The 144,179-nt window shown below is 41.5% G+C and overlaps 3 protein-coding genes across 5 annotated transcripts; 1 reads left to right on the forward strand and 2 right to left on the reverse strand.

Annotated features, from left to right (window-relative positions):
- Window positions 1-9,331: 9,331 nt before the first annotated feature.
- Window positions 9,332-17,953, forward strand: nr2f6a (nuclear receptor subfamily 2, group F, member 6a). 2 transcript variants are annotated; one of them, XM_063461099.1, is made up of 6 exons: window positions 9,332-10,171; window positions 10,488-11,280; window positions 12,629-12,723; window positions 14,074-14,405; window positions 14,577-14,823; window positions 15,521-17,953. In XM_063461099.1, exons 2-6 carry the CDS (start codon window positions 11,012-11,014, stop codon window positions 15,793-15,795), a joined length of 1,218 nt encoding a protein of 405 aa, XP_063317169.1. In that variant the 5' UTR covers window positions 9,332-10,171; window positions 10,488-11,011; the 3' UTR covers window positions 15,796-17,953. The 2 variants fall into 2 exon arrangements, with proteins under 2 accessions (XP_063317169.1, XP_063317170.1); XM_063461100.1 differs by having other exon boundaries at window positions 14,077-14,405.
- A 188-nt stretch (window positions 17,954-18,141) lies between these two features.
- LOC134616312 (uncharacterized) lies at window positions 18,142-34,620 on the reverse strand. Its single transcript, XM_063461098.1, has 14 exons — window positions 34,286-34,620; window positions 32,401-33,573; window positions 30,990-31,168; window positions 30,734-30,905; window positions 30,611-30,661; window positions 30,192-30,304; window positions 26,534-27,083; window positions 25,719-25,922; window positions 25,436-25,597; window positions 21,387-21,541; window positions 20,915-21,172; window positions 20,072-20,243; window positions 19,875-19,916; window positions 18,142-18,464 (listed from the first exon to the last, which is right to left on the reverse strand). The coding sequence occupies exons 2-14, from the start codon at window positions 33,496-33,498 to the stop codon at window positions 18,363-18,365; spliced, it is 3,258 nt and encodes a 1,085-aa protein (XP_063317168.1). The 5' UTR covers window positions 33,499-33,573; window positions 34,286-34,620; the 3' UTR covers window positions 18,142-18,362.
- Window positions 34,621-37,899: 3,279 nt separating this feature from the next.
- Window positions 37,900-99,442, reverse strand: kcnn1a (potassium intermediate/small conductance calcium-activated channel, subfamily N, member 1a). 2 transcript variants are annotated; one of them, XM_063462973.1, is made up of 9 exons: window positions 98,100-99,442; window positions 68,519-68,992; window positions 64,655-64,750; window positions 61,141-61,559; window positions 50,122-50,263; window positions 49,671-49,781; window positions 47,925-48,052; window positions 45,060-45,129; window positions 37,900-42,609 (listed from the first exon to the last, which is right to left on the reverse strand). In XM_063462973.1, the coding sequence occupies exons 1-9, from the start codon at window positions 99,405-99,407 to the stop codon at window positions 42,304-42,306; spliced, it is 3,054 nt and encodes a 1,017-aa protein (XP_063319043.1). In that variant the 5' UTR covers window positions 99,408-99,442; the 3' UTR covers window positions 37,900-42,303. The 2 variants fall into 2 exon arrangements, with proteins under 2 accessions (XP_063319043.1, XP_063319044.1); XM_063462974.1 differs by lacking the exon at window positions 98,100-99,442 and adding an exon at window positions 90,319-90,455.
- Window positions 99,443-144,179: the final 44,737 nt, after the last annotated feature.

Below are 144,179 nucleotides of genomic sequence, written 5' to 3' on the forward strand. Positions count from 1 at the left end.
CTTGGAAATGTACTGGCTGAATGCATGTGTGTGTAGCAGCTTCAAGCTTCAGGAAAGTCTTTTTAAGCTTTGCCTGGATTATTATACTCCTCTAGGGCAATGTGCATGAATTAAAAATATGCACCTATTTAACAAAATTATTTTCTTGGCTATAATTGGAGTGCCAATGGAAAACTTTGAGAATGTTGTTCTGTTCAGACAGGACTATCTACTAATATTTTTGTTTTTGTCACAACTTGTCATATTTGCTCAATATAGCCTAACATTTTGATAAAAATGGCATGGTTTTTCATTTTTTGACTAACATGTTTAAAAGTATTCTGCATGTTTCCTTCAGTATTTTGTGACATTCAACAATATATCGTCCTGAAGTTGACACTAGTGAATTTTTTTTAAATCAATGTGTGCTCAAATATGGGATTTTACAGGATGGCTTTATTTATTTATTTTATATTTACTTTGCCCAAACACAGATATTCTTTTGTCTATTCCAGATTACAGGTCCTGAGTCATTTTTATGGTAAGAATGGACAATAAAAATTTCAGGCTTTTACCTTTAATAGGTTTTGAGATATTCATGTTCAAATATTGCTGCAGATTTTAACATGCGGAAAAAAAACAAAAACATTCTGGAAGTGGGCAGACTGGCTGCTTTTAAAAAGATATATTTCTTAAAAAGGGCAGCACGGCGGCATGGTGGTTAGCACTGTTGCCGCACAGCAAGAAGGTCCTGAGTTCAGTTCCACCATCAGGCCGGGGTCTTTCTGTGTGGAGTTTGCATGTTCTCCCCGTGTTTGCGTGGGTTCCCTCCGGGTACGCCGGCTTTCTCCCACTGTCCAAAGACATGCAATTTGTGGGGATGGGTTAATTGATTAATCCACATTGCCCATAGGTGTGAATGTGAGCGGTTGTCTGTCCCTGTGTGTTGGCCCTGCGACAGACTGGCGACCTGTCCAGGATGTACCCTGCCTCTGGCCCTATGACAGCTGGGCTCGGCTCCAGCGCCCCCCGCAACCCTGAGAAGGATAAGTGAATGGATGGATGGATGGCTATTTCTTAAAAAGTATTTGAAAAGCTGAAATTTTACAGCAAAACATATATATGTCCAAAATTTAGCCACAAAATCAGAGGTGGATGAGAAGAAAACCTAGACATGAACAGTAAAGCAGTGAAAATACTGCAACACATGAGGACAATTTAAAGAGCTGGACACAGAATTATAAATTCTTTGTAATGCTGTGTGTTTTACAAATTAACAGCTTTTGTTATTTAGATCAGATTTTTTAGTTAATATTTGATGGACTGACTCTTTCATACAGCACGTGCTGCTGAATTTTTAAAATATGCTCCAAAAAAATGTGAAGATCAGAATGTGGAGCAGCTGTGTGTATCACTGATGGAGATGTTACTTAGTTTCGTAGCACCTGTCTAAAAATGATTTTATGACTGCTGTCCTGATGTTACCAGTTGATGTGTGAAGTACTGTTATTAAGGGATTTTTGTTGTCGCCATGTCAGCGTTTTGAAACTGAATGTGATTTGAAATACAGACTGAGGACACTCTATGCTTATGATCCAAAGTGCTCTGATTATCATTCATTCTGACTCGTAGAATGATCCAAATTCACAAAATTGACTTAACTGTTAGTTTGACATCATGTTGAATAGAATATTCAGCTCATAAACCCATCTAGGAAATCTTTAATAATGTTTAATAATAGATCAAAAAAAGGTGAGGGCCAAAGACTCTTATACAAGCAGAATTTGATTTGCATCCAAAGGAATCGCCTCCTGCTGGCCATTGGGGATAATGCAGGTTTAAGGCTTTTTTTTCAGACCTAGAAGCTATGTCATCTTTTATTCTGTCTGTGATGATGAGCTGGCCTCCACATTCCCCATATCATACCCAGATCAAAATTTCCATCTCCAGTTTCACTTGAGAGCAGACTGGAATTCCCAGCCCAAACACAGAGGATCCACACACCACAGAACACCCCAAGAGGTCCGGTGTCCATGTTCACATGTGTCAGAACTATCTTGTAGCACAGGAAAAATGTGCACAACTTTAGGCAGATAGTTTTAATGTTGCAAATGCTTGTTCCCTCTCACTATCTTAAGAATGTTCAAGGCAAAATCTGAAAAATAATCTGATTTGCTTTCTTGTGTAGCATACAGTCTTGATACAAGTTGGCTTGCTTATAACCACAGGTAACATAATCCAGCTAATAGCAAAAAGGCTCACTTTTAACATAATCTACTTTCTACTTAAATGCCACAGAAATAAAGTGGGTTCAGTGTACGAGCTGTTAATTTTCTTTTTAATTGTGTTGATGGATTTTCTTCTGCCCAGTGAAGAGATGTGATAAAGATAAAATGTAAAAATATAAAAAAGCTACTTCTGAAGTAGCTTCCTGTCTTCGTGCTGGTCCCTGTGAACATCCAGATCTGATTTCAGCTTTTATGCTAAGCTAGGCTAATATTGCCCTGTCTGCGCCTTCATGTGACAGATATGAAACTGCGACGGCTGTTCTCATCTCAGCTCTCAACAGTCACAAATTAAATTGTTACATCTCATTTTTCTAATGCATACACACCAAAGCGTATAAACAATTTGCAGTTTTACCGGGAGGGGGTTTGTGTTATGTGTCGGCTGGGAGCACTAACTTCCTGGAGGCTCTGCTGGTTGCCTGGCAACTGCTCGATAATTCCCTAAAATGTCCAGTTTTCACTTTAATACCAAATATTTGGAAAGGAATCTAATTTACATGATTCCTTTTTACTCCAGTGCTTCCTGGACCACCTACCTGGCATACTGTTTTATCTGCCCCAACAAAAAAATTAAAAAAGAAAAAAAACCAACAAAACTTATTTCCTAATAAAAACTCCTGGATGACACACAGAATCACACCATAGGATTTGAGATGTTTCGATCCTTGGTATTTTGCTCCAACGTATCTGGTTACCTGTTTCACAAGCATGTGCAATATTGGGTGGCTGACTTAAGGAAAGAGGTGGTACATGCCTTCGTCAACCATCAGACCGCGAAAAGGCAAATAAACAAGGTGGTGCTAAATAATGGCATGTGCAGAGTTTGTGCACAAAGAAAGTGGAAATACCTGCTCTTGTTGTCTGCGCTCCAGCTTGAGCTGAATTTAAATGGCACTGCACCGCGTCGGCGGGGTTAAAAAATTCAGACGTTCATTTATCACGACAATGCGCGATGATATCAAAGACAGAATTGCTGAAATGAATTTTCTCAACAGGCCCTGTGATGTGCCATCCTCTCAGATCATTTATTCTGGCTCAAATTTAATTTAGAAAAAAAATAAAAAATGAAAGAATAGCTGTGGCCACCACCTCCTGCGGTTATGTGATAAGAAAGACTGGAGCATTCATATCAAAGAAATTTCCCCCTCATATATATTGTATTTATCTATGTTTTTTAATCATTTTTTTCCTGCTGAGCCATGAGGCAGACGGGAAATTATCGGGAGAAATGGGGAGGATTTCGCTTGTAATGATGGAATGTACAGTGGCTTTTTGCACGTTCCCACCAGGAACCTCTCATCTGAGGTGACTGAAAAGACCAAATGATGAATACCTGGGAGTTAATCCCCCTCCCCTCCTTCACTCTGTGTCTTCAGCACAGCAGATGTTTTCCCTTTGACCCACACAAAAGGCTTCTGTTTTTGTTACCAGGCTTGTCCATTCCTCAAAGGTCAGAGGTCACGCTGGTCTCAGGGCGAAGCTGTCACTGCAAGTCTAAACATTTGACGGCCATCAGAGCGTGATGAAAACAGCATCCCTGCAAAAAAAAGGCTACACAGACGCCTCGCGACTGCTTTTAAGTAAAGACCTACTTTCCATATGTTGATGCAGTTGAAAGCACACAGTTTAGATCAGTTTAGAGTTTGGTGGGGATGCCTCGGGGAGAGGGATGGACTAACATGAGACATTTAAAGGTTAACTTAGGTAAAATGTTAACTAACAGTAGTGATTCATGTTTGAACTTGTCTACACAAGCTAACGGTTCAATTAACTGCCCCGTAAACTTAAATTTAAAGGAAAGCTGGCAGCTTAAAGCCAAAAAAGTAAGAATCATTTTAAATTTGACAAATAGGTTTTCTGAGCAGAGTTTAAAGACTTGGAAAACTTGTTGTTTCATGTTAGAATTGCATAAGATGATTTACTGAGGATAACCTAGAGTCATCTCTAACCTGAGAGATGGACAATAATCCAATAGAAATGAGACATTTAGGTAGATAGACGTATAGGAAAAAGTCAAACTTTTGCAGAGTTTAAATGAAATATTTGAGCCCACATAAAAACATGCCAGATTTTTCCCACAAAGTTGATTCAGTTCATGTGGCCATAGCGTTTTCAGTGGGACAAATGTTTCAGTACTCATTCAAGTGTGACTTAATCTGTCTCGGACTGTAGTCACTGGATGCGTGATGAACGTCTCTCCCACTGAAAACGTTACGTCCACATGAACTGAATCAGCCTTTTGGGATTTACGTACCTGGATGATTGCGCATGCATCAAGACCTGCCAGACTTACATGCATGTGTAAACATAGAGATGTAAAACTGTGTATATTTAGATGTGATTTTAAAGCAAACAAAGCCTCCGTCTAGTGATGGGGTTGTAAAGTCAACTAACAGGCCTTTTTAGCTAGCCATGTCCTCTATTAACCAGCTGCTTGTCAGCATTTGATGTATTCACCAACTCTGACCCCAATCAGGCTGCTTAACCTTGAAGAAAGGATTCAGCTGTGTCTTGTTCACTTGGTTCCTCGGATCCGTAACAAACTTGGACATTTCTTACCTCAATAAAAGAAGCCACAGCCAGCTATACAAAGACACAGTGTTTGGGTACGAGGCACTGCAATGCTCTGAGTACTTCAGATTCTTCAGTATGTTACAGACTGCTGGTGCTGTTACAATCTATTACTTTTTTTTTTTTTTTAAATAAAGCACACTTAGATTTCTCCTTCTGAGAGAAACGGAGGTGTTATTTAGACCTTGAAGCAGAGTTATGTTAATTGTTTGTGGTGAGAAAAAAACATTTGTCTTCTTATGATTGATTTTATTTTGTTTTCAATTTCATTTGTTGTGTTATGTTTATTTGTCTAATATATATATATATATATTTATATATATAAAAGAACATCATCAAGGCAATATCAAAGGAAATGGAAAACATAAGACCATCATGGTGGTGCATACAAATGCATGCTTGCCTGCTGTGGCGTGCGATTGTTTAATTATTTATAATTACTGATGTTGGTGCATGAAAACTCAACATTGAGGGACCCTGGGATATGGTATGCAGATCTAGACTGTGCTTAAAATTAAGGGTTAAATTAGTTCAAGCTATTTTTTTCCTTTAATCTGTGTATCTCATCTCAGAGAGGTGACGTTCATAGATATTTCTGTCACACACACATTTTTTTTAAAGAACAGACTGGGCTAAAAATGTGCTCACACACGTACAGTGCTGTTTATTACAGGTGACCAACCTTTGCTTGGTTGTTGCAAGACTGGATCAACCTGCTGGCAGCTGTCAGTTATATCTGAGTATGAACTCATTTGACTATCAAAAAAAGTAGGGTAGTTGAAATGCTCTGATTTTCACTGTTTGCATCACCTCTACATTCATAATTTTCGGCAAACATCAGAAACACGGGAAGTTTTTGACTCTTTCACTTGATGTGACTGTCTATGGAAGCTTTTTCTGCCTGTGGGAATGTTTTTATTTTCATGGGACTGGAAAAAAAAATAGATAAAAATTTGCCATCCGTAGGACAAATTTTCAAGCCCCCCCAAAGAAATTTTGAGTTACTTATTTAGTATTTCAAATTAGTAAGCCTCAGACTAACCTGAGCTTTGCTCCTTACCCTAATTTTGAGATATTAAGTCAAAATTTAGAGATAATAACTTTATTCATGGATGCCAATTTAGATTTTTTTTTTCTGTTTCTTCAAACAAACTTTCATTGACTATCTTACACCAATCAAAAGTGTAATACAAGTAACAGATTGTACAGAGGTCCCTCGTTTACGTTCTAAAAATAACCCACGATAGCTGAAATCTGCGAAGTAGCAAATTTTATTTTTTACAATTATTATAGATGTTTTAAGGTTGTAAAACCCCTCACTACACACTTTATACACTTTTCTCAGACACGCATGAACATTTTCACACTTTTCTCTCTTGTTCAAACACCCTCAAAGTTCAAATCTTCGTAGAAAAATATTTCCAGTATTATAGAATAAAACCAAAGATCAAACCTAGTTTTCAGGTCCAGAACATGGGAATAGAGCAGCTGCCAGAGAATTCAACATTAATGAATGAATGGTACGGAAGTAGAGGAAGCAAGAAGAATGAGTTGAATAAAGTTTGACTTATCTGACTGTTTTGTTTCGCTTAATGCGCCTTATAATCCAGTGTGCCTTATGGTCCGAAAAATACGGTAACTTCTACCTTCCTTTAGCATGTCCAGAAGTCCAATCATTTCTGCGATGGTTAGCATCTTCCTCTGCCTTTTGGGTGCTACCGCAGGTGCCTTTGACGGTGCAAAACATTTACAAACATAAAGTACAGCACTTCAGAGTTACACTGCTAGCAATCAAAGATTTATGTAAATTTGACAAGCTGGAGACATGGCACGGAGGAGATTGATTGACAATGGTCTACAGCCGATCAGAACGCGGAACACAATGCGCTGTAAACAAAAACAAAACAAAAAGCATGCAAAAATAAAATCTGCGAAACAGCCAGGCCGCGAAAAGTGAACCGTGTCATAGCAAGGGACCACTGTAGAAGCAGTAGAAGGTTGGACAAATAAAACAATATTCTATTTCATTTATTTATGTTCAATACGTTAACATGCCAATTTGCGTTTTAATTTTATTTTAGCAGTCTTTGAAACTGAGCTAACCCATCAGTTGTTCAACAGCAAAAGAACACATCACAGAAAAATTGCTCAGCTCTCCAACTAAACTAGTCTAGCAGGTGAGCCGTTCTTGCAATGAACATAAAAAAAGCTTTTTTTTTTAACTTCTCTATTTTTGTTATCTTAAAACTGTTGATAAGTGGGAGCATTTTGCATTTTGAGTACCGTGACCCTGTTGACCTAAAGAGAATCTCTAAAATGTTTAAACTGCTATTAGATAGCCAGACTTCACTATTTTATGTATATGCACGTTTGTGTCTGTTGTTCTGGCTGCTTGACAGATATTTTTCACAGTCTTGCATTTCTGGATTTCTCGCTGGGAGCGATCACATCCTGCAAGTCCAAAGGTCACACCTCTGCTGCCCCCAGTAGCAGCATCAAATCGGACAGACACGCTGGCGTTGAAGTGACGAGAATGTAAAACATTCTCATTGTTTTTTGCAAAAAATGATCTTAAATGTCACACCTGTTGTGTGCGAAATGCTATTCGGGTTCTGTAAATGACAATTTTATTATTGACATTTTTGAAACTGAGAGTTTAGGAAGATGCCATTGACATGTTTTGAAGACAGAACATGTCAGTGGCAACAATCTGGTCGGCTAATGCTGAACCTGCATGGATAATGACATACAAGAAGGGCAGTTGGGTGCTGCTACAGCTCCGCCGGTTGAGCAGGCGACACAAATGCCAAAGGCTACTGCCGGAGCCTCAGTTTGCGTGCAGGTCAGACCATTTCCTGTGTGTCACATCCCCCTCTCACTCTCTCCCTGTTTCCTGCCTGTTCCCTTTACTAACCTCTCAAAATAAAGGCCAAAAAAAGGGAAAAAAACAAAGAAGTTCAGTATCCAGGGGTTTGAATCCACAAGAGCTTATTTATAATGCGATAAAGCTACACAAAACACTCAGAAAAAATGGTTTTAACATTGTTTTGATTGCGTAAATCAACCTGTAATACATCCTCTGACCTGCTATGCCAAATTGAAAATCTTCTGACATCTAACGACAGGGCAATTAATGGGAACTCTTTAAATTTACTGTTTTTCAGATACAAAAAGTATTGATTATCGGCCCTGCTGGGTATCTCATCTCCCTCCACACACACTCCTTTTACAAGCAGCCTTTTATTTGACAAGCCTAATCTTTCTCAACACAAGAAGTGACAATAAGCAGGCACAGAGGCCTAATTAAAGGGACTTTCATTCAAATTAACACACACTCTCTCCCACACAAACCTCTGATGACCCATTAGCTGCACAATGGTTAGGACAATGCTTCTCTATCACACACACACACACAAATACACACAGTGTTCTGCAGGGGGAGAGCGGTAAAGCTGGATTTAGATTTAGGAATGCAATAAAAGTGCAGATGGGGGTGGGGCTAACCAGCTGCTTGTCAGTAGGGTGGGGTTGGGGGGGAGATACCTTCACAATCTCTAGATAAGACAAGTTGCATATAATGGGATCTCTCAGGGCACTTTCATCTATCCATATCTTCGACTGCGACCCCCATGAAGCTGCGCAGTTTACAAGCAGATTCATCACTTATCTCTTGAAGCTCTTATCCGAGGTTGTCGTCCCTCCTCTCCTACCCTTTTATCGGAATTTGACCCCAGGCTTTTAGCGTGGCAAGGGGCGTGAAAGTCAGCTTGACCTCTCGGGGTAACCTCCGACACAAAACACCGTGTGCAGCAACAAAGCGCTGAAAACAGAGGACCTCTGAGAAATGAGCAGTGACCATAAAATGGTAACCTCTATTTTCTAGCACAATAAAAGTGTTCTCGGGAGAACTGCTCGCATGTACGCGGGATCAAAGAGCACCGTTCACGGCGCAGTGCGCTTTTGCGCTGGGAATTAAAGTTCACCTCGATGCTACCTCACTTGGCTTCTTAAAAAACAAAGTTTACTGTGATATGAAAGCATGAATCTGAGGGTGTTCTTAAAGACAAAGGCGAGGCAGGAGATTGGCTTGCATGTGTTTGTTGTGGGGCTTCTGGGTAATCTGGTTTTGTCGGGATGGTTTTTGGGGCCTCGGGGTCATGCTCTCTGCATCTCTGAAGACAGACATCCTCCACATTCTTCCTGTGTGTGTGTTTGTGTGCGCACGCTGCCCCACACAGCCCACTCTCTTTGCTCTTTGACTCCAATGGCCATATAAGGCAGCCAGCACCATGGTAACCACAGGGCTTGAATAGCAGTGTCAAATCCCTGGGAGCGCACACACACACACACACACACACACACACACACACACACACACACACACACACACACAGCCCCCTCCCCCTCTGCATACACTCCTGCTCCCCTCCCTCCTTCTCTCTCTCTCTCCGGCTTTGCTTGATCTCTCTTTCTCAAACACACACAGACACACACACAAATACGTTGGAGGAAAACAGACAACAGGAAAGAGGGTCGAGGAGAGAGAGACAGAAGGTGGGGGGGAAAAAGCAAATGCTGAGAATTTCAGTCTGTGTGTCGAGCTCAGCCATTTCCTTGAATCATAATCTGATTTGTGGACTGTGAAGCCGGAGAGGGAGAGACAGAGGGGTGAGAGGAGCACCCATCTCTTCAACCCCCTCCTTCTGATCGCCTGAGCCATAGGGAAAAGCTTCTCACACACACACAGAGGCGAAAAGCAGCACACAGGGGCTAGGCCGCAAGTCATTAGTTCTTGGTGGACAAGCACTGACAAAAGGCTGGAGGGAGAAGGCTGCACAAGCGCCTGGAGAGCGATCACAGGAACTATGGAGGGCTGAGCACACGGACACCCTCGTGTACGCTCTCTTGTTTTTCTGGGTTTTCTCTGTGGAAGCAGGAAGCACAGAGGCTTGTGTCACAACTGAAGCTACAACAAGCTACAACAAGCAAGGAAGAGAGATCACTTCCTTGTGCCGGGGATCTGCTGGTGTGTATTTTGGAAGTGAGTGCAGGCAGTCCACGTCGCCGCCGCTGCTGCTATTGCAGCTGCCCCCAACATCGCTCTGAGGACCGCCGTGACCACCTGAAAATGTTGCAGCTGCTGCGTGGACATTAACTTGGTTTGCTCAGTGTGAAATGTCTCCATCACGGGTCACAATGCTACTGCTGCTGCTGAGAGGATTACAGCAGGGAGAGAAGAGTTGCCTGCCTTCTCAGGAAGATCTCTAGAGCGACGAGAGGATTTCTTTTTCAGCGAGGGGAGCCACAGACACCACATTACTGTTTGCTCTAAGGTAAGCTTGACATTTTCTCTCAAAGGACTCTACATGCACAGAATAGCTGCTACTAGCAAGGGCAAATTCAGTGTTAGGGGTACTTTAAGAGGGGCGGTCAAATGCTCTCCAGGCATGTGCTGAGGCGAGCTATGCTGAGGTCCTTTTTCAGCCATTACTGTTGCTACAGAGACAGGGCTGTACGTGTGTGAGAGGACAAGAGCATGCAGAGCAGCGCGAGACAGGATTCTGCACCTCGTGCCGTTTGCTTGCAAATGATTTTGTGTTTTGCTCTAATTTTGGAGGGTGTGCGCTTAATGTGTGTTTCCTGTGAAAGGTTCCTCGGCTGAGACTATTTGCCTGGGCAGTGCTCGTTGCCCTTAACCATCTCAGGAACTGGTCTGAAGAAGAGGACGAAAACACCAGGCAGGGGCTACGAGCTGGATAAAGAGAGAGCGCGAGAGAGAATTGCAGAGGAAGACACTGAAATCTACATGCATGCAAAACTAAAAGTTGCCACACTGAGACTGTTTCCAGGTCATAGTGGAGTGGGAGGAGACTGATCGCTCTTGTTTTTATTTCGTTCTCCTGCCAAACACACTTCTACTCAAAGGCTTAAAGCCCCCTCCTTTTTTTTAACCCTCCTCTCATTGACATCTGCCATCAACCCCGAGGATTGTTTTTCTTTTTGTTCTTTGGTATAATAACCCAGAGACTTCATAAACAACTGAGAGAGGGAGAGGTGGGGGAAAACACACGCACACACAGTCTGGACTTTTTGATATTTATGTTACCTTGACAGCAACCAGAAATCTTGGCTGCCTGTCCCATTTTCCTCTGCGGTGGTTCGGTAACCAAGCGATGGCCATGGTGAGTGGGGGCTGGGGAGATCCCAATGGGGGCACTAACGGGCTGGGGGACAAGGGCTACCTGAGGGGGGAGGAGGAAGACGGCTCTCCCCAGGCGGGAGGCAGCGACATGGAAGCCGGAGAAGATGACAAGGCCTGCGTGGTGGACTGCGTAGTGTGCGGGGACAAATCCAGCGGGAAACACTACGGAGTGTTCACCTGCGAGGGCTGCAAGAGCTTCTTCAAGAGGAGCGTCAGGCGCAACCTCAGCTACACCTGCAGGTGAGGCATTGTGGGTAATTGTTATTTTTTGATTTATTGATGGGCTGAGCTCGCACAGTGTTGAGAAACCCGCTTAATACAGGATACTGGAAGGTGAAAGAGGAAATTAGACTAGTTATCGTTAAAAATACGTCCATATGTTTTTTTTTCTTTTTTTTTTAAATTTGTAGCCTAAATGAAATATTTAAAAATAGTTATTATTGACATGACGTGTCATTATTGACAAATATACACTTCCTAAATGTGAGGACTCGCTGCATTTCTTTGTCTTGTTGTACTGGATGTACTACTTTAAGTGCCACAAAACAAACTGCTTTCATGTGGGAAGAACATTTTCTCTATTATCTGTTTTTTTCTGACTAAATTATTCCCAAAAAAATAACAGAAACGTTACTAATCAAATCAGCTATTATTTGTAGCTAATATTTATTATATGTGTTCACTAGATCGCCATTTCCATACAATTTACAATACAATACAATTTTGAAACTAGTGATTATTTTCAATTTTTTTTAATCAATCTAAAAAACAATCCGTGCTTTGCCATGCCAAGATATTCTCACTTCAGATTATTTCTGTTCACTTCTGATCAAAAAAAGTATCTGAATCCATTAATTAATTGCAATTATTTATTTATTTATTTGCTGTTCATTTGACTTATTTAGCCCATGATAACATTTTTAGCCAATTTTACTTGAATAATAATGAAAGCGTCTGTTGTGCACAGCAGACAGCTACATACAGTTAAGCTATATGACTGAACCATGTAGCCATCAGCTCTCTGGGCGCCATCATGCTGTGCGCAGCCTCGTGGAAAATCTAGTTTCATAATGCAATATTAATGTTGAGTAGCTCTGTTAAAAGGAAGTGTTGGCATCAGGCTGTTGACACTAATCTGCAAACAGCTTTTATGCTCATCAGATTTTTTGTTTTTTGTTTGTTCTTTTTGAGAGGAAGATAATGGCTGCACATCAGAGCAGAGCAGCTTTTCCACTCGCTGTATGGGGTTTGTTCTTACATTTGTCATCAGGTTTGGCCGCTTTTGATCACATGTCACACAAACTGATGCCCGCAGTAAAGCTTATTAACTGTATTACAGGACAGTGTGGTCGATGTATTTTAATACATGTAAATGCAGTATGTAAGAGGTGTGATGTGGGGCAAATGTTTATTAACTTTACACATCTGTAATGCTGCTCTGCTGCATGTGCTGCAGAATTGTTTCTTTTCCGTCTCACATGCGATGACATGAGGCCAACTTCATTTTTCCAGACAATCAAGTAAAGTTGGCAAATATTTAATGACTTATTATTCATTAATTTACTTTTTTGGGGGGGTTTATTCTCAGATCAAATAGAGAGTGTCAGATCGACCAGCACCACAGGAACCAGTGCCAGTACTGTCGCCTGAAGAAGTGCTTCCGTGTTGGCATGCGCAAAGAAGGTAACTATCCTGTTCCCCAAATTATTTTACCATCCATTCACTTTCTCTGGCAGGAATAAGAAACACTGTGGCAAATGCTGTGATTGTAATTGCACAATAGTGGAAATAGTTCAGCTGAATGAATAAAAGAGGCTACTTTCAGCTGCTCTTCTATTTATAAGGGGTCGCCACAGTGGGTAGCTCTGTGTATTTGATTTATATGTTGGATACCGTTCCCTACGTAAACCTCAAAGAACCAGCGATCTTCCGCTTGTTAGGCAAATGTGTAAACCACTACACTATAAAAAAGAGGGAATAAGTGACATTCAGCACTAAGCATCAGAGTCTTCTCATTATTTCCATCAGATACTTTTTTGAAAAGAATAAAAACCCATTAAAGTATAGTAGTAATTATCTGCTAGTGTGATCTTGCCTTTTCTGTGCTCTGTAGTTCAGAGAATGCCACACATGGTTCTCTAGGTCATATCATGGCTTAGCAAGCCATGCGTGTCAGCTCAATGCCATGTACTAAGTGGCTTAATCTAGTGCCTGCGTAACAGTGAGTGAGAGGGATACAGGGCTAAGACACCTGCGTCCCAGAGGCTTAAGCCTCTGGTTGAAGCTACAGAAACCCTCTGACTTGTTGGCTCAATCAAGAAGAATCCAATATGGGAACTTCACCCTAAGTGGAGGATCAGGCGAGGCCATCAGTAAATGTCACTCTGACAGATACACAACAACAAACAAATAAATAAATAGTTGTATACAAACACATTTGTTAGGCCTTTTAAAACTGACATCAACATTTAGGAGATTCTAAGCACAGACATCCTCCCTCAGTGTCCCTTCAGTTGGTTTATTCCTTGTAATCACAGATCACAAAGTACGCTAACTACACACATTATGAGTCCCTATAGAAAAAGAGAGATTCCCTTTGCTCCACTACCTCGACTGAGAGGTCAGAGGTCAGAGTCAGCTAGTGAGCCGCATTCCTACTGTATGTGTGAATTGGGCATGTTGCTCAAGGACGCTTGAAAAGGGCAGATGCTCATACCAGGAATTAATATCCCCAAATGGAGAGATCTCTATTGGTTTCTGCCCTGCTTTGAGCTGAGTTTGATTGTGCATGCTTTTAATGCTGGAGAATAGCTTCCTAATTGAGTCAGGCCTGGTAATCAGAAATGCACTGCTGGCTGAATTCAGTTTTAACTTTTCTTCTCTTTGGTCTTCTCAACCAAATCCCCTCCATCACCTCCCCTTGTCCATTGCAATTTTCTATTCTGCCCTTTTCTTCTCCAAACCCTTTCCTCTCCTCTCCTCTCCTCTCCTCTCCTCTCCTCTCCTCCCCTTTGTCCCCCAACCAAAATACAGCAGTTCAACGCGGTCGCATCCCACCTCAGCCGAGCCTCAGCCCCTCCATCACACCCATAGGTGGCGCCAGTGGCCTTGGAGGCGGCGAGTTCTATAACAACAACAATGGAGGTAGTGGTGGTGGCCAGCCAGTGTCTGAACTTATTTCCCAGCTGCTGAGAGCCGAGCCTTACCCCAACAGTCGCTATGGACACCAGTACAACCAGCAGGCCGGTCCTGATAACGCTATGGGAATAGATAATATCTGTGAACTGGCTGCGCGGTTACTCTTCAGCACAGTGGAGTGGGCGAGGAACATCCCTTATTTCCCTGAGCTGCCTGTGTCCGACCAGGTTAGAGGATTATTTCTAATTAAAAGCCACATATACAGTTTTGATTTTGAAAGACTCTTCCCTCTTTATCAGATTATATTGCAGGAACTGTAAAAGATAAGCAGAATGAACTGAGTAGACATTAAAGTGTTGAGGGGGGTGTCACTGATTGAGACACTACTAAATCCTCAGGTGGCCCTGCTGAGACTGAGCTGGAGCGAGCTGTTCATCCTCAGCGCAGCGCAGTCTGCCCTGCCGCTCCACATGGCGCCCCTGTTGGCTGCAGCTGGTTTCCACTCCTCGCCCATGTCTGCGGAGCGCGTGGTGTCCTTCATGGATCAGGTGAGAGTGTTCCAGGACCAGGTGGACAAGCTGACCAGGCTACAGGTGGACTCTGCTGAGTACAGCTGTCTCAAGGCCATCGCGCTGTTCTCGCCAGGTGATTAGTGATTCGAGTGGCTAGTAAGAGCAGAAAACGTAGTCTTGCTTGTTGACTTCACCTGCTGTCATTGTAGCACAGCTAGATCAACAAAAGAATGGTAAAAATCCTCACAGTTTGATGGTGCCTGGCAAACATGCAACAGCTTTATCTTGTAAAAAAGACCCTTTAACTGTTTAAATTGGCTTTAGGGTTTAGAGAAACTGATTTCATGTCCGTCTTCTTCTTCTTTCATGGAGAAAAAACAAAAAGAACTGCTGGAAGACTAACAAGCCACTTAGTCCAAGGCATTCATCGAACAATTTACCTCCTATGGCACCATCTCCTGGCTTGTCATTGAAAATGCAGTAATGTTTTAAGTGCTTTGTAATTAGCAGCACCATTGATCATCATGAGCCCTGAGCTTTTCCTGACTTAAGTCTTACATAAGTGTCTGCCTCAAAGAAATAGTTTATAGTGACTGTCACCTCTAAAAGCGATCATTATTTAAAGTAAAACTTTTTTTAAAGTGAGGCTTATAAATCATGTTTTGGCCTGAGAGCATCCATAGATGAAGCACTCTGGTTTCACGTGTTTCCCTCTGGGAGGTTTTATTACATTATTTGCTGGGATTTCATCCTTCCTCTAGGCTCATCACGACTCTTTATGTAACCTGCCCACACTATTAAGTAACTGCCTCCTCCCTCCTCCCTCTTAGATGCCTGTGGTCTAACAGACCCAGTACACGTGGAGTCTCTGCAGGAGAAGGCTCAGGTGGCTCTGACAGAGTACGAGAGGATGCAGTACCCGAGTCAGCCTCAGCGCTTCGGCCGCCTCCTCCTGCGCCTGCCCGCCCTGCGTGCCGTTCCTGCCAGCCTCATCTCCCAGCTCTTTTTCATGCGCCTGATAGGAAAGACACCCATTGAGACGCTGATCCGGGACATGCAGCTCTCCGGAAACTCAATCAGCTGGCCGTATGTCCCAGGACAGTAGCTCCCTGACAGACGAGGTCTCCGTCTGGTAATAGTGACGACAAGGACCCACAGGAAACCTCCTGACTCATCACTATCCATCTGTGTGGTTATCAAACTGCAGCGCCAGCTGGCCATCATATGCACTGTACTGTAACCGCTCAATTCCCCCTCATGAACGAGCCCTCAGACTCCACATGGGCCTCCAGAAGAAGAGAGTAGAAGAATAGCATAGCCAGTGCCAAGCTGGAGCTGTCTTGTTGCCAGTGCTGTCGTTCTGGTGCCAGGTCCCAGGCCGGAGACCAGCTCGTCACGCTGGGCTCCGATATGGCCACCACAGCCAGTCATGTCACCACCCACATGTCATAGTGACTAAAGACTCTGCAGTTTCATGTAGAGGGCAGCAGCACCCCACTACAAATACATTTAGAGAACAAAACTGTCCTGCCAACAAACATCGGAGGAGCAGTGTTTCCCACACCAGGCTCATTTTCCATGGCTCGCCATTTGTGATACAATGACCTTTTTAACCAAATAACTGACAACAGGATGATCCAGTATCATCACTATTATGGATCGATCTGTGCGCCTCACTGTTGAAGGGAAACTCTTACCTCAACAACGAGGAAGACACTAAGGAGCTCCTGAAAAGGAGCAGAAAGGAGATAAAACCAAGGAAAATTCACCAAAGTCTATCATATCATCCTACGAGATGGTCCTTACACCCAGAAAACGAGATGAACCGACTTGTGACTGCCTGACCATCGAGTAAACAGCGCATTTAAATTCATCCACAGGGCTCACTGGTGGTGTAGTTGAAGAAGATTTAAAAAAAAAAAAAAAAAGGCATAGTAAGATGAGAGCGGACTAATACCTCACTAGACATCAGAATGCTTTAGTCTGATATTTCCTAAACACAAACCTCTGTAAATTTTGTTCACCAGAAACCGCCTTCTTTTTGACAACTGCCTTGTTTTTCAGTACAAATTTGGGACACCTATGTAACACGAGTCTTAGATCCCCCAAATTGATTTTCAGTCGTCTACTGAATATGAGTTTTGACTCGCTGAATATGGTGCGTTCAGCGTTATTTTGATCAAACATCATTGTTATTATATATACATATATATAAATATATATTTGTTTTCTTTTTTCACATATGCACTGAGAAACGGCAGGCTGACGTCTAAATCCTACTTGAGTTTAGTTGTTTGAAACGATTCTAAAACAATAAGAATTAGCTTGACAAAAACAGCTCTAAGAGTAAATAATCGACACTACCAGTTAAATTCCAGTTTACGCTTCTGGAGATCACGATTTCCTGAAAACTGTATTGAAATATGTACATATATATATTGAGGCCGGCTTTTGTCTTTTCTGCATGTTCAACTGTTATTTTGGATCTCTGCTAAGTTGATACTGTTTTATTTTATGTAATTAAAGTTTCTTTTAAACATTAAAGTATTTGCCTTCAATGGTAGCTCCTAAATGTTTCTTCCTTTTTTTCCTACCTGTATTTACATGAAAATACCTCTGTCATCTGTTGAGATGTCAAGAAAGAAGCTGAATGCCATTACAACTAATACGACGTAGAGCTGTTCATGCTCTCATCTCTTAGCATCTTGAGTGTGTCTCTGCTGTTTGTGAATGATGTTGTAATTGATGAGGATCTGGTGAAAAGACTGCGCTTGCAGGATATTCAATGCCAAAAGATTAGACTGTCTGTCGGGTTAGAAGAAGATGGGATTCCCTGGTCCACCTGAATTTACCTCACATGGGTATTTCAAGAGGCAGGTTTACAAAATCAGGACTATTTTAGGTATTTTTAAGGAAATGATGAAAAACGCACTCCAAACTCAGCACGATTCAGCAGTTAGCAATTTAAGAAACCAGAGAGGAAGGGTGCAACTCCTGCTTCTTGATTTGCCGCTGGGCCATTTTGGAAGTTCTTTGCATATTCTTCCCTCAGTCTACAATTCACACAACCATGCCGTAGAGGGAGGGGAAAAATATTGTTAATGTTTTCTTATCTTTGTGTTACTGCGTTCTTAAGATTTAAAATTTCATGTGTATGGCAACGCTATTAAAAGAATCAAACGATGACGATGTGTCTTTTGTTATGTTTTTTTTAACTTCTTGAATAATGTGTTGTAATTTCATCTGTATGAAGAATGCCAAATAAACACTGCAACATGTACTGCAAGTTTGCTGTTGAAAGTAGTTTTGTATGACAAAAACAGAGAAGTTTCACTTGCTTCTTTATTTACATTATGCTCGTCTACCAGCGTATTCTTACATAGTTTGTCATATATTTAAATTAAATTACAACTAAAATTGAAATCTCATGCTTAAATATGACAGACATATGACAGTGCCGTGTTCTTATGCAGTTTAAAACCACACACAGAGTTGCTGTATGCTTACAGCTTCACGAACATTAATGTCAAAAACAGAAATGAGGTTCACTGGCTGTAGGACCAGTATTAGTGACACTAGCTGGGAAGTTCTGTGCAGCCAGTGAAGGAAAAGTCAGTAAATGCTGGATGAATTCTTGTCAGCACACCTTTCTGGACAGATGAATAATGTACACTAGCAGAAACCTTGGTCGTAGATTTTCACCAGACGCTTGATGTGGAAAAGTTTTTGCCGAAGTTCCTTACTCTGCTTCTTCTTTGCTTGATACTCAGGCGTCTAGAAAAACCAAAATTTAAACAAGTGTATATTTAACAAACTCAATATTGTCAGTTGTAGTAGTGTTACAGTGCAGGAATGAGATAGCTAGTTCATCTTATAATCTGGACTGTAAAACAGCTAATTACATTTGTCTAATATATGCAAACATGTCATAGCTCCCCTTAAAGAAATTAAAAAGTATATAGATGGCCACATTCTGCTTTCAGGTCCTGATCTCTGGGTTCCACCCTTCCCTATTGCTAGTTCCTGATGTTCCTGCTTTTCATGTCACTGGTGCTGGTATGAGTCCTGCAGCCACTGCATGCTCTCCAGGGCCTATAGAAGTTGACTAAAGTTGCCTTTCCTTAGCTTGGCTAGTTTTTATTTTTATTTTTTTGTAGGTTTCTTATGTGCCTAGCTAGTTTGTTTTTGCTTGTTAAACCCGACTGATTTATTGTGACCACAGGGAGCTTGTAGGGGAGAGTTGCCATATACTTTTGATATTCCCCTTTTCCTCTTGTTTATCTTTGGTTGCTAGGGAGTCGAGGAGTAGGTCTACTTTTCTTTTGAGTAGCTTCATCAGTCAATGGGTTTTATTTCAAATTAGGGGCATTTTGGTTGCTGTGTTGGTTTTGTCTCTTCCTAAAATGAACTTCTGCTTCCTTTTATTCACAACCTGACAATAAATCTTTTCAAACCGACCCAAACAGCCTCCTCATGTTTCCCCATCTAGTATTATGTAATTCCCCTTACATCTAGGCCTATTTGGGGATGTAACACGGTCCAGCCAAAGCCCCCAAATTGGGCTGTTAAATCAAAGAACGATGAAATGGCATGTGGGAAGATTTCAGACAAGCAAAGATGGTGACAGAAGTATAACTTACAGTGAAAAAGTCTTGCCAAATTTGTTTTTATTCGATTTCCCTGGTGACTCTAATCCTGCATTTTTTCTGTTTGCGTGACCACTGAAAAAAATTTAGAAAATACCCCTCAGCTCCGTTACTGCAAGACATCAGAAAATAGTCTATTTTATGGGCCTAATCACCAGCTTCAAGCCCTACTGATTATAAAACAAAGGTCATTTTAAAGAAATGGTCCTCAGCAGAGTTAGAAAGAAGGAGCAACAAGGGGATCCATGTAACTTATGATAAACAAGTCATTAGCCAACTAGCATGCAGTGTCCCACTTTTTCACCATCTGCATTGATTTCAAAACGCTAAGATGACGTTGGAAAAAATGTTCGGTTTGACGCTTCACAACTGATCTTTAATTTAACCAATGAGTAATGACGCAGCAGGCATATCCATCTTTTATATTCAATCTATGATTTTAGGTTAGTGTATGTTTAATTTACTCAGTTTCTCTCAGCTAGAAAGTGAAGAAACTGCAAACTTTACATTATGACATCACAGATCTTCTTATACTCACACTTTTAAGGTATTTCAGTCGGTTATACTCATCTGCCACACCCTAAAAAAAGAAAAAAGGAAGGTTTTGCTGACTTTATGCTGGGAAATGTCAAATACTTAAATACAAAAGCAACAGCCATGACTGGCTGATATATTCTCTTGGCCCTCCACCTTAGCTTTTCCACTCTCTGCACCTTATTCCTGTTTTTCCTCTACCTGGTACTTCATGGAGTCTTCTTCCAGTGCGTCCAACTCTCGGCTCAGCTTGTGCATCTTGTCGCTGATGTCATCCAGCTCGCTGCAGAGGATCTTATAGCGAGACAGATCTGAGTCAAAATCCTTCTTGTATTTTCTGCGCTGCTCATCTGAAGTTATCTCTGGGTACAGCCTGGAACAGCGTTAATACCAAGACATGAAATCATTGTTACATTAAAACGGTTATTGGGGCAATGGCAGATACAAAGGGGAGCTTTTCATTAGTATCTCCACCAGTATTAAATTAGCTGAACTCCCTTAGAGGCAACTGTGATCCTGACCACTTCTTTCTGATATTGCTGTATTTTACTCTAAAATATTATAAATACTGTGTCATTTCTTTATTAAAGATGTGACTGATTAGATAATTGTTTCTCCTCAGGGTATGATCTTTACTTAATTGTGGGTATAACCAAAGGGGATTTTTAAAAACTGATACTAGTGCTAATTTTTCTTGCTTAGTCAACATCTGCAGTGATATTCAGCATTTTTTAATTTAATTCCATTCCTTCATAAAAAAAATTAAGAGATTGTTAAAAGGAAGGAAATGCATCTAAACCAGCACGTAGACTCTTCATTTAGATGTAATGCATATTTTTAACATTATATGAGTAAAAACATATTTTTCTTGTTAAATAAAGAGATGTGTAGTTTTTATAATTTCAGGTTCAAGACTATATTTTGTATTTATTATTTAAACTACTCTGAACACCACTGAAGCTTCTTTTGCCTTGACTAAATACTTTCTCACATGCTGAACTCTCTGAGGTTGCAGCATTACGTGGCAGCAACCTCAGGACATACCTGTAGAGGTAATCTGTGCGGTCCCGGTCCAGCCCGTTGCCAGTGTCTCCCGTGGTGTAACCAGTTTCATACTGCGACTCGATCATCACCTGAGCAGCAGGCATTGGCTCTCTGTCCTTTTTCCGTTCCTTCTTCACGTAATAAGGTGGAGGCCTGATGCTGTCACTCTCATCTGAAGAGCTGCTGGGACAAACTATGGCCCTGCAGTTTTGGTACAAAGGCTCAGCACCATGTGTCTTGCTCTTGTTTGCAGAGAAACTGTGGAAAATCAAGATCAGGAACAGGGAAACATAACTTATATGTTTGACACTGTGACGAAAATGTGTCTCTTTTTGCTTTTTTTTATTTCATACTTGTTTGGATTTGAAGCCAAACATGTGTGTGTGTTTTTGTAATGTGACCTATTATTTGAACACAGGCCACACTGGAGAATCTGTGCGTCACAGACTCATTTGCTGCAAACATCACCCACCTGTTGGTTTTGTAATTTCCCTCACTGTGGATGCTGACTGCTCCATTGCCATAGGAGACCGCGCTGTTCTCCTCCCTCAGGTCTGGCGCCGCTCTCTCTGACACAACAACAGTGGGTGCCTGCTGGGTGCTGCGCACTTCTCCAACATGATTCACCTAAGACAACATCCGGACAGTCAAATCATAATCTCCTTATTTACTTTCAGGACCTCTGGTTTGAATGACCTGAAGTCTTTATCTTGGTATTTTCTGAGATAACGCCATATTTAACACGATTGTGTTGTGAGATGTATTTTTTTTAAGCCGGAAAGAAATCCTTCGACTGACTCTGTCGCCTAAGTGGAGAAGTGCAGAACTGGAGGGTTCTCCAAACTGCTCAGAAACACTTGGCTGAAAGTCGGCATGTCCCTGCCAGACGCGTTCACATGTAGCCAGACTGATACAAGGGCAGACACAAACGCTAGCCTTGGCCTCAGCATGACTGTGTGACAGCTCTCATATCCATTCAGCCATTAAAGAGAGAGAGAAGCACTCCTCCAGGTTTTCAGGATGAGCTCCCCCTCACCTAAAATAATCTCTTCATTTCTTTCAGCAGCTAACAGAGGTGATTCATTCGAAGGACACACGCGCACAATACAATTTCCCGGTTCCATCTGATGTGAGATGCATTCTACCAGAGCGTTAACAGTGTGAGAGCGTGTGAACATCAATATCATCAGCAGCGCGCTGAAAAGGCTGAGACTGCGGCGAAGAGTCGCATGTGTTTATCAGACAGATATTTTAACACCTACAGTGTAACAGATGCTGCAACCACTGTCAAAAGAAAACATCCTTATAGGATACGGAGAATATCAGACACTGGAACTGCATTACGCCTCATTTGATCCACTGTCATATGCATCATTAATGAAGGCTTGTCTGACCTATTTCTGTAACAGGGTGCAGTCAAACAGGATAAAGGTCTAGCGAGCTGATGTTTGAAAAATGCAGTCAGTGAAATAGATCTTATGAATGTGAGGGTGTGGGGGGGTGTGGGTGGGGAGCACCTAGAGGAAAGCTACAAGGAATTTGATCCACTGCGGCAGACAGTTGCACATTCAGCTGTTATTGTTAAATCCAGACATCAGGATTATTATTAGTAATGGTTCTGATTACTACCTAAATCTGCAGATATTTCTAATTAAATGATTGATTGTGTTGTCTATAAATGGCTGCCAACTATTAGAATTTAGAAATTTACCCAGAAAAGCTGTCTTTAATGATTGCTTTGACTCACTGTTATGGTAATTTGTAAGCAATAAGGTCTGCGACATTATGTAAACACACATCACAATAAAATCTCTCTGTAACCTTGAGATATTTTTCCTTTGGAGGAGGTCTTGTCATCTGTTCGACTCTGGGGTAACTCCTGATGCTGATAAAAAAAAATCCCCCATTAATTACGTTTTTTTTTTAATTCAACATAAGCAACGCACAGTTTTCAGATATCATAACGCATTTTCTTTTAATCTACTTTTCCTATATTCCCTCAATTATCTCCCTTTTCCAGTCATGTAGCACAAAACCGGGGGAAATTACGTCTTAGCCAGGAGTCTAATCTGCAGCAGTGTGTAGCAGCCCCTTCACAGACTGAATCATTTAGTGCCACCACACTCTGTAGGGATTCACACAGCAACACAGAGGCAACTCAACCCTTTTTATTCATTATACATGCCACATACATTATATATGCCTCCCTGCAAGGCAAGCATCTTCAGTGCGATACAAGAGTGCCCCAGAATAGGGCCTGCCTCTTGATGAAGAAAGTTGGTACATGCTTTGCGCTGATAGGAAGAATGTAGGCCAAGACTTCACTGAACTTACTGAATACGTTGCTTCCCTTGCCCTAATGAGTCATGGTGGACCTGATATGTTCATGTCACATGGCTACTCTAATAGATTAATCGCTGCTAAAAGTCGCATCAGGCTACTGTGAAATAAAAAGAGCACATAGCGTCAAAGCAGCAGGAATAGCTGGTAAATGCTGGACCGCTGATGCTCTCTGAGAAAAGCTCTCAAACCAATTTTTCTTGTCCTTTCATTGATTCATGCGTCAATAAAATCCCAAAAGAACTAATTCTTTAAATTCCTCAAACCCCACATCGTTGTTGAGGTCATAATCTGAGATGAAGCATACCTGCATCTCTGAGAAATGCAAAGAAGGCAGATTGGACAGTATGTGCAGTATGTTCCCATTAATAAACGTGCTGTGGAGGATGTTTATTAGTGACATGACAATGAGCCAAATTGCACCTCAACGTTTTGTGAGCTTTGTAGCGGACCAAGTGGCAAAGCGATGGAGTTGTGCATCAGATGGCATGGTTATTCCAACAGCCTGACCTAAACCCATCATGGTTGGGATGCAGAGGGCGGAAATCAGTCAAGAAATGCTTATCGCAGCTGGCAGCTCCTGCAAGACTGCTGGAAACAATTTTTATGATAACTTAAGGAAGTTGCTTGTCGGAATGAACAGTGCTCAAACCTGTTATCAAAGCAAAGGAGGTTATTTGAGGAATGCTTTGTTCACATTTTTTGCTCCGCACATTCAGTAAAGGTCAGAAGTTTACAAGCTCTCATCACTGGCTTGAATGTCATGGTAATTTGGGGCTTTTAGTTATTTTTTTGAACTGTCCTTTTTGCATGGTAAAATAATTATACAGCATTCATCTTTAATGGCTTTAACAAAACAAGAAGTGGGTGCATGAGTTTGAATTTATTTTGGATTTTCTCTAATTCCCATACAGGCTGATGGGCAACTTGCTGAGGGACATTTAATCAAATGTTTGTGAGAGTGAGTGTCAATTAAAAGCCCCAAATTACCACGACTATAAACTGTAATTGTGTTATTTAAATTTTTTTGATGTCTTCAGGACTGTTCTACTATACTGTCATGTATAAAAATAATGAAAAACCATTAAATGTGTACAAATTGGTACTATAGATCAAGCACATTTTTTTTCTGTGGGTGAAATCTTGATTCAAACAGATGGAACAAAGTGGTGCTGCGTGTTAGTCAAGAGCTTTTATTTCTGTCTGTCTCTTTTATCTGTCTCAGCTTTAAGTAGATTTTTTAGTTTCTAAGTCATAATTTATGTAATCTAAATTTAAACAAAAATAAATGTGACAGAAACAACATAGAAATAATGTTTGTAATCTGCATCATATTCACAGCAAAGCACATATCTTATCCCATTGATAAAATCTAAGAAGTCAACCTGCTGTTCAGGGTTATTTCTTTAGATGGATATTGTACTGGTTTCTGTGGGTTTTGGCTGATTATATGGAGAATAATATCAATTAAAAAATTATTGAACGAGGTGCCGACACCTTTGCTACGTGAGGTTCATTTATTGCCGTCTTTGTTGCTGTATGGTGTAATATATTATGTCATATGTTGTAAATCTGTGAGGTTTGGAACAAAACAACTTAATTTTATTTAGGGACAACTAGTTAAAAAAATGTGTTTACCACAAATTCTTCTGGTTCTAAATGAATCGGTCTGAGACTGTGTGCAAAGTGAAACTTAAAACCTGGCTCTTAACCATAAAGTGAGTTACTTTATGAGCCTCCTGATCAGTTTCATGTCATTACAAGGTAAAACCTGGACCTTGTAATGCTGCCTGACTGTCATTGTTAAATGGTTTCTATGTGCCTGTTATCACTAGTCTGGTTAATCATCAGTCAGAGTGAAACCTGGGAGTGTCAAGGATAAACACCAGTATTCTTTGAATCAACATCGACAGGTATTGTGAGTTTGTGACACTCATTTTTCACTGTCAATGCATGAAAACCTCAACAGTTTGTTTATATAAATGCTGGGAATTCATTGGTGCTGGTATCTGAAAAAAAGCAATTGTGACTGTTTAGGAAGTGATGTCACTGTAAAAAATGAAGTTATACAAAAATAAGTCAAGATCTTTTGTTAATTCACTTTTTTTTTTATCATCAGCTGATAAACATCAGTTCTCCATTTATATGCTGTTTCAAAAATAATAATGAGACTTTACTCACCCAGTCCTGTATATCCTGCCCCTCCGATGGCCTGGCCACGGCCTCATCCCAATGGATGTTAGCTTTTCCATGGCGCCAAATCTTGCTGCGGGTTTTGTAGGCGAAGTAAGCAGAAAACGATAAAGCCACCACCACCAGAAGACCCAACACAAACGCCACTGCCTGAGGATAGATAGATAGATAGATAGATAGATAGATAGATAGATAGATAGATAGATAGATAGATAGATAGATAGATAGATAGATAGATAGATAGATAGATAGATAGATACTTCCTGCTAACCTCCTCAGGGTCCATGTAGCAGTAGTGCTGCAGGTATTGATTGTACAGAGGAAACCCCCCAGGGAAACCTGCCCCCACGCTGCCACTGAGGCTAGGGCTGCCCTGGATGTTCTGACACATCATGAGCATGGGGTTGTACAGCATGCTCTGCGAGCTCTGAGACATCGGGTTCACACCAATAACAAAGATGATGTCAATGATGCCCTAGACGACAAACCGAAAGCAAATTTAATCATAATAAATAAGTGATTTGCCAATGCCACAGATTAAAAACACAGAAGTCTCATGTAGTTTCTACTTACACTAAAAATTTGGCTCAAACATTTAATTTAGCATCATTTCTGAACATAAAAGGCTGCAATTCAGTTTCAGGTAAAAACTGACTGATCAGAAGGGGATCCCACTGATAAGCCCACAGAGAACACAGAACCACTGTACTGTGTTCCCCGTCTGAGTGGGGTCCTTCTGCATGGAGTTAGCATGTTATCCTGTATCTGTGCGGGTTCTCTTTGGCTACTCTGGCTTCTTCCTACTATTCAAAGATATGCAGCGTGTTAGGTTAGTTGGTGATTTTAATCTAGCCGATGGTGTGCAAGTCAATTAAATGGTTGTCTGTTTCTCATATGCTGTCCCTGCGATAGACTGGTGACCTGTCCAGGGTGTATCCTGTTAGGACAACTGCTTTTGAAAAGCAGAAGAAGAATGGATGGATGGATGAATGGATGGGTAATGAGTGCTGATCGAAGTGATTTGATGAAAATGAACAACTGAATATATTTGTGACTTGCTTTGTTTGTTGGGTGAGACAGACTCACCTGAAGGACAGCTAAGCTGATATCACAGATGAACACAGTGAGGTAAAACCTGCATGTCCGTATGCTCCGTGACCGTGAGAAACTCGCCACCAAGAACCCCAGTGACACCAGGAAGTTGATTGCGCCCATAGAAATCATCGCTGCCTTGGCAGACTGAGGCGTCATGTAGGAGCCGCCATAGCCGTAGCTACCTCCGTAATATCCTGACCCCAACCCTCCAACACTTCCAGTATCAACAACACCATATCCCCCATACCCAAATCTGTTCATGTCCCACACCAAAGTTGACGCTACTAAGGCGAAGATGAGGAAACACATGAGCACCGTGGCTCCTTGGAAGGTCTTGACAAAACCAGGAGGTGAGAACCAGCGGTAGAAGTGTTGAGGCTTCCCCTCCATGTAGTAAGACTCTGGTGGGACATCGTAGGTATAGGGGACATTCTGGCTCCGAGGGGATTGGACACTCCTTGGGGGATACAAGCTGTGGGAGGTAGTGCTGTAGGGTGGGCTGTACACAGGGGGGCTATCATAGTACCGAGGCTCATACATAGTTTAGTGGATAATGCTCCAATTTCACCTGGAAGAGGGGTGAAAATGAGACAAGATTAATGCAAGGGTAAATGCCTTGAGCCTATATAGATATCAACACTATAACATAATGCATTTAATAGCAGATTTTATTACGCTAAGTATTTGAATTCAGTTTTTTATAGTGTAAATTCTTCGGTGGGATGCTTTGATGAGTAAAATGACTTTCAAAATCTAAAAGATGAATTCACTTCCAACGCATTTTCCCTGTCCCTTTAAGCCCTAATTAAGTATAGCTACGTTTTAGTTATAAGCACCTTTTCAGCTCACCAGCATGCAGCACTCTCACCTCAGCCCGTCCCTGAACCCTTTCTAGTGTAGCTGACCCACACTTCATCACTCCAATGAGCTCAAACCCAGCACGCTTCAATTATTCAGACACACAGCAGATAAGAGGTGAGCCGGAGCAGCCATGCGTGCTGTTTTCAGCAGTGGAGAGCCACAGACATAGCCCCTGTTCTGCATGTTACCTGTGCGCACCTGCTGATTGTCAGCACCACTTAGGGAGGGGTGAAGATACAACTTAAACCCCCCCAAATTTAACGTTTTCTGTTTGATTTAAACCCGTGAAATAACAAACTCATGTACTCCTCTGTTACTGCAGCTGTGTGCTAATTGCGCATAACTGAACATCTCTACATTAAAAGAGGTTCATTCCACTTCAGCCCAGAAAAAACACTTCTGTCCACTGTCATAACGTGTTTAAAATATGAGCATTTTACTTGGTGGTAAAATGTTTTAAACTCCATTGTTAATGCTCGGAGGTTTTCTTTTAATCAATCAATCAATCAGCATCATCAGCGAGGTTAAACGGTCAATAATAATTAAAAAAATTCTCTTTAAATGTAAAAAACTTCAGAGAGGAATCAACAGGGACATATGAGTTACGCAACTTACCCAAGCACCGTGGAAAACTTTACACCGGTCCAGGTTCAGCTGTGCTTAAACCGCGTCGTTCATGACTCCTGTCCACCACCACACCGTCCGCTTTATATCCCATCAACGATCGTTAACTTCGCCTTTATTTTACTGGATGGATTTTTTTTCTCCTAACAAAACAATGAAAGTTTCGAAAGCTTCACCCACACCCTCCGGAGCTGCCTAGCGTCTCAGCAGGGGCACCGTTCACCCGCTAACGACCTGCTTCACCCACGTGCTCGTGACAGTTTATACCCAGGCTCCTGCTACATTCAAATTAAAGTTTACAACCTCCAACCGAAGTATAACCTACCTACTGATATTCAGCCCAGTCCACGCATTAGACCGAAACCTTTTTGACAAATCTTTTAATAAATTCTAATATAACTGTAAAAAGTACAATTCATGTGATCTATGATTCATACTTTATACAATGCAGAGTGATACTTAACTACAAAATCATAACAATAAGTGCATAACTGCTTTTGCCAGACAGGCTGATCTAAGTATTTCAGACACTGCTGATCTGCTGGGAGTTTCTCACACGATCATCTCTAGGATTCACTCTAGAGAGTGGTCTGAAAAGGAGAAAATATCCAGTGAGCCGCAGTTCTCTGGGTGAAATACCTTATTGATGTCATAGGTCAGAGGAGAATTACCAGAGTGTTTGGAGCTGACAGGAAAGGAATGGTAATTTAAATAACCACTCATTAGAAGCAAGGTATGCAAAAGAGTATATTTGAATGCACAACATATCAAAACCTTGAAAGTGATTGGTTACAGCAGCAGAAGACCACACCCGGCGCCACTGCTGTCAGCTAAAAACAGGAAACTGACGCTACAATTCACACAGGCTCACCAAAACTGGACAAAAGAAGACTGGAAAATCTCTGCCTGGTTTGATGAGTCTCGATTTACTACCTTACTGCCTGCCTGAGTATTGTTGCTGACCATGTCCATCCGTTTATGACCACAGTGTACCCATCTTCTGATGGCTGCTTCCAGCAGCATAACACAAAACTCAAATCATCTCAAACCGATTTCTTGAACATGGCATTAAGTTCGCTATACTCAAATGGCCTCTACAGTCACCTGATCTCAATCCAGCAGAGCAGCTTTGGGATGTGGAGAGTAACATCACGGATGTGCAGCTTCCAAATCTGCAGCAAATATGTGATGGTATCATGTCAATATGGACCAAAATGTCAGAGGAATGTTTCAAGCACCTTGTTGAATCTATGCTAATTAACTATTAAGGCAGGCCTTAAGTCCAAAGTAGTTGAGTCTGGTACAACTAATAACTTGTGTAACTAATAACATGACCAGTGACTATAAATCTGTTCTAATGGGTGTATATGACAAGAGAAAGGATCAAAAGGTGGTATTGTTTGTTGTTTGGTTTGTTGTTCTTGTTGTTGTTGTTGTTTTAATAGAAATACCACAGCCGCTGATTTCATAGATAATATCTCTACATTGTGTATTCTATGAGTGCCTGTGGCAGAGTCTACTGAGAAGAAGAAGAATATTTCTGAGCCGAGTTACTTTACAATACATTTTGGAGAAATTTTGTTGCATTCTCCTATTTAATATATTTTGGAGAAACTAAATCTCCAAAATATATTAAAATCATTAGATTAAAAATTATTGCCAGTTTCCAAGTTCTGTTAATTTGGCACCTGCAGTTTTTTAACTGAGAACTGAGAACTTGCTTTCGCTGTGATGCCCAAAGAAGAAAAGTGAAAAGTAAAGAAATAACAGCATAAAATTAATATAGTTGTAAAAAAAATATTACAGAAAGATATATAACAATCCTTTAACTTTATTTTATTTCTACATCAAGCATTTGAACATTGCTCGGCCTTCACAGAAATGACAAGAAAGTGTTTAGAAACACAAAACCGTCAAGTCAAAGTTCTACAGAAGAAGCATCTCTTATAATGTTGTAGCCCAAGTAATATAATCATGTCACAAACCAGAATTTGTGTAAATATTGATCTAATTTTACATGAAAATACAATGATGTGCAACAATCAGTTTTGTCCAGAAGGAAGAATGTTGTCTGTCACTGAAAACAGAAACAGAGATTTTAAAAAGTGTTTTTATTTCATCAGTTCATCAGTTGCTGTGGACACTTGTTTCTGATCTTCTTCATGTCTGACCATCTGCCATGGTCTCCTGGTCATAATCACGGATTCTGTTTTTAATGTGGCTCAATTTGGCTTTCAAGTAGTCACAGCGTTCCTTTTTCTCTAGGAAAGTAGGGTCCTGCAAAACATGCACACAACAGTCTGCTGATTAATGGCTGAAAACTCTATTTCCAACCTTTCTTACTGATTCATTCTGTAATTGATCTGTGTTAAACATGATTTTTCAGAATTATTTGCATCAGTAGACAATTATCGAATAAAAGCTACTATTACCTGGGCAGAACACAGAACTCTAATACCTCTATGGTTAAATTTGAAAATTGCTACAATTGATTTCAGAGTGAGCAGCTGTAGAAATCGCGGATTATACTGTCATTAAAAAAACATGGAAAAAAAGGTAAAAAAAAAAAAAATTGTGACTTACATTCCTTTTCTGGTGATACTTCTTTACAATACTTTGAATCCTGCGTTGGTCCTATATGAATAACAAAGTAATTAATTCCCATATAAAAAAGGAAAACCGATGGGAGGTCGGTATGAATCTCACCTCTTTGCTAGTTGTCTCCCTGGGGAGTCGTTTCATCATGAGATCCAGCTCTCTGAACTTACTCAGAGTAGCAGTGATGTCTCTGTGAAGGTCTTTGTATTCCTGATACTGATCATTGAAAACTGCTTTGTACTTTTCCCTTTCCTCCACACAGCTGATCTCTGGATACTTGCTACAGAAAGGAGACACACAGTAAAACTGATTCTCTGTATTTTTCGAACTAATGGTTTGATTCAACATATAAATGCTAACTTACATGATGTAGTCAGCAATGATGTGCACTTTGGGGTTCAGGTTGACTGGATTCTTTTGGACTTCATGTAGGACATTATCCCGATTGTTATAATCTTTACTCAGCGCTTTATCAGCTTTATCATCCCTGAATGATATGCGTTTTGTTGTTACCGGTTTGAGTGGGATGGACTGTTGAAACTCCTCCTGAGGCTGAAGGTAAAAGAAAAACATCATTTGGCAAATACAAAACAAATGAACATGATGTTCACAACACTTTACTGGCATGTGCCATCATTATATGAAGGCATTTATTTTGAAAAATAAAGCTGCATTTCTTTAATGGAACAATTATGTTCACATCTGGCTTCTCATCCTTTCTTATTTGACATCAACTATACATATTATCCCAACACACCATTACAGAAGACTATAGAGACATGTTTACTGCACAGGTTATGTGGCGATCTGCACTCACAGTAATATGGTTGTTTTGTTAGCCTACAGTGGCCCAGATGTTGTTATCAACAGCTGGAACAGCCATACATTGAAAACTAATTTGCTTCATTCTTGTTTTATGCTTCAAATATTTGCTGTGGGTTACTCATGGGATATATTTTGCTAAACCCCCAATCATCTGTGTATCTGATATTTCTATTTAGCTCTATCAAACCTGCAACATCACAGACCAGGCAGCCCTCTTAGACCTGTTTATCTGCCAGTGGGGAAATGATATGGTCATGGGAGCAGTGCTGATGTTATTTTGTCATTATCAGTATTGTTACTGGAACAAAGTAGCTGCCCTTGTGCCAAAGATGCAGGTGAGAGCTACATTTGCAGGTGCAACTCTGTTCTTTAAAATTCACCCTCACTTCAAGGACTTGTCTGTTGGTGGAATTAGCTGCAGACAAATTGACAATAAAGTTACATACAGTATGTTTGCTGTTATTCATAACATCCCTGACTGTTGAACTAATACATATCTATCAATCCAGCCACCCTCTATGGATTATTCAATGTAGGGTCATGGGGGGGCCTGGAGTCTATCCTAGCTGTCATGAGGTGAGAGGCAGCGTACACCCTAGACAAGATGCCAAGTTGTCACAGGGGTAACACAGAGAGGCAGACAACCTCTGCCTAATAAATGACATTTAAAACCCCAAATAATGACAAAAGTAGAAAAGTCATGCCCAAACTTCATCTGCCACACAAGAAATGAGCTAAATATTAACCAACTTTAACAGAAAAAACTGTAATGATGAGCAATTTAAAGGTGGGTTTCCACTATATTAGCCTTTCACAGAGAATTCAACTGTACTGTATTCATGAGGATACCTTCATATATGCAGCTTTGAAATGTATTTCAGTCATTCTTCAGATTTAGAAGACCTGACCTTGTATTTCATATTTGTTTACAGAGGAGTAAAAATCTGTACCTGGTTCTCAAAATACTGCCTCTCTCTACGTGCAGCTTCATGCCTCCACATCTTCAGACATACCAGGAAGCTTCCTAGATACAGGGCCATGTTGATGAAGATGAAAGCTGTTCCTGCCATCTGGCCACCATCAACCCGACACAGATTCGCGACAATGGGGTTAATACCTATTGTTGTGTAGCATAGCCCCCCGCGATTCAAGTCGTTCAGGTAAACTATCCCTGCTGCCATGTAGAACAGGAACAAGGCCACGTTGATGAAGGCCTCTGTCAGGGGCCACCACGAGGAGTCAAGAAGTATAGTGCGATAGTACATTGTCATTCCCACCACCAGGAGACACAGAGTAAGGATCCATGAGATTCCAGCTACAGCTAGAATGAATGGAGTCATAGGACCTCTGTAGCTGTACCCAGACAGGCCCATCCCATTGTTGTATACACCATTATAAAGTCCGTAGCTGTTGGACCATTCACTGTCTTTCTGAATGTAAGCAATGACACATGCAAAAACCATTCCTCCAAATAGGAGCTGAAGTCCAGCTAGAAGCCTGAGCAATCCCGGCCATGATTTCAAATAAGAGTACTTCTGCTTGTAGACCTCCACCTTCTCAGCGTAATACTCTGCAGGGTGGATGCTGGACAGTAGTGACTCCTCTACTGGGACGTGACCCAAGAGACCGTCAGTGGGACTCTCTCTTATCAAAGGCTTATGTGAGCTGTGACTGGAGCTTCCCAGAGATTCATTCCAGTTCCGACGCTCCACCAAGGGGCTTACAGGGGGGCTCACTCTGGTCCCATTGGGTAGGATCTGGATACCAGTTGTGCTGGCTTCAGAGTCGCTTTCTTTTGTCCATTTTTTGCCCCATGACTGAGGGATGAGGGATTTCAATCTGTCTTTCAGGCTTCCTTTTTTTTCCTTCTCTTGCTCAGCATAAGGTGGAGAACTGGATGTGCGACCTGTGGAGGTCGCATCATCCTCACCATCATCGGTGATATTATCCGGTGTGGGTGTGTGAGTAACCCATACAGGAACTGGTGGATCTTTAATGGTGGAGGACCCGACCACACCCTCGTGGTCTTGTTTCTTGAATGATTTCATGCTGTGGGCTGATTTTGGGAATTCATTGGAAAAAACGTAATCGCAGAATCTTTACCACGGCAAGACACAGAGAAGCTGTGGGAAAGAGAAAGAATAGTAGCATTCTACAAATAACATTCAAACATCTGTATATCAGTTTATTTGGGTAAAAATGAAGCTATATATGTGTATACATACATATATGTATACATATATATGTGTATGTATATATCTATATATAGATAGATAGATAGATAGATAGACAGATAGATATATAATCATTTGTGGGTTTCTACTACTGAATTAAAATTTACAGGATATAGTTAAAAATAAAAACCTTCCCGATAAACACAAATGTCAGATTCTTATACAGTGAGGCATCTTATGCATAGACCTCCTCAACCAGTTGCAAATATATGGTGACACAATATCTCTATATTGAATGGAAAATGAAGGAAAGCCTCGATTCAAGATTTCTAAAAGACAGTTGTGTTGTTTGCAGTACAGTTAATAGCAGTGGAGTGTGGCTGGTATGACATGGGCCAAAATTTGTGGAAAGCCATTAGTCACACCATGTCAAACAGCACGACACATACACCACAAACTGCTGGAATACAACAACTCCAAAAAAGACCCCAACATGACTCCGGTGCTGCTTGGGCTTTGCTAATTACAGAGGACTTGTGTGAGTTGTGACTCACACAATGCTGCGGCTCCGTGTACTTCACTACTGTCGTGATACTATCGCTGAATTTTAAAAAACGGGACACCTACCTTTGTTTTTCAAATGTCAAATCCAACAGCTTACCTTGACCCCAACTCTCTGGTCACGTAGAGATGGCACTTTCTCATGGGATTTTTGAGCCACAACTGTCCAGCAGGCCCACACAGTTCACTCTCTTCAATCTCTCGGGTGACTCACTCCTGGTTTAGCACACACAGGGAGATTGGCTAATGTGTGTGGACAAAAGAGGTGGTACTAAAAGCTTAAACATTAAACCTGAACCGCCCCTGCGCTGGCGCTGACTGGCACTGCTAGGTTAATCTGTGGGAGAGAGAGTGGCTGAAACTGTTGACATTCATGGAGTGCATGATGTTGGCACTTTGCTGATAAAAATAGGTTGAAAGAGTGGGGAAAAAAGTGCACAATCTAGTAATTAATGCTGGATCAGGGACTCCTGGGTACACACAAAAGTTCATCACGTCAGCAGTTCTTAAAGCATTACGCATATCACTTAAGACTATCAGCAACAGGAGTTTGTCCATGAGATTTCACTTTTCTTTTTAGAGATGAGAAAGTGTTTGATAAGAGACCCATATTATCAATTACATCTCGTATCTGGCATCGGTATAATACTGCTTTATCATCCCATCATTTATGAATTATTCATTCTCATCTCAGCTGTGACTTTGTGTTAGACTGGGAGCTGGGATTTGGCACTAGAGGGCAGCAGGCTCCCGTGCTTCTCCTGGTCTGAGTTTGGTTTGTCTCTTTATCCCATTTAATGTGGCTATCTTTCCCACTTACCTTTTCAGTGTTGCACTGAGTGTATTCAGACGTGGCCCTGTGAATAATGGCTACAATCTGCGTTTTAAGATTAGTCATGTCCTCTGAGCTAAATTCATGAAATACATTTAGTTGTAGATGAAACTGCAGGCTTTGATGATGACGTCTCTAAAGTGTTACTGGAACACTTCCCATAAGCAATGACATTGTGATACATGTCTTTTTTATGTATCATTTAACCCTCCACAGCTGATTCCAGGAATCATTCCTGCTGTATAGCGTGGCATCTCTTGGTGCCAGCGATTGTTCCAAAACAGTGCAGATTTTCATGTAGAGAAAGCTCGGGGCAAGGACATCTGTAGTCCACCACCCCTCCCCACCTACAGAAAACACGCACGCACACACAATGCAGTACTCATGTCCTATACAGTACAATGATTTTATAATTTGAACAACTCTATCAAGTGAATAGGGAGTTGGCGGACCTCTGGTAGCCCTGGGCGTGGGGCTAAACCTCATTTGGGATTACCATAGTTGTCCACTGCTGCAACACAGGCACCTACTCAACTGCTGATTATTTGGAGGACAATGCAAAAGCATGTTTAAATATATTATTATATGAGATAATACTGCTAGCTTAGTACAGTGCCTCTCGGTTTGGAAACTGAAAAAGGTACATGCCTCACACTCAGGCAGAATTTTACTGATCTAAATATAAGCATAACGGCATCACCACCATCAAATGGTACAAAATTTAATATTTTTCAACTTCCACTTTATGATTTTTTTTTAACTAAGTGCTTAATTCTATGACAACCTAAATACCTGCTTGGTCTTTGCTGTCAAGAGAGCAGGTAGCAAAGGTTTAATGAGTCAGCTGTTTGATATGAATAACCTGTCATTACCGGCCACACCATTACCACTGGCTTTGCTGATTATTTACTGATGTAAATAATGGGCAATAGAGTGAAGAGTGAGTCCTTGTGAGGTGTGATGTAGTCTCAGTGTGTCAGCTTAGATTGGAAATAACAGTGTCGATCATCATGGTTTTATCATAAACAACATTTATATTTGATTAACATTGTCATATATATATATATATATATATATATATATATATATATATATATATATATATATATATATATAACTGTATTTACCTACTGATGGAGCTAGCCCCCCAATTTGAGAGTCACTTATTTACTAAATGAGCAAAAATTAACAGATGAGGCAGCAATGAATCATGCTAGCTGACTCTGTGTTAAGTTGATAGGGAAACTAGGCCTATACAGAAACAAGAACAATACTGTGTACCAATCTGAGTTTTTAGCCTTGGCTGAAATGATCCTTTCACGTGGAAAACATCCAGCTAGCCAAGCATGTGTACGTGAGTGTGAACATACACATACGCAATATATAGTGCATGTACACTTTCACAGTTGAAGTCCTAGCATATGGTTTGAGAGTTTTGAAAAGAGCTGCCGCCTTCTTTCACTGCTAAATGAAGCAGAGAAGCAATGGCAGCTTCCAGCAAGCAACCTCATTTGCAGCCGTTCATTCTGTTCAGATCTCAGAAAGAGAAAAAATGGGCAGCAGATGAAAAGATGCAGATAGAGCTAAAAAGACAGAAAGAGAAATGATGGATGCTGAAATAAGTGACACTCAAAAAAACATTTGGTGGAATGAAAAGGCCCTTCACACCCACTCTCCACCACTACACCAAAACCAAAATCAATACTCTCTCTGATTTCCCCAAGTGTATGCCAAACCACATTAGCTGAAAGCTATATGCAGGGCATTAAGCATAATGCAGCTCCTAGCTGCTCGTTCCTGAGAAAAGTCGGCCTTGTAATAAATTTAATAACTTAATAAAAACACTTTCCCATGTCTTCCCCATAGGATCTTTTCAAACTATGCTCTTCAGTACCCTACATGCTGATTCTTCTTCCCCCTGTCCTTCCAAACTCCAAGGGTGATCTTCAGTCCTCTGCAACATGACTCCATCTCCTGTTTCCTCACTGTTTGGCTGAGCTTCAGTACCCTCTAGGGGAGATTGCTGGTAATTTAATGCCACTATGCTTGCTTTTCACACTTCAGCACAAGGATAAGCTGAGTGAATTAAATGTGTTTATTAAGACAGACTGTTAGAGAAGGAAAGGATGGACATGCAGCATAATTTGTATGCACCTTTCACAATTTCTGCCTCTCTTTCCTACTTTGGTTTCCACCATAAAGCGAGATTTAGTTCTATGAGAGCGCATTCAATGTCACATATGATTGTTATCACTTTAGAGGATAAAAACAATATTTTAATTACTTTGTACTAATTGGATTGTTGAGGAGCTGTTCCCTGTGTTTCCACGGTTGCATGTCTTTGGGGTTGTGTAGCAACAACAACAGGGTGACTGACTCTGCCACTCTTGCGGGATATCGGTCTGCTGCCAAGTCCCTACAGATTTGACTGTAATTAACCAGGCAGAGCCTTGTTTGTGCATGTGGACATGAATAGTAGCTTGTTATTTGAACATTAATGGCTGCGTACGTGTGTGTACGAGTGTGTGTGTTGTGCACAGCTCACAGTTCACCTTGGAACAGTGCCCCAGCAGCTGCGTGTCCTCTGGAGTGCTGTTTATATCAATACTTCCTCCTGTAATCATGTTTTAGGACGGCCCATGCCTCAGTTTCACAGGACGAAACGTGTGATGTTTGCGTCTGTCAACACATTTGCCAACCCACCTTTCAAGTGTCACATTTGACTTTGGGCTTCTGCCATTTTCCTTCCCTCTTGGGGAGGCCCTGGCATGGGAAAGTTTCAGATTGGAGTACGCAAATTAAACAAGAAGTAAAGCATTAGGAAGATTATTCAAAATGGAATTTTCAAATCCCAGCGGAAGAAAAAGAAAGAATAACGGTCATAGATGAAGATAGTCTTTAATGTTGACCTTGGTGTCTCTCCTTGTTAGGACAAAGGTTCACCTGCAAAATGAAGGAACAATGAACAGTATACAGAGAACATGTTAAACCCATTTGCCATCCATTAAAAGTTGATTTATTCCAGTGCTACTACGTACATTATGCATCATGTGGCAGTGTACACAGAACAATGATTTGGTTACATTTTTTCAGTTTTTTGGGGAGTGGGGGGTTCACTCTGTACTCAGCAGAAGTGTGTTCTGATGCCTGCTCTATGACGAAAGCCTACTTAGGATAATAAAAGTCCGGGATGTGTTAATCGTTTTGTCTTATCTACCATTATCAGAGCAACATCATGAATGTCCCTCACTTCACTATGAAATACTGTGTATGTTTCATCTTCTAGAAAAGGATCAGTTCAGTAAATATTAGAATGGTGTTTAGGCTGGTCTTTGTGATGGGATACAAAGAAAACCAATTACAACAGAGTAAGGAACAGCAGATCCTGGATTAAATTTCCTATCTGCAAATGTAAAACAATAAAAGGTCTTTTGGGGTTTTCTTTTTTAACTGCCAGAATTTCAATCCCCTCGTGTAATTTCTAGGCATTTTTTTTACTACATACCTATGACATGCTGGCAGCCAGCTACCTTTACCTTTTCACCTTTGTCCTGTTTAAATGGTGACATCTACAATGAGGTCATATTAACAGGACACCCAATCTTGCTGTTCATAACCTTCCTGTCAGTGACTGAGAAAAGTCTTTCCTTTTTTTCGTGCCACCCGATGAAGTCCTTAACACCAGCATTGTTATGTCTCTCTGGGGAAGAGACTCCAGCATCTGTGATCCTTTCTGTTGTAACTACACACCAAGTACAAAATGGGACATGACCTGGGTTTCCATTGCTTCTTCCTCCCTTGCAGTTTTTTTGTTTTTGTTTTTTTGGGTTTTTTTGGAACCACTTCAATGTCTTTTCTGCAGGCCATCTGTCAAGCCTACTTTTGTATGAGGGACTGATATTCTTAATAATGACAGATGAAAAACGTGAGGGCGTACCAGATGTAATGACAAGGTGGAAACCTTAGATAGGAACAGGCAGGTAAGGCTGTAATCAAGCAGATAGGCTTAGCCATCCTGACTAATTGGATGATACTGATTGAAACAGAGACTGCAAAAGCATGATAGATCTCTTTATAGGCTACTATTAGGGAGAAGTGTAGCACTCTGAGATAGGAAAGGCTAAAGGTGGGGGCAGTAAAGAGTCATGCTTCATCAACTCAAGTTGAAAGGGAAAAAGCTAATATTCATGCTCGATTAAGTTGCACTTGTAGCAAACTGAATACATTCTTAAAAGAAGTGCTCTCTGGTCAGTCCAGAGCCTGTGAGATAGCGAACCTGTTTGTTCTCTCACAGGGTTGGACCTAGACCCAGTTAAGCCTAAAGCAGCTTGGAAATAATTAAGACCATGGAAACAATAATGATCCTACAACTGTCCATTTGCTTAAGGGACCACAAATATGAGATTCAGCACTAGCGTTCTTTTGGGACTCAAATAATCTACTGTTTAAATCATCCTAGCCCGCTAACCTGATGACCTCCTGTTCTGTTCTAATGTGCTCTGGGAAAATCCTAAATATTTGTCTTCAAATTAAACTTTGCAAGTAATCACAGCGCTAGAATATGCCAGTGCATGCTTTCATAGATGTTTCCCCCTCACTTCTTATCCATCACTGTACCACTCAGATAACCAAAGCAAAGGCCTCAAAGAACAGTTCAATATTATACTTTACTACTGAGAGCTGTCCACTTAGGCTACAGGTCTGTACAGTAAATATAAAGCTAGTATTAGAAACCAGTTAGCTTATGCTCCTGATGAGTCAATTGAAGCCACAGACTGAAAGTGACAAAACTCAGAAGCTCTGACAGACATGCCCAATTTTACAGCAGAAGTAAAATCTTACAATGGATTTGGTACCTATAGCCAATTTCCCAGTTTATAACAACTGTTCGGAATAATTTTGACTTAATTAGACTTTATTTGTAATAAAGCTTGAACTATAATTAAGGGTCTATCTGAGTATTGTGTCTTGTTCTTGTCATACTAAAAGATATTTTAAGAAACTGGCTGTTCAGTTTCTTTGATAAGTACATTTTAAGTCTGTTTTTCACTAGTCAAAGTTTGTGTTGTGTTCAATATCACAGTGAACTCCTGATGCATCTTTTTTCTAAACTTTCCCAGTCATTGCTAGCATTACAAACCATGAGTCACTGCAGCTCTCTGAGAAAAAAAAAACCTCACAAAAAGCCCCCAGTGCATCCAGTATAATCTACATAATGGAGATAATGTGACACAATATGCTCGCGATAGCTTAAGAGGAGCTAGAGCTAGCATATAGCTTGGGTTGTTTTGTTTTGTTCTGGCTGGACTCAGGAATGTAAGTAGTTAATGTGAATTTGTGTTTATTATTTAAATTTCTCTGCATGTAGATGACAACATACACAAAAATTAATCTTGCAGTCTTCCACCAGTTAAGCCGATCTAAAGCTAATTTTATATTTAAAGTACAGACATGAGGGGCAGTGATAACATACTTCACAAGACAGCATATAAGTTTAATCGTTTTTTCTTTTTTTAACTGTAAAACTATGGTTTATTTACTTTGAGCTCAGTTCACTGTTTTGTAACCCGAAAAGTTTCTTCAGCATTTTTTGTATTTTTGAGGATTTTTTTTGTAATACTGATTTTTTTTTTTTAAACTCTCTTCATATTTTAAACAGGGAATCAATTACAGAATCAACTTGCTGCAATTCTCTAGGTTCTGCAACTCTAAAAAACACAGGTATCCTCGCAAAATAAAAAATTGGGGGAAAACAAAATTAAAAAATGAAAAGCAAAGAAAAGCAACCAACAAACCAAAGGTAATCTAATGAAACCAAGTGTACAAATAACCAGAGCCATCTGGGTGTGATCCGTAACTACTTCTGGACAGAACCATGCAAAAGAGCTGGGTTAGTTACTCAGTTTGACCAGTGATGTGTTTGTGCCTGTATCCCAGCAGACCTCAAGCCATGCAATTTTCTGAAGACCACAGGAAGTTCTAATTAGTGGTAGTGAGAAAGGTAGACTACTACATATTTCATATTTGTTGTGTATGAGTGTGCAGCATTGAGCTTAAAGTGAACTTGTTCTCTGAAACACACAAATATGCTCTCAATCTGTCTCGCCACAGGTTTCTCGCTGTACTTCTCCATTTGTCGCTGTGTTAGAAATAGAAAAACAGGTTTTCAAAACATTTAGAGTTGCGGTGTAATGGAGGCAATGTTATGCATGTTAGACATTTTCTTTAAAGTTTTGGAGAGGAATGTATCTGAAAAAGGAATGCAATGTTGTATTTAGACTGTTAACATCGTAAAAAAGCTCTGAAATTAGTAATTAAATAACCCTCTACTATTTATACATTCAGGCACTGAAAAATCACATGTCAATATGTAACTAAAAAAGATAGTCGCTCTCATTTTTTTCCTTGGTAAGAACAAGGAAGCTGATACCTTGAAGTTGGCAATAGTGATCATTTTTCCTACCCAGTAGTAATGCCATATGCATCCCCATTGCTATTTATTTGTGTAACAGTTTCTCCTCCCCTTTAAGTGCATTTTCAATCACTGACCTGAAGTCAGAGCTTTTGTAGCCTCTCCTAAAGCTTTCACCCTAAACTATGGGAAAGAATCCATGACACTAGTCATTTGAAAGGGAAGTCCAATGGTTTGTCTTGTTCTCCTCACCGGACAAACAGATAGACGGACAGATGGGTGGACAGATGTCCTCCATGGCCTCAGAGGGCCAGCAGGTGAGCCAAGGCCCTCAGCTCCACAGACCAACTTCCCCCCTTGTTGTTAAGGACTCTCCGGTGTGATAGCCAGCTCTCACCTCAGCAACCCTGAACTCAGTCTTTTTTTTTTTTTTTTTTAACTATACAAGGGCTTTTACAAAAAAAGCTAACTTGGACAGCCATACAATGGCTAAAACATAAACCATATCTCTACTTTATCTCAGTTTGTAATTTTTTTTCTATTTTTCTTTTTTGGATGCATTTGTTTTTTTCTTGATTTAAGTCTTTGCTTGCTTTTCTTTGTTCTTTTCGAGTAGCTCTAATCAGGCCTGTGCTGAGAGGCTCAGTCACAGAGAAACTGGTTTTCTGGATTTTTTTTTTCATTAGGTGGAGAGGAAGGAATGAGTGGGAGGGAAAGGACAAGGATCAGGTCAGGGACCAAGATGTGGGTTCATTATTAGTCCAGACATGGACTTGCCAGCAGATATGAGACAGGATTGGATGGGACAGAATGAGGCGACACGTTGGTTTGGGAAAGGTGGGGCTCAAAGGTGATTACAGAGGATTTGTCAAGGTTATCCGCTATCAGAGGAGGTGTGTGGTGCTGTGGAGGGAGAGCGCCGCCTACGGGCGGTGGAAGTCCAGGATCGCTCGGAGCGTTCGGAACGCTCAGAGGCTAGCGAAGCGGGTCGAAAGCGGTGAACAAAGCCGTCCAGGAAGTCCTGCTGCTGCTGGGTTATGGCTTGCGAGATGAGGCAGGGCAGTGCCTGCAGGCTGCCCGTCACTGAGTCCAGCTTGTCCTCCAATGTGCCGATGCGCTTATCCAGCTCCTCACTGCGTTCCTGCAGCTCCGACACCAGGTCATACATCACATTCTGGGTCTAATGAAGGAGAGAAAGTAAATGTGTTTCGGGACAAGAAGGAACAGGAGGACAGAGACAGGAGGGACAAGGGAGGAAGAGGCAAGATAGAAACATTAAGAAGCTGTTTCACAACTTGTTGCAACAACTAAAATTAGGAGATGATATACAGTAGGACGCATATAGTGATTAAGGAAAAAAAAACCTAAATGTAACAGTAATAATAAATTCCATGAGTAGACAACTACAGTAAATATATTACAGCAGAGGAGGAAATAATTTAAAGGAAGCAGTAGGAAGGGGAGCTGTAAAGTTTCAGCAAGTCAGCATAGATTTTATCTTCCCATAGATTTTACAACCAACTTCTCCAATCCATTTATAGCTCCTGAAGGTCTTTAATCCTTTATGTGTTTGCTTGACACAACTCATTTATATAATGAAAAGCATCTCTAGTATTTAGGTACTTATTGTTTAACAGTTCATGCAGTTCTGGCCAGCTCAGCATGTGGCATCTGCAAGTAATTCTTGCATCTCAACTAAGCAGTTTTCCATATTGCAAAATTAATCACACATTATATACAACATATTGCATTCTTCAACATCACAGAGCATTTTATAAGATTTGCAATTTAACAGTCATCTGCAGAGATTACAAAATACTCATGTAGGGTCTCCAGGCATGTGTGCCCCTCAGAAATCAAATCTAAAATCCAGATGTGAAAGGTTTATATCTCTATGGGGCTTGAAAATAAAGCTGAGCCACTGTAGGGTGTATGCAGATTGATCTGACCATTGAGCACAGTAAGGCGCAAGTAAACACACATTAAAGGGATTGGCCTTGGAACCTTTTAAAATACACACTGGAGTGCAAATGCCATCCACATCAAATGAAGTCAATGCAGCCATGCACCTCCCTTTGAACCCCCTCTCAGCTCTGGTGCCTCAGCTGACATCTGTACAGCCAGACAGAAGCTACTGAAGCATTTCTGTATTCAGCCTCTTATGGACAGATGCTGTTTACAGTGTGTCATCAGGTTCAGGTTCTTCAAACTGAATAGTCTCGCATTAGGGTTCATTCTCCAAAGAGTTAGCTTAGCCAAGATCACTTTTTAAGGCAGTGCAGGTGCCATTTGATTTGATGTGATGTGTAGATGTTACATTCAATTTAAAATGCTATGATAATGTTAAACATGAAATTTGAAAAGGAGTTAACAATGGAGACATAATAAATAAAATAAATAAATGTATATTACTTATTGTGTACAATAACTTTACCACTTTAATGATTTCTATAGGAGCTTAATTTGCCAAAAACAGAGAAAATAGTCCATGAAATAAAGTTATAATTGATTCTGACTGATTGTATTTTCATCTTCTCCCACAAACCTTCTATAGATAACATAACAGTAAAAGTTTAAAACGTTTTATTTAAGAATGAAACTGATGACCTGTACTGAATGACGTAATGTTTAACATTTGTATTAGCCCTCAAAAACTATTAAGTATTAGATTACGAAGAGCACTCCTCTCAAATGTTGAAGCCTGAACAACTAAAGCAATCTTAATCTTCTAACACTTCAAGAGCTGCACATATTGTCTACCTGGGATGTTGCATCTTGGGCCAAGCATTTTAACCAGTTGCTTAAAACCCTGCTTTTCAACCACATAATCACATCAGTAATTTCTATCCACCATTTCCTCTTCCTTTCATATGCAGTAGAATTAGCAAGTAGTCCAGCAATGTTTGCTCAAGTTATTTGTTTACATTTGGGTCTCATATAAAAAGTTGCTATTATCTCCTCCTCTGAAGCCTGGTTGTACTCAATGTGTTTTTGCCTGAAGTAATATAAAAAGTTAGTTGTTTCCACCTTTAGTCTGAAAGGTTTTCTTGCATATTTTGCAAAGTAGTGAGTTTTGCTGCTAGTTGTTGAAGTAGCTTCCTTTTTGTTACCAAATCGTCATCAGAGGATGATACACGCTCTTGCTCTCAGACATGCCAGGCTTGTCTCGTTGTTCTGTGTGCTGGGGAATGTAAACACAGGCCTTGGCTATAGTAATGATATGGTACTTTTTTATTATGTATTTGCGGATGATATGATATGGCACAACCCTATTTTCCTAGGGGTTTTTTGCTGACTATTCAAAAAAAAGAATGTACAACTTGATGCAGTCCCAGGATTGGCTCACCTATCAGCTTTATGCGGTAAGCTAAAGACGCTACAATTTTTAAGTGCACGGGGAGAACACTGAAAATATCCTAGGACAAAACCTTTTGGTTCCCTATAGTTTATGTCCTTGGAAAGAGCCTGCTTAGGCCCTTCCTGAGAAGAATATCTCCATATAATAGAAGAATATACATTCAGTCAGTTTCAATAAAGACAGAATAGCAACGGCAAGTTAAAATCATCACAGCACAAACTATATCAAAACCTTCAAAAGATTAAGTCAGATTTTTAACTTGGAAAACTTACCTTTGCCAGGTCCACCAAGGTGTTAGCCTGATCATTGAGCTTCCTTTGCTCCATCTTAACACTGCGCAGTCTGAGTGGGCGCACAAGGAGGTGTGAACATGAAAAACAGGGAAGGAGAATGTGGACAAAAGGAAAGAGATGACAGCAAGGAAGAGAGGAGAGCAGAGTGAAGAAGGGGAAGGAGGGTAGTTTGAAGGAGTAGAGGACAGAGAGACAGGTTTTTGAGGGGCAGAGAGGGCCAATAGAAAAGAAAGGAGGAGGAGGAACAACAACAAATGTTTTATCAGGACACTTCTTTCATTGAAAAGAAAGTAAGACATGCATTGTAAATATTTTCTTTATGTATTTATATTTATACACATATATGGAAGTGTATGCATATAAATATATATTAAAAGCATTCCTGGTCTTGGTCAATACAATACCAACCAAAACATGCAAAATTACAGAAGCATACTACACTCATTTTGAAAAAAAAATAGACTGTTTATCATGTTTAAGCTAGCTCTTTTTTGTTATAACAAGATCTTTTTTTCACAACGTTACAGTCCTTTAAGCAGCAGGTGGCAGCAAGTATTTTTGTTGTAATGAGAAATGATGCTAATAGTGAGAGATGATCTTGTTACAAGCCAAAAAAAGAATCAGTTTTTGAAAAAGTGGGAAAAGGAGCTCAATACGTGAAAGAAATGTATTATTAGGAGTTAAAAATGCCCCTGTGAGCAAGAATGCAATATGCTTCCATACAAGAAAATCCCAAAACCTGTTTGAAATCAAAACATTCCCATCTCTTTCCAAAACTAAGACATTGAAAAAAGGAAAAAGATGGCATGCCCTTTGTCAGTGCTACACACAGCTCAGTGGTAGGACTTCAGATATACACACTGGTCATTCAGTAAGCGTGCAGTGACTATGACTGACTTTGTGCACAATGAAACGAGTTGAGTGTTTTCAGTGCTGGATATTGTGAGTGTGTGTGTGTGTGTGTGTGTGAGTGCATATGTGCATGAGCTGATGCGTGTATGTGTGGATGCCACAGATAAAGGATGAAACTTGCCAGAAATAAACTGCCTAATGACACTGCTGAACATACGGCAACATCGACATTTCAAACATTTTAAATGAAATGCTGCACGATGATACATTGGACATGTTTTGTGATGCCTTCAACAAAGCGCCTCCTTATCTCTAATCAAATACATTATGGCTCTGTAAGAACTGTTAACGCTGATGTGCATAATATGCCATTGTTAGCAGTGGCATCACACAGCCATCATCTGAATGTGCGAGGGGAAGAATTTCCCTGTTCGGCAAATTATGAGACAGGATGACATTCAAGGGCATTTATTCATGTGCAAATCAGTATATCAGAGCAGAGTGAGACTGCTCGCTTACGGCTCTATCTCTGTGGGAAACTGCTTCAGCTCGTATGTGTCTGTTTGCCCGGCTTTGTCATCCCTTACGGCTGTCGAAGAATTGGGACTATTTGAGGTAAAAGCTCTACTTATTAGCGTAACACATTTTGAGTACAATTTTGTTCTACAAAACCCCAATGTACATGTTGCGCTGTGCCTTTTGTGCCATCCTATTAATGTCATGTACAAGGCCTTGTTGTTTGATCTCATATTAGAAAGGGAAAAACAGCATAAATCAAGACTAAATCAACAGCAAGCATTTGATCCACATTAGAACTACAGGATAGAACACTGTGCTTATTTATGTCATCACAAAACCTTCAGGAGTGTAGGATGAGTTCTGTTGATGCAGGTTAATATAGCCCCAGAGCAGCTATATTAATCATGGGCAACAATATACACTACATCATCAATGATTATGAACTGCTGGCCAAGCCAACAAAGCTCCAAGCTCATTCTGCGCAAGATGCTTTTTCTTTCACACGTTCTCTCCAGACAGCCCTCCACTATCGACAATGTGGATGCTTTTCGTTCATTCAAGTCAGGGGGGAAATGGGAGGGAGAGGGAAGTAAATGGAACACTGAAGTAAAGAAAAAAAAAAAACACAACCGAAAACAGCAATTCAGCATCCATCCTTTTTATCTTCTTCTTCTTTTTTTTTTTTTTTAGTAACAAGTAAACTTTTTTGTTTCTTTTTTTTACATGCATGTCGAACGCAGACATGGAGAGAGGAGGAGCAGGAGGATGTTGAAGAAACAGTAGGAAGAGGATACATAGAAGACTCAACTTACTTCTGAGCTCTGCGGTGATAGAGCAAAACAAAGACAGAACACAGTACAGAGTTTTAACCCCACAACATTCACGAAACGAGTGAAAACCATTACACTTCTCACTGTAAGCACAGGGTAAAAAGAGGGTCGCGGGGAGAGGGGGGCAAGGGAGGGGAACAGGAAGGACCATTACACTAGATTGCAGAGTGTTTGTGTGTATGTGTGTGTGTGTGTGTGTGTGTGTGTGTGCGTGAGTGTACGTGTGTGCGCGCACACGCTCTGTATGTGTCCATCTGTGAGAGCTTACATATGTGTATGACAATCAAAGGAAATGGTCTTCGAGGAGAGGACATTGTGGGAAAACACCATTGTTGATACTATCAGATATACACAACTATGTGGCATTATAGCTGATAACGCTGCCTAACAACAAATAACATTAAGGAATGAACACAAAGGGACTATTTTCTTTTACAGCTAATCAGTAAGAATTACATTATCTCAGATTAACAGTTCAAATGATAATACGGCCTAAATATTTTAACCACAAGTAGCATTAAAGATTGAGCATCATTAGTTCTGGTTTTAGGCCATGCTGAAAGTCTCCTTGGTAGTTTGTGGTGAACGTCTCTGTCATATTTAGATTAGATTATGCAAAACACACACGGTGCAGTGAACTTACTGGTGAATGGCTTGGAGAAACTTGCGCTGGTGTTTCCGCACCTTGGCGTGATCTATCTTCTTGACCAATTTTGTGTGTTTGTAAATGAGCCATGTTTCCCTGAGTACATTGGCAGCTGTGTTCTTTACCTATGAGACAAGGGCGAGAAACTTATATAACATAGAGTAGTTTGTACTGCTCTGACAGATTACAAACTGAAGCAACCATCTGTGAGTAGTATTACCATTATATATAAAAAATATTAAACTGTGGTGGTAACTAAATGGGTAAATGTAGCATTGATATAACAAGAATTTCAAAAAGTGGTTAGACATAGAAAAATAAAACAATAAAAAAGGTTATGTTAGAACTACATGTGCCAAAGTTGAGTTTTAAAAGCTTTTATTCAAAGAAACAAACTCATTGTTTTTGACTCCATACATACACTCGCCAGCGAATTCATTAGTTGCACCTAGCTAATACTGGTTTTGGATTTGTGAGAGCCAATTCCTCATGACATCACACAGTTACTGCAGATTTATCAGCTGCACATCCATGACATAAATCTCGCATTCAACCACATCACAAAGTTGCCCTGTTGGACTGAAACTTCTTGTCATTTTCAAGAAACCGGTTAGAAACGATCTGAGCTTTGCGACGTGGGGCTTTATCCTGTTGGAAGCTGCCATTGGAAGCTGGGTACACTGTGGTCATTAAGGGTTGGACAGGTGGTGTCTAAAGGAAGTTCAGCTGGTACCAAGTGCGTTTTCCCACCTATAGTTCATTTGCTTTGGTCCAAATCAGTTTATGAATTTGTAAGCTTGTAGCTTTCCCCGTGGTTTGGTTTGTTTTTATACACAGAGAAAAGTCCAAGAGAACCAAAATGCATCACTGAAAACTACGTGAGAGCGTTCAGTCTGCTTGAATGGATCCATGCGTTCATGGTGTTTATGCTATATTCTGACCCTCTGAATGTTGCAGCAGAAACTGAGACTCATCAGACCAGGCAATGTTTTTCCAATCTTCTGTTGTCAAGTTTTGGATAGTCCTTGGGAATTGTAGCACCCGGTGGGATTCTCTGCTGCTATAGCCCATCCGCTTCAAGGTATGACATATTGTGCATTCAGAGGAGCTCTTCTGCATACATTTCAGTTCAATTTTATTTATATAAAGCCAATTCCCAACAAAAATTGCCTCAAAGTTTCTTATAATGTAAGGGAAAGACCTTAAAATATTAGAAAGTTATCCCAAACGACCCCCTGTCGACAGTGGGAAGGAAAAACTCCCTTTTAACAGGAAAAAACCTGACAGAATCAGGCTCAGGGAGTGGCAGCCATCTGCCACAACTGGTGGGGGGTGAGGGGAAAGAGAAAAGAGCAGAAAGAGGACGAAGGGAGAGAGAGAGTCAGAGTTTAATAGTTACAAACGATTAAAACCAATAGTCGGCAGAAAACACACATAGGTTTCTTCAGCATGTTGTTTTGCCCATGTCTGCATATTTAAATGCACTGATTTCCGGTCATGTGACTGGCTGGTTAGACGTTTGCATTAACAAGCAGTTGAAGAGGTGTACCCAATAAAGTGGCTGGTAAGTGTATTGTTTATTCTACAATCCCAGTCAAATTAACAGACTGGAAGAAGCAAATTGTCACACATTTTTTGAGCTGAGAATGCTCGAAAGAGTTATAAACCAAAACATTCTCATCACTGTTACAAACACAAAATGCATATTATAAGAGTTTACTATTACAGTTTACTGTGACTCACTCGTTTGCAGAGTTGTGTGTCCATCATGAAGTTGTGGACATGCTTCTCAGCCTTGGTTAGCTCCAGCTTCCTGGCTACCACTGCAACTACCAACGCAGTGCAACCAGCTCCCTGTTGCACAAAAACAGCAACTGTTCTTTCTTATATGGACACTATGTTGTGTTTGGCTGGTGTTACATAGATCTCCATATATACATAGTACATTTCAGGTTCTTTAAAATAAATGACCAGTGTGTGAGCTCTACAGAAGAAGAATTAAATACATGTTCTGGTAGGTTAAAAACAAACAAACAGAGGAAGCGAGAAACAAATATATGTTGAAGAATCAAGTTGAAATCTGACGTTCAGGTTGCATGATAATACTTTGAGCTTGAAGTTTCGTTCTATCTGATCATAGTTGTCTTGTGTGTTCTGTTGCACATTTATGTAACTGAAGACATGATGAACCTACCATGATCCCTGTAAGCAGACACACGCCTTTCCCACAGTAGGTGTGTGGTACCATGTCTCCGTAGCCAATGGAGAGGAAGGTAATCGAGATGAGCCACATGGCTCCCAGGAAGTTACTGGTCACTTCCTGTTTGTCATGATACCTAAGGCAATGGAGATATGCAGAAGTCAGGAAAACTGGAACTCAGTTTCGTGAATGTGAGCATGCTGAAGAATGACATGGTGCTGTGTGAACCAAACGGGTTGTGAGCGGAGGTGGTGGAGGTGGTGAGGATCGAGGAGTAGGAAGAAATCATGATGGAAGGTGAGACACCTGTTTTATAAAGCCAGTTCTAAAAAAAAAATGCAGCAGATTTTAGTGAGAAACAACAACAAAAAAAGGTCTACTCAGTACATGTGCAAAAGACAGTAAAAAATTCCTTTCTGTTTTCCTTCATCTTTAAGGCAGTTTTTAATGCAGAGCCATATTTTTAATGGGAAGGACGCTCGGAATAATGCGAAGGCAGGGGGGGAAAAAATCACTTTCTCATTGAAATAACTGAATTGAAACTGAAACCATGATGTTCACCATCTGTCAGTTTGAAAATGAGGCACTTGATGAGATGAATGATGGGAAATTTAAAAAGAAAAAAAGAGTCTGAGGCCAAATGACATCATCTTGATTTAAAATGGAAAGAAATTATACTAAGTATAGTAAGCAAGTTTTAAATGACAAAGAGAGAGGCCATGTTGCTCAGCGTGACTGGATATAGTGCCATGGCTCTAAGTTATTTTCAGTATTGCAACCCCAGAACGTACATCAGTGCATCCAAAAATGCATACGCTTCTTCTTTAAATCAAACTAATAGTCGGATTATTGGTCAAAGTTTAATAAAAATCTTCCTTCCTTCTCAGAGTTGCCCCGACAGAAGTTTTGGTAATGCAAATCATCAGTTCAAACTGACAGCCATGCTTGAAAATGTCGGACCAAAAGGCCCATAGTGCATACGTAAAGATACTTGTGTAACAAAAAACACAACGCACACAAAGCTGGATTGAGGATGACATTGCCATACCTTCCACAGCAAAGCAAAAGTCAATCATGGAGGCAAATCTGCCTCATTCACCCACCCTCATTCAACTCGCCTGATTATTCCCAATGGGCTGTCTAGGAGGAGATCAGATAAGATTTAATTTTGAAGTCAAAATCAAATATTCATTAAGCACTTTCAGACAACATCACGCTAACATCCTTATGACAAGGCAATCTAGACTCTGAGTCTAATTTCTTGGGATTTGGTTAAGGATTTTGTAAAGGGAGTTCTAACTGGGCCAATCATGAATTTCCGATGAGTTTGAAATATCCAGCAGCGTCCAAGCCTATGAACTCAGAATGACCAGCACAATCATCTCTAATTAGCGCACAAGTACATATCAGAACAGCTGGGGTTCAGTCTATGAATTTCTAAAGTTTTTCTCTACACCAGGGGGAAAAAAAAAGATTCACAGTTTCATAGAAAAACCGTTTCCTCTTTCTCCTCCAAGACAGTTCATTGTTACCAAACACCATAAATGAACTAATCATGCCTTCCACATTTCTTAAAACTCCCACTCTCAAGTTTTTCTATTCATGCTCAAAGTCGGGGGGAAAAATAGCTGAGCGTTTTTGTCCCACAGAATGTCAAAAAAGTGTGTGGTCTATGGGATTCAAGCTTTTTCAATAACATGCAGAGAAGCAGTCTGTACAATACCATGCAGGAATAAAAAAACATGTCTGCATCTGCATGCTTCAAAGCCAGTATATTGAGAGCAGGGGAGCAACAGAAAAACCTACGGTCCATTTAGAGATTAACACCACCTATGACAAATCCTGCAGTATTACCATGTGAAAGGGGACCGCTATGTCTTCTTGGTACTGTTCATTTGTAAACAGTGGGGTGAGGACTGGTTGAGTAACAAAGGAAGAAGCTCATTGAATTTGACACCCCTGTCTCTTTTACCTGCATCCCAACACTTCACCAGCTGCCCTTTGATAACTGCCAGGGGGATAAACTTGATCAGCTGGCTAAATATTGTAATTACAAGTGACTACAATGTTAGTGACTAGTATGTTAATTTCATTCATTTTGTCATCAAGGCATGCAGAGAGTGAGTCACGTCTCCAAGGCAGGCAGGAATGTGCTGCACCTTTCAGCACAGTGAACAGTTTATTGCAGTGCAATATGGTCGCCTCTCTGTTGTAAATATGACCTATAAATATGCTTGGCAACAATGCAAAGAGGCATTGTTGCTTTCTCTTTTATCGCCTGTTTTTCTGTTGGTGGACATTTCATTGCACATATTTCAGCTCTCTGAAAAAGAGCAGAAGACAGCAGTACTGGAGCAGAGACAGAGGCTGAAATGGGAGCAAATCAATAGCGTTTTAAGGCTCTCAATATACTGTGTCAAGTTTTGGAATAGCATGGAGAAGAGCTGGCACCACTTTCAACTTATTCCAGGACAGGACATATATAATGTCCAGAGCAGATAGTTGTAATCCCCCCTGGTTAAATTCTCCCTGACAGACACTAACAGCAAATGCATTATTCTTGGATCAATTACCCAAACGTTTTACAGATTACATTATTTATCCAGCATCAAATGCAACAACACCGTCATTTACACCCAAAAGAGCACCGAGGCCTTCGTTCTGCGAGACAGTGTGATGACCACAACACAAGACCGATAAGGCAAGGTCTCAAGTCGCAGTGTTTTAACTAAGCTGACCAGCAACGAGATAAACAATTGCTTGTGAATGACTATATCGGCCTGTTCAAATCACCATCAGTGTAGTCTAATCAGCCTTTTCCCTCCCAACATGGCTATGCTCTCTGTTTATGTGCACAAATGGAATCACTTAATTTTTCAGCTGCTGTTGTCTGTAGATGTTTGACAGAGGCTGACAACACAGCCTCTCTATAAATAAAGTAGCAAGAATGGATCACATGTGAATGAGCCGCACTTAACCTTGCCAACATGCACACACACACATACACTCAGGTTTTCCTTTCGAACTGGATTCCTTCACATACGCGAAATATTTTAACAGATGTTTCCTTCAGAACAAGGGCGCTTTTTAAGGTATCACACACATAAAAGTTACTACTGTGCTTTGTGCGCCTAAAATGCACGAATGAATTAAAAAACACTTGCAAAACCCGATAAGTACAACAATATTTAGATTTCAAACATGCTAGAGGAAGAACATCAACCTCGTCTCTGTTTCTTGCCTTCTTTAGTCAGCCGGCACAGCGAAGCAAAGAGCCAAGCACTTTGTTCACACTGAAAAGCTCGTGCTTTACATTCTGAAGTCATCACCTTCATATAGTAACAGCACATCACCACTTTTGTCCAGATGTTCAATCGAGGCAAAATAAATGAAAAAAAAAAAAAAAAAAAGTCAGAAAGCCAAAAAATTAATCTGAACACTGCTGTGATGACTTTTAAACAAATACATTGGGATGCTCCGCGGGGGGAGGGGTTTTAGTTGCAATAAACATGAGCAGATTAAACTCAAAGTAATGACAGCTTCTTTGAAAAACTGCAAACCTAGCAGTGTTTTTACAGCACAGCAATACACAAAAGTAAGCAAGCAAAGCAGCACAGCAAACTAAAAAAAATCTGTACATTTGCTAATTGCTGAAATTGAAAGGGGACATATTGTATTTTTACATGCTTTATCATATTTATAGTGTTACAAAAATGGATCACATTACAAATTTAACATGGCTGAATTTTTTTTTAAATTGCCATGTACGAGACAAAAGCTCAGGCTTTTGAATCTTTGGGATTTCTTGTACCTTTAGGCTCAGTTTACCAAGAGCTCTTCTGCTCTTAGTTCTTTATGAACTAAAAGTACAAGTCAGAGAGAGAGAAAGGAGGTGTATGGTCATCTCAGTTGGCTGTGAGCACAGTATTCCCACCCACTTGGTGTTCAAACACTCAACCAGAAGGGAGGATGGCCTTTGGATAATGTTCTTCTGAAGGAGAGGAGCTAAAACTGCTTCTTTCAGACAGAGAGCTGAACCAAGTCCCAGTGTAAGCTATATATGGATTATTTTGAACTGATTTATGCAAAGCTACTCAAGCAGAGTCCAAGAGTTAAAATATGGAGTTGGGTATGATAATAGGGGAATAATAAGTCCACTTTAAATATGGTGGGAGTTTTCACAGTTCAAAGCAATACAGTACTGAGTTTTTAAAATCCCAGATTCTTCCTGTGACACCAACATGAGATTGATTTGTGATTTTTGAAACTTCACAAACTTTACAAGACCAGATTTTCAGTTTTCTCTAATTGCACGATTAGGTAAAATTTAGTTATGGATTAATTACGGTTAATTAACAAATGTTAGCATGCTATCAATCTAAAGAGATGAACATGGAGCACATTTTAGTTAAAAATATGTAAAACTTAAAAATTATGCAGGTTTTATTATTATGCAGTTTAGACTCAACCCACTGTAAGGTTTATGCCCTAAATTAACTGTATTGGTAATTACCAAAATTGTTTTTATGTTTCAGTAATGGTTAATCCACCAGTATGCACAAGCTCTTTAACTGAAATATTTTACTGTTGGTGTTATTGTTGTTAACCTAGATTTTCAAATTTACTGGTTAACAAAAAATAAATTAAAAAATAGTTGTTAAGATGCCAAATTACAGTGATCTACTTGGATTCCTGAACAGAAATTTTTATTTGATTTGATTAATTTCTTCTTAAAGAATTTCAGTGTAACAGCTCAAATTTATAGAAATATTAATTCATTAAAGTTTGTTATTTGCCTAATGAATAACAATATTTTTTAATGTGAAACAATTTTTTTGAAAGTTTCTAAATTTCTATTTGTGTTTTCTTATTTTTATGGCCTGTGGTCATATACACACATTATATACATCTCCCTCTCACCACCTGGTGGGTGATGTTTGTGGTCCTCAAGCCTGGGTCCTCAGGTCTGGGAGTTTGAGGGTCCTATGCAGTATCTTAGCTGTTACTAGGTCGGTACTCTTCTGAAAAGAGACATCTGATGTGCTTGGAATCTGTATCCATGTGTGGGGCATCCAGGTGGTTCTCAGGTTGCTCTGCCTGGTCTTGGAGTCCTGGTGGTACTTTGACCCATTGGTGTTATTTCCAAAGCTACTATGAAGTGTGCTCATGTATTGACTATACATTTTGCCTGCTGCAGTATCTGAGAGGAGCTTCCATGTTGTGGAGAGGCAGGTGATTACCTGGACAGCAACAGTGTTGTACCCTTGTAGGGCTCCTTCATGCATATAACCTCTTACATTGGGGTGGCTGGCATAGTAACATCTGACATGGACCTTGTTAATAAGGCATGTGTACATGTATTTTATAATATCTATGTTTAGACAGCTTAGGAAAAAAATAGATTTCCAAGTTCTCTAATTGCTTTCTGTGTAATGTGTACAATGAAGAAAGCTTTTATATGAAAGTATATGTCATGCAATTCAAACATGAAATGAAATTATGCAGACGAATCTGCAGCAATCTTCACCTCTTGGCTTTGTGCCCAAATCCAACTCTGTCAAATGAATTCTTAAACACACTTGAGCAGTCAAGGGGCTCAATGTCACAGTGACCTGTCATCAGGAAATCAAACACAGAGGAGTGGCGGTCTCACAAGATCTGATGTAATTGTGCTTCGGTCAATTAGCACGAAATATAAACCACATGGAGGCTTGCCATGTTGCAGAAATTGGATATTAGCTTTAAATTAAGTACCTGTTAGATTTCCTCTATATATATGTTGCAGGGAACAAAATGAATTTTAAAGAGCCAGTGCAAAAACGCACACACTTTAAAGAAGAATTAACCTAAATCTACTGTACTACTGTCAACCAACTAAAATGTTTTGTTTTTAACTGAAAGCTCTTTGGATTTGCTGACTCAAGGTTTTATCCCCCCCTCAACGAGGCTTTCTCTGGGCCTCTGCTGCCAGAAATGCTCAAAGTGTGTTAGCACATCTGCATTTTTTTATTATTTTTTTACAGGGGCAGTGAGAAAACTTTCAAACAGTATGCTGTAACTGCAGAGATTTTCTGCAAGTCACTCAATTATGAATAATGAAGTAAATAATGTCAGCTGGCCTAAGCCCTTTACAGTGTTGTGTGTGCGCCCTTGCAAACTTTCGTAATTAACCTTAGAACTACAGTCAGTCTTTCCTTTCATGAAGTCAGGTCTGTCTGTGCCATGCTGGGACTGTCCTCCCTAATCTACAGACAAGAAACTCCATTCGTGATACCCTTAATCTTAATGTTTCAGAGCTGGAGTGTGTGCTTACATCAAAGGTTATCAGATTGACAGTAATCCATCACAGATGTTTCACTGAATTAGGATAGAGACACTTCTAGAAAAGCTCCTCAGTAAGCTTCCAAGCCCAGTAACACACTTTAGGCATTCTCAACTCCAACAATAGTTGTTTTGCTCAAGCTAAGAAGCACTTCAAAATAGTTTCCATGTAAATGTTAAAAAAAATTTCCAAGAAGTAACTCGTTCATCCTCTGATGCACACTCTTGGTATTAAACCATCATGGGACACACAGAAACACCGAAACACTACCACTCCACCTCCACTGCCAACTCAGCACATCTAAACATTTTCTTTCATGTTTCAAATCTTCTCAGTACACTCAGCCTTCCACAATGTGTGGTTTACTTCTGCACACAACACAGAGACTGTCTTTAACATTACACTTTTAACTCTTTTAGGTGCACACAAAAAAATAGACCTACCAAATGATTGTGAGGTTTTCAAGTTTTCAAGTCCTAATCATCAGGTCATTATTTTATTTTTGTCCCTTTTTTTGCAGCTGTAAAGAAACCTTTCAGTTTTGCTTATTAAACCACTTGTTTTCCCACACGTGAGAACCACAGAGCAGAAGCCTCAGCAGTGAGTCTGTTCTTCCAGTGAGGCATTAATAGGAGGAGTCAGTGGAGCTGACAGTCCCCCAAATCAGACTTTTCCCTTTCTAAGAGTAGACTGAAACAAGCAGGAGGATCTCCTAGACAGGATAACAACTCCATGTGTAAACTGGCAGAAGCAAATCCACCGCTGCTTTGTCTTTGGGAAAATCATTTCTGAATGCATATGATCGCATCAAGACTGCAGAGAGAGACAGTAACTAATGTGGCTGATGAAAAACAGAGAACTAACTTAATTTTATGTTACTGCATGTCAGTCTTTTACCTGTCCCAGTGCTTATCACATATTATGCAAATTTACCTTGTGGGCTTACATGCGCTGATAGGCTGCAATCGATACTAGGCCTGCAGAGCGAGCACGCTGTCACATCAAGTGAAACAATGAAGAATCTAACTGTCCCTGGTGAATATAATACTACATGCCACATCGAATCAAAGAGGCTCCCTTACATTGTCCACATTGCAGCATCAGACTATAAATGTAAACCTACTGTAAGAAACTCAAAGGAATGGCAACATTTCGGTTTTGTATATGTTTGGTTGACCTCACAGCCTGGAAACTGTAAAGTTACAAAGCCTGCTTGAATATTTCATGTAAACATGTGGTTGGTGTGAGAAAGTTCAAGTTGCTCTGGTATGCATTTCTTCAGTTAAACATTCGGACAACCTGTTCTTGGCTGGCGCTGTTTGTATCTTGAGCCTGATAATCTGGTGCTGTGCTCTAAGGGAAAGTCAGCTAAACTTTCTTGCCTTTTACGTAGCCTACAGGCCCTCACTGGAGTATGCGAGGTGAGAAATAGCAGCCTCGCATTGCCCCGAAATAGAGCGTTTTGTTTCAGATAACAAAGTTAGAACAGGAGTGGAAGAGAATTAGATAACAGCTAAAGAGAAAAAGGAGTGAGAAACCAGGGAGGCAGGCAAGGCATGCATGCAAGTGTGTAACTGAGTTCGGGCTGGATTAGGCCTGTTTGTTATGGATAAGGAAAGGCAAAGGGACAAGGAATCAGTAGTGGGGAGAGATGAGGAGAAACTGCAAAGCATGCCACGTTAGATGGGTACAGTAGGAGATCTGCAAAGGATCAGTCAGCAGTAAGAGAGAGAGGGAGGGAGGTGTCTTTGGTAGTGAGGGAGAAGCCAAAAGAGCTTAGTTAAGGAGCTTAGTTGAGGTAGGTTAGCTCTGAGGATGGGCTGTAACAAGAAAGATGGGAAAGGGGGCCAGTGTTAAATCCATCTACTGTAACATTAGCATTTCTCCCATCTCCACCCTCTCTCAGTCCCTCTGGTTGTGTGTCTTTCATTCCCCCCATCTAGGCATTTTCCAGGTAGACTCCGTGTTCGTCCAATCTCACACCGTACTGCCCTTTGATTTACTTCGCAGCGTGGTCAATGTGACAGTGTTACGGCGCATTTAACAGATACAAGTCACATACAGCACTTTGGGAAACAAGCGCCTCTTTTTTTTCAACTTTGGTTTCACTTGAAATGATGGGATTGATAAGTAAACATGAAAACTCGCATGCTGTTTCAATGTTTACTAAAAGAAAGGAGGAAGGGGAATGACATTCGGCTCATGTGGGCAAACAAAAACTAGAGACGCCGCATTCGGCAGAGACCAAACTCGTTTTTAAAAGATGTCTCCGTTAACACATGTAGCAATGGAAAGCAATGCTCTCATTTACCCTCTAACTGCGTTACGCCACTCACGTATCTCTCATTCAGAATCTTGCTGTGCTAAAAGTAACACGCAGCCCAGACAAAAGTGCCCTCAGCTAAATACACGAAATGACTTGACATTCGTTCTCTTCTTGCACACTCGGGCCTTATTTTGATAACAGAGGACAAAGTGTCTTCATCTCTGCAGAACAATCTTTTGGGTAGAAGCAACAAAAGTCTGTGGAAAACTATAACACTGTTCAATTAGTTTTGTGAGGGGAGACACATAATGAGATGGTAATGTGTGAACACAAAGAACAGAAAGGCCTTTGGTCCTCGAAAATCTTTGGAGTTGCTGCTAAAAAGACATCTTTTTGCAGTATGGATCTATAACAATTGCATAAGGAGAGAGAGAGAAAAAATGAGATAAGACAAATTGCCCTCTGGCAGACTGGTGAAGGTGACTTGAAGGAGTTGCTCCATTTTTATACAAACTTCCTCCTCCTCCTCCAGCTCCTACCGGCCTAATGCACAACAGTTAGCAAAGAGACGCTTGCTTCAAAGTGCTGCTCACACCGTAGGTCTCTGCTGTCCTCCTACAGCCACTAAAATCTCTTAGGAATTGTGCCACTTTCATGCCAACTAGAGGGCCCTTCCTAATTCTCCGTTTGACCTACTGGGTTTGGAAAGGATCATCGGTCAATTTTGTTTCAGAGGAGCTGCCCCTTCTCCCCGCTACCACCACCCCGCTCCCCACCACCCTCCAACCCCACTCAGGGCAGCAGTGGCGCCAGCTCGGTGAAAAAAATGATAAGTTGGGTTTTCCACGGCTAGAGAACGAGGACTCACATGGTATCCCTATGGAGCAGCATAGTGGGGAAATAGAAAGTACAACAAAACATTATACAAACACACGCACACGCATGCACACACACACACACACACACACACACACACAACCTTCATGTGCATGCTAAAGTGCACCCATCCATAGTAACAGACGTAGACATACAGACACAAATCTACTCATCTGGACACATTATTCTGAGGCTAAATGATTAATAGCATGCCCTGCTCATGTGTTTGTGCATTTTTAAACCAAACCACACTCTAGAGATTCTGTGCCTCTCACCTCCTTATTCATTTGAGTTCAGAAATCCAAACTAAACCCATGTAGTTTTTTTTTTCCTCTACCAGCCTTTGACTTGAATGAAATGACTCCTTCCTTTTATGAGGTGCTAAAGACTGAATGATGGCAAAAATGTGACATATAGCCAATTATAATAGAGAGACTTTGTGCAACTTAACTTTATGGAGACGTCATCATGTGCAAATTTAATGTTGTGTTTTTTCAACCAATGCATGAAGCGCTTTAAGTGCTCAGGTAGAGTAGAAAAGCGCTATATAGGAACCAGTCTATTTATCATTGGGTTAAGGTTATCTCATGCCTGTGACACCTCACTGGCCTCCCTCTGTGCTCCAGAGGAGCTGGTGTGAAAGTTTTTGAGTTTTAAATCCACCAGCCAAGAAGATCCCAAGGTAAGGGCGTGTAAAGGGGGGTGGTTAGTGACAGGTTAACATGTGGGTAGTTAGGGGCAGGGGTACAGGAGGGAGAGGGGAGGTACTTAATAAAAGCAGGCAAGGTGAGCTGCAGCAATAAAAGAAAAACCTTCCTCTGACGGGATGTTTAGCCTTTGTGGTGTAGCACGTGTAGACTAAAATATTGGGTTTGACAAGAACTGCTGCTATAGATTTTCCCACTCTCCACCCATGCAACTCGAGTCCCCCTTCCACACCATCTACGCAAAAATGAATTTAAAAACATCAAAGCTGGCATTAATGTCTCATTTCCCTATGCAAATGCACAAACGAGAAAGAAAAAGAGAGCCTCTCATTTCTCCCTGCCTCTTTCATTTTCAGTGAGAATCATTGGTGCCCCCTTGAGACGAAGCCCGTTGCGCAGTTTTGGTGAGAAAAACGGGTTAGGGGATCCTGGGGGCTGCTCTGCATTATCAAAACAAACCATTCAGCAAACAAACAATTAAACACTCATGAATTATGGACAAGCCATCTAAAATAGCAATAAAAACAAGGAGTGGGAAGTCGTGGAGCAAGTGCTGAGCTAATGAAACGTGTGCAAGGGTGTTTTTAAATAGCCGGGCAGTGGTGTAGTATGTGGGCGTATTAGCGTATGCCTTCCTGCACACGTGTACAGCATCGATATGTAACCTATTCTGATGATTCCACATATTTCCGGGAAAGGACAGAAAGCACGGAAACGCGTGGGAACAAAAGCGATAAGTGAAGGAAGAGAAGACGTCTAATAATCCACAAAGTGCAATTGTGCATCAGCCATTTTGGTTTGTGCCCAGCAACAACATCCATTATTCACAGCCCTGTATTTACCTCTCACAGACACGCACAGTCCATGCAGCAATGATCCAGGAGGATATACTGAACACCAGCAGAACAGTTCCTGGACAGATGGTCATGAGGGTCTTCATGACAAAGCGTGTGTTGAAGTTAATCTTGTTGAGGGCGCCAATGCTGCGGGACGAAGCGTCCGTGAACAGCTTGCTGTGGAGTAACATGACTCTGCCAATCAGGTAGAGTCTCAGGAACATGGGGATGGAGAGGATGATGTCCACATCCGCGTCGGCCACCGACGGCGTGTAGGTAAAAGCCAGCCGCGCTGTCCATGTGAAGACATACTGGCCCGGGATGGGATGAATGGCACACACCAGTAGTTCCAGCACGATGAAGAAGATTCGCTCATACGTCATGGCTATCCTCCAATCATCTGCACCATTGTCGACCATAAACAGCTGAAGGAAAAGACAGACTGAGGTCAGTTTGGCTAAACTTAGAATTTCCTTCCACACTAAACTTCTTTTCCTTCTACACATCTTCAATACATTTTCAACCACATGGACCTTTGAATGAGGCCTCATAGTATTGGTGTGTTTATAAATGATCCATAAGACATGGATGCTGCTCATGATGGCCAATACTTGATCTACAAATGTCAGCCATAGCATTAAAAACACCTGCCAAAACTTGTGTAGATCAAAAATGTCAGTATACTGGGATGGTGGGAGATGGTGATGGTGAGTTCCTCTGGGCTTGTCCTGAGCAGGTTTTGTGGTGTCCTTGTCTGTGAGAAATCCAACATTTCTCAAGCAGAAGATCATCACTGTTATTCTTCTTTCTTTCTTCTTTTTTTTTATTTGGCTGATCTTTGTAAATCAAGCTAGCAGACAAGAGTAGCATAGGTGTCTTATGTTTCGATTTATAAACAACACACCTCTAAGACTCAAATAAGCTAAGGGCAAATACATAATAAATATACGGAGCATGAGATGTCATGCAGTAGTTCTAGTTATCCCAGGAAAAATTTACAGAAACTCCAATACAATAAAACAGAAAAAAAATGTATAGATTCATCAAGAATACTGTTTGCAAATAAATAATACAGTGTTTCTGGACAACAACTTAAGAGTCATTTAAGAGTGATTTCCCCCCCACTGGAAAACCTAAATTGCGCAATAAATCTTTAAGCATAATTTTTACAAAAATTGTGAGAAGGTTCAATAAACAACATTTTTGAGAAAAAAAAACAATTGAAATCTGTCAATTGTTTTGTGGTTTGGGGTTTAAAGGGTTAACGGATTTAATTTAAGATAGGTTTTTCTCTACAGTGGCAACAAAACATTCAGCCTAATACTGCTGCAGAGGTTCCTGTGAATATGCTGCACATGTAGGTTACTCTTCTTTGCTTCTGGCCAGGTCTTTACTGTTTTGGGTCATTTTCTTTCTTTAGAAAGACAAAGTAGTCCATCTCCCATTGTTACCTGTTGCCCTTTTTTCTCCACCATCCTCTTAGCAATATAAAATACTAATTGTCGCACTCAGGATTGCATTAATGATGTATCAGAGTGTACAGTGACATAGTTTTCCTACACTGCCTTTGTACAGACAACGGGGTTTGTAGGAATTGTCAGTATTTAGTTCAGTATTAATTTAATCAGTATCTTAATTTAACAAAAACATCTACTATGATATCAGTTTTGTTTGTGTAAACTATTTAGTAACAATTTATAACCACAATCATTAATAGAGCATAAACTGATCATTTTATTTATGGAATTTTATTGATTTGAATCAAACAGACAATTGCAAACACTTAATACTGACTATTCCACCTATAAACATCTATAAAAATGTCATTTTATCAAATGTTTCCAATACTTATTTAACTGGCTGTGGTTTAAATCGTAAGTTGGAGATTGCTGTGGTCCTGTTTCTCTCCTGTTTAGTTTTGTTTCCACTTGTCTACATTTTCTGTGAATGATTTTGGAGTGAGACCTCTCACGATTTCTACATGCGTATCACAGGACCAACACTACGAGACATCCTGTATGAATCTGAGACATCAGAGGCTCTGACAGCACAGCAATATTTCACACCCTGAGACTGAGAACAGGCTCAGTGAAAGGTAATAATAAAAATTAAATGAAAAACTTTATCACAAAATCACAATGACTCTTTGCAGTCACTAACTAATATAAGATATTTCATACACAGTATGTTCCCGAGGGAACAGTATTTCCCTCGGGATGAATAAAGTATAATCAATCAATCAATCAATCAAATAAGTATTGTCTCTTATTAGTTATGGTACACCACATGTACAGTACTCATTACTTTACATTTTGCTACAAACATAGGTGCAGCGATTCATTAAAATGTGTGCAAATGTACATGGAAATACAGCACACAGTTTGTACACTTCCAACAAGCTTTAAAGTCAATATTTGGTATCAACACCTTTATTCTTCATCACAGCCTAAACTCTCTCAGGCAGCTTTCTTTTAATTTCTTGAAGTAGTCTCCAGGAATAGTTCTCTAGGCTTCTTGAATGACATTCAAAGCCCATCTTTGGATGTTTCTGCCTTTTGTTCCGTTCCCTGTGAAGATGATCCCACACTGCTTCAATAATGTTAAGGCCCGGGCTCAGGGGAGGCCAATCCATGACTGATAGTGTTAAACTGTGTGCTTTTCTATTCAGGTTTATTTTTTACAGCACTGGCAGTGCTTGAGGTCACTGTCATGCTGAAAAATTAGCTGTTGTCAATCAAATGTTTCCAGATGGACTGGTGACTCAAAGTCTGACTGTACATTTTTGAAATGCAGCACCAAACCATGACAGAGCCTCCACCTTGTTTTACAGTTAGCTGTAGACACTCACATTATACCTCTCTTCTGATTTCCCACATACATAATGATGGAAATTTAACCAGTTCAGATTTGGCTTTTTTCTTTTTTCTTAAGGTCATAGTTTTCAGGTACTTTTAATGTATGCACACCATGTTGAAAGTTAACATCTCACTGGGAATCACCTTGTTGGTGCCAAAATACTCTTATGACTGTCAAACTGTATCTTTGGGACAGGCTTACAAAAGAAAGAAAAAAAATTATCTGAAAAAGGTCAGGTACAAAGACTGGTCTGAAAATTGATCAGAAACCAGCCAATGTCCAAAGAAAAATGCTGAAAAAATTAGCTTTGAGAACTATTGCTCAAGACCACTAAAAATGACAAGAAAGTCCAGCTCCTTAGAAGCAAAATTACACGGGTTGGTGGGGGTAAAGTGGTTACAATCAAGCACTTTTTACAGTTCAACATTTTTTTAAGCTTCAAAAGTTTATCTTTGGGTGCTTTAAGGTTACACTGAACTGTCTGCTTCAATTTCAGTTAAAGACAAAAAAAGAATAAGCGATTTGTATTTAGCGTAGTTTTGCCAGTAGAAACTGAATTCCCAACAGACTTTTTAAAATCAGGTTTTATAATATTTAACTTCTGCCACACTGATCTCAAAAGGTAAATGAATAAACAAGGTTACTTTTTCTGCAGTGTACTCACCTGGATTTCCCGGGCATGGTACATTATTATAAGACCAAGCAATATAACAGTGGAAAGGCTGATAAGGCATTTCAGTGCAAATGAGTATGAAGATTCCTAGGGTGAGAAAAAAAAAAGGACATGAGAGACAATATTAGAAATAGCCACCAAAATGAAAACCATTCTCTTAATATGTGCAAACATCATAGAGTATCATATATACTGTAGGAGTACAACATTACAGTCAAAGAGTGTTCACCATTACACAACTCATATTTTCTAGGTTTAAAATAATAAGATATATACATGTCATTTTAACCTCTATGGTATAGCTATATGTATACAGATGACACTACACAACTGCATCTATACATAGCACCCTCAAACACACACTAACACATATACACGCACACACGCTACGTATTAGCTGAAGCCCAACAAGAGCCCACATAATGGGGTTTCACGAACAGCGCAGTCAGGATGTTGCTAAACAATACAGCTGCAGGTGGAGGTGTAGCCTGATATTATCTATGGACACCATTTCCCACCATCTAAACTACCAATTAATCAAAGCCCAGCACTAACAGGGGGACTTTCCACTTAATGGTAGGTGCAGAAAAGGCAAGGATGGTATTAGCAGGGGGGCCAGCACAATGAGCACTGCTGGTGATAAATAGGCCGGCTGGATGCTCACGCAGGAAAGCTCTTTGTATGTGTGTACGCGTTTGTACATGGGGGCCGTAGATCTAGAAAATGAGAACCTGTGCTACTCAAATCCTCCCCCAACCTTCTATGTTGGTAAAATGCCAACTGATAAATCAATTTAACAACCATGGTGTAAAAATGCTGCTCTGCAGCAGGCTAATGATCATAGTGTTGTTATTACAATAACAACACTGACGGCAAACGATTAAAAAAACCAAGTGGAAATATCATTCATAATTGCCAGTGAGATGACAGTCCTTGCTTCTCAATATATGTTGTCCTTTGGTGGTCCATATTACAGAATTATTTTTAGCCATCAACTAGATTGCTTTGCCCCTCAGGTTGGCGACATGTTCTCAAGACATTCTAATGTCTGAAATTGTTTTGAAAGTCCCTGATGAAATAATACAGAGTAAACCAATTAATCCACGTGCCAGAGGTTCAAGGATTTTTAAGTCCCAGTGCTCACTGCCTCTTTACATGTTCCCTCCTTCAGGGCTTAGAAAACCTTTGCTGAGCCGCGAGTGTCTGCTCCATGACGGAACGTGAGATGGAAAAATGGACCAGCCACAGCACATGCTACCTGTCTGATGTGGGAAGGCTGCGGTGCTGCTCGGAGACATTAGGTCATTTCCATTTCAGCTGAGGTCAGTATGATGAATGGACCGAACAAAACTCAGTAACAGTCACAGACAAATCTATTGACTTTCTTAAAACCCCATAAATCATCCTATAGATTACCCCACCAACTTACTATATTTTAGAGACACAAACCCTTCCTCACACACATATGAAAGAAAGAACACAATTAAAATGCACACACAGACACAAACAGGCAAAAACAAAATCTATCCCTTTTTTAAAGGAAAAAATTTACGCTTTTTAAAGAATTTCAGTATGTCATTCACAAAATATTGAAAATCTTCTAATTGACCATAATGATTACCATGACAGTTAGCACACTCCAATCCTGCATACATAAAGTAAAAATACCCATTAAGACAAGCACATCATATGAATAATTAATGATTCATTATGCATTTTCAGCTTTAAAATTTTCACAAATGCTTGCTGCATGCCTCTCTTTTTGCTGACAGTGAAAAAAAAGTCTTGTTCGGAAAGTGGTTTATTTACTATAAGCTCATTTATGACTGACTGTAAAAGATCAACAAAGAAAAAGCAGTAGCCCCTTAAACCAGAATTACTTCTAAGGCCAGTAAGGGGCAAGTCCACTGTTTGTAGAAAGAAGTCAAATTGACTTAAAAAAAAAAAAAAAAAGTACAAGAAAAAATATTTTTTGAACTAGAACTTTGTTGAGCACTTTCTTAAGAGTTTAAATCAACATTTTGTACACGAGGATTAAAAAAAAGGACAATAAAGGAGGATATGCGATCATATGAGCATGCAGCAACCTTAGATTATGTGACCAGATAATACCAACATTCTGCAAACTGCGAAAGTGCTCGTTTTGTTTTAGTAATGTAGGCAACGTATATGCCAAAGCTGCAGTTCTTATAGAACTGACAGGGGGCCTTCCAGTGTCCTTATCTATCTATAGAGAGTATGAGTCGGGTATGGAAGTACTTTGCATTTAAGGGGAGAATGACCGAGAGGTGATAGGCTAAGTGATTTACAAAAGCAACATGCAAACGAGCCTTTTCCACTTTAGTGAAGCCCTTAAAAGACTGACATCCACATTTTTTCAAAGAATTCAAGTCAGTTAAGTATTAGATCATATTAACAACCTCCAAAGGGTCGTTCTCTTTATGTTATCCTGGAGATCAGCTGTGACACACATGTTTGCAAATGCTAATGTTATGTGAATGTTCAAGCTAATGTAATGTAACAAACGTTATACCTCATAGTAAACTTTAGCAGTCCACTCAGCAATCATCCTAACATCTCAGTCTGTGCCTGTCAGCAAAACATAATGTTAAGATTTTCTGCTCTGTACTTTTGTTGCTTTTATTTACAGAAATGTCACTGTTGTAATGTTCAAGTGGTTTTTTTTGTGTGTTTTTTTTTTTTAAAATAAAGAAGTTTAAGTAAGTGGGACGGCTCTGTAGTGGTATACAGATTTGCTTGGCATTCTAAAGGTCAGTAGCTCACTTCCAGTCGGAGAAACCTGGGGGCTTTTTGTCCCCTTGGGGTTGTGTCAGGAAGAGTGCTTTGTGTTTAGGTGCATGGTAGTATGAAACTAGTATTATGGCATCCATTCATCAGGTTCTCAGTCAGATCCATTCCTTGCTTGTGACAGCTCAAAACTCAAGGCTTGAGAACAGTCAACAGACCATGCACTTAAATTTTCAAACACTAGGTCTTCTATCCTACTTTGTTTTTACTGACTCCAGAGAAGAAAGAAAACAGCTCTGTGACCTATCATACTGCTGCAGTGTCAGCTCCAAAGTAAACAGCCTAATAAATAATGTGGTGGGAGTTGTGCCGCACTAAGTGAAGGATATTCTTCCCCCAAATATGACACACTAGGATTGACTGTTTGACACTGATGGACAATGACGGGCCAAGGGGTGGTAGCTTGGTCACCACAGTGACCCTGAAAACACACTGCCTTGCCAATGTCCTCGCTCAAGAGTCCCTCTTGTCTCTAGAGTGTGCTGTGTCATCGCCACTCCTACAAACTGATGCAGTTTGAAAAACCTGGAACTTCATTCCCACCTTTTATTCTCACTTGCCGACCTCTTCCTTTCTACATGTCTTTATCTCTCTTTGTCTAAATCTTTATGGCTCTTGTTGTCCGCTTTGCTCCACTATCCCAGTTTCCTTCTGCCAATAATGGCAATAGCAATGGAATCAGTCCTTTGGGTGCGTGCCAATCTAATGCCAATAAGTAAAACTTTTAAGTAGTGACAAAAATAGACCTACCAGCAAAAAAAACCCAAAAAGACAAAACAAGTTCCAAAAAGACAATATCTTTTAATAGAATAAATAGTCTATTAGTCATTGTGCAGATCACATGACACTTCTTTTTACTTCTATTGGAGCAATACTCCCAGTTGCTTTGTTGCATACTGTACGTCAGTGTCTGTGCTAATAATCACTCTTCATGAAACTGACAGCTGCCAACCCCACACAACTCAAACATAACAATAGAAGTGACAACACACAGGGCTCCCACTCATGCATCACACACACACACAGACACACACACGCACAACCTACCTTAGTGTAAACCCCCCATGACAGTTCCGTCTCTGTCACCATGACAACAATCCCAAACATCCCAAAGATTAGAGCGTAATCGCTTAACCGTTTCCGCTTCTCAAACAACGCCCTCCGGTGGCCGAGCTTGTAGCCAATGTCCCTGTTCTTCTTCTGGGGAGCCCGCCCACCGCCCCGCCCACTGCCCTCCCTGACCAAGCTCTCGTTGGATGCCTTGCTGGGGTCTTCGCCGCCGTTGCCCTTGGACACCACCACCTCCAGGCCAGAGCTGTGCAGCGTCTGCAAGGGTTGCGTCTCCGAGTCGAGCTCCGCAAGGTTGCGGCGCGACGAGGACGCCAGGCTGCCCACTAGTGGTCTCACCACTCCGCCATTGTACTTGCAGGTGTTCATGGCTATCTGAGGGAGTCGGCCACAGCTCTCAGAGAGGGAGGGCTTGGATCCAGCATGGCTCAGCTTCTTCTGCTCAGTATTGGCCTGTGAACAGGAAGCAAAGGAATTAGCACAATACTACCACAACTTTATAAAAATAAATAAATAAATAAAAACTGACAGCAGGTTGAAGAGACGCACAGGTTTAGACTTTAAATAGAGCATTGATGTGGGAGTTACATCACTGCAGCTCTGGAGAGGGCACGGAGACGAGAGGATCTTGCAAAACAATATTGGTTATAAAAGGAGACAAATTTAGTGCTTAGCAGGACATGTGTCCAAGCGTACAGCATGAATCAAAATAGCAATAGTTCTGGTTTCAAAGTCCCACATATGGAGGGTTTTTCCTTGAGTAACAAACTGATAGCTTCTAACCAAGTTACAGCTCTTCATTAAGAACAGCCTGTTTTTGTGAGTAGTAAAAGCATGAATTTTCCTGTTAAACATTTGGTGCCCTCTTTTTGTGGAGTTTTTCCCATACATATTAGCTCCCCTTCAAGAAATGCCATCCAAACTGAATGGCTCAAAATAAATAAATAATGGATGAAAGGGTTTTTGATGTATAAATAAAACCATATAACCAATATTGGACCCTACAAAGTGCAGAAAATTGAATCTTTGCGCAGCACAAATTTAGATATAAATGATTAATGTGCAGCATGGCCCTGTTTCCTGTCAGACAAACATTTTTCCCCTGCAGAGATGAGCAGCTAGCTGCCCAAAAGAGGAGAAGAAGAAGAAGAAAAAAAATAACACGGATCTCCTTAATTCAGGCGTCCCAGCTTCTCACTAATTTAACAAAACAGTATAAAGTGTTTATTGTGTTTCATGTCTGTTGAAGGCACAGCAAGCTTACAGGAAAACTGAAGAACAAAGGATGACGCAAGCATCCTTGTGAAAATATTAAGTTTTCACCACTGAAAACAGTATATTCTTCATTATAAGGGGGATGGGGACTAATTTTTTTCTCTTTCGCTTTTAAAATCACCTTCTAACCCAATGCTATGAGATGTGCCTCCTCTTTTACTGAGTCCTATATCACTTCTGCTGTTCTTGGTAGATAGGAATGAGTTTCTGCCCCGGCAACGCAGACAGAAAATGTTCAATCCATGCAGAGACTATAGAGCAGTCACCCCAGAAGCATCTATCTGCCGGTCTATCCCTTGCCCTTCAGAGACTTGGGCCGATTATCATAATGGGTTATGAAAACTTCACATGGAACAGTGCTTTTTCCGAAACAAGTCGGGGGTGTGCGATAGCACTGCTGGCCCTTTTTTATCAGCCCTGACAAAGCATGCCTAATGCCTTTAAATGTGCTGGTGGGAATACAGAAGGGCAGCCCTAATGGAAATTTACTAACTCTGGTCCTGTGATGCTATCGTCTTGCACATATTGTGGCTCCATGAGAACAGGACTAAAGGTTAAGGATAAGTGCAGCCCATAGTGTTTCTAATCCCCTTTCCTGTATTAAATTGCTTTTTAATCTGTGCCATTAGGACCTCTGTACACTTGTGAAGACTGAAGTGAGTGAACTTTACATTTGAATGACAGGAAAGACTGCAGAATTAGATGCTGATATGGCAGTCCTACCAAAGATGATGGAAGAGGATATAATTAGAACAGGAGGAGCTGAATTTTCCTAATCTAACTTTCCCCGCAGAAGCTTCTTGGATAAAAGGGTCTTGTGAATGAATTTAAATTAATTCTAACAGTTTGCATCTTATTGACATCGAGGATTAGAATCCCCAAATATGGATTTATTTCAGTGTCAAGTAAAGTTTGAAAAGATTTCACACAAATTATGCCTTCCTCGGGCTTCCTCTGCTTCAGGAAACCCTTGAAGCAGTCAACATAACCCAATACAATAGGGCATCTCAAAAAAGTAATTTTTAAATATAAATTTCAAATGATTACTCATTATGGCCCAACAGAAATCCAGTATCTCAAATTATTATTAGTACACACAGAACATCCCAAGCCAGACAGCCAGCGGATTCAAACCCAGCAGATCTGTGCTGTGAGGCAAAATTGCTAACCACAGCATCTCTATGCTATGTTGCACTTTATCTGGAAATCAAGGTCCTGGAGTTTAGTGGAAGAGTGGAGTAGAGTAAATATCCAGGGTGTTTTAAAACCCAGTGTAAAGTTTCTGCAGTCTGATGATGTTGAGGGCCATGTTGTCTGCTGGCAGTTGGTCCACTGTGTTTTATCCAGGCCAAAGTCAACACAGCCGCTCAACCAGGAGGTTTTAGAGCATGTCATGCTTCCATCCAAAGACATGTTTCATGGAGAAGCAGAAAGGGACTTTTTCCACAATACTCTAAATTCTTGAGACGCAAATGTCAAAAATATCACCAAAGAACCAAAGATATGTACAGAGTGCGTCAGAAGAGAAACAGCAGAGCTGAATCATCCCGCAAAATACAGCTGGATCGATCTCAACCATAAGCAGTCTGTATTTAGAAAGCCATTTTATTAAATTCTAATAAATATTTCAAAAGTCATTACCAATGCATCAATAAAGTCTTTTTACTAGCATTAAGATCCAAAGCAGAAAAGCCTCTCTTTAAATGCTTGGGATTGTCATAGTAACTGGCGAGCAACTGCAAAATATCCTTATTCCTTTGGTTTTAAATGTTATAAACATGATGTCACTCATTCTCAAGAGATAATTTCCAACTTTTGTGTGGGAGGTAAATAACACTGAAGTTTCACTTCTTGCTGATCCTGTGTTATTTTTAGTCTCAGTCAAACTTCCTGAGATGCTTGATATGCAAATATGGATGGCAAACTATAAAAGCTGACAAAAAAAATTATATCACAGAGACTCACTGAAGACCACTACTTCAAGCTTGTGGATTTCTGTGAGGATGTACAGTAAAAAGGGCGTCCAACACAGAAGTATTTTGATATAATAAGATAATAAGATTGCTTTTTTCCTGACAGTCATCCTCGTGTTTTGAGTGCGTCTGTAAATCAGTGTGTGTTAGTATGCTTACTTCAATAGACTAAACTAATAAACCAGCCTGATAGAGTGCCACCCGGCCAGTGTAGTCCTCTCTCCTTTCTCCTGGTGGTATCTACTTTCCACCATAAACACGCCCCTTTCACTCAGTTGCATGGCTGAAAATTTTGATAGCATTTCATGTTGAAATATTTCCAACAGATTAATTACAGTCACTAGAAACTGTTGAGCAAGTTTTGAAAAATCTAAATTAGTCACTCTGACCTTTTCCACAATTTCCACTGCAAATCACCCAGACCGCTCCATGCAAACATTTTCATTCATTTCAGTCAAATTAAAAATTTTTTTTAAATAGTACGTTTAAAAAGTAAGAAATGCAGCAGCGCAGGGCAGCGCTGCGCAATCCAAGCGCTCTCTCTCTCGCTTACCATTGTCATTCACGTGTCGGACGCTCAGTGAACGCAGCCTCTCGTTGCAGATCTTTTACTAAACTACTGGCTTAAAACGGGTCATTAGCATTAATATGGACCCTGCTGACCGCATGTGACGGGCACACTCTCCAGTCTAAAAGCGTTGTGAACGCCCACCTGCTCCGCGACTTCCTGCTTCTGCTGCCTAGGGTCCAACCTGATTTGCACGAGTGTTTTGTCCCAACCTGCACACGGGTGTGACTTCTTATGAAGCAAATGTTCACCTCCAGTGAAAATAAATTAAATGAACAGCCCTATCATGCAGTACAAATTACGCTGAGCTTTGGAATGCCATACTCCCACATTAGGAAATTCATAGAAAGGTCATTATATTTAATTAAAACTAACCTTAAAACTAAAAATACACACACACAAAAAAAAAAAGACTTAAGAAAAAAAAAAATAAATCGGTGTAAAGTTTCAGTTAGTTATTATGAAAGATCCTTAGTTTTTAAGTTTGTTGATCAGGTACAAAAAAGAAAAGAAAAAATCGAAACTTGCCTGATGACGTATTTATTTACATGTTTGTATGTGTGCAAGGCCGAGTCAGCTGCTTTCAAAAACTTCTGCGCTTTTACTGTAATATCTGTACTGATGTTCATATATCTTCTCTTCGACATATAACCTCCATCCAATAATAATTAGAGAGGTTAAAATTGAAGCTGAAATTAATAAGAGAAAAAAATAAACTAAATCTAAACATTTTCAAACACAAAACTAAACTGAAAGAAGAAGAAAAAAAGCACTCTGTGAATGAACTGAAACTGAATTAAAAGCAAAAAATTAAAAAAAAAAAAAAAAAAAAAAAAACATTATAAAGGCTCTTCTTGGCAGGTACAAAATTAGGCACACCCAACTGTATATCCTGCTCATCTCATGTTCTGAACAGAACAAAATGACCATCATTTTGTTCTGTTTCATAAGACCTTGAACTTGCTAGGGTAGTGTTTAGTGATTTCAACAATTTAAGGCACAACATTTTTAGCCTACATCATACTTTATATAACTCACAAGTTATGGCTGAGCATCTGCTTACCTTTGATGCTGGACGTTTTGGCCTTGGTTTGTAAAAACTTGCAATGACTTAGCAGAAAAAAAATGCAAAAAAGAAAAAGAAGTTGTACAGACTCCCCCTCTCTAGTTATCTGTTAATTTGCAGTTCTTACTAGGTGTGAGCACTGCTCATTGGTCAGACTACCTGTAGGAACAATTAGCCAGCAACAAACATTTGTTTGCGATCGCCCATTGGCATACTCAGACTATAAATACACACAGTCAGGCTAAACACCTGTGTGTTGACACATTGGAGCAGAGATGATGAACATCAGCAAGAAGAACTCCCGACAGATTCAGCTCATGAGGGCCAGAGATTTAAAGGTATTTTGCAAGCCTGGGAATTAAACTGTCACTGTAAACTGTACACCAGCACAAGATGGAAAGACAACGCCAACCGCTGAAACGAAGGAAACTGCAAAAATAAGCAACAAAGTAAATTACTATATTCGGTACATACATACAGTATCAGTTCTATGACACACTACTTAACCAGCCTGTTTATTGCTGTGTTGATAATGTTTTGTTTTTTGGACTTCCACAGTGATGTCCTGGCTGATAACATGACCAACACCAGTTGACTGTGCAAGTGGTATTTGTCGTGCCTGAAGAAAGCTTGGCTGGAAGTATGGAAAGACCCAATTTTTTCCAATGATAGAGAAGCACAATAAGGAGGCAAAGCTTGAAAGGCTCTTTAGTGGATAGAATCAGGGGAAATATGGCACTAATCTACTATCTTCACTAAAGAAACCACTGTGACCCTGGAACACTGTGCACGGTCTCATTTCCAATGGAAAAACCACTTTGTTGTCAAATCAAGCTCCATGTCTGAGGAATGGTTTTCAGACATGGTGCAGGTCCTGTGGTCACTGTAAGGGAATCACAGACAGACTGTATTCTGAACAGACAATTATGAAGTAAGTTGCTGCAGCCAGTATCAGGGAACATTATGGCCAGAATCATAGTTTCTTCCAATACATCGACCTAAAGCACACTACTGCTTCAGCCTAAATACATCAGAGGGGATCAACTGGGTAAAAACTCCAGAGTCACTGGTTGGAGTTTGCTTGGCACTCCATGAAAGACTTCCTCCATACGGAAGCAGGAACTTGTTCGAAGATTTTGTTTTGAAGATTTTTTTGTTTAAAAATCTCATTATGGTCAAGGACCAACCAAGGACCGGCTGGCTATTTTAAGTGAATGTATGATCCACTTGCTGTTGTAAACTCATTTAAGGAAAAAGTTCAAAAACAGAAGCAAGAAAAAGAAATAAAAATTTTTTAAAAAGACATGGCCTACATGTTTTGTTCATATGGGTTAAAAAATCTATTTAAAAAAATCTATATTTTCAGAGTAAACTATGAGCTAGTGTGTATCAGAGAAGGATTTTTTTAGTGCTAAAAAATAAACCAGAGTGTGATAATTAAAACAGAAAATATGCACAATAAAAATAGCACACAACTTAAACATACTAAAATCTAACTCTGGATTCCTCTTTGTATAACTCAAGAGTCCTTCACAGATTTTACACCAAGAGTCCTCACATTGCTTTCCAAAACCTCAGAGCACCCAACCAATTCCAAAATACTCTCACCCACTTAGCCAGCTACCCGAGCCCCTTTGCTTTTCATATGTTTCCCTTCACCCAGACTAAACAGCAGAAAGGCACGCTGGACCATTGTCATCCCCTGATGACCCCACAGAGGAGCCATGGGTGGGGGCTGCCTGTCCAGCCAACCAACAGCTCAATTTTAGGCTGAACAGCACGTAGCATTCAGGCTTTTTGAAATTGAGACTTATAATGAAATTGAAAAGCCTCAGTGCAGAACAGTTTAAATGATGGCAACTCTTCGTCTTGCATTTCTCCCTCTCTGCTTCATTCTCCATCCAGCTCAAATCAAATAGAAAATCCTCACTCTCCCGTGCTGTAGTCGTGAAGGCTTATATACTCTAAAATGGAATAGTGTATTATTAATATTAATTGGGTGAGTGTTTGTAAGTTTGAGCACGTGGGTGCCAGTCTGTTTAATTGTGTGTGTGTGTGTGTGTGTGTGTGTGGCGGGGGGGGGGGGGGTGGGGGGGGGGGGGTGTTGCATATGTGTGCTAGAAGTACATGCTGAGTCTCTGCCACGCTCTGGATTAGGTTGGATATTGATGCAGACAGCGTAAAGCAACGAAAACGAGCTCGAGGAGAAATTGTTTGAGAAGATCCATGTGTTTGTGTAAAATCTGCGAGCAGACGACAGATGCTGACAAGTCCGATGTGAAAGGAAGGTCACAAATGAGGGAGACGCGGGAAAAGCGACAAAGTAAGGTAGGGATCTAGAAATCGAGGAAACATAAAAGGGTGAAAACAGAAAGAGATAAATGAAAGAGAAGACAGACAGCTCCCTATGGGTGTCTCTGCCAGCCCCTGGAGTGATTGAGAGCTGCAGGCTACACTCTCCAGTTTGTCCCTGCACACTAGACGCTGTCACATTTCTCTGACAGGCCAGCAGGAAACAGGGCTCCTCCATCCATCCCTAACCAGCATGTGGATCATTACTCAGCACTAGCAAAGACAGGGGATAACCAGTAGCTGCAGCCCCACACTCATAAAGGAAATTACTCTGTCAGAGCTATCTGTGTGCTGAGCTGATTGAAATAATTATATATTTAATGAATCATGCTGGAACATTAAATGTTTAAAGGTGAATAGCATATTCTTTAGACACATCAGGTCTGAGGAATAAAACCATGATTTTAAACCTGTTATCTTGCAGTAGTGGAAAAGGTGAGACTCTTTGTGCTCAGCCTTATCACCTTATACTTCATGCCCTCATATCTCTGTAGGGGTGTCTGCCTCCGGGATAAGCTACAGCTATTCTGAGTGTTTTGTGAAGACACAGCAGTTCTAGGGAGTAAGGAGAAAGCAGACGTTCAAAGTTCTCACAGGATACACAGAAATGTAAAGTCGGACTGACTTCACATGTCTGATACAATCTGTAATGTCTGAACAACTTGAAGTGCGCTGAGGTGAGCTGGTCGTGTGTCTGGAGCGAGGCTAGAGCAGGTTTGTAACAAGTTAATGGGTACACCTCTTGCACTGCTTATTAAGACAATGTAGATATGGTCAAGATGTGCTGCTGACGTTAAAACAGAGCATCAGATTGGGGAATAGAGGTGATATAAGTGACTTTGAACGTGGCATGGTTGGTGGTGCCAGATGGGCTGGTCTGAGTTTTTGAGAAACTGCTGATCTAGTGGGATTTTTTGACGTCACCACACATCTCTAGGGTTTACAAAGAATTCCCACAAATCCAAAAGAAAAAAAAGAGAGAGAGAATATCCAGTGAATGGTAATTCTCTGGGTGAAAATGCTTTGTCAGAGGTCAGAGAATAGCCAGAGTGTTTGGTTGAAATGTGTGTTTGAGTTACTTTTCCCGTACTTTCAGCTCAAAGTTATGTAGTAGTCTATCTCTAAATGCTCAACGCATCACACCTTAAAGCAGAAGGGTTAAAGCAGCACAAGAGACTGAGTGGCACTCTTATCAGCTAAGAACTGAGGAAACTGCAATTTACATGGACTCACCAAAAGTGGACAACAAGATTGGAAAAATGCTGCCTGGTCTGGCGAGTCTCAATTTCTTCTGCAAAATTTTGATGGTAGTGTCAGAATTTTATGTAAATGTGAAAACATGAAATATCGATGGTTCAGGCTGGTGGTTGAGCTGTAAGGGTGTGGGAGATATTTTCTTTTGGCTGCTCGAATATGTCGCTGACCATGTCCATGATGGTTGTCTGATGGTTGCTTCCAGCGAAATAACACACCATGTCACAAAGATTAAATCATCTCAAACTGGTTTCTTGAACATGACAATGAGTTCACTGTATTCACACTGTACTGTATGGTCTCCAGAGTCACCAGAAATCAGTATAAGAGAGCACCTTTGGGATGTGGTGGAATGGGAGAGTCACATCATTAAAGTGCTGCTGAAAAATTCACAGTTAATTTGTGTAACTCTGTCATTTTAGTATGGGCCAAAATTTTTCTAGCACCTTGTTGAATCTATGCCAGAAACAAATAAGGCAGTTCTGTAATAGTGGAGGGCTAGTAGTAATACAAACCAGTACTGGCAATGTGTACTTAATAAAGTGTTCAGTGAGTGCACATACCACCTTTCAACTTATAAAGCACATTTGTGTTACACAGCAGTGACAGTGGAAGTGCAACGCCAGACAGGCTGACCAAAGTATTACCTGGCATCTCAGACAGTTGGCACATTGTATCCATGAGAGCACTGAAGGTCTTCTTTGTGTGTTTTAGAACCTGGTACCCTAGAAGCATTGTTGCTTCTGTTTTTCAGACCCACTGCATGCCCTGTTGCTCTCAGTGTGATAGGCTTTTGTTCTTCATTTTGCAAAATGAATCCTGGCAAGCTGGGCTTGCCAACATAAATAGGTCAGAAGCTGCTGTTGTCCAAATAATTATGTGCATATACAAATAATTAAAACTTTGCTTGGATTTTGTAACAACCTCATTCTTCTATAACAAAATATAAAAAAATGCTATTTAGTTTTCTGTACTTACAATATCCATCAAAAGATAGTCAAAATCCAGTGATCTGAATCATGAGACAGACTGACATTATTACTGTCTAAGTAAATTTTCAATCATAAGCCAATCATAGACAAAGACATGTCTAATGGTGCACACATTAGATTTATATTGTTGACTCACTGCTTTGTAAATGCCACATTAATTGTGTTTTCTCTGCATTTTGAGTTACCGGTCTCCTGTTCCACTCCTTATTCTTCTTCTGTTTTTATGGCAGTGTGCAAAAAACTTCTAGGTGCATTACCGCCACCAACTGGTATGGAGTGTGGCCCAGATTGTCACTTAAGGATTAGATCCTATCATACAAATTGCTGAGGTTGGAGCTGGTTCAAATACAGACGCCCATCAAATGGTCCAAACCATCTGCAGTGACAGCATGGGGTCTGATTTGTATTTCTTTGTACTGAGTTTTCTTTGTACTGAGTTTAGTTATTGTCCATGAGATTTTAAACTCAGTGTTAGAATCACTGTCTGGAAATTCACTCTCTATGCATCCTGCAATTAAGATTGATGGCCTGTTTGATAACAGAGACAATTATTGGCGTCTTGTTAAGCTCACCCTCCCTCTTGCCCTCTTTTTGCTGCATTTAGAGATGAAAGAAAAAGTAGCCAAAAACAAGACAAAGCCTTCACGGAAGGAAGGACACAGGTACACGCCTGTGGGAACGTGATATTGTTAGGACTAATAATGCACTGTGTTCAACTGAGACACAAAGCTGTTATAATTAGGACCCAACAAGGTTACTTCATGTGTGAGTGTGTGCTTTATAATCTAGGTCCTGGGGAGATTGGCGTTAGAACTAATGGGAGGAGGGGTATTTTTCCTGTGGGACACCCATTGCCTCATTAGGGACAATTTTAATTTTCAGCAAATTAAAGGAGAGGGCTGTTACAAACTCATCTGCAGAACAGACCATAATGTGTGAACTGAGATTGATAATATACAGTAAAATAATATGTACATTAAATCAGGCCGTGTGTGGATCCTTAAATGTTGCATGGTTGGGAAGTAAATATATTAGAACTACTGTAATCAAGTACTGCATGTAGAAACAGGAAAGCATCTTCTTTCTTTCAGCTAATCAACAGTATTGCCCAGTTCACCCTCAGAGACTCCTATTATGCCTGATTGCTTGATTGATTCCAGATTTGTGCCAATAACCCATTTAGAAGGACAGAACAGGTGTTTGACGAACTCTGTGAGAGACATTTCTGGCCAGAAATCATACCTTCTCTCACACAGCACTACAGTCATCCTTTCCTTTTGTTCTATTAAATTACCTCAATAAAAACTTTGGCACGATAAAATGAAACTGAACTGAAACTGAATTCAGTGGGTTCAATTTAAGAGGGTACGTCAACATCAAAAACTTTCAAAAAGGGGACCTGTGCCATCCGTTTCTGGGACATGCTCACAGTGAACACAAAGGGAAAGGAAATGTGAATATATCCACAAAATAAAGAGTCAATATTTTTAGTATGGTAAGTATGATCAAATATTTGGCCATAATGAACAGAGGCGGTATTAATATTCTAGAGAGGCATACAGCAGCATTAACTGCCTCCCAAAGGAAACACAATGCTCATTTCTCACCAGCTGCAAGGTGGGGTGGCACTTTTGGAAGGTTTTCAGCAGTCGCGGCCTGGCTTTCAGTTTAGTGGTGTTTTTAGTGGGGCTTTTAGCCTCATTTTTTGCGACACGATGACATAAACCAGTCATTTATTTCTTAACTTTTGTTATAGGTGTAGAGTAAACTACAAGCAGTGAGTACAATGGTGCTGATGGTGTGTGCGACTTAAAATCAGATGTTGAAATTCCCAATTTCCAAATTCCCAGTCGGAAATTTTAACTGACACAAGGTTAGAGCAGTTCCAAAGACCCCGGCTTAACAATCCAAGATGGCGGCAGTGCTTAAATATTAGCAAAACTAAGAAAAAGCTGCCTTCAGTGGCAACAGCAGGTAGCGCTGCATGTTTGAATTGGCAGTAGACGTCCTTTCTGATGTAAACCAAAGGGGATTTGTGTTAAACCAGGAATTTTTCAAATGTGCCATTGACTACACTACGGCAGCCACACACATCTGTCGAACTCAACATCTGCGCTGCAGATATCTAATTCTTAAGTGTTGTGTATTTGTGAAAAGAGTCTGCCTGTGAACGTGCTGTAGTGTTTTTAAGTGCAACAAAACAAGCACTGCGCTGTATTGCTAGTAATGCATTAATGACTGTAACTTGCTAAGGAGCTAAATAAATCATGCTTTTCCTTCTTTTTCTGACTTTACTACTGAACTCAGGAGCAACATCTGACTTTCAAGGTAGATGCAATGCAGCATGAAAAAGAAAGCGCTAAACAAGAATGTAAATATATGTATGTGTATGCGACTATAGATTTTGCATGGGAAAAAAAACCCATTCATATTCTCCATAGAGATTTGATGGTGACCCATGATGTTGAAACAAGACACAGCACTGCAACATGATGGTATGTCCTCCTATCGGAACCACAGTTGCTCACTTGTTTTAAAAATAACTTTCAATCCTAAATAGAAACAGCGACATCTTGATGTTATACCACTGTTAATTCACTGTTAATGCAAATGTTTCAACCTGCAAACGTCGGCTCAGTGAGTACAAAACGCCAGAAACCACAAGAACGGTGATTGCGGTCAAGAACAAAGCACTGACTTGTATCGATAACTAAGCTATGCTTTTCTTCACACGCTGCAAAATATATTACAATCTATTACGTCACAGAGTACTAGGATAATGAGAAGGTTTAAATATAACAAGGTTGGTGGAATCTGGGGTTTGCAGTGCATTATGGAATGAGTTTGTAATTATGTACACAGTCGTGGACCTTTTGCCTTGTGTTTTTACATTTTTCTCGTGATCCAAGCCAACCTTGTAGTTTTGGCTTGGGTCACAGCTTAGAATTCTTTATCTAAGCATTTCTGAAAAGCTAATGGAAACAAATGAATGGGAATTTTACTTCCAGAGCTGGAGCCTATAAAAAAGTAGGGCTCAGTTACAGTAGGTACCTATCCATGTATACATCCGCCAAGCAATGCCTATAGACAATCACTGGGTTTACAATCTCTATGAGATTGTAAAGTGCTCTGAGATGATTTATGATGTGACCTGGCCTTATAAAATAAATTGAATTTGAACTTCATTGAATAGTTTGTTGCTAGTGATCAATAGTGCAAGGACTACCAGTAGTTTAAAATTACATGTGTAACAATGTATGTAGGAACGTATGGGGCATTATGTTTTGTATGATTTATGCCCTAAATAGTTTCTTATGCCATTGACCTTTTGTCCCATTAATCAGCGTGCTCAGGAATGCATGTGGTCAGAGACACAAGACTCACAAACACACCAAACCACAAAAGCTTGAAATATGGCTGGCTTATGTGTTCCCAGTGGACTAAACCAGCCTCATTAGGTGACTACTCCCTGGGTGGCTATTTGACATCCCAATAGCACCACAGTGGTCCTATATTCCACAGTGGCATTATCACCCTTAAGTGCCCATAATCCACATTACAATCCCACAATCTTGGACTCTTACAAAGCTTCATTCGCTACTGTGAGACTTTACAACGGCATCAATGTATAAACGGCACCGCCTGACAATTTCTATTTTCATTGCGAGGTGATTGTAAGTCATTTGAAAACTGGCCCCCGGTAAATTCAGGCTGAGGCAGTTTCTTTCTTTCCCTGAGGCACAAACATCAATAGCGGAGAGAGAAGCCAGGACAACCTATAGCACAGGACAGATCGATAGCGCAACAAACTCAGTAAAGATTGACTGGAGAGTTGCCTGGAAACATCCAGCTTGAGATTTATGATGGGAGGAAGACACAAGCCAAGAGGAGAAGCTAGAGGACAAGAAAGGGAGAGAAAGACGCACTTATGGGGATTCAGAGGAATTCTCATATTTTTTAGGATCTCAGAGCCAAATAACTTCCTGACAATTGTAAACACACCATTATTGAAATAAATAAACTGTCCCTAAACACTATGCACATTTTTCTATGGAGAATAAACACCAATGGAGAAAAAATCCAAATTAATCTTTCAGCTACATTCCCCCTCTTCTAGCCATCTTCCATGTGGTCTTCCTGTTGAAAAAAGGAGGAAAAATGATATCTACTCAAGCAGACAGTATATGCCTGACATTCCACTGGGAAAATTACTGAAACAGTGACAAGATGAAATGAGAAGATATCGAGTTTCTATTCTATTCTAACAGAGAACCCTTACCATATGTCACCCGGCTCCAGCGTGCTCTGACTGTTGCAGCAGCCTTCCATAGACTCAAACTAATTGAATATCCTTATCTGGCAATGAACTACCCCCTTTTTCTCTGGTGAAGTGAAACAGAGGCCAGTTGGAAAAGCATTGCATTTGAATTCACCCAGAGACACATCCAGAGGAAATTTAACACACTACTGTACTTTCTTCTCTGCATAATCTTGTTTTCAGGTAGATGAACCATAACCAGACCCCACACCCTACTATACTACAGCAAGATAAAAGTTCTGGGAATGGTGCTAACGGCCTTAAGCTACAGCAGCTTCCCTCTGTGATTTTTTTTTTTCCTTTTTTTGAAGTTATGAAATTAAGTGCTGCAGTTTCTAATACCCCCTGGGCTCCTTAGTGTAAATTGATTCTATTTAAAAGGCTTTTTTTCCTGTGTGACAGAGAATAAGAGGTGGCTGGGGAGCAGAAACAAATGATTGAAAATGAACTCTCAAAGAAAGAGACGGGAGACAGCTGTGGAGCAGCTTTGTTCATGAAAGGGTTAAAGAGGAAAAAGTGGAGACAAAGACCACTGGACCACTAAGAGTTAAAGTTAGAAGGAAGCTGATTATTTAAGGCTGGAGCAGCTATATAGGACCACTATCATAGACGAAGGGAAATCAGGGAGGAAAACACTACAAACCACAAGTATGACTTGATTTCAAGTCATACTTGTGGTTTGAAACTATACAGCTAGCTTACACTTTATACAATACATGTGATCCATCTCATGTTATAAATCTATGACACTCTAAATGTAGAACTGGGCTTGAGCAATATATGTAACTAATATTACATCCATGATAAGGCAATAATGGTCAGATTTACATCAGCCAGACTGAAGTTGAAATCTCAAAACTAAATCTGAGAAATAAAAGCAACGTTCACATGTTGCACTGTTCAAAAGTCTTGAGACACCTCTCATGTCTTTATATTTTCTTTCATGGAGTAAGATTTTCTGCCACTGTTAAAGTGGTCTTGAGCATTAGTTATTCAGTCTTTCTGAAGGTCTTTCACAGATTTCCTTTAAATATTGTCTGCTTTCAAATCATTGTCCATATCTATGGAGGAGATCAGGAGAGAACATTAAGTGTCTATAGCCATCTGTGAAACACGGTGGAGGCTCTGTCATGGTTTGGGGCTGAATTTCAGCCAGCGGTGTTGAGCTTGTCAAAACCGATGGAATTATGAACTCAGAAAAGTACTGTCTTTTCAGTCCACAATGAAATACAATCTAGGAAGTGTCTTACTGGCAACGGCTTCATTTTTCAGAATGAGACTGATTTTAAAAATACTGTCAGTCCAGTAAAAGCATATCTAAAAAGAAAAACACACCTGCAACACTATCAGTCATGGATTGGCCTCCCCAGACCCCAAACCTCAGCATTCTTGAAGCAATGTGAGATAATCTGGACAGCGAACAGAACAAAAGAAGCCCTGGAGAACTATTCCTGAAGACTACTGTTTGTACATTTTAATAAATTGCTGCACCCGTTTCCCATTTTCCTATCAAAAAATAAAGAAATGAGGGGCACCTTAAGACTTTTGCACAGTACCGTATTTGCTAATGCTTTTATTTATTCAACCGCAAAAGAAATGTAACCCAAATCCAAAACCCATTAACACATCCTCATTTTAAAGACTACTGCAGATGCATAATTAAGCAAGCTATGACTCAAACAAGGAAGCATTCCTGGCAAAGAATACAGTGCAGTGATACAGTGGAGGATTCCTGGATAATATGCTCTTCTACATGAGAAGCTGGAAAAGAATTAATGTCACCTTTTCCAGTTAAAGCGCTGACTGTGGTACGCACATGATAATGATAAACTAAAGCGATCCTCCCACTCACTCGCTCACTCTCTTCCGCTTAATACTTAAACCAAGTGCAAACACAGAACATGCAGCAGAGCACACACACACACACACACACACACACACCAGAGAAATGCCCAGTGGAGAAGCTGTTTCTCTGCAGCTTGTGTTATCCATGACAGCTATTTCATATTCTCCAGCTAGGTGATTTGAGGTAACAAAGGAAAGCAGCTTCACTCAACTCGTATTCTCTTTCAATTTGCAAAGCTCATATGTTAGAGAAGAGCCACTATAGCTGAAATAGTAAAACACAGGTGCGCACACACACCTCAGTAATTTGAATGTATTACACACATACACACACAGTAGAATACACACAAATACACAGTCTTCCTGATTAGGTGCTTGGATTACTCTTTTTTTTTTATTTCCAAAGAAACGCCCTTGTTTGTATAAGGGTAACAAATAGTATTCACATTGTCTATAAACCGCTAACTGCAGGGTGCATCTGACTAGATGCGGATCAGGTTTTTTGTCTTCACTGCATATTTATCAGTGGCCAGAGGAGGCTGTGAATGAGTAGTGCAGGGAAATAGTTTGTGTATCATGTTCTGTAAATTAAGCACTATGGTAGCTCAAGGGATCAGCAGTCAGACTTTGACCTGGAGGCATAAAGACCTGAAGAGAAGAAAGGGGGGAAAAAGCACATTTAGTGAGAGCAGTGGAGCAGCATTCACATGCACCAATAGAGCGCACACACCGACACACAAAGCAAACATCGTACAGATTCTCACAATGGCGAGAGAAGCTTTCCAAACTTGAAATTTCAAGGGCAGTTGCGAGCAAAGTGTTAGTGGATTGTGTGAGCAAAAGTATGATGAAATCACACATCTTTCACATCCCATTATTGCACTCTGCACTCCTTCCAAACACTGTGTTTAACAAACATTTGAAAACAGCCAGCAGGCAATATTGAAATGACTCAGTGAGCTTACATCTTGACAATATTCAAAGATACGTAGAAGGACGCATGCGCGAACACACCTGCAGCCGTGCACGCACACACTGTGGAGCATCACTGCACATCTGCATCTTTAGGGCATTGTAAGGAATGACAAATGACTGCTTAAAGCCGCATTACTCATGCTTTCATACTCTTTTGTGTTGTGATCATGCCCTAACGCAGGACCAGCCTCAGATCAATAACCTAATTAGCCATAAAGCATATGCATTGCAGTGATACATTATATGCCTGGCATCACTTGGCTAACATCTCACAGGAATTACCATATAAATTAACTGTGGTCATTTATTAAGCAAAGAGCCATGGTGGGGAGTTGGCACGCGACAAAGTTTTAAAAAATTAATTTGTAAGCTGCAACACATATTAAAAAAGAAAAACACCACGAAAGTGTGGCCCCTTAGTGCAATAACCATGCAGGCAACTGCCAGTTACATTCTGCCTGGGTGTTGAAAATTGGCGCCCTGACAATTTATTAAAACAGTATACCAACTTACTAGAGCCAGCTATTTAAGAAAGTACCCAACCACTCGCTGCTGATGGTAGATGATGTAAATTGGTTTTCCAGCTGTCTTTCAGGTGGACTTCCTGATTCCTCCTGGAGGTGGTGTGTGACTTAAGCTTGCCTCAGCATTACCTGTAGCCCTGAGAGGTACAGGTGAGGTTGCTGCAGGTTCCTCTGCCAAGCGAGCCGTTACTCAACCACAGTTTTCAGCTTCACTATCTGGACTAGCTCCCACAGCTCCTGGGTAAGTTGGGGAGGAGAGGAAAACTATTTCTCAAAACTTCAACCCTGGTTAGAGTGTAACCAAAGTGGGACTCCAAACTTATAGAACCATTCCTTGACCAAGACCTCTGTGTCGAAGCCTGCTGGTCCCGAGTGGGAATGACCTGGATGAACTTAGAGAAAACGAGAGTCATTACAAGCTCATACTCCCTGCCATCTTGTGCAGGTTCTAGCAGAGAAAAGTCCAGTGCTAGAATTCCATTCGGCCTTGACAGTAGCAGGTGCCCCTTAGGTGCCCAAACCTGCGGCTGGGTATTTTTAGCCACACTATACCTGCTGCATCTCTGACACAAGTCTTTAATCATCATCCCCAGAGCAGGCCAGTAACACCGCTGCAGGATTAACTCTGTTGTAGGTATGCAACTGTTGAAAAACTTCCCCTTGTAAACAGTCAGGTAAGACCAATTGGAGCACACACTCACCCCCATCAGGCCGCTAGTACCTCTGATGCAGCACTCCATCTTTCACCAGCTGACCATCCCACTGACGCAGTAATCCTAATGCAGCAGGGGGAAGGTTCTGCCTTTCAGAACGGCTAGGAAATCGCTCTTGCAGACAAAAAGATAGAACTGCACTTATAACAGGATTGGCCTTCTGCGAGGCCAACAAATCATCTGTTGAATATTCTGGCACAGCAGAAATAGTGACCTGGACTGCTTTGTTTGTTTTATCAGCCTTTTGAACCACGTGTGGCACAGCGGTTCCTGAACAGATAGGTTCCACCCCTACCGCTGTTGGAGAGAGCTGTTGTCTGGACAGTGCATCAGCATTCTGGTTGCTTTGTCCACACTTTATAATCAAACACTGCAAACTCTGACACCAAGCGCTGCTCTGTAGCTGCAAGCTTGGCTGTGTTTTAGATGACTGCGGGATCGTTTGAGCCGTCCACACCAGATACCTGTGGCCCAGGAGATATTCTTTTGGTCAATTTCATTGCCAGGGACTCCAGTTTCATTGAGGTGTAGTTCTTTTCAGCTGGATGAAGACTTCAGCTGGCATAGTTGATGGGTCTCACTTTACCCTCTTGTTCCTGGGACAGGACTGCTTCAAGTCCTTTGTAGTTGGCGTCCATCTTCAGAATAAAGGGAAGGCTAAAATCAGCATACGCCAACACAAGTGAGGACATCATGGGTTTGAGGTCCTGAAAACTTCTCTCTGAGCTGTCCAGGCATCATCCAGGGCCACACTCCCGCAACAATTTTTCTTCCCAGTGAGGTCAGCCACCAGCTGGTGGAGTGGGGCAGCCACCCTGACAAACCGCACTACCAGCTTGAAAACCCAAGAAATTATCTTAATTCTGATACTGTCCTTGGCGTTGGCCACTCCACTACTGCAGCCACCTTCTTGGGATCAGTCGCTACTGCAGCAGCTGACACCACATAACCCAGATACTGTACTTGGCAATGGAAAAACTGGCACTTCTCCAGTTTTACTTTGAGCCTTCTTGGTTTTACTATTTCGTAGTCTGCAGTCCACACAGAGTTGTAGGCTACTGTCCTTCTTTTACGAACTAGGACGATGGGAGAGGCATACAGGCTGCCACTCTCTTATAACAGTACTCTCTAGCAACTGGCAAATGCGGGCTCTCACATCATCATAGTTCGAGGGAGGCATACGCCTATATCTCTGTCTCACTGGGACATCATCAAGCAAGAGGAGGTCATGGGTAACTAAGCTTGTGTAATCCAGGTCACTATCTGAAGACAACATTACCCCAACTTTGTCTTGCTCTAACAAAGGGAGAGAAGAGAGGTACAAAGACCTTATCTGTTCTCTTACTGAACTACCCAAAGCATCATGGGACGAAAGCCTAGCTGTGACAGGACTGGGCTCCTGAATCACAGTAGAAATCCCCTTGGGCAAGCTTACAATCTGTGCCTGGCTTAACACACCAAGTGGACAACGGGGGTGCAAGTAGACCATGGTATCACCTATGTTGACTACTGGCACATATACTGTGCCTTCCCTGACAGTAACCATTCCTGGAGAGACAAGCACACACTCTGAGAGGGACTAATCATCAACAAGGGGCTTAAACAACACCGCATCTGACTCAAAGAGTTGCTGCAAACACATAGCAGCCACTCACTTGACCACACCACTAGGTGTGAACACAGGACATCTTACCCAGTACTCCTGGGACATCAGGAGAGGGCTTTTGACCAGGGTGGTACTTTACACTCACCTTTATGAGGCACATTTTTTTCCAGCACTTCTACATCCAGCTCTACATAATCTCTAACCCGTTGGAAGCCTGCAATTGCAACGACTGGTGAGACCTTGGGGCGTCCTGGAAATGTTCCCTAAAGAAGCTCTTGGTAATTGTGGTCACCATAGACCCCATGTCTAACAGGCACCCCATCCACTTTAACTGCCACGAAAGGGCACAATGCCACTAAACTAGGGGCAGGAATGTGAGAAATGGGATCTGATGCAGGTAAGCCTTTATTAGACCCTCCTGACGCTCTGTTCTTCAGATCAGGGGGAAATAGTTTCCCACATCCTGAGCTATAGTACATACAGCAGCAGGCGCAGGGTCCCTAAGTGCCTGTTCCTGTGAATCCACGTGTGTAACATTCCCTAATATAGTGGCCTGGCTTTTGACAGTGTCTATGCAAAATGGTATCAGGGCATTTAAACCTTGCAATAGTGTGGGGAGCGGTTTGCAATACCATGAGACCCTGGGTCAGCTGGTTAAGCTGTTCCTGCTGTTTTTTTAACAATTCTTTTAACTCAGCAATTTCTGTCCAACCCGTGTTAGTAGATGCGACACCTCTAGAGCACTGTAGAGCACTAAGGGACGGGACAAGATGTCCCCTACCCCTAGGCTCATTGGGCTGCCCTTCCCGCTCCCAACGGATAGCTTCAGCTCGCACATCCAAAGTATAACCTGGTGACTGACGCACCAACCGTTCTAAAATTTTGTTCATACACATGCTCAATGAACTGGTCTCTAAAAATACCAAAACATGCTCCCCTAGGGACACACCGTTCAACCTTTTTTTCATAAGACAGCACAGAGCATGTGAAAATTCCTGTAATGACACTTCCTCTCGCTGCTTCCTCGAGAAAAAGCTTTATTGCAAATAGGATTTAGGGCAACATTACAACTCTTCAAGAAAAGTGAAAATCTTATCTGGATATTCCCTCTCTGCTCTTGGTCCGTACACATATTACTAACCCTGATCTCATCGTTAGCTTCCCCTTCCAAATGTTCACATATAAAATAAGCTTGATCAACAGGTTTTAAGTTTCTGGTTCTCAATGTAGCTTTAATCTTCTTCACTGCAATCCCAGAAGAGGCCCTAAAAACTGGACATTATCTTTCTCTAGAAATGTACAGTAAACGTTCAGTAGGTACAGTAAGAGCAGGGTGAGAATCACCAGCCGGAGAGCCAGTGCTTGAGCCAAATGCTGCCGGCAGGGGATTAGTTGCCTTTTCCTGTAGCAAATGTTCTTTTTCCACCTGTAGCTGCTGAACCAAGTCCCACAGCTCTTGAACCTCATTCCACATTATGGGAGACAGAAGAGATTAGCTCAGTATGACCACAAATTGGCCTGCAGGGATTCCACAGCCAACGTCAAAAGGTCTCTTGAAATGCACACTGCTGTTTTTGTTCAAAAATGAAAAAATAAATAAAATAAACAACTAACACTTTGTCTCAAATCAACTGACCAGTGTGAACCTGTCGATACCGCCAGAATCTGGCCCCGCCCTCACATTCAATTATCTAAATTCTAAGGAAGACGCTTGGTCAAAGAAAATGAGCTGAGACAAACAAAGCTTTCCCCAAATATTATTTATAATTTATTTAACAATTTTCAAAATATTTCTTTTAATATTAATAAATCTTAAATACAATCACTATAATCAATCACAAGAAAAAGAAAATGAATTAAAAAGGGTGGCCCTACAGGCTGCTTGCTGGTTTGTCCGAACCTCCCCAGCCAGACTCCTCTTTATTCGCCACCCCCCCCCCCCCCCCCCCCCCCACCAACCCCGATACAGCAAACACAGGATTTGTTAAAAAAAAAAAAAAAAGACTTTGAGCGTATAACTAACTAAAGGAAATTAACTGAAGCAAAACACCAGAAAAGAAAACAATCCTGAACAAAAACAGCAGTGACAACATTTTCTGAAAAAAAAAAAAATACGACTCGTTATTAAGCTGCTGTTTTCTTGTCCTCGTCATCAATTATTCCGTATACGATTACCTGATGTGTCTCACGGAAAGTGCTCACCAACAAGCAGATCACCCGCACACAGCATCCTCACCACCAGCCTTGCAACACATTTCCACACACAGCTATAACCACAAGCATGATAATCAACTATGTAAAGTCGCAGAATCCCTTACCGGTAGCAAATAAACAGAATCTGCTTGGTCTCTACAGAACCAAGCCACAGCTCTGCCGCGTTGCCACATCTGACAGCCTAAACGTTATGCACAGCTGTATGCGACTGGGACATTTAAAGAGCCACCCAATCCTGGCTGGCATCTTTCTGCACAAGGGGGAGGGCGTGCAGCACCAGACAGCACTCCTTAGTGCAATAAACAGGCAGACAACTGCCAGTTACAAAAGGTCCAACAGTCAAGCTGCAAACTCCACTGACGGCTAACAGAGTGAAAACATACCTTGGCTCTACTCGTGGGAAGGAGCGACGTGACCGAGGAAACCCCCCAGCACGCTTTCTTTCCACTCTTTGTATTCAACTGGACCACAAGTAATTCAATACAACTCTTATTGTGCAGGATCACTCAAATGAAATGCAAATGAACTAGAACAAGTGGAGAACTATTTGAACACCTCTTACAGCAATGCCAGTGTTTGTGTGGGCTTTGCAACTGTGTGTGTGTGTGTGTGTGTGTGTGTGTGTGTGTGTGTGTGTGTGTGTGTGTGTGTGTGTGTGTCATGTGCAAACAGTGCTGTTAAGTGTGTCTTGCTTTTGGTAAAGACAAGCGTGAAATGACTTGTAAATCTAATAGATAGTCTTGCTCTGCACATGATTTCTTGACCAAACTCAGTAACCCAAAGAGAATCTGCTACACAATACAAGGCTGATCTCTCTATAGCAACACTCACGGTAACATTTCAGAGCAGACGAGCAGCATAGAATTTGAACACAGCGTAGCACACACACACACACACACAGACACACACACACAAAACTAGGGAAAACAGTTTAACAACAACTATATAATTTAACTTCGCAACTCTCCTCGAGCTGCACAATATTGCACAATGCACAATAATACCATATCTGTAATTTCCATCCACTGTTTGCTCGTCCTGTCATATGGAGGGAATGTAGTGAATGCTCAAGTGATGCTCGGTTGAGTCACATGTTTAACTTTGGCTTACACATCACCAGCTGCTAGTTTTGCCTCTTTTCTGTAAACTGGTTGTACTCAAAAGTGTGTTTTTGCCTCAAGTAGTTGTTTCTACCTTTATCAGAAAAGAAATTCTTGTATATTTTGCTGTCCTTTGCTGGAGGTTGCTAAGGTAGCCCCCCTTTTAGGTATTAAATTACTTAGGTGATCGGAGACCGACACATGGCGCTTTCTCTCAGACATGTCTGGGCTTGTGTCATCGCTGTACACAATAGGGAAGTTAATGCATGGTGTTGCTACGTCCTTCATATCAAGGTATGGCACTTTTTTTAATCACGTAAAACTTTATACCAGGACAGCATAGTATGGCATAGTCCTAAATGTAAACAGTGTTGGATGCAACAGTTTACTCTTTGTACAAATAGTTAGAATCTGATTACAATACTGAATAGTTAAATGCAGACACTGTACCTACAATTCTAGATAGCTACACTTTAGCCTACACTTTATAAAATACATCTAATCAATCTCATGTTATAAATCTATGACACTCTGAATGTAGAACTGGGCTTGATCAATAATATATGTAACTACTGTATATATGTAAGGTTACATCCATGATAAGGCAATAATGGTCAGATTTACATCAGCCAGACTGAAGTTGAAATCTTAAAACTAAATCTGAGAAATAAAAGCAACGTTCACATGCTGCACTGTGCAAAAGTCTTGAGCCACCTCTCATTTCTTTAGATTTTCTTCCATGGAGGAAGATTTTCTGTCACTGTTAAAGTGGTCTTGAACATTAGTTATTCAGTCTTTCTGAAGGTCTTTCCAGGTTTCCTTTAAATATTGTCTGCTTTCAAATCATTGTCAATATCTGAGGAGGAGATCAGGAGAGAACAGTAACTGTCTACAGCCATCTGTGAAACACGGTGGAGGCTCTGTCATGGTTTGGGGCTGAATTTCAGCCAGCGGTGTTTTGAACTTAGAAAAGTACTGTCTTTTCAGTCCACCATGAAAAACAATCTAGAAGGTGTCTTACTGGCAACGGCTTCATTTTTCAGCATGGTTATTCTAAAAAATACTGTCAGTGCAGTAAAAGCATATCTAAAAAGAAAAAACACACATGCAACACTACCAGTCATGGATTGGCCTCCGTCGGCACCCAACAAAGTTTTTTTTAATTAATTTGTAAGCAGCAACACATATTAGAAAAGGAAAACACCATGAAAGGTCCAGCAGTCAAGCTACAAACTCCACTGACGGCTAACAGAGTGAAAACAGGCCCTGGCTCTACTCGTGGGAAGCAACGACGTGACCGAGGGAACCCCCCAGCACGCTTTCTTTCCACTCTTTGTATTCAACTGGACCACAAGTAATTCAATATAACTCTCCTTGTGCAGGATCATTCAAATGAAATGCAAATGAACTAGAACAAGTGGAGAACTATTTGAACACATCTTACAGCAATGCCAGTGTTTGTGTGGGCTATGCTGGAGTGTGTGTGTGTGTGTGTGTGTGTGTGTGTGTGTGTGTGTGTGTGTGTGTGTGTGTGTGTGTGTGTGTGTGTGTGTGTGTGTGTGTGTGTGTGTGTCAAGTGCAAACAGTGCTGTTAAGTGTGTCTTGCATGTGGCAAAGACAAGCTTGAAATGACTTGTAAATCTAATAGATAGTCTTGCTCTGCACATGATTCCTTGACCAAACTCAGTAACCCAGAGAGAATCTGCTACACAATACAAGGCTGATCTCTCCATAGCAACACACATGGTAACACAAATCTATTTCAGAGCTGGAGTGCAGTGTAGCACTTAAACGGACCGTAACACACGCACACACACACACACACACACACACGCACACACACAAAACTAGGGAAAACAGCAATCAATTATTAAATGAGCTTCATGTTCATACTTACTGCCTGTGTATTTTGCCAGCTGCAGCCAAAAACTAAGAGGTCCCCACTGCTCAACACCTACCTCACTTCATTCAGCTTTATCAGAGATATACAGCGGTGCCACTCCTTCTAATGTGAGCTAGGATCTGCCCTGTCTCTGACATTTAATTGTTCTGTCGGGTGTGTTTACTTTGAAGGTGTTGGCTAGCCCTCCAATGCATAGGCCAGTGGAAACATGGGCATCTAATGAGAGCAAAACAAACAGAGGCCCTACAACAACAACAGCGGGGAGATGACCGATAGAGAAAGTTTAAATCAACATAATGTTTCTCCTGGCATAAGCCTGCCAGTAAATCATAATGCTGTAAGCAGATCTGTCTACATCAATTGTTTCGAGTTCCAGCAGACAGCGTTACCTCAGCGTTATTATGGAGCCAACCCAAACACACACACACACAATGATAAGATAAACTAGTTTTTTAAAGAGAGCCAGAAGCTGAATTACCTCAACATTTCCTTAATTTAGACAGCTCAAGTGCACAAGCGTCCGGGTAGGATTCAATTAGAAATAAACGATCTCGGTTACAAGAAAAATTGAATGCCCGGAAAGGAGAAAAAATTACATGCTAAACAAGAAGCTTTAAATGGAGAAGAGCAACATCTGGAGAATCAAATGTTTCCTCGCCCTCTTTTAAGGAAATAATCATTCCCCTGCTACCGTTCAGACCTCTTGCAAACACAACCACGCTAAATCCTCCAGACAGCGTCAACGAGACACTAAGTTGGTTGCAAGTGGCACTTTGATATATACTGTGTTGACCTAGATCATATAGAGTGATTATAACCATGTTGGACCGCCATTTGGCAGGAGCTGCACAAAAGGTTTTACTGTAATAGCTTTCCTCCTCTTTCAAGCCATCCATTCTGCAGTGACACATACAACCTTATGTTCTCCTGAAAGGTGGGCTGGCAATCGCCCGGCACACACACACAAGCATACATACCGCTACAGTACAGTAAAGCGGGCCTGTTGCATCCAACAAATGTGTGATGCGACAGGTCAAAGAGAGAAAGGTGACACCAGGTTAGAAATATTTTTTTTCTTCTTTTTCTTTTTTTCTTCTCTTCTTTCTAGATCGACTTATTATATTGGCTTTCCCTTAAGGGCAGTTTTATTCAGTGTAAAACTGACAGTCCACATTGGGTAAACTGAGAAGAAGTGAAATGATTAGCACATTGACAGGTTAGTTTGGTGAGAGAAAATGAACAAGAAACTACTTAATAATTGATCATCGGTGCCATTTTTCAAGCAGAATTATAACTTATATCTTTCTTAAAAACATTTTAAGCTATATCGTTTTATTTGTGAAGACCTTTCTCTTGTGCTTGGATTTTGACTGCTGATCAGCTGCAACACATGAGTTTAGCTATTTGCTAATTCATCAGTACTGGCCTTTATAACAAACAATACATGGGAAATTTTAAAAGTAAAGAAGAAGAAGAAGTAAAGAAGAAACACCCTTTAACATCGTATGAGCGTTGACATCGCATGGTTTGCCCACCAAAGCACACTCAGCAACTTCCTGTTAGCAACACGTGTTTGGAGTAACACAAACACAGCAACCAGCGTAAATGAGTAAATAAATAACTACACATAACAAGTGTTAAGAAAATATGTTTATGTTTTGTGTTTGCGAAAGAAAATAAATATCTGCCGATATATGGGAATGTCAGATTTTATCAGATCAGAAAAATAATTTAAAAATTCTCATTACTTTCATCTCTTTTAAGTTCCAATACCTGTAAAATTTTCAAACACTCAAAGAAACTAATATTCAAACTAAAACAATCACACAACCTCCTCGGTGGAGATATTTAAAGAGTGCAAAAAAAGGAAACCCACCTCGATTTCCATGACTCTGCATACAAAGCCTTTCATTTATTTTACCACATTTTAAATTTCAGACAAACCTCCTTTAATTTCTGGCATTGAATCAGACAAACTGTATCCCGATTAATCACAGGTGTCTGCTACACACAGTGTTGGTATATACTCCAAAAAAAAAAGAAAAAACAACTTATTAAACGAAAGCAAATCCACTGGTGTTTATGTGCTACAATGTCCCTGCAGGGAATATCACCATAGCAGTAAGTGGCAGGCATTAGAGTACTTACACAGCCCGGCACAATAGAAGCAGCAATGCAGCTTTCAAAGCACAATGTTACTGAGGCAGGACACAATATCGTACTACCTGCCATCAGTTCAGTGGGCTAGCTATTGAGTTTCAGGGTGTGCTGATACTGTAATCGTATACACTTTATCGGGCTTGTTCTGTCACAAGTGTTTTGTTTAAGGGATTTCAGATGGGTGAGGGGGTATGGGCTGTCTCATTAAGGGTGAGTCAATAAGATGTAACCACGATCCCACAAACGTCTGCGGATAGATAAGCATTTCTCGCCGTACCAAAATACTTGGCATGGTCAGCCTGAGCGAGTGGAAAAGGGCTGTTACTTAACAGAGTTTCATAGCAGCAGTTCCACGATTGTTTTTCTTTTTCTTTCTTTCTTTCGTCCTCATTTCCATTTTCATGATTGAAACGGGATTGTGTAATAGTTGTGTGATAATAAATGTCTTGTTCACAGTGCCAATTACATGCTGGAAAGCTGCATACAAATGGGGATAATTACAATACATAACGGCATTTTGATTATTTTTGAGAGTGCACAAAGTTCATCGTATTCATCTTGCTTCTCGTTCGGAGGCTTTTTTGTAGCCCTGACTGGTGTCCCACTATGTGCGGACACCTCAGACCATTTCACAGCTTTCAATGCTTCTGTGGCTCTTGAAATCACTCAATATCGCGTTGGCAAAGGATTTTAAAGACATAACATTCTTAGAGCTTATTAAAAATCCCAGATTCTTTACACAGTAATGAGCATGCACTTGGACTATTGTTCATTTAATCTTTATAATGAGTTTTTACACTATAATTAGTGCAATATTGGCTCATTTGCTATTATACAGAGATAATAGTTTCACAGCATTCATATGTTCTTCCCAAACATTGTGTTTTCCATTCTTGCTCACTTGTTTGTGATTCACATTAATGTTTAACTAACTAACCAAAGACAACTGATACCTGGTGAACAACATATCACCTGTACCTTCATCTATGATGCAGTGAAGCCAGCAGCAGCACCAGAGTTGACCGTCATACTTCTGGTAATAACTTATAACATTATTTTGTAGGGATCTGGAGATCAAAGCAGACTCTGTAGTATGGACACAACTGTAATATTATGCAACTAGAAGAGGTAGAGACGCTACTCTTGATTTTCCCTATTTTTCCTTCCTAGCAGGACCCTGTGAAGTTGGTAACTTCAAGGAAAAAAAGTGTACTTTTCCTGAAGCCACTTGGTCATTTTTGGACGTTTTGCTGACGCTCCAAAAATCGAGCCAAGTTCAGAACAGTCGTGTCAAGGTGGTTCGATATAACACCTTTTGCAACTGGTGCCAGCTCAGGCTCAGAAAACAGCTGTGGCATTTTAAAAAGGAGCCTCTTGGTGAGATTTAGATGCTGCTGAGCCCTCATCAATGCCTTCCTGTTCCTTTTTTTTTCCTGTCCTGTAAAAACTTCACCTTGACAGCAGTGGGAGGAAATGCTGAAGGAGGGGAGGAAATAACAAAGGTGGCAACTAACTTAATAATCATTTTAAAAAACAAACAAAAACCTCGTAGGTCCATCGGTGCACTCAGTCATGATTCAACAACTAGATTTCTCAGTGTCACTTTTAAAAGAGTACTTGGTGTGCTGCAGGGGAACATCATCAGCAATCATTATCATCAACAATCCGGTTTAACACTTTCCAATTTATCTTTGTCTGCCTTATCGTTTCCTTCTGTCCAAACTACAATAAAACTCTTTGCCCTCCAACTTTGAGTAGCCTAAAGAACATCAAGTCACTATTTTATCAGCGACTTTGGAACAAATGGCTAACTGGATCAAGAAGCATTCATAGTTCTTTAAATTTCCCACCCCCTCCTTCTTTTCCCCCCGTTTTTTGTGATTTTGACAGACATGCACATTCCACTTGTTGTTACCACTTTCACTTCTGATGTCTGTTGAGTTGTTATAACTCACTCCTACCCTCAGTTATCCCCATTTTTTATTTTTTGTACCCAATCAACATTTCTGTCCTCTTGATTTGCCATCTGTTGTCAAACGCAATAACTGACTTTCTTTTAAACAAACAAACAAAATGCTACATATTTAGTCCTCTTAATACAGTGTGTAATGCACTGTGGCTGTTAGGAGAGAGATCTCTGCGAGCAGGAACATGCAGCAATGTATGAAGTGAGTGTGCTCACAGAGCCAGGTATCAGGGCCTAATAACATTAAGCTGAGCACTGAGTCTACTGTCTCAGAGCCAAAATATAAAAATGTCCTCATGTTCTGTGGAAAACACAAACCTCCCTGTTTCTAATCAGCGCCATTTGAATATTTCTAATGTACTGCCTAAAACAACACCGCAACATGGAACAGGTGTGTGCGCGCGCGAGTGTGCGTTTTGTGTGTGTGTTTTTGGACTTGCATGCGGACGCTTGTGTGTGACCACGCGAAATAAACAAGCTTCCAGGTAAAGAAATGAAACATCACAGAGTTGGTTATATGTGCGGTAGTTTCGCGCATTCTGTTAAAGCTGCCTAATAGATTACTGAAAGACGATTCACACACATGAGTGCGCGCACCAAACGCGTAGGTTAATGTGTTCTATCAAAAATCATATCGCAGGCGTGGTCATTCACTGAAAATCTCAGGAGCAGTTTGTTTTGTCATCTGGAGCTGTCTCCGAAACCGCATGATAAGATGTGGAGAGGAGGGGAAGGGAGGAGGGGAGAAAAATCTACCTTGTGGAGGTCTATGCGTATCCTCTCCTCTCCTTTATGTGGACTCTCGGGCCACAGGTGATAGCTCGAGCCGTAGTTGGGGCTGTCTTTGCTGCTGTTGCTGCCGGTAGTCGCGGACGAGTTCCCCGCGTAAGCCTGTTGTGTTACCGGGGGGGTTACGCGGGAGTCGCGGTTGTGTGGCTGGTCGCTCTGCGCGGTGATCCTCCCAGACTTATTGCGGTCTTGTTCACAGTGCTGCGGACGCTGGGGACAGAGCCCCAGTGCGCCTTGCTGCTGCTGCTGCCGCTGCTGCTGCTCTTGCTGTTGCAGCAGTGGAGCCCGATGAGTCCTACATAGCTCTCCTGAGTCGCTGGCGCAGTAGTTGATAGGCAAGCTGCTCCCCACCAGTAGCTGTTGTTGCGCTCGTAATTGTGGGATCTGTTGCTGCTGCTGCTGCTGCAGGTCCTGAGTCTGAAACTCGAATGCTCTCCTAGCCTCGGTTGACTCGCATACATTTAAAGAGCGCCCTTTCTGTGAGTTTGCACGGATTTCTTCAGGGGAGGGGTCTTTCTGCTGGAGTCTTAAATGACAGTGCTGCTGCTGATGCTGTTGCTGCTGCTGATGCTGTTGCTGCTGCTGATGCTGTTGCTGCAACAACTGCCTGTGGTCTCGGTGCCCTCCTGCTCCTCCTCCTCCTCCCCTGCAGCGTTCCACGATGCTTGCCTGTTGGTAATTACTGGCACTCCTTCGGAGACGATCCCCCCTCTTAGATTCCCGGGAAAAGAGCAGAGAGGAAGAGGACGACGTTGGTGGCGGCGGAATAGGCGGCGGAATAGGCGGGGAGGGATGAGGTGGGAGAGGCTGGAAAGGATGGGACTGGTTTTGAGACAAGCTCGCCTCCTGCTCTGAAAAACTGCAGTGGCAGCTCGGAAAAACGGGCTGCTTCTCTGACTGCGGCGGCGGAGGCTGCTGCTGCTGCTGCTGCAGCTGAGAGCCGGCCGGGGCCCAGGGATCCTGGTGCAGGTGTGCCGGCTGCCCGGTGTTAGGTTCACTGACTCGGTGTGAAGGTCGCTGGGCGGTGTCGTAGCTCGCCAGAGGTAGAGGGTCGCCGCTGTGAACAGGTCTCCGAGAGGGCTGGCTCAGACAGGGGAGCTCCTGGAGGCTCTGGCGATGAGCGGCGGTGGTAGAAGTGCGATCTCGGTGGTGAGAAGAGGGCGGGGGCGGCAGGCTGAAAACAGGCGCGACTTGGTCTCGGCTCTGCTTGCTGTTTCCTCGGTTTTCGTCGGGGATTTGGTGCTGATGGACAGCTCCCGCGTACCGATGCCGCATCCCCTTGATCGCCTCGTCTCGCTGTGGTTGCTCCTTTGCCGTGCAGAGCTCCGACACCCGTTCATTGCGATTAGTCCCAGCAGAATAGGACCGACTTGTATCATTGGTAGGTTTGACCAAGACCTGCCTTAAAACGTCACTATACAGCCAAAACACCGCCTTCGACTCAATATCTGTCCATTCCCTGCCATGCGCACAGGTTGCAGCAGATCGATCACTCCCGAGTGTTAAAGATTGGCCTATTACAGGAGCGGGACTATGCAAGAAAGGTGTTTAAATCCCGCACACTGACGGGTCGATCATGTTAAGCCACTGCGGACCTAATGCATCGAGTTTGTCAGTGTTGCCATAACCGCCTTGTATAATCAGAAATCACTTTTTTTTACTGCTACGTCACCCATATCCAACATGCCCACATACATCCCGAGCGTCACTAAAATTTACGACCAACTCTGCATGATTGCCTTGTTCGTAAAGTATCCGCATGTTTAAAGAAAAAACACGACGGCAACAATTTGTGTCTGTTTGCACATCACATTTCCACTTGTTGGTCCATGGAAAGCACATAAAATCAACAGGCGTGTAGCCGATTACCTCATGCTATACAGCACAAGCCTTGCAGTATGGAATTTAATAATTCATGTGCATAGTTTTTGTATTACCAGGCAGAGATATTAAGAATGGGTGCTGCATTCAGAGCCCGCAGTCACCTCTCGCAGGCTGCCGTGTGTGACGCGCAGCTCGCAGCTGTTGCATGCTCTCACTAAGACATTGTACAGGCTTCACTGTCACAGCTGTGAGGGGATCGGTTAGATGGAGACAGAGAGAGGGGCTGGGCGCAGACGGCACTGGTGCTGGAGGAGTTAGGACACGCATTTCTAAAATAGCCTATACTTGCCGGGGTGTCAAGTGGCCGGAGGACTGTCCGTCAAATGTCTGTTAGTGTCATGCAGCCGTGAGGATTACTCATCCAATAACAGACAACGTGAAGTACATAAGTTCAGATATATGTATATTTTTAAAGTCTGACTATTTAAAATAGCCATATGTAGAGATAAAAAAGTATTCTACACGTCAATACTTGTAAAACCCTGTTGGCTAAACTGCAGACCTCTTTCTGTATGTCTGTGCCGTTTTCCCAGCTGTGCTGTAAAGGAGGGATAGTAATACAAAGAGAGATTTCATTTAATTTTTTTTAAAAGTTGTTGGAAAATACCCCTTTGATTTAGTAGGACCATTACATTTTGTTGCTTTGGTTGGAATTTATTATAGAACTGAGGTCTATTAAGTAAGTACGTGGATTTTCTTCTGCAGCACGTTTAAAGCTTCTCCTTCAGAGGGGCACATAAAAACAGAGTAGCAATAAATTGCCGCATGGGAATGCATTGGGGATTAATCAGTAGAAATAAATGATTTCAAAGAAAACAAACCCATCGGACCAACGTGCTTTAATGAAGGCCACTTGCACAGGTGTTGTGCTTCTAAGAGCAGAATCGCCGTTTGTCTTGAACCCCTGATTGTGAAACTTCTCGACATTTGATGGTCAGACATTAGAAGTCTTGGTGCAGAATAGGGATAAGAAATAATAGATCAAAGACTGAAACTGTTCTAGGAGTAAGAGATGCCTTTTACAGGACTTTGATCCTATATGCTGTCCCAGGTAAACAGATTGCTTTAGAGTTGTGTCTGTTCAACTGATTTGTGTTGTAAATCTGGGATGTTTTCCTTTCTTTCTTTTTTCTTTTGCTTGTTATGCCCCTCTGTGACCCCTATTTTCTTTGTAGAGGCAGCAGCAACTTTTATGGCAGCTTTGAGGATTATTCATCCAATAATAGAAAACTTGAAAAAAAAAAGTTCTCATAGAATTTTTAAGTCTATCTATTAAAATTACTCCCCTGAAGAGTTAAAGGGTATTTTACTGTATAGTACTGTATACATTTACCAGCCACTTTGTTATGGACACCCGTTCAAGTGCTTGTTAACGTGAATATCTAACAAGCCAATCACATAGCAGTAACATTTAGGCATGTAGACATGGTCCAGACGACCTGCTGAAATTTAAAGCGAGCATCAGAATGGAAAAGAAAAGTGATTTCTCTGGGTGAAATGCCTTGTTGAGAGCAGACAATCGAAATTATCCAGAAGAGCATCTCTCAATGCATAACACATTGAACCTCCAAGCAGATCAGCTACAACACCTGAAGACCACATCTAGTGAGATGCTTAGAATCAGAAACTGAGGCTACAGTTCATATGGGCTTGCTGAAATTGGATAACAAAAGACTGAAAACAATGTTGCCAGCCTCAGTTTGTCCTGTACAGGCTGGATGGCAGGGTCAGAATTTGGATTAATCAAATTGAAAGCCTGGATCCATCCTGTCCTAATGGTTCAGGCTGGCGGTGATGGTGAAATGGTGTGAGGGATATTTTCTTGGAACATTGGGCTCCTTAGTACCAAGTGAACATCATTTAAACACCACAACCTACCTGAGTATTGTTACTGAACATATCAATCCCTTCTGACCACATCTCCTCTGATGGCTGCTTCCAGCAGGATAAAGCTCCATGTCACAAAGCTCAGATAATTTTAAATTGGTTTCTTAAACATGACATTGAGTTCACTGTATTCAAATGGCCTCCACAGTCACTAGATCTCAATCCAACAGAGCACATTTGGGATGTGGTGGAACAGGAAATTTTAATCTTGGATGTGCAGCCGACAAATCTGCAGCAACTGTGTGATGCCAATCTGTGGAGCAAAATCTCTGAGGATGTTTCCAGCATCTTATTGAATCTATGTCATGGAGAATATAGACAAGTCTTAATGCATTTATTAGGTACACTAGCAAGGTGTACCTAATAAAGTGACCAGTGAAGGTATGTGTACATTGAAACGGGTCTTCACAGGGAATTGTTGAATTGAATCAGGCCTGTGGGCTTTGTCCACTTCACAGTCAGTATGCAAAGAGGGTGAGTGAACCTTTTCACTGTGTGGACATGTGACTGTTGTATTGAAAAAGACTTCTGCATGCTTTTGTAGTTTCATGGTCTGATGGATAGTATGTAAAAGTGTAGGCACAAACAACTCAAACACAGCATTTTAGCCAAGAGAGAGAAGCGGAGACTGAGCCAAAGAGACAGGAGAGGATAGAAGATGGAGATGAAGACGCAGCCAACTTTTACATCATACATTAGCCATTCTTAATAAGTAATAATCCTTCCCTTAAAGCTGGCTCAGCCATTTGAAGGTTTGATGGGTCCGAAGACTGCAGAGGTGGCACACTTTGCCTAACCACTGGAAGAAAGCTGTGGTACACTCTGTTTTATAGCTATGTGAAGTACTGCAGGAATTTGGAGTAGAGCTCTGGCCAAGGCTGCATTAGAAACCTGAGCATTTTCATTAAGTAATTGGTCGCTGTGACCTGTGTGAGTTCCTAAGCAAGATGGAGTTTCATTTGCTAGTTTGGGAAGCAATGTTACTGCTTCCACATGAATAATTAAACCAAACTTTACAACTGCTGGACAAACACAAACACCCATCCACCAACCAGCCACACATGCCAAAACCCACACTTTATATCTCAGTTTTCCTTTTTTTCTCCCTTCCTCCTGGTCCAGACCTGCAAAACAGCATATTGTGTGTCCTCGTCTCTGTTGGCTGCTGTAGGGAGACACTGTGACACTAAAATGGTAGAGGAGGAAACATGGAGGAGGCCAGTGGCTGCAGCATGTAACACAGGAAGTAGATAAGAAACCTGTAATTACAGAGAAAGAGAAAACCAACCAGGGTGAAGCGGAGAGATGTGTAAGAATTTGTGTGTGCGTGAGAGAGAGGAAGAAACTGATAGTGTGTGCATATGTGAGAGAAACTGGACAGAGAGAGAGAGAGAGAGAGAGAGAGAGATATCTAAAAGAGCAGGTGCACCATCACAGAACAGATCAAAAGAGTTCAATTGAAAAGAAGAGGAAAACAAAAAATGTGCTGTACTGTGACATAAACCAAAAAATGATTATACACAGGTACAGAGATTAGCCATTAGCAAAACACAGAAAACATCCACACTGAAAGACACGTCATACCTGTTTCTAATGTTCTTTGCATCTCACTATGTTTTGTGTAATATATCCAGTAGCATTTATTTAATATTAATGTGACCAGCTTTACATTTACAGTATTAGGTAAACTGATGTGACTGAGACTGAACTGTTTGGCACGACTTGCTCAGAGACACTTTAATTGAGCACATGTGGGCTTTCAAACCAGAGTCCAGCTCCTTGTTACCAGCTGCGACACTATAGCAGGTATTGTTTTCAGCTTGTACGTCTGTGTTTGGTGTTTGTGTGTATATGTGTACTTGTGTCATCACTGCAAAACAGTACTCTGCTCCTGGTGACGTTTACTGTAACATGAACTAACCTAAAGGTGGTTTTAACTGCTTTAGCATAAAGTACATCTATGAGGGGCTGATTCCGCACACCAAAATGGTTTGTACAACAAAGCTGAAGACAAATGGACATCACATCCTCTGTCATAAACTGCCATTTCCACCAGTCGTGCATCATTGATTAAACAGAGAGAGATGCAGCAACTGTTTGAAAAGATTTTATGAAAAAAGCCTTGAAAAATAAAAAATTATTCGCTCCTATACCAGCGTAAATGTGGAGGTATGGTCTCTGTGAGGACACTTGATGTGCACCCTATTTAAAAAAAAAAGAAGCAAAGACAAAAGGAGAGAAATCACACTGAAGGAAGTCAGCTGTTAATAGAGTTCTTTCAAAATAAAGGTACAACTAACAGGTTAAGAATAGTTTAGCTAAGAGCAGTTTAGGCTAAGGTTTGCTATATAAAGCTTAGCAATACTAACATCAAATAGCATTAAGCTTAAATGTATGTTGGACCAGTGGTTCAACAAACAATGAACTGCTCCTCAAGGGAACAAACCAGAGAAGAAGAAAGAAGTAGGCCTGTGTTGGACTAGTGGTTATCAACTGGTGAACAAAGTGGTAAACGAGGCATTTTGAGGTACATTTTAGGGTAATGAGATAGCATATTAAAACAGTACAATGGCAATGCTTCCTTAACTTTAGATAAATGGGTGTAGATTGATGGCAATGGATACCTGTGTGCACTCTCACAAAAGCTTTCATGAATTACTAAATCATCCAGAATATTCACAGCAGCGTCAGACATGCCGAATGTGGCCCGTTTAACTTTTGTGTTCCATAATATTAAAAAACACTAATAGAAAACGGATGTTAGACCAATTCACATCTCATAAAGCTAATTTAATCTGATGCATGTTAACATATTTCTATTAGGCTAATTTAACTTTAATGTTAGACCTTCATAAACAAATATGTTTTGAGACTTATCTAAACTTTCATCAGTTATCATGAATATAATTACATTATTTAAAATTAGTGCGGTGTGCCTTAATGATCAGGTGTCACCGCTGTTGTGTCTTAGCACCAAAACAAAACCATATTAAACTGTAAGCAGGTTAAGGAGCTAATATAAATCCTGTGTGCTTCGCTCTGTGTAGCAGATAATGAGCAAAAATATATGATACAGACTACACATTCTGCACGCTGTGAAATCAGGGCTGAAATGGAGGAGATTTTAAACTATCCAGAGTTATGGACATTTCATAGAGACATTACAGATTGTTGCATACAGTTATTGGCATAATTATCTGTTAAAAACAAACAAACAAAAAAAGACGCATGAAAGATATCGATCAAGAAGAATGGAAGGGGTCCCATAGAGTCTGCTCATGTGTAGGGCATGATGTTCTACGCTACGCCCCTGTATGACTGTGACCTACAAGCACTGAGTAAATTACAGTTAAAGGAATGGACCTAAAAGGGTCACTGGCTTCCCCGGTTGATGCACTTGTGCCATAGTCTTTTAATTCTCCATATGGTAGTCACATTTAGCTGCTCCTTTATTTCCCAAGAGGTCAGCACAGCTGATAGATCCATATGTTTGATTTGACATTGATTTTACAATGGATGCTAAACCTGACACAACCCTGCCGTTTCATCCGGGCTTGGGACCAGCACTTGGAGAACGCTGGATTTTGATACCCTGAGGCTGGGTTTGTGTCTCCTCCTAGTCTTGAACCAGAAATTCTTCAAGTGTAAAGCGAATTCCAAATGGATGGATATACAGTCAATCTAACCATCAGACTATCAGACTGTCATGATACCATTAGCGCTGCATTTGCTCCCCTGGGAGTGGACTGCACTCCATGTTTCCTTGAGCTCAGCTTTATTGGATCATATGCAATGAGTTAAGGAAGTAAGCTTGTTCTCTCTTGAAATGATCCAGGTGGTTGTCCTAGGGTAATATACTATATCAAAGTAGAAATGCATTTGTCTTATTAGGGTTAGCGCAGCAACACCAGTACTGTTGCTGCTCTAAATCTTAAAGGGATTTTCCATGCCCAAACTGATGGTCTAAGCAGGCATGTTTAATATTATAAATAATGTGAGTTCTTTTTTTAATAGATTTTTAATTTTAGTTTTTAATTCAATTCGTTTAAATAGCACAAAATCATAACAACAATCGATTTAAGATGCTTTGTATTTTAAGGTAAAGACCCAACAATAATTAAGAGAAAGCCTCAAAAATCAGATGATCCTCCCTGTGAGCAAGCACTTGGCGACAGTGTTAAGAAAAATCTCCCTTTTAACAGGAAGAGACCTCCTGGAGAGCCTCAGAGAGGAGCAACCATCTGCCAGACCTGGTTGGAGGTGAGGGGAGGAAGACAAGACAAATGACACGCTGTGGTAGAGTCCAAGCGTGAAACGCTTGGGGTGCTTGGGGTGATACTATGAGGTCTTTAAAAGATAAGATGAGGCCTGATTATTCAAGACTTAAAAAAAGAAAAAAGCCAAAATCTCATTTGAGCATGCACACCTTACAGTGGACAGCAATATTCTAACAATGAGACTTTATTTATTTTCCTCTTATACCTTGCATGCATTGAATAATTTTTCTTGCAACCTTTTACCAGTCGTGAAATTCTGACAAATTGTCATAGATCTGAGAAAAATGTGGGTTAGTTGTTATTTAACAGTGTAGTCTGATACTTTTCTTGTCATTGCTCTCTTGTTCTGCACAGAGGCCTTGCCACCAATTGAAATCCAAATTAGTCACTAAAGTAATTGCAAATCAATGTTATTGCAGCAAGCTTTGTCAGTGGTGTAATTTTGAGAATAAAAAGTGATTCTGCATCCTAAATGACCAAAAACTCATCAAAGTCGGCAACAGTAAAAACAAAAATTGCACTGCAGAATTTTCATGTTACTGTGACAATTAGGGAAACAGACACACACACGCACACCTCTCTATCAACACAGATTAGGCAATTTAAGAAAACACCAACTTTGAAGTAAAACGAGTGCACGAAATATAAAGGTAAAGGTCTCCACCAAAGATCTAAAATAAAGTTACACTTTAATTCATTGCTTTTAGGGTATAGCTTAGTGAGAAAACCCTTTTTTTCCTTTTATATTTCAAATAGCAGTCATACATTACTTTATCACTGCACAAGCACATCTGAAGGCTGTTATAAAGACAAAGCTTATAGTAAATATCATATGTAAACAGTGTCGTTAAGTTAAGGAAAGGTTTCCAAATCACTTCTTTCCACATCAACTTCTCCACATTGTTACTTTTTTCCATTATAATGGCTGAGTGTATGGGAGCCATCTTGATATTCACTGCATGTTATTTCTATGGCTGTCATCTCACTCTAAAACTACTTACTGGGACAATGCCTCAAAGCCAGACTTTGGTGCAGTGGAAACAAAAGTAGGCCTTTATACGGTGACCAGTGAATAATGTGACACATATTCTGCTGGACCAGTGCAGCTTGCCTGTGCTAATGCTGATATGCTCCACACATGATGAACTACCTGCGATCTCAAAACAAAAAAAGAAAGAGTCGTGACTCAGTTCAGCTGCAGCATTAACACGCTCGTGGTGCAGTTAGTGTGAGATGATACCAAGGGGCAGGCTTGACACAGCGCGTCTGGGAGATACAGGCTGCCAGCCGCGGCAGTGGCGGTGGAAGGACCCCGTGCCCAATGGTGGAATTTATCTCTGACAACTAAGATCATTAGTCAGATTTGCTCCACCACTCAAATGACTAAGCAGCTTTGCCATCATTCAGGAGGAGGCAGGTACCGGAAGAGTCATTGTTAAATATCAGCTGACATGTTTGCATCCCACTGTCCCATAAATGAGCGGAGAGTCCTGCAAGGCGGACAACTGTGATGAAGTGTTTTCTATTACTGCCACGGAAAGGGCCAAGGCACAAGGAATGATGGAGTGGCCCATGCAGGCAGCAGCTGGAATGAACAGACATGCCAGGTAACATCCGAGATGAGATGGGATCCCATTTAAGGAATTGAATAAGGGAATACCACATCCAGGGTAGAGAGACAGAAGAGTGAGTGTTCTCATCCACCTCCAGAATATAACCCAGAAGCCAATAAGTCCCCTTGAGCCACAAAAAAACAAACAAAACAAAAAACACACACACATACATTCTGTGAGTAACACGTTGATATAACCGTTTCTATTGATTTAGTGTAGTATTATATTTGCTATAGTGTGTAATGTTGAGATTATGAGTAACAAAAAACCTTTTTATTTTAGTAAGATGACAACTAGACACAGCAAAATCCTCGCATGAATGTGACACCTACTGCCCTTTAGCTTGTTTATCTCTGCCTGAGACGTTATCACATTTGCTTTAAAGCGCTGTACGTCACACAACTTTTACATCTGATCAAGGTGTGGCCGTGTTAATGCGGTAATGACAGAAGTGTCACTGGACTTTGCCTGACGCCGGGTCCGCGTGACGTCTTCTCGGCTCACAAACACCAAACACCTGCCCCGCATTCTCTGGTCTGGCCTTTGCAGGAGCACTGGGCCATCACCCTCTTTTCACAGAGCACAGCATTGCCACCGCACTAAATAGAGCAGTTGACGATGAGGGGAAGTGAAAGAGAACAAAGAGAAAGATAGAAAAACACAGGGCAAGGTCCATTTATAATGCAGCCCGGTGTGTGTGTGTGTGTGTGTGTGTGTGTGTGTGTGTGTGTGTGTGTGTGTGTGTGTGTGTGTGTGTGTGTGTGTGTGTGCTCCTGCATAGGTGTAAAGCTAGTTACTAGTTACGACATGATATTTAATTGTGTGTGTGTGCGCACACGTTCCAAACATGTGCATCTGGACGTGTGTTTGTGCATCAGTGTGTTCTTGTGAACAGATGTGCACACTGGTGCACCACAGTGTGGGCGGATGGGACCAGCGTCTGACTAGAGAGGCTCACTTTGTCCAGTTGTAAAATATGGTGATGAGAGATAGAGAGGCGAAAGCTCATCACTAATGCAAAGGTTCAAAGACTTGGTCCCTGTCTCATCATCAGAGCCGCAACAAACACAAAGGAGATGACCAACTGACACCCCCCCCCCATATTATCCACCAGCGGGAGGAGATGGACTGTGCACTACTCTGTGAAAGGCTCATCTTATGAAACCTACCTTTAGAACACACACTTAATGCCACCTAATGTAAGGATAGAAAATTGTAAATAATGGTGCACACGTGCAGCATTGCATTATCTAATGCAAGAGGATATACCTTTATATCCCACTCTGCACACCAGTGAGAATGAAACTGTCCATTCCTAGTTACTCAGTATAGGTGTGTGGCAGATAAGAAGCTTCAGCTCTGCAAATAAAAAAAAAAGAAAGGAGGGGGGGGGGGGGTCATGCACTACTGCTGCAAGGTGTGAAAATGCAAATAAAGGGAGACCCTGCAATTGGAATTTCATCCTGCAATCTTTTCAAACCCCGTCCTTTTGAACTGATGCTGATGGGAAAGAGAATGAACAGGAAGGCAAAGAAATGAGGAATACCAGGAAAGAAGGAGAGGACGTACCTTTTATTTGATAGAGATTGCACAGGAGCTCTCCTTGGAAGACACATCAACGATGATTATAAATGACAGAAAGAAAATCAATAGTCTCCTGCTAAGAATAGGGGCTCTCCCAGTCATTGCCGTCTCCTGTCGCTTGTAGCATGGAATGGAAACGGAGGAAACACGTTGTGAAATTTTGCAAGCAGCTTATTGTTACAGCTGCTGGCTGCTCTCGTTTCTTTGCGCCTCGGTATTTTCCCCTCTTCCAACTGTTTGTGCGCTCACCAAACGCGGCTTCTGCTACGGAAAGTGTCCCCCTCTTTTTTTTTCAAGAAAAAAGAAAAAAAAGAAAAACTGATTTATTTTACTTTTTTTTTTTTTTTTGCCTTGAGTGCTCAGTGAAAGCTCATTCCCATTCTCCGAGTCACGAAATTAATTATAAGGAGGGACGTTTTAATAGGATTTAGAGAGGGATCGATACCATTTGGACTTTTTTTTTTTTATCAATTCAGGGCGATGAAATAAAATCTGACACGGTGTGGGTCTCGTGGATAAAAACAGAGATGTGAGCTGGGGCAAATCATGAAATGTGCTGGATGGGGACTGGTGGGGGGGGGGTGACCTTGTGTGAGCTGACTCCCCCACCCGCCCCCCTGCTCCTCCTTCTTCTTCTTCTGAATTGATGCGGGGATTCCTGGTGCTATTTTTAGCCTCTCGGTCGTGGAGAGCCGTGCGTGGGAGGAGAGAGAGCGAGAGAGGGAGAGAAGAGGCAGCGGGAAGAGGAAGAGGAGCAGCGGGTGGATGAGGAAGAGGGAGAGATGGAAGAAGGAGAAGAGAGGAGAAAGAGGTGAGAGGGGGGGTATTTGCATGGAGGGGGGGGGGGGGGGGGTTCCCATGCGGACTTCAACTGCAGCAGCATCCACACACAAAGCTCCACGCTGTGAGGGCTCTGAATCGTGACCAGACAGCCAGGAAAAAACAGAAAAGGGAGCGCCGTGTCACCCCCCCCCCCCCCCCACCTCCCCACCCACCCCCCAAACACACACACACACGGACACACAGAGGGAGAGAGAGAGATTTCTCTTTGATTGTATTTATTTTTTATTTATATTTTAGTTTTGCTTTTTTTTTTTTTTCAAACACCAGCCCTAAATTAGGTCTTTGAGAAAGATGGAGGAAGAGAAACCGTGCAGAGGTGCATGACGTTAAATGAGAGTGATGTGAGAATGATCAGCTACAGCGCACGGTAATAAATGCAATATTTAAAAAATATACAGAAATAAATACTTTAATACTTAATCACATTATTGTCATTTTAATTCAATCTAAAATTACTGGATGAGATTAAAGTCTCAGCTGTGTGATGTTGTATCAGAGGCAGGTGTTCTGCTTTAAAAAGGGGAATTTAAACTGAGCAAACCTTTGCATCTGATTGTGTTTTATCCCAACATTTAAACTTGGTCACACCACTAAAGATTTCTATTTAATTCTTCGATTTATTTCACTCCTGTAATTGCAGCTGAACTCAGCATTTGGCTTTGACGGGAAAATTATGTGCAATTTTCCTTCAGTAACAAAAAAAAGGGGGGGGGGGGGGGCATTAACGCACACCATTAATAGCCTCAGCTCTTGCGTTTCTATACAGCACGAACCCAGCAAATTAAGTCATACAATTAGCCGCACAGACTGAAATCACGAGGAGAGTAGAGGGACGCTTGGCATATGGAGAGAGGTTTTATTATTTATCACCAGAGGACTATTTTTAGCTCGCGCTGCGCTGTGTTGGCGTCGCGGTGTTTCCGGGCACGTTGTTGGCAGGCTTCCCCGTCACCCGCAGGTCACACGGTGGGGAGATCCATACATGCCATACTGCAATGAAGGGGGGGTTTAAAAAAAAAACATGCAAACGTCACAGAGAGGACTCCTGCTCAACCTGCCAGCTTCATCACAGGCGTGCAAATACTGACAGAAACAAAAGCAGGCACCTTCACCGGGGTAAGAATGCGTCAAGGAAGGAAGAGTAAATCAAGTAGACTCTTGGGCAAAACAGCTTTTTAAATACAGTAAAGCTCTTCTTTTATTTAATGTTATTATTTCCAAAATGGCCTTCAAAAACAATGCTCAGTAAATAGTCACTAATATTGCTTTTATATGGCAGAACAATAAGTTGCAGGCAAGTTTTGGCGTGTGAGGCAGAATTCAAGTATGATGCATTAATGACAATTTTCAGTTTTCTTTCCCTATTTTTATGCCATTTTTTGCATCTTTTGCGTGCTGTGGAACCACCTGAATAGATGTGGGCTGGTGAGCTTAGTGTAAAAGAAATCGATGGAGTTTCTACAAAGGAGAAACTGGACCAACATTTATGAGAAAAGTGCATTTAAGGTTGAACGCATCCTCCTAAACTGGGAAGCAAAGAGGACGAACGCATTCAGTGAACAATAAAATGAATTATATAAATCAAAAAGACAAAGAGAGAGAGAGAGAGAGAACAATGGAGGTAGTGAGGAATGAAAACAGGGTTGCCTGATTGAGGGGGAGGACGGTGGAGGGACAGGGGAGCGAGACAGATAGAGTGCATTAGGAATGATTGGAGAGGAGCGATACAGAGAGAGGAGTGGATGGGGTACATTCAGATGTTCTGGATGATAATTCTGCCTTGTGTCGTAATGAAAAAATCCTGATGCTATCTGGTTGCTGGAAAAAGCTGCCCCCCCTTCCTAGGAAGAGAGCAAAGCCACTTTAGATATAGCATCTCTTCACTACCAAAGTTGTCCCCAAGGCATGGAGTGGTTGCAGGCCTGTGCTTGCTGCCTGTTGCACTGTCTCCATCTATTTGCATGGATGTCTGGATTTCTGCCACCCAGCCTGCCTGAATGTCTTCTTATCCGTCAGTCTCCATGCGTCTGTCTGTCACTGTCTGGCCAGCTGTTTGTCCATTTTGTGTATTATTTGTATTCCACGTGTATCTCCGTGGTCCAGCTTTTCTCCGTTTCCTCTCTGACAGACTCCCTCCCTCTCACGTCTGTCTGCATGTTGACGCTAGGTGCCTCTGTCTATTTGAATACCTCCATTTTGCTGGACGTCTTCGCTGCTCACTGCCTGCTGCATGCCAGGCGGCCTGTCTGCTTCAACGGCTCTTTGCCTCCCCTCGGCTTCAGGAAAAAAGACGAAGCTGCTGCCACACCCAAAAACAACATTAGGCCTACTTTGTTGGTCACGATCTAACCTTTAATTTGTGAATTTACAGCTTAACAGCTCTGTATGTGTATATTTGAGTAACTGTGGCTAATTTAAAATGGAGCTGAGGGAAATGCAGAACAATGACACAGACACAGTCCTAATTAAGGAATTAAAGCAGCTTAGGTTTATTACGTGACAAGGTCCATTCATCTGAGAGTTTAACCGTGCACCTTGAATTTGCTGTTCAGGGTGCAGTTTGAAACTGACCTCATGTTCATGGTCTTTAAGCATGGTGAAATATCAGCCATTAACAGCATTGTTTTTAACCTTCAAGGGACCTTCAGCTGTATTTTTTCACCGATTCCTTAAGGCTACAGAGTATTTTTGCACGCAATTGCTAAACTGGTGAGACAGCCACATCTAGCTTTTGTGAAACTAAATTTATTCATTGATTTTTGCTGCTTATAAAAAGAAAAATATCCATTTTGATAAAGGGGCATTTTGGAGGATTTCAGTTAGTGATTTGAAACTAAATTTGCTAGCGTTGTAGCTCAATCAAATCACCGTGGAGAAAACAACCCATCAAAACGTACTCGTGACAGCTAGTAAAGCAGATATTTATAACTGTTACATAAGTTATGATGCTGCTTTTAATAGAAGTGACGACTGTTAAAAAACAGACAACATCTGGCAAAAGAAATGTCATAAGTTTTCGTTTTCTGCCTTTAAGCCCTATCTGGTCAACATCACTGCAGGTGTAGTTACTGCTCTCTGCTTACTTTTAAAGTCAGATTACAGTAAAAGACCAGGTCTGCATTAAAATGCTATTTTACAGTCTATCTACTGTAATTAATAACAACAGTTTCTTACTGTAAAACATCTTTGGCTCAGTGTGCCATATAAATATTACTTATTGTTCCTAATGTTATTTACATTAAACAGTTCATTACTTTAATATGTAACATGAAGCTACAAAACCTCACACCTGCACCCAGAATTCAGTTTCACATCTTTCTTAAAATTATGACAAGGTATCAGTTTTGTCTATATTCCCCTGCTCGTTGCGATGGATGGTTACAGGAATGCTGCTGTGTTGATGTGATTAATCACCACAGGTGTCTATTCTCAGGTGCGCAAACACAGGAAACTACATAACGCATGCACGACTATCAAACTCTAAACACCAAATTTGAGCTGAAAGAGTTGTCACAGCTTTTCCAAATATAGATTTAAATTAAAATGTTTACATTCCTGTCAGTTTGTGCACAAAGAAAAAAGCTGTGTACATCCAGAGCATCAATTATATCCAGATGATTTTTACAAATAATGCCACATAACTGAAGAAAATTTATTTTAGTTTTACAGCAATTTGTTAAATGGCAAGACAGAGTCAGCAGGTGTTTGGTTTAATGCCGTGGCTTTAATGAGGGCGTGCTGCACACAGCAAAATACTTACTTACTTAGACTGGACGTAAAACAGTAGCGAATCCTTGTTTTTGGATGGTGCTGGAGCTTCTTCCAGACTGCTGTGTTTCGGATCTGATGCTGTTTGTTCTTAATGGGCCAGACAGATGTGGTTGCTATCCATCAGGCCACATCTTCCATGTGTCACTAACAGTCTATTTCCCCGTGGTGCTGCCTCTCTTTAAAATGTGTCACTTTATTGTTCTGATTTCTCTTTCTTCTCCTGGGAGTGTAATATGATTTCACAGAACATTAAGTGGATGGGATCTAGGGGAATAGAGTAGGGACCGGGGATGGGAATGGCGATGGCAATGGCGTAGAGCATCGGTGATCTGGCCTAATTAAGCCCTCTCCCCATTTCCCTCCTATTCCCCTTCCTCCTCCACCTTTACTCCCACCCAGCAGTCCCTACTCCCTGTGCCTACCCCCCGTGCTCTCTGATAGCTTGGTGACTTTCACCGTGGAGTGTGAAGGACGAAGGAGTACTTCTCAAATCGTAATCCGCCTGACTTTGGGAGAAAAAGGATTAGTCTAGCAGTAGCCTGATTCAGTATCCTGTGTCTGTGTAACCCACATGTCAAGTACAAAGATGAAGAAAGGGTAAATGAAAATATATTAAGACATCAGAGCAACTAAGGTTAAACTTTAATGCAACCTAGTCTTTGTGGACTGAAATTATACCAGGCTATGAAGCCACAGATAGCACAGCACTGCATCCAGACACTTTCACCTTAAATGCTGTGGAATGCAATCTTCTGTTATCACTTGATAATGATGCTTCCTCCCTAAGCTATATTAGAGTTTATATAGGCTACATTTCATATGAAGGCATGACCTCATATTATTTTAATAGCACTGACCCAGGTATCATTGAGTGGCGCCAGGTGGATCCAGGCTAACCTTGTTTCACCCATGGCTAGCGCAATTAGTAGCTAATCATCTCCTGTCATTAAAATCATAGGACTCTGCCAAAAAGGGAAGACCCACAGAGGTCACGCAGGGACCAAAGCCCTATATACAAAGCACATGCTTTGAACGCACAATTCAAACGAGGAACAATTGTGAGGGGCAGAGGGAGGGAATACATTGTCAGAAGGAGGGAGGAAGTCCTGCAGCTACAACACATGCCCCCTCCTTTGCATCGGGCACGAGGCAAGTGTAGGATGATTGATAGCGGTGCCAAGACAACATCTCGTCAGGGGCCCAGTGCACAAGGGTGCCTAGCAGAGCAATGATGGACGAGCCTGTAGACCCTACATAAAAATCGAACCCGGCATATATAACACATTCCCAGCTCCCTTTCTTAACCTGTAATGTATCGTGATAGAAATTTGTTTCGCAGTCCATTGCCACAGACAGTGATGGATGCCAAAAAGAAAGAGAGGGAAAAGGGGAAGAGGAGAGAGAGGACATCAGGCGCTGGGGTGTGAATGTGTTGTGTGCATGTGCTGAGATAAACCGAAGGAATCACTGAGAATCTCTGTCGTACCTTTTGCTGCTGTACACTTAATATACATATATATACAAATCTGCATAGACTAAGAAAAGTGAGTGCAGGTGTGCAGTCATCTATTCACACAGAGGTTAAAATAAATTAATAGTAAGGCTAATTTTACATTTTTAGCACATGATAGACGCATGTATTTGTGGTTAAATCTTCAGTCTGATAGCCCGGTTTCAGCTAAAATTCATGAATGTTGAGCATTTGTTTATCCAATAACATGCACTAAGTTTATGGTTGACTGATGACAGAAGCTAAAATCTGAGGTTGAGTGATCCTGCTGATACCAACCAAGCATCTGTAGGTAAGATGTGTTTGGTGCTTCCTTGTTTTGGGGAAGGCAAAATGAGCCCGGCTAGGGTGTTTTGGTGCGTGGCAAGATGGCGCCGGTGTGTGTGGCTGCTCGTCTGTCACTGCCAAGTTTGTTCTTGTTTATGTTATTCCTAATTTGTGTCATCCGCGAAACAAAGTCTCTGCTGAGGTATGATCGCCAGACACTATTGGACCTCAAACCTGTGGTCCAAAATATTGTGTCCTTTGGAGCTGGTGGGCAGCAACCCCTGCCCCCATTTGTATCGGAAACCCCGGGTTACCTGTACCGGGGTCCCACGTTACCTTCCCGGCGAAAGCGTCATCGTCGCCGGGGTAAACGAAGCGGCCGCCTGGTGAAGCTAAAGGTTTACCTAAAGAATTATTCTGCTGTTTTCCGACCAGTACATGGATTATTTCCAAGGCTGTCTGCGTCTAGGCGTTTTCTGGATCCTGTTGATGCCTGTTTGGTGCCCGTGGTCGGCTTTGAATATGATGCTCCACGGCCTCGCTGCCCATGCCCTCCCAGGCTAAACCTCCGCTGTCAACATTATCGGAACCTGAGATCGCTGCGGCAGGATTCTGGACCTCCTGAACCCCGAGCGCCGACTCCAACTCCCGCTAGAATTGGCCTGGTGAACGCCAGATCACTTTTAAACAAAACTTTTATTCTTCGGGACTTCTTCAGTTCCCGTGATCTGGATTTTCTGTGTGTGACTGAGACGTGGCTGAGTGTTGGTGAGGCCAGTGCTCTATCGGAACTTTTACCTGTGGATTGTTGCTATTTTAACTCGCCACGGACGTCAGGCAGAGGTGGAGGCACAGCGACTGTTTACAAAAAGGATTTTAAATGTAAGCAGTGTTTTCTACAGCCTTCGTTCTCCAGCTTTGAACTCACCTCGTTTGAGGTGAGTCGTACAAACCCGGTTTTCTGCGCTGTCATCTATCGCCCCCCGAAATACAATAAGAACTTCATAAACGACTTTTCTGATTTTTTAGCTGGGATCATGCCCAACTATGATAGTGTTCTTATTGTTGGAGATTTTAATATACATGTATGTTGTCCTGATAAGCCACTGGTCAAGGACTTTTTAAGCCTTATTGACTCTTTTAGCCAGGTACAGTCCGTGCCTGGCCCTACACATGAGCACGGACACACACTGGACCTTGTTCTGTCGTATGGTCTGCCTGTCACTAACTTGGAGATTTGCAACACAGATGCCTGTGTTATTCAACGTTGGTTTGACACATACTGCAGTTAAATCTGGCGCTGCTACTCGGTGCTGTCGGGTTATTAACCCCACCACTGCCGCGCAGTTTTCTGCTGCTTTTAATCAGCTCGGCGGGCCTTCTGACTTTGTTTCCTCTGATACAGAAGAGCTGAATTCCTGGTTTTATTCTTGCTGTCAAAAAACCATGGACTCTGTGGCTCCTTTAAAAACCAGGCAGCCTAAGGCTAAACCTGAGCCTTGGTTTAATGAGAACACTCGTGCTGTTAAGAGGGAATGTCGCCGAGCAGAACGGAGATGGAAAAAGGATCAACTGCATGTATCATTTCAAATTCTAAAAGACTGCTGGCATCGCTACCAGAACACTGTTAAAGAGGCAAAAAGGGAATATTTTGCAAATATTATTTCTTTCAACTGTCATAACCCACGTGTGTTATTTAGGACCATTGACATTGTTCTTAATACACCACTGAATGTCTGTTTGGAAGTTTCTCCTGAGATTTGCAATGATTTTCTGAACTTTTTTTATTGAAAAGGTTGTCACCACCAGGGCTCTTATCACAGCTCCTGACTCTGACCCCTCTGTCTCTGTCCCTTGCACTGCTGTTTTTACTCAGTTTGAGCTTGTGACGCTCTCCATTTTAGAGGATGTGGTTCGCCATATTAAGCCCACAGGTTCCCCTCGGGATCCTGTCCCTCCACAATTCTTTAAAGAAATTTTTCCTAGTATACGACAGTATGTCCTTGACATTATTAACAGCAGTCTGTCTTCTGGTGTGGTTCCTGCAAATTTTAAACATGCAGTAGTGCAGCCACTGCTTAAGAAATCTGGCCTTGATCACACAGTTTTAGCGAACTATAGGCCTATTTCCAAGCTGCCTTTAGTCTCCAAGGTTTTAGAGAAAATTGTTTTTAGTCAGCTGAAAGATTTCCTAGATGAAAATGGCATCTTTGAGGTTTTTCAATCAGGTTTTAAAACCCTTCACAGCACAGAATCTGCATTATTAAGGGTTTTTAATGACATCCTTCTGGCATGCGATTCTGGTAACCATGTTGTTCTTGTTTTGCTTGACCTAACTGCTGCCTTTGACACCGTAGACCACAATATTTTAATTTCTCGATTACGTGATGTAGTGGGTATTGGTGGCACTGCACTTAATTGGTTTAGGTCTTATTTGTCGAATAGAACTTTCTCTGTCAGCCTTCTCGGTTACGAATCGTCTTCTGCTCCTCTGTCATGCGGCGTCCCACAGGGCTCAATTTTAGGGCCACTGCTCTTTTTACTATATTTATTGCCTCTGGGTTCTATCCTCAGAAGGCATGGGATCTCATTTCATTGTTATGCCGATGACTGCCAAATTTATTTGCCACTAAAGCACAAGGATGGCATCTCCATAAAACCTCTCTTGACATGTCTAGATGACATTAAAGCTTGGTTGGCTCTAAACTTTTTAAATTTTAATGAAAAGAAAACAGAAGTGTTGGTGTTTGGACCCAGTGGTCCCTGTGAGCCCTCCTCTGTTGTTTTAGGATCCCTGGAAGTCTATTTTAAACCTGTTGTTACTGACCTTGGTTTTAAGTTGGACAGTGATTTTAAATTGGACAATCAAATCAGAGCAGTAGTGAAGTCCAGTTTTTATCATTTAAGGCGACTGGCAAGAGTAAAATCTTTCCTTTCGAGGCAGCACCTTGAAACAGTGATCCATGCTTTTATTTCTTCCCGCCTGGACTACTGTAACGCACTTTATGTCGGGGTCAGCCAGTCATTGCTCTCACGTCTGCAGCTGGTTCAAAATGCGGCTGCACGTGTTTGTTTTTAAATGCCTTCACAGTCTTGCCCCGCCTTACCTCTCTGAGCTTCTTCATCTCCACACACCCTGTCGGTCTCTAAGGTCAGCTGACCAGCTGCTCCTGGAGGTACCGAGATCCAGGAGGAAGCTCAGAGGGGACAGGGCCTTCTCTATCGTGGCTCCAAAATTATGGAATAATTTGCCCATGCACATTAGAGAGGCCCCTTCACTGTCCACTTTTAAATCACGTCTTAAAACCCACTTTTATTCCTTGGCTTTTAACCTCAGTGAGACTTAGTTTCTCTTTTAATTGAAGTAGTTATTTAATTAATGATTTCACTCTTCTTTTATTTTGTTTTTATTTATATCTAATGTAATTTTATTTTATGGTTCCAATGTACAGCACTTTGTGTCAGCTGTGGTTGTTTTAAAGTGCTTTATAAATAAAGTTGATGATGATGATGATGATAAAAAGACAGCCAACTCTGTGTGTATCACTAGCATATCACTCAGCAACACCAAACATGGAAAACTGGCCTATTTGAAGCAGGTAAGTTTTACAGAGGATTCATTGCCTTTATTTCATGCTTTTAAATATGTTTATGCATTTGCACATTATTTAAAGTGAGGTAAAATTTGGATGAGACAGCCTGAATCTAACTGAAAATGCAGAAAATTTTAGGCTGCATTGCCAAATATTCTGGCAAACTTATATTCAACCAAAGAGACGTATCCAAGTAGCTGTATTTAACTGCTGAATCTGATTGAATTGTCTGAATCAAAACTGAATCCAATTTTGATTCAGGGAAAGCCCTGATTGGTAACTTCTTTAGTGAATTACTATGTCTAATTGGGGAGCCAGTGCTCATGTGGTAGAGTGGGTTGTTATCTTTGCTATTGCATGGTTGGTGGTTTGATCTCCAGCCTCTAGCACATGTCTAAGTGTTCTTACAGACACCGATCCCAAGTGCCCTTGACCCGATGGCAGGCCAGTCTCTTGTAGAGTGAGCATGTGGTAAAATGCTTTTGCTATCATCTAATATTATTATGAGAGAAAATTCAACACATCACCTCGCCCTCTGTGCTGGGACTGAGTTTGTGCTACTTAGAACTAGTCAGGTGATTAAAGTAAAGGCCTTCTGTGGGAATTGTCATGTGTGCACTATATATGAGAACACATGAGACCCATATGCATGCTTGAAACGCACACTGTGCACGTGTGGTGCTACTACATGACCCATCATCACATCTCAGGCTCTCCCAAACCCACACACACCCACACACTGTGATTTCTTTATGTGCAAAACACTTGCAATTAACAGAAATGTGTTCATATTTATGTTTTAAATGAATAATTTTACATTTAGACTTAAATATACTTAAATACTTAAATATTACTTTAAGTACTTAAATATTATTTATTTTTGTGTTTATTAATCATATTAATCAATCATTTGATTAGAAATGACCACTAGATACTCTGTATTGATGCAGGTGGCACCCCTCTGCCTCCTTGCACATGCCCGCCCATGTGTTGTGTTGTTTATGCCTTCTTTAACGCAGACTCACATACCTGCCTGTGCACAGAACACCGACCACCTCGGTGCATTGTTAGCCGATCAAATTGACTTGTCGTCACGAATCTCCCAGTAGCTGATGAATTTTAGATGGGAGCAGATAATACCTCGACAGAGGAGGCCTCCCCCCACCAAGGCAAGAGAGGCTGCGCACTCAGCAGTGAAGCGCTGCCCACTGAGACCAAACCCCGGCTGCTGAAAGATTCCCTTGCAGTTGCGTGCTGTATAATTGTGGGTGGATTTCATGTAACTCGGAGAGCTAGAGGAAGTGTGTCCATGTGCGAGTGAGCACGTGTCAGCAGAGAGAAAGCGAGAGGGATGATGGAAAGAGGTATTCATCTCCATCTATCTCTGCAAACCTCCAACTGGATTTAGCAGCAGGCCTCTTCATCATAAACTGCAACGGACTATATTCCAAAGCCGTAGCTGTAAGAGGAGCCCCTCATGGCTTAAGTTTTTTAAGTTAGTGTATGTGTGAGAATGACAAGGAAGGGGAAAAGCAGTGAGTCAGAGATTTTGCATACATATTTATGCATGGTTTTGGATTACCAACCACACATGCAGATCCACATATAAGTATTAATAACTGTTTGTGACATTACGCAGCACGTAACGATTGTCACAGGGGACCTCTTTACTGGTGCCGCAAATGTAAACAAATGGTAGCCAGTCACAGCACAAGTAAAAGGTAAAATGTTCTAGCCGCAATTATTTTTACAGAAACACAGTATTTAAAAAATAAATAATTCTAAATAATTATTGCATACACAATTTTTTTTTAAAAAAAAGAAATGATCACATGATTGTGAAAATCCTCTATCCAAAGTCCAAAAATGACTGAATGGGACTTCATGAGATGAGTTAAGGATTGGGGTTGTTTTGACAATGTTCCCATTACGTCAAGTCAGTCCTTTTTTTAGACACTGACTAAAGCTCTTGCTGGAGATTTGAATAAGCAGAGTGGTTAAACTGAGAGAAAACATGGATTGAAACAGAATTCACAGAGACTGTATGATTTATTAAACACGGCAAGGTTAAATTTTGATTTGTTGACATCTTTGCTTTAATTTCCACAAGGATCAGAGAGAATTGGACTCATGTAATTGATGCAAACACATTACAGGACAGTTCACTGTGCATGACTGGCATGCTTAGTACACAGCAAAGTGGGACGTATGTTATGTAGCTGAATCTTGACATGTTGTAATGCACGCTGTAGGCAAGAACTTTGTTGTTTACGGCATTGGGTGGGCTTCTATCTATGCATGAATCGTCATGTACAATTGGCGAACGTGTCTTGTGTGCTCTAACCTACTTGTTGGTTAGTTCTGTTGGAGCTGTGAATTAAACCTGCCCTGATTTCAGCTGAATAGACATTCTGCAGAAGTCTTGAGAATAAATTTAATTTTATCTAGAAATCATTATTCGATGTGATGTGATTATTTTTCAGACCACACCCATTCCTGAAAAAAGTATATATAGTTTTATATTTTAATATATATTGCTTTGACTAAATCAGACATTTAAACAGCTGCAAAATGTTGTAAGGGCCTTTTCGTTATTTCCTGCTGCAATAGGCAGCTCAAGATCATGTGTTGTTGTGAAACACACACACACACAGGCAGATAGAAAGACTTAAAAGATGAAAACAATACCACATCAGCAGATGACTCTGCATTTTTGCACGGTTCCCCTTGAGTTTTAAAACAGATTTTACCATTTTGCTAGAAGTCTTGTGTCTCTGAATCAGATTCTTTTTTTTGATGTTTGTTCTTTGTAATGCACGTTAGTTTCTTAGAACCTCTGGTTGCTTCCAAATGTTATAACTATTGGTTTGTTTTCCAAGGTGACTGGACCTTTTCAGCCCTCAGCTTTGGAACTCTGCCCGAGCAACTCGGCTCGCCAACTCTGCAGGGTCTTTTAAATCACTTCTTAAAGATCACTTTATTGACTTGCTTTTTATTTGACTAAGTCTGCATTCCTCTTTTTCTGTTCTTACCTGTTTTTGCTATAGTCCTCCCATCATTTAATTCATTTAGATATGTTGTGTGTGCCTTGTTGATTCTGTTAATCCTTTGAGGTCTATATCATTTTCATCTATGACAAAAAAAATTTCATAATGTTGTATCGTGATTGTCAGGATAGCTTTAGGGTTAGGGGTCCTTACACCTCAGTGGGCTCATGAAAACTGGGGGAAAAAAAATCTAAATTCTGATGCCTCTTCAATAACTAATTATACTCTGGTAGGTTTAAGGCTTAAAAATTGAAAAATTGAGCCCCAACATGGCATGTAGAAGTCTAGGCACTGTTCGTGATATTTTTGCCTAATTAAAAAAACAAGAGTGTGACATCAGCAAGTTATTCCTCAAGACACCCTGGCACAAGAAAATCCTTGTGGTGATGTTTTGTTTTGGTCTGTTTACTCCATTTATTCACCTACATATTTTATGGTCTTAGTTTCTTTTCATTTCTCTAAAATAAAAAAGGTGCATTTTTGTTATAAAAAGACACATTTTTTGAGTAAAAATCACTGAAGGTATTATGAGTAGGGATGGGTATCGTTTAGGTTTTATCCGATACCGGTGCCAAACCGGTACTTTTGAAACGGTGCTGGTGCTTAAACGGTGCTCGAACCGGTGCTTAAAGAATGGAGAACACAAAATTGGTCCAAAAACCTCTCATGTTCAGCTGTTTTTTGTAAAAAGATAACAATGTTAGCCTTTTCTGCAGGGCATATATGGTATCACTCTTTGCTGGAAGAAGAGCTTAAACAATGGAAAAAACACAAACTTTGTCCAAAAACCTCTCATGTTTAGCTGTTTTCCACTTTTTCTTTGGTCATTTTAGCCTTTTTGGCCAGGGTGAAGGGAGCATCTGCCATCAAACAAGAACAAGACAGCCGCATGTAACTACGACGGTGTTTGCTAGTTCACCTTACATGCATTAATTTAATAACGTGGTTAGCCTACTCAACATAAATTACACACGAACAACATTAAGCTACTCACGCAGAGAAGAACGGCTGCTGCTGCCATCATCATCCTCATCATTTCTGCTACACTGGCAGGGCTAGGGGCCAGGACTCTACTCTTCGGGTTCTTGGGGGATGTTGCTAACTCGGTGCATTTCTCGGCTTTTAAAAAACCGCTATGCGTCGCCAGGTTCGTCGTCAGATTCGAGGTGTTACCTCCTTTGCACAGTATCAGCTTAAAGCACTTGTTGCAGGCTGCTGAGTTTGCATCTTTTGCTGTGAAGTACAGCCAGACTTTTGACCGCTTCGCCTTGGGCATTCTTAATCTGTAGCTCTGCTCTAAAGGAACGTACGTACCTGGGCCCGCCTACTATCCTTGCAAAGGTAAAATGATTGGCTAGAATCCAAAGTGTATGACATCTCAGGAAAAAAAGAAGCACCGAAATAAAGCACCGAAATGTGTGCTGCCTTCGGTCTGGTTACTACCGTTTATGCAAGAACCGGTGCCATAATGGCACCGGATACCGGTACCCATCCCTAATTATGAGTTGTGACAACACTGAGTTTAAGACTGTAGGTCAGAAAAGCTTCTCATACAGCAACACCTTTATTTGCAATGAAAATGCACTGATAAACACAATATATGCCCAACCTTCCCCATGCAGCAGAAAGATAAACATGGGGATGAAAATTGTGAATATTACACTTGCAACATCAATTAGGTCACCCAGTCATATTTCTGACCTCTTGCCAATTAATCTCATCTTTTTAGCACCACATAATTTTCCAGCCTTTTGTTGCCCCTGTTACAACTTTTTTGTGACGTGTTAAAATGAGCTAATATTTTCATGAAAAAGTAAAATATTTCTCTGTTTAAACTTTTTATATATTTTCTATGTTATATTGTAAATAAAATATGTGTTTCTGAGATTTTCAAATGATTTTCTTCTGTTTTTACACAGCACCCCACATTTTTGGAACTGGATTTGTATATGTTTACCTGATGGCTCCTGTAGCCAAAATTGAGTTGCAACGTTAGTCCCTGTCATCTGCTGTGTAAAACAGCTTTGTTTAACTGAATGTCAAACAACCGTATTTGCTCTGTACAGAGTAAACAGCTCAGCATCCCGCGACTGTAGCTGAAAAAGAGTCAATGAACTTCACAGTATTTTAGTAGCCAATAAAAAAAATAAAATAAAATATAACAAAAAACACAAGAACTTAAAAATAGCCTGCCCTCCTCCTGCAGCTCTCTCCTTGTGCTTCTAACCCCTCCATCAGAAAAATAGCTAGTGTTTACAATTGCTATATATGTGATAAAACTGAGTCAGTGCTGACTTTTTTGTTCTCATGGGAGTCAAACTATTACTTCTTCAACTTCTTTCCTACATACTTGATTTGGTAGAAAAACCTGTTATTGGCCAAAGTCTCCCAATCACAGGCTAGTTTTCCTCAACCCTGAAAACAGATCCTAGAGCACATGAAGGAGTCTAATTCCTTCTCAAACTGCCTGAATCACAATGTGGTAAAAGTCTTTTAGGGATTCTTTTTTTTCTTTTTTGTAAAGTGTAAAATTATGATGACTACAGCAATTTTACATGTGCGTTCCTTCATTGCCATTACGCGTGTGCAAAAGGTAAGAGCTAAACTGATCTTTACTGATATAAACTAACTTGATATTTAAATCCATCTGTGACACAGTAGAACTCTCCCATTCAAAGACGCCGTCAGTTAAATAGGAAAGATTGGCACCAGCTAATTAGCATATCGAAGGATCTACCCAACAGATGGCCTTGGATTATATTCAAGGCTTGGCTCAAGTTAGTGTGATGGAAATGTCTGACACAGGAACTGCCTCTCTGCATGCTCATCGCTACTAGATACATGTTATAGTCATGAATACTTACCTCAACTCCAGGAAAAGTTTCATCCCTGAATGATGAGCTGATGCTTGATTTTTGGTCTGTACCAAAACCATAAAAAAAAGACCACTTTGCTCTGTCTGTAGAAACTTGTCAAAAACTTTTGAGTTACTTTGCATATGTGTAATGAATCACTGATATCCTACCCTAATGTCAGCTATGGGTGAGCAAGCAGCCAGGTACATTACCAGTATAAATCCTGTAAAGCCTTAAAGCTGGTGACAGGGCCACCTTTGGGCCAATGGTACAGTAGCTGCTGGAAAATACATTAGCTGAAAAATATCCCACTTATTTTTTTTTTTTAGTAGCATAAAATTAAAAATACCATTGCCCTTATTAGTAGAATTGCTTAAGATTAAGTTACAAGTTTGAATACAACATAAATTGGCAGTGAAGATATTAGTAACCAGTATCAGTGTGCTTCCTAATTGCACTGAGAGAAAACAGAATCTGGTTACATTTCCTACATTTGCCTTTGTATTGCATTGAAATATAAAATCATCAGTTTAGGGATGTTTAATGGACTCAGCAGCTGTTAGTCACATCTGTGTGAGCGCACAAGCCGAGCCTGGTCTTAATAGTGAAGCTACAGGGTTTACACAGATCCAGGTTTGAGCAAAAGCAGGTGATCACTGATGCAGTACTAGCTCAAATTAAGTCAGTACAAGTATTTTTAAAAAACTATGTAGTTACTGTCACTTTCCTCTGTCCCTAACTGGTTGTATTTCAAACATAACATTGTTGAAGTTAAAGCTGCTAAAGACGTATAATTTTTCAAAACAGCCTGCGGTTTGTGTCTTAAATTTGTGCCCTTTTTCTTTGAGCAAGAGTAGTTCATATTCGCAAAGCATGGTGTCATACCGCATGAATATATAATCTAAGAGATTCCTACATTTATAATAAGTTTTACTTTGGAGGAAGAGTGTGGAAGTGAAACCGGGAAACAATAAATGTGACCCGACGTATTTTTTACTTGTTGAGTGAATGAAAAAGACATGAAACTGACAGAAAGAAGGAAGTCTGATACTTCAGTCTCATTAACATGCACATTAACAAGGCTCTGGTCAGGCCCCAAACATCACCTTGTCTAATGTTGGAAGAGAAATACACAGGCTGATGGAGCTCCTGCATTGAGTATTGATGAGTGTGACTGGATAGGATGACAGCACAAAGTGAAACCGGAGACCCCTCACAGAATGAGATGGGGAGGGAGGCGGTGGTGGCTCTGGTGGTGTGATTTAGCATTTTAACATTATCACTTAACAAGACAGGCCTGGCACTCGGTCCCAGTGTAGGCCTAAAGAGAGCAGGTGGTAAGGGAAGGAAGGAGGAGAGACATAGAGGAAGAAAAATTGAGATGTTCAGCAAAGACTTACCCATCTTATTCACAAGAGCACAAGAAAGGAAGACTGATAGACATGGAGGGAAATGAAGGAAGAGGAAAAAGAGAAAAATGGAGGAAGGGTGCATTTCCACTGGAAATTTAATTATGCATGGCAAGGCAGCTGGAGCAAAAGAGCGGAAGAGTAGTGGATGGAGAGGGAAAGAGGAGAGTACCCACCAACGCAGAGGAATGAGGAGGCAGGTTAAGAGCAGAGGGAGTAGGAAGGGTAAAGGAGATAAAATATGAGAAAGTGGTGGCAGGCATGGGGGGTGGAGGTGGTTCTGTCATGCTTAAGGGTGGATGTAGGTGGTGAAAGTTGAAATATACACATGAGAGCCCATTGTGTCGACTGAGCGGTAGGTGATTACGCATTCAACAATTATTGTGTTCGGTTACTGAAATGAGCATGTGGAAAAAAAAATATTTCAAAATAAGGGTGATTAGCATTCATATTCAGTATTTGTTCTGCAATTACATTATTATATTATCAAGATCAGCAATGCCACAGTGAAGGGGAAACATAAGCTACACTAACTTTTGTCATTCCATGAGTCATTTCATTGAGTTCATACATCTCACTATACTGCATGTATGTGAATCTGTTCTCTAAGTCCTCCTTCACTCGTTAATCAATCTTTTTGAACATAAAGAGTTATTTATGGTCCCACAATTGTGTCCATTTGCATGTGCATTTCCATTTGAACACAAAGCCGAGGGTGATTTCACCCAGTGCAGGCGCTCTACCGTGCAGTCCTCCAAAATCCCAACAGCATGTCACTGGACCTGGATGATGTATTTGTTGGTCAAATGTTGACAAGTGGGCCCCAATTAATAGTTTTCACACAACAGAGCTACTGGGACACGCCCACATCAAAGGCAAAACAGTAGTGTACTCCTTTGCTCTCCAGTCATCCTTTAAACGTCTTCAAGTTTAATGCTGGACAGCTGCTGTGCTACCGGATGCACTCAATGTTTATTTACAGCTGCCAAAAGATCGTAGAGTATGACACACACATGTGAACACACCTCTTGTAAACCTGCCTTAAAGTCAGTGTTGAGAAGGTTACTTTTAAAATGTATTCCACTACAGATTACAGAATACATGCCCCAAAATGTATTTTGTAATGTATTCCGTTACGTTACTCAATGACAGTAACGTATTCTGAATACTTTGGATTACCTATTATATTATCGTGCTTTTTACAACTACATGAATGTACTATTGCTGTGTGAATTATTACTATTACTGAAGGTTACTCGCCATACCAATACCGACTAGATGTTTAAATCTTAATATAAAATGAGTAACAGCAGGGTGGACATTAGGTAAGGCTGCACTTTTTGCAGCGATCTCGTATAGAAAACTATTCCACGCGTATATAAAACAGGTCCGCGGCTCCGAACCGTAGTAAAGGGACCTCTGGCTAATACGTCGGGTTCGTGTCGGGCTCGTAGCCGAAAACTAGCTTTACTTTGTTGTCTGGGTCAACTTTGCTAGCGAGAGACAGAGAGAGGCGTTGAAAGGCTGCTCCAACGGAACTTATTGTTTCGGAGAAAAACACGAAAAAAGTGTACAGCCGAGTCTTAATAACTTACTTACAACTGGGCTCGTCAGGAACTCTTTTTGGCTGCAGTGGTTATTATTATATTTGCAGATCCCGTTTCTGCTCGATGACAGCTCGTACTTTTCCTTTTTCTCCCTCCTAAAATAATTTTTTAAAATATTTCTTCACGTCATTATGCGAGCCGCAAGTAGAGGTGACATGGGCCGCGAGATCGAGACACAGGAATTAGAGCCTCTTAATGCGTGTTTTGTTTGGGGCGTGGAAACCAAAAATAGAGAGGGCATAGCCGAACATGTGAAACGGGAAAATACCGCCGTGTAATCCCTTTATTTCAGCAAAGTAACTGTATTCTGAATACCACATTTTTAAACGGTAACTGTAATGGAATACAGTTACTCATATTTTGTATTTTAAATACGTAACGGCGGTACATGTATTCCGTTACTCCCCAACACTGCTTAAAGTAGACATGAAACACTTCATGTATAAAAGCCAATTCACACCATTGACCTTAAAGGTTCTTAAAGTTAAAGTTTTTAAAAGATTTTTAGCACCAGTTTACGTTAGCTAACAAAACCAGTAACTATGGGGAAAATAAAGACACCAAAACTAAAACTGAGTTTAAAGCCATCATTTTTGTGCTGCCCTTCGCTGTAACAATGAGTTTTATGTTAAGAAACCAAGGATGTATTGTCAACTTTCGCGCTATGTTTCTTTGGCTGTGGGAATCCCATCAGCATGTCTGCAGGAAAAATAAGGTCATGTGAACCACCTGTCACCTGACTCAAACAGTCTTTCCTCCACACAGTGCACACATAAAGCACTTTACAAAACCAAAAATTACAGCTAACAGGTGGATTTTCCTATTTGAGTGCAGCTAGCCAAAAAACAAAGAGCCAATTACTGCTAAAGAGACAGACAGTGAAAGTGGACAGTACATCCTTGGCTTCTTAGGAAAAAACTCATTGCTGCAGCAAGAGGCAGTACAAAACTGATCCTCTAAGTCTGATTTTTGGTTTTAGTGTCCTTATTTTCCCCTGAGTTATTTGTTGTCAGGGTCTGACGGCGCCCTGACCGGTCGACCTGCCAGTGTGTATATTTGTGTGCGTGTATGTGTGTCTCTCCTATCACCCTGTCTCCCCCTCCGGCTCCGCTGTGATGTGTTAGGAGGTAACCTAGCAACAGGCTACCTCCGACCCGGAAGTGCTGTTGCCCGAAGCTGCCGCACCTGCAGTCAATCCACCAGCTGCTGCCAATCAATTACCATCTTCAGCAGGGCTACTTAATGGTGTGGCTGAGCGACAGACAGCGCTGGAGTATTGCACTAAGCCTGGGATTGACAGAGGATTTACGGACACAAAGGAAGCACTTGGAGGAGAGACGGGCACTCACTACCACGCACGGGCTTACACGGGAGGAAGGACGCACTATCACCATTATTGCACATTTGAACTGTTGTCACCTTGCTGCACTGTAAATAAATGCACCGTCCTTATTTCTGAGCTCCGCGCCTGAGTCCACTCTTTAACAACCGTGACAGAATACTCCAGCCAGCCATGGACTCAGCGGACTCAAACCCAGTTCAGCAAGAGCTCTCTTTTCAGGGCGAAGTTTTGGACCGCCATGAGAGCATGATGAAACACATCATGACGGAACAAACGGCGATGCGACAGATGCTTGCAAACATTCAAGGTATGTTACTCACCGCGCCCGGCACCTCAGCTAAGAATCCACAACCCACTCCATCAGCAAGTGTGGCTGCAGCTTGTCCACTACCTCCTTCATCTCCACCACCTCCACCTAGGCGAGAACATACATTACCGGTTCCGGAGAAGTTTGATGGAGATATAACAAAGAGTCGAGGCTTTCTGATGCAGTGTTCATTAATTTTCAGACAACAGACACAGGCTTACGGCTCAGATTGTGCGAAGATAACGCTTATGGTGGAATTAATGACTGGCCGGGCGCTGCAATGGGCACAAGCCGTTTTAAATGTTCAACCGAATATCTCCTACCAAGATTTTCTGACCAAGTTCCGCTGTGTGTTTGATAAAGGAACAGATGCAGATGGCGCTGCTAATCGTTTGTTTACCCTGAAGCAGGGACGTAAGAGTGTCGCGGATTTCTCCATTGACTTTTGGATCCTGGCCGAGGAGACGGGCTGGGCAGAGAACGCACTCCGGGGAGCCTTCCTGAACTGCCTAAACGAAGAAATCAAACGTGAGTTAGCTACAAAGGAGCTACCTAAGTCTCTTAGCGCTTTGATTAATATGTGCATTCAACTGGATAATCATATGAGGGAGTTTGGGAGACAGGCAGGAGAAGGACGACGGCTGGCAGGGGGCGCCAATGCGCCTACCGGGTTGCTTCCTTCTCAATGGCGAGAAGAAGAAGAAGACCCAGCGGAGGATGAGGAACAGCCGATGCAGCTGGGCCGGGCTCGGTTCGGTGCTTCCCATCGGAGGAGAAGACAGCGCACGGGTGAGTGCTTCGTGTGTGGGAAAAGGGGACACTGGGCTGATACCTGTCCGAAGCGGGTAAAAGACTCCGCCCGCCAGTAGCTGTGGGAATACTGGCGGGTGCTACGGCTAACTCTGTTCCCCATCTCAGTTGTCCGGCCAAGCTGATTTTTCATTCCTCCACTCACCCGTGTAGCGCGCTAGTTGACTCTGGAGCTGAGCAGAGTTTTTTGGATGAATCACTAGCTCATAAATTAGCCGTACCCATTGTTCCTCTCCCTGAACCTCTCCAGGTTTCGGCTCTTGACGGCAGCCCACTGACTACAGTCACTCACCGCACTCGAACCATCACACTCACCCTCTCTGGCAATCACTCGGAGCAGCTCAGTTTGTTTCTTTTTAAATCTCCTGATGCTCCCCTTGTGTTGGGCTATCCCTGGCTGCAACAACATAATCCTCAGATCGACTGGGCCACGGGCCGTATTTCGGGGTGGAGCAGTCAGTGTCATGCTTTGTGCTTACGCTCCGCGACTTTTGGTGCGACGGTCGCTGGCTCCTCGGAGCCTGTTGCACCTCCTGATTTGTCTGGTGTTCCGCCTGAGTATCGTGACCTGGCCCAGGTTTTTTGCAAAGACAAAGCCTCCTTGCTTCCGCCCCATCGCCCGTACGACTGTGGCATTGATTTGATTCCCGGCGCTCCCTTGCCCACCAGTCAGCTTTATAACATCTCCAAGCCCGAGCGGGAGTCGATGGAACGGTACATTAATGACTCCTTGGCGGCCGGCATCATTCGACCCTCCACTTCACCTTTGGGCACGGGATTTTTCTTTGTGGCAAAGAAAGACAAGACACTCCGACCGTGTATTGATTTCCGGGGTTTGAATAAGATCACAATCAAGAACAAGTACCCCTTGCCCTTGCTGGCGTCCGCCTTTGAGCTCCTCCAGGGCGCCACGGTTTTTTCCAAATTGGACCTCCGCAATGCTTACCACCTGGTGCGGATTCGTGAGGGGGATGAATGGAAAACAGCATTCAACACTCACCTTGGGCATTTCGAATACTTGGTGATGCCTTTTGGGCTCACCAATGCCCCTGCTGTTTTCCAGGCTATGATTAATGATGTGCTGCGTGATCTCATTAACCACTGTGTCTTTGTCTACCTAGATGACATCCTTGTGTTTTCCCAGAGCCCGGTGGAACATGTGGAGCATGTGAGGCTCGTACTGCAACGCCTATTGGAGAGTCGCCTGTTTGAGAAGGCTGAGAAATGTGAGTTCCATGTTCCGACTGTGTCTTTCCTGGGCTTTATAGTGGAACAGGGTCAAGGCGGTGGTTGAGTGGCCAGAGCCCAAGAATCGCAGGGAGTTGCAAAAGTTTCTGGGATTTGCCAACTTCTACAGGCGCTTCATTCGCAACTTTAGCAAGATTGCCTTACCTCTGACTAACCTTACCTCTCCCAAGTTGTTATTTCAGTGGTCTCTGGACGCTCAGCGGGCTTTCGCTCAACTGAAGGCTCTGTTTTCATCTGCGCCTGTGCTGGTACAAGCTGACCTGGAGCTCCCGTTCTTCGTGGAGGTGGATGCTTCCGACTCCGGGGTGGGGGCCGTCCTCTCGCAGCGAGTGGCCGGTAAGATGCATCCCTGTGCTTTTTTTTTCTCGCCGGTTGTCGCCCGCAGAGCGGAATTACGATGTTGGTGACCGGGAGCTTCTCGCTGTTAAAATGGCCCTGGAAGAATGGCGACACTGGCTGGAGGGGAGCAAGTATCCAGTGGTGGTGTGGACGGACCACAAAAATTTGGCGTACCTCCAGGCTGCGAAGCGCCTTAACGCCCGACAGGCCAGGTGGGCCCTGTTCTTCACTCGCTTTAACCTTACCATTACTTACAGACCCGGATCTCGCAACGCCAAGGCTGATGCGCTGTCTCGACAGTTTACGCCTGAGGCCGAGTGCGTTGAGAAGGAATTGCCCATCTTGCCTCCATCTTGTTTCATCGGCGCTTTGACCTGGGAGATTGAGCGGGTGGTGCGGGACGCCCAGCGACAGGAGCCGGATCCTGGCACGGGCCCAGAGGGCAAGCTGTTTGTTCCAGCGTCGGCCCGCAGTAAGGTGCTTCAGTGGGCCCACACCGCCCGTTTTGCCTGCCATCCGGGTAAGAACCGCACCGTCTCTTTCCTGCGCCGGTTGTTTTGGTGGCCCACTCTGTTGCAGGATGCTGGGGAGTACGTGGCGGCTTGTCCTGTGTGTGCTAAGAACAAGATGCCGACCTCGCCGCCTTCTGGCCTCCTGCGCCCTTTGCCTGTTCCCATGCGTCCCTGGTCGCATGTTGCTCTGGACTTTGTTACGGGACTGCCTCCGTCCTCAGGTAACACTGCTGTACTCACTGTCGTTGACCGGTTTTCCAAGGCTGCCCACTTTATAGCCCTGCCACAGCTTCCTTCTGCTCTGGAGACGGCTCGCCTTCTCACCCAGCATGTTTTTCGGCTCCATGGCATTCCTCGGGACATCGTGTCTGATCGTGGTTCCCAGTTCACGTCCCGGGTGTGGAGGGAGTTCTGTGCAGAACTAGGGGCTCAGGTCAGCCTGTCCTCGGGTTTCCATCCCCAGACCAACGGCCAGACGGAGCGGGCTAATCAGGCGCTGGAGGCTATGCTGCGCTGTGTCATCTCCTCCAACCAATCGACGTGGAGCGAGCAGCTCGCATGGGTGGAATATGCGTACAACTCCAGTACGTACAACTCCAGTACGTCGGCGGCCACCGGGGTGTCCCCGTTCGAGGCGTCCTTGGGCTATCAACCCCCGCTTCTTTCCATCTCTGAGGGAGAATTGGCTGTTCCGTCTGTCCAGCTCCACATGCGGCGCTGTCGGAGAGCGTGGCGTGCTGCCAGAGCGGCCCTCTTGAGAACGGCAGCCCAGAACAAGAGACTGGCCGATCGCCGCCGCGTCCCGGCACCGGACTACCAGGTGGGCCAGCAGGTATGGCTCTCGACCAAGCATGTTTCTCTCAGAACTGAATCTAAGAAGCTTGCCCCTCGGTTCATTGGCCCGTTTCCTGTCCAAGCTGTGAACCCAGTGACGGTTCGGTTGAGCCTGCCTCGTAACATGCGAACTCACAATGTTTTTCATGTCTCACAGGTGAGGCCTGTTCGGACCAGCCCGCTGTGCCCGCCTCCCGGGCCCCCGCCACCCACCCGGATTATCGACGGCGCCCCGGCGTACTCCATCACCCGCATTATGGATGCCCGGCGCCGCGGTAGGGGCTTTCAGTTTTTGGTGGATTGGGATGGGTATGGTCCGGAAGAGCGTTCCTGAGTGCCGCGGTCCGCAATTCTTGATGATGCCATGGTGAGAGAATTCCGCCGCCGGCACCCTGACAAGTTTGGTAGGTCGCCGGGAGGCTCCCATTAGAGGGGGGGGGGTACTGTCAGGGTCTGACGGCGCCCTGACCGGTCGACCTGCCAGTGTGTATATTTGTGTGCGTGTATGTGTGTCTCTCCTATCACCCTGTCTCCCCCTCCGGCTCCGCTGTGATGTGTTAGGAGGTAACCTAGCAACAGGCTACCTCCGACCCGGAAGTGCTGTTGCCCGAAGCTGCCGCACCTGCAGTCAATCCACCAGCTGCTGCCAATCAGTTACCATCTTCAGCAGGGCTACTTAATGGTGTGGCTGAGCGACAGACAGCGCTGGAGTATTGCACTAAGCCTGGGATTGACAGAGGATTTACGGACACAAAGGAAGCACTTGGAGGAGAGACGGGCACTCACTACCACGCACAGGCTTACATGGGAGGAAGGACGCACTATCACCATTATTGCACATTTGAACTGTTGTCACCTTGCTGCACTGTAAATAAATGCGTCCTTATTTCTGAGCTCCGCGCCTGAGTCCACTCTTTAACAACCGTGACATTTGTTCTGTTACTAGTAAATTAACATAAATGAACACATGTGGCCATGAAGGGTGATTGGAACACACAATGATTTAGATGGGTGAGTCGTTACATTTGGCAATGTAGTGTATGGAAGAAGTGCCAGTGTTATAGACAGTGTTGGGAAGGTTACTTGTATTCCATTCCATGTATTCCACTACAGATTACAGAATACATGGCCCAAAATGTAGTCTGTAATGTAAAGTTACTCAGTGCGAGTAACGTATTCTGAATACTTTAGATTACTTAATATATTGTCATGCTTTTTACAACTACATGAATGTACTATTGCTGTGTGATTTTTTTATTACAATTACTGCAGCCTACTTGCCACCGAGCTAACGTTGTTAGCTGGCGTTAGCTGAGGTTAGTTTATAGACCGCAGACTGTTAGACTTGATGGATAGCATTAAGAACCTGCTAGCTACAACTAGTCATGTGCAGTTCTGAAAGCAATACCAACTAAATTTTTTAATCTTAATATAAAATGAGTAACATTAGGGCGGACATTAGGTAAGGCTGCATTTTTTGCAGTGATCTCTTATGGAAAACTATTTCTGTATCAGTAATGTTTTCTTTCTGTCTGCTTTCAGAACTGCACATGATTATTTGCAGCTACCAGGTTGTAATGCAGCCTTTATTAATAGTAATAAATCACACAGCAATAGTACATCAAAGATACTGAAGTGGCACATAACCCAGGTAGCTACCACAACTAAAACAAGGTAGCTGCAGTAGGCTAACATTAATTTTCTTTTTAAAAGAACTTACTTCCAGATGTTTGTTTAGGTTGGAGGTGGAGTCTTTTGATGCTGAGAGCAGCTTGGTTGCTGGCAAACAGAGTTTGCATTGCACGGTCAGATTTCGTCCATCCCTTTCTTCTTTAAATGTGAAGTGGCATTGGAATTTTCAAGTAAGAAATGCATTCCTGCCCGTACACTGCTGGCTGTGTTGTACTGGCTCCGGGTCCATTGTGTAACTCACGCCACCAACATTAACAGGATGCTTACGTTAGAGCCTCTTATTGCGTGTTTTGTTAGGATTTCCGGCAATGCGTGAAATTACCAAAATTAGAGATGGGATAGACAGGCGATAGCCTAACATATGAAACAGGAAATTACTGCCGTGTAATCTATTTATTTCAAAAAAGTAACTGCATTCTAATTATCACCTATTTAAGTGGTAACTATAACAGCCTACAGTTACTCATATTTTGTGTTTTAAATAAGTAACGCCCACACATGTATTCCGTTACTCCCCAACACTGGTTATAGAGGGGGTCAGGGGTCCAAGGCCAAGTAGTAAAGTCACTCTGCCCCCTCAGCTGAATTCCACTGTTACATTTCAACTATGTCACAATAATTTACACAATTTGGTAATGAAAAACTTAAAACATTCACATTGCCAATAAGGTAATGCTGTGCTGTCTCAGTTTAGCTAATTATTCGGTTCACAGTAGCTTAGTGCTTCTGCAGCAACCATGGTAACCAGCATGAATGAGGAGGACACTAAACAGATGGGTCAATACAGGTCAGACTTCGGGAAATACTCCTTTGTTTGTTTGTTAGACGAACTATCAAAGTGCATTACCCCCCATTATATACTGGATGTGTAAAATCCGTGTTAACATTTTGCACAATATCATAATGTTGGTGGACAAACGTGCAGAATGTATTTTTTCAAACCAAGCTTGCTTGACTTTTCTGACTTTGGGATCCAAATAAACCATCAGACCACTGCATCTGGCAACAAGTACTCTTGTATCTCAAAACTTGCACCTGTACAGAATATACCAAAAGTAAAATAATAGCCATTTTACCTCAGACACACAGCTAGACACTGCTCTGGGTCAGTCAGCTCTCTGAAATTATTTCTCTACCTCCTCAGATGTGTTCCCAACCAGAGTTCAAATCGTCTCACTGACATCCTGAAATTTGTACGAAAGCAGTCGTGGTACAGCTTCAACTCCTGGATCAAACCATGAGATTCTCACTGCTGCTGCATTCGCATAAGAATTGGATGAACCCAGAATCTCTGTTTCTTCTCTTTCTTGTTCAGAAACACAGCTCATCATTGCTTGATGCCATTTTCATTTTTTACACTGCTTTCTTTTAGGGCAAATATTCAGCAAAAACTAACCACATTGAGTGTTTATGTACGTCACATGACAAGTTTGGAGCCAAACGGTACTGAATTTTGTGTTGCTTCTTTGCAACATGCTGTGTAATGGCCTTTATTCTCATTTATAAAGTAGAAATATAAGCCCTCTTCTTCATGTTCACTTCCCAGGCTCAGGTGAAAACTTCTTTAGTGATGCGTTTAATGCAGGGGGGGGCCAAACCCCAAACAATTAAGCTATCATATTCGTTAATGGGTCGACTTAGTAGAAGTGACAAAGAGCCAGCGTTTCAATTTTTTTAAAAGGTACCTCACTGTATTAAGATACTGTACCTGCTGTTGTTCAACTCCTCTGGGCTTAAGTAATGCACTGACTCTGTCTCTCACACACATGCACAGAGGGAGAGAGAGGCAAACAAAGGCCAAAGTGTGTTACACAAAAAACACATGGAACATGCACGCGCAGACTCATAACATCTCAGCTTGCCAGGAAGCCCATGTCTCTCAGTCTGTCTTTATCACACATCCTGATGGGCTGGAGAACTGGAAGTTACACAAGCAGCGTAGCTTTGATTAGGTGAAGCGTACTGAATGGACTGCTCATGTTTTAACAGCCACCTCCCCACCCCTGAGACGGACGGGCTGACGACAATAGTGACAGGAATTTCAAAAGAGACGAACGGATGGGAATGGAGCCCCCATGTTTGTGTGTGAGCCACGGGTTTGTGGAACATTTAATGTGTTTTATTTCACTTAATAGAGTAAGGATCTCAAATAACATTTAGACAGCCTTCCCAGCATTGATTTCTCCACTACATCATTTAACTCTGTTTTACTATTCCATCAAGAACAATCCTCTCCTGCATCCGCACAGCGGCGTCTTTTAAACGTACATCAGTGAGACAGTTGCACATCAGCTAAGTACTCCCACTGTGGAGTGTTTTGTCAAGATTACATCAGCTACAAACAGCCCAGTCACACATGAGCGTACGGAGGGACGAGCCGGAGGGAGTGATGGACGGAGAGAAAGAGGTGCAATGGAGCAATTGGGAGCAGCTGTGAAAGAGCAGCTGGAGTAATCGCTTTTCTGGGCCTGCCCACCGCTGTCTCCCTCTCTCTCTCTCTCTCTCTCTCTCTCTCTCTCTCTGTCCCTGATCGTTTTTCTCCTCGTAGCCTTTTCACTCACTCAGTCACTCACACACACCCTGACAAGCATTTTCCATCTTAATCAATTCTCTATTTCTTCATTGCGCTTGGAGCCTAATCTCCTGTTTTGCTTGTGTCACTACCGTGCCCTGCAATTATGAGGAGGTTACTCCGCCTTCTACATTTCAACGTCTGCAAACACGTGGTGTGGATGGACACGCATGCACACACACGAGACGACTGCTAGGTCTTTGCGCTTCATCCAATTAGCTTCAGCTTCACATGGGAATTGCATCAGATTAGGTGCTACCAGGTGAGAAGCACCGCGTCACATTTATGACATTTTGTGAGCACTCTCCCCCCCCCCCCAATCAGGGTGAGCAGAGAGGTGTTATAAAAATAAAAATCAATATGCAAGTTGCAAGGCTAGAAAACCACGTAAATAACTTCTACTGCGCTTAATTGTTCAGCACTGAGGATCTGTGTCATTTTTAGGTGCTGAAACTCTTTTGCAAGCTCAGTCTGCTTTCTTTTGATTAGAGTTGTTACAGAAAGTGACTCAAATAAATGTAAAGATCACCTTTTTTAACAAGGTTTTATTTGTTTTGTTTTGATTTTATCTTTTCAACCACAAATTAGTTTTCTTTAATTTACTCGGTCGTAGGGCAAGAGGTCGGGTGAGAGGCCGGATACAGCCTGCACAGGTTCGCTAACACAGAAAGATGGATGACCATTCACGCTCATTTTCAGCCAGCCTACAGCCAACTTAGAATCACCAGTTAATGTAACATATGCGTGTCTTTGGACTGTGGGAGGAAGCTGGATTATCCACACAGGTACCAGGAGAACAACTTTCAGACACAAAGGACACAGTCAACCATTTTTTTCTTTGGATATTTTATTTTTAATCTCACACAAAAACAGGTAATTATTGTGCTTATTCATTTGAATTTTGCTTGACTAACATTTTTTTTAATTAACATTTTAAAAAACTACATGCAGTACTCCGAAGTACCCATAGGGGTGCTAGTACACCTAGTTGAGAAATACTGTCCTAGATAAACATAAGGAGTGCTTATTAAAAAATTATAGGTATGGACAGATTTGTTGTTCTTCTTCTTGTTTACCACAAATTATGGGAAGTCTGCTTACACCTGGAAACATTCCAGTAATTCTGATTTGAGTACTTACTGAATATTTATTTATGCATCTATTTTAAAAAGTAGTATACGGCTCACAAATGCAAGACTCCGCTCCTACCTAAATAGAGCAGAATACTTACACTTTAGTACTTTGTGGTGTTAGTAACATGACTAATAATTTTTAAAATGTAATCCTTGTAAACAAAAAAAGAAATGTTCGCTGACAAAAAATAACTAAAACCTAACTTAACAGAATGACAGACAAGTGTTAAATTAATCAACAGAAAATATCAAAAGGCAAATGTTTCACTTCATTATATGTTAAATGCAAAGCTATTTAGTAACGTCAGTGAGTAGCTTGAGGGGTTACATGTAGCCGGACAGATATCTGCAATTTTCTGTCCCTCTCTGGACTAACTAACTAATAAAAGTAATAAATGACCAAATTTTTACATAATACTATCTTAAATGGAAATGCACACAAAAAAGTAGGTTTTTAATTATTGAGCAGTGGCATTACACTCAGCTGTAAGCGGTAGACTGGAGCATCACTTTATCTGTGCTGCACTGTGGCACTGAGCTCTGCAGCTGCAGAAAACCTGCCTGCAGTTGCTTTAGTGGCTGCTGCTGCCACACTGCCCTCTACCAGTTCAACTCTATTAGTTCAGCTTCACCACCTCCCAGCGGCCCCAAGGTTGTGACAAAGTGGCAGTTGATGTCTGTGTGTGTGTCTGTGCATGTGTGTGTGTGTTTGCTGCATGAGCATCTTGTCTTCCACTAGACAGATTAAGGGGCTATAATAACGAGCATATGACGGACCGTATAAGGTGAGAAAGTAATTAAGGGAGCTAAGGTAATAACTGGCTTTGGTTTGGGGGCTGTGGGCAGTGAAAATCTGAGGACATTTAAGTTGCAGAAGAATGAAACTGAAGGATACTGACACTCCTGGCCCAAAGCACTTTACAACAAAATATTAACAAGCACTGCAAAACAAGAATTTCTGTGGCTATATCGCCCTCATAGATAACCACTATTTGTACAGGCTTTTGGAAAATGTAAAGTAAAGCATAAAGTTTGAACTGTTACCTTAATAAGTTTGATAACTTTTCCTATTAATAAAGACCCCCCACCCAAGTAATTAAGTAAAAGATACCACAATTAAATTGGCAGAAAAGTTGCTGTTTTCCACTCTAATATAGAAATGTCTAATTTTTTTACTCTGTTGTTGTTTTTTGTTGTTGTTTTTTACAGTGAGTCCACAGTAAAGGACATTTTTTTATGAATAAATGAAAACTTAATATGTTATAGTTACAGGACAGTCTACCAGAACCTGTTCTGTAATTTTACATATTGGTCATTTAGCTTCACTGGTCCAGCCGAATGTGTCCACAATGTAAAATGAGTTGTCTGATTTGAATCATGGCATGCAGTTAAGAAATGGAAGCATCTGCAAAAAAGAGGTTTGAAAACAGGCAAAAAGCATTACAGCCATACTACTTCACTTCTGTTTTTCTCTGGAAAAACTGTGGTTTATTTGCTTTATCTCATAGTACCAATGCTAAAGATAGGGAAATATAAATCCCAGATGACAGGAGATAAGAGAACACCCAACAACAACGGGCTTCCCATGGGAGCAGTCTGATTGCACAACGCTCTTGAAGCTGTCACTGCTGGTCAGGACATCTAAATGCTGCTGAGCAGAGGAGAAGACAGACCCATCATTTTGCAGTAGATGGTGGATGCAGCAGATGGAAGGATAACAAAGTTTCACAGTATATGGGATGATGTTAGGAAATGGTTTTCTGCAGATGAACTAGGGATAGGTCTGAAAGATGTCTTATCTTTTTTTAGAACTTTCAGGACCGCGTACACTCAGTTGATGGTGTGTTTATTGGTTTACAGAGTCATCATGACCGCATAATGATTTCAGATTTGATTAAAGTGAAGCTTTGGAGCTGACCTTAAATAAAGCAAACATTAAATTAGTTTTAAAACTAGCTGGATGCAGAACAACAGTGGAACAGTGAGTGATAAATAAGTTTCTGCATTGTAAATTGAAGAAAACAGGAGTAGGGGAGGAGTGTTTTTCTCTATCACAGCACAAAGAGCACCAGTTTGTCCGATATCATTACTCATATCTGTTATAGTTCTGGCTGCATGTGCCACTTTCTGCTGCTTGCTGCTTTTCTTTTCTTTTTTTCTTTTTTTTTAAAAAAAGGTATGTAGATAATTAGAAGTTACAACTTATGTGTTAAATCTCGTTAGTTTGTTCAGTGTTTGTGTCTGTCATATGATAGAGTGAAATGTTTCCTGTTATCTGAATCTGGCTCCATGGTTCAGTGGTTTGCACAATTGCTAGAAAGTGAACTATCCCTTGTTTGAGCCCAGGAGGAGACATATGTCCCTTGGGGTTTGTGTAAGGAAGACCATCTGATGTAAAAAAAAAAAAAAAATCTGCCAAATTAAATATGCAGAGCTACCTGTCGTGGTGACCCTTTGCGAATAAGGGAGGAGCTGTAAGAAGCTCTGCCGGTTCAAGACACAGTCTGCATATTTGAAGTATTATGTTACACATGCACTCACCGACCACTTCACTGGGTGCACCTTTTCAACCGCTTGTTGACATGAAAGCCTAGTCACCCAGTCACATGACAGCAACTCAGTGCATTTAGGCATGTCAACATGATCGAGACGACAGCTGATTTAAGTGACTAGGTAAATACTAGAAGGGCTGGTCTGAGGATTTCAGAAGCTGTTGATCTACTAGGATTTTCGTACACAACCATCTCTAGGGTTTATAGAAGATAGTGTGAAAAAGATCAAAAGAAAAGGCCTCATCAGGCCTCAATCCAATGGAGCATCTTTGAGAGCATTGGGAGATTGACATTGTAGCCTTGCAGCCGTCAAATCTGCAGCAACTGTGTGATGCTATCATATCAACATGGACTAAAATCTCAGAGGAATGTTTCCAGCACCTCGTTGAATCAATGCTATCAAGAAAAAAAAGCTGTTCTGAAGGGGATCCCACCCAGTACTAGCAAGGTGTACCTAATGAATTGGCTGCTGAGCATATTTTAACATATTACTGGACTTACAGTTTACAACTTGCAATGCAAAACAAGCAATTTGTTTTAACCCTCACCAGCTCTGCTATCATATAACTGTGTGTAAGACTGCATAAGGAACAGACTAAATTTCTCTACCCTCCATTAAGATTGGATTAGTAGGAAGTATTCTGGCTTTTGAAAGAATACCCTCAAAAACACAGAACTATCAGCAAAGTTAAGATTGGAATAACTGGAATTTGATGGGAAAACCTGAGTGATTGAGATATTATTAACAGCATTCAGAAAACTTCCCAAAAGCACTAATATTAGCATTGTTATTAGCACAGACGTATGCAGATGATCCATTAAAATAAAATCTGAGATCTTTGAGAACAGGATCAATCATTCACACCATTTCCACAATCTGAAGGAGAGCAGAGCCGATCTATGCCATAAAAGGGGGAATATGACAATCTCGGAGTAAACCTCATCTTCAGGTTTGCCGTGTGAATCAAGACGCACAGCCTGTCACAGAGGATTTCTTTGACACAACGTCTGACAGCTTATGTTGCGTAAAAGCACGCCTTGGAGCTCTAACAATAAAGGACTCACAAAAACAGACATGTCAGTCATTGTCCTGACTTCTGCTCCCCTCTGCACACCCACATGTGCTCGCTGGTCACAAACCTGCACAAACCACATGCACGTTGGTAAAAAAAAACAAAAAAACAACAACACGCTTTAAAAAACAAGCACAGCCACGGACTTCAAATGGGTTTCCCGGTCTCGTACGCCCACACAGATTATGCAGAGCACACAGACATATGCAAACACCGACACATGAAAACATGAAACCTCTACACACACACACACATTCACAAAGTATGGCATCCTTAGCCTTGACACTTTTACTGTTGGAAACAAGAGCACTGAGAGCCATTTCATTTACATGCAAATTGACACCCACAAGTCCACACACACATGCACACACTCTTGCCTGACGTGTATGTGTGTGTGTTTGTGTGAGCCGTGTAGCTGCTCTGCTGGCACTCAGCAAAGGTGCTATTCTGCCCTGCTGCTTTTCCCGCTCACTGAAACTAGACACAAAGAGATAGAAAGGCAGAAGGAGAGATAAAGGCTCTGATTTCATTTTCCATATTTGGTTTAGCAGCTTCTCAGTTGACAAAACAGGCATGGAGAGAAGCCCACCAGAGGGGCCCCCCTGCAGCCGTGTGTTTGTCATCTCATGTTGGCACTGCATAAGGACGGGCTCAGGCCTAGAAGTGTCCTCTGATCACATTTTCCCTCTTGTCACAAGGAGATAAAGGATCACTCGAGGTGATTGAGCATTTTACAATAATGAGCTGCGAGAGGCTGATCATCGCAGCAGGAAATGTGGCTGAAATACACGAGAAAAGAATGGGATGGATACAAAAACAAAAACGCGACACCCTTAACCTGACAGAATTAACCAGCTCATGCACAGAGCGATGGGTGGGTGGTAATGTCAGGTGGGAGAAAGCAGTGTAGCACCTCACATAAAATCTGATATCTGTCACTCTCTGCTGGTTAGCATGAGACACTGCATCAAACCTTTCATGAAACCTTTCATGCGTTTTATTTTAGTTCATATGTGTTCTACTTAAATTGAATTGGGAATAATTTTACTTCATAATTTTCATGACCTACTGTCAGGCAACTATAAAACTGCGACTATGCTTTTCTCCCCCTCTTTGCAGGACAGCAAATATTAGTAATATTGTACAAGCTGAATTATGCTTGTACACTCCTTTTGTGCAAGTTATGGTGACTAACAGCAATGAATTTGTGGGTGTAGGAGAATGTTTTTTGGAATTATCTTATAATTAGCATAAAATTATATGTGAGTGAATGGGGGGAAAAGATGAAGGGTGACTGTAGTGTTTGTTTGGTAGTTTTTGTCCTTTCGTACCCTTTTTATATACATATGGTGCTGTGCAAAGGTCTTGAGCCATCCCTTATTTCTTTATAATTTGATAGGAAAATGGACAATAGGTGTTTGTATAGTTCTAACAAGCCAATTCAAGGTGAGAATTGGGTATCAAAACATTTATTCTTCAACACAGC

Source organism: Pelmatolapia mariae, linkage group LG18 (assembly GCF_036321145.2).
Source record: "Pelmatolapia mariae isolate MD_Pm_ZW linkage group LG18, Pm_UMD_F_2, whole genome shotgun sequence".
Lineage (NCBI taxonomy): Eukaryota > Metazoa > Chordata > Actinopteri > Cichliformes > Cichlidae > Pelmatolapia > Pelmatolapia mariae.

What these genes read in the sequence shown, in the direction of transcription:
- nr2f6a (XM_063461099.1), top strand. Translation starts at nt 11,012, where the DNA reads ATGGCCATGGTGAGTGGGGGCTGGGGAGATCCCAATGGGGGCACTAAC. An exon ending in TGTTGGCATGCGCAAAGAAG is followed by an intron (nt 12,724 to 14,073) that starts GTAACTATCCTG and finishes ACCAAAATACAG; the next exon opens with CAGTTCAACGCGGTCGCATC. An exon ending in AGCTGCCTGTGTCCGACCAG is followed by an intron (nt 14,406 to 14,576) that starts GTTAGAGGATTA and finishes CTAAATCCTCAG; the next exon opens with GTGGCCCTGCTGAGACTGAG.
- LOC134616312 (XM_063461098.1), bottom strand. Translation starts at nt 33,498, where the DNA reads ATGAAATCATTCAAGAAACAAGACCACGAGGGTGTGGTCGGGTCCTCC. An exon ending in GCTACATGGACCCTGAGGAG is followed by an intron (nt 25,598 to 25,718) that starts GTTAGCAGGAAG and finishes ATCTATCCTCAG; the next exon opens with GCAGTGGCGTTTGTGTTGGG. An exon ending in GGAAATTACAAAACCAACAG is followed by an intron (nt 21,173 to 21,386) that starts GTGGGTGATGTT and finishes GATTTTCCACAG; the next exon opens with TTTCTCTGCAAACAAGAGCA.
- kcnn1a (XM_063462973.1), bottom strand. Translation starts at nt 99,407, where the DNA reads ATGCGGCATCGGTACGCGGGAGCTGTCCATCAGCACCAAATCCCCGAC. An exon ending in CATGGGGGGTTTACACTAAG is followed by an intron (nt 64,751 to 68,518) that starts GTAGGTTGTGCG and finishes TTCTCACCCTAG; the next exon opens with GAATCTTCATACTCATTTGC. An exon ending in ACACACAACTCTGCAAACGA is followed by an intron (nt 48,053 to 49,670) that starts GTGAGTCACAGT and finishes CTTGTCTCATAG; the next exon opens with GTAAAGAACACAGCTGCCAA.